Consider the following 144,179-nt stretch of genomic DNA (forward strand, 5'->3'; position numbering starts at 1 on the left):
CGAGGCAGGGTATGCATTACCCGACAGGGGGCTTCTTCCTTTTTTGTTTTCTCCAGAGATTTCCGTCAAATCACGACGATAGCTGTGAGATAAAGAGAAACTCCAAGAATCAAGAACACGTCTATTTTGCTTGCTGAGGGAGGTCATCATAATTGTCATAGTTTTTTAATCATAATTGTATTTGTATGATCCTTCATTCAGTCTTATTCTGGTGCTAGGAAGAATCAAACTGTCAAATACAGGAGGAATTTTGCAGTAAATTTTTTTCTTCATGTCATAACCAAATTGCCACACTGCATACACAATACAACCAAACCTATCTCGCACAATTAAAGACGAATTATGGTAAACGAGCCCTCACGTACCAAGGAGCGAAACCATGGAATGAACTTTGATTATCCAGAGTCTGCACCACCTGTATCAACTGCATCATTTAAATGCCATTTGAATAGTGACTCTGCTTTGGTGAATCAATTAGCATATCTAAAATAATATTCTACACAAAATATTGATTCACCAAATGAAATTTTCTATTGGTTATGACTCGCCTCTTTTCTCACGTTTCTTTAGCTGCCCCTTCTTTTCCTGATTGTTTTTCTTTAAGTGTATGATTGAGGGTTTTTTTTTCCCCCGCAGTTTCTAGTACTAAGCCCCCTACTCGCATCATATTTTGATTTTAGTATTCAAAATTAATGTATATTGTATTCATTTCTTCTGTGTGTGTGTGTGTGTGTGTGTGTGTGTGTATTTAACCCGTTGAACACGGTTTGATTTTGCTACAACATTACATACATTTTCTACAGACACCTGCCTGGCCTGACTAGTATACTCAGAGCTCGGGACTCATCCTCAATGGGTTAAGTTCTTGTTTTCAGTGAAACAATGCTGAATGAACGTATCATAATTTGTTTGTTTTTTGTTTGTTTGTTTTTGTACAGCAAGGCCAAAGAGGAAAGACCCCTTTGAGATGAAAATTTGCCTAGCGCCTTACTATGGCTGAGTGATAGAGCAATCCTTTCCATGACTTATGAGTGGAGAATAAAGGCAGCAAATAAATTAATAAATTAAAAAAAAATACTGGAACTTAGTGGAAGGGCATTAAACTAGGGGTAATAAACTCATTTTTCTTTTTAATCTAACTTTTTTTTGGTTAGACACTGTTGTCACTGGGAAGAAATTCAGGCCGAAATTCATTGAGAAAGAAAGAGGAAGAGGTACTCTGGGCAGTACTTTCAATAATCACTCAAAAATTTAACATCGCGTCTAGTTTGCACCAATACAAATGCACATCACAGTCACGTCCAACACTCAACAGTAAAAAGCTTGCAGAACAAACGTCATGTGAGCAGCTGATCGTTCCACGGTCCCACGTACTCAATGCCATGTTGGTAAAGAAGGCGCCACTTAGGTTACATACAGCATTAGCAGTAGGGTCCTAAGTACTCCTAGCATCCAAGGCAATGGCAATGCAGTGTACATCACTAGCCACAGTCCCAGTTCTCGCTCAGGTTTGGAAAAAAGGGCGAGAGCTGATGATTGCTACATTCTACAGCATCATAACCAAGCTAGACCTACAACATTTGGGGAAAAAAAAGATTATCATGCGTTTGGCAGCCATGTGTTTTTGTACTTACGGAACAGTAAATCGAAGAATCATTCACGAGCACGATCCTCCCTCTGGCCTGAGGTATACCGAGTACGAGTAATCACTGTGCGCGTACCGCGCGCACCGTACATCATCATCCACAGCATGCAGTGTGCCAGTCTGTGATACTACCCATGACGTGCGTGATCAGTATAGGACTAGGAGGATCCTTGATCCTATTCAAACAGCTCGCTGTCAATTTTCTGGGGATGAAAGATTCTGTGACATTTTTATACAAATGCATGTTGATTTGTATTGATTCATGATACCCTCAACATCACTTTTGCGGTGAAACGAATATCTAGAAACATTCCATAGTTAGTAAATATTTTTTCTTCTATTTTTCTTCGGATTACTTGGATACGCCCCAACTCAGGGGCCGCGGAACGTTTTTCAGTGTGGGGGGGCTGCGGGACCGGGGGGGGGGGGGTGGTGGTGGCAAGGTCAAGACCCCCCCCCCCCCCCCCCCCCCCGCTCAGACGGGAAGAATCTAAGGGCGGAATCTTTGGGAATTGAAATTCATGAGTGTTGAACTGAAACCTTCCAAATCAACATTCCTGTTTAATTGTGACCTCATCTGTCAGTCATTGCTAAAGTACTAATAAGACATTGAAATGACCCTTCCCCTCGACTCAGCATTTAAACATGGCGAGGGAACATACAATTGCTAGTTATGCTTATACCACTCTTGGGGAGGGTGCATTCCAATGTCTTTTTAGCAAAGATTGACAGGTGAGGTCACAACAGGAGTGGTTGATTTGGAAGGTTTTTTTTTTTTTGGGGGGGGGGGCGTATCCAAGTAATCTGAAGAAAAATAGAAGATTTTTTTTTTTTTTTGAGAAGAATGTTTCTAGATATCGTTTCACCGCAAAGTGATGGTGAGGGTATCATCAACACAAATCAACATGCATTTGTGATGTTATCAGAGAACCTCAAAAGTGGTCGGGTATATTCTGCATATGTTTATTCAGCATTCTAAATGAAAATGAAATTACATCTAATGATAAACACATATATAAATAGGGACCTAAAACAATTTAAACAATAAAGTCAACCCAGTCCAGAAATATGCAAAATTGTAAATTAGAGCTGTCGTAGGGCCTGTGTTGTGATTTGTGTGCTTGTAACTGTAGGCTCTACCCTCCATTTCTTATTCCACTGCATGATAAAGGGTATCTGATCTAGTAAGAGTTTAATTTCTTGTCGAATAGTTTTTAATTTTGATTTCTATTTCATCAATCTGTGCAATTTCTATTCGTGCCAATAAAAGCCTCAAGCCAGCAAGATGTACCTCTAGTACCGTCTCCGAATCAAACCTTATTTCCGCGTCTCTCTTAATTTACTTTTGTGTTATGAAACTGCCACAAAGTCCTACCCCATAACACAACATTCGTGACTATTCACCTGACTGTGTCTTTATTATGACGTAGGGGCCAATACAGCTCGCATCTTTTGTCTCCTCTGATCGCGGGGATGGCGAAAAGTAATTAGTGTCATAACGATGCTTCTTCCTCAGACACTTGCAAGAGTGGCTGTTATTATGCAACTAGAAGACATGAATCATGCCTGTCTATGACGGAGATCCAATTTGGCACATTATAATTCAACTGAGTGGTGGCATCGCATTTTATAGCCAGTCAAAGGGAATAAAACTACTAGAGTATTGTGAATCCATCTCTTGAGCTTCAATCGATCCTCAGTTGTCACTATACGGTTTAGCCGCATGCGGGCATTCAAAACTCTACTTGGCTTATTTCTCGTTTAATTTTTTCTCATTTGGTATAGGGCCTAGTAGGCCTACGTTCCTCTCACAAATGCCATGGATATGAGATCACAAGGAATTGAAGTTATTAAATTTTGTTATTCCCGCGTAATTCCTGAATTATATGATATGAAGGTGTATTAAATCCCCTTTCTTTTTTAGATCAATTAAAAAAAAAAAGGATGATAGTGCAAAAGAGGATTATGCATCAAAGTGACTTACCAGGAGCAATACCAGGAGCACTTACTTCCTCAGTATTTGCAAGGCATACTAATTTCGACATAAAATATTTCTTTCCGTTTTTGAAATGCAATGTGCCCAAATGTTGATTAGTGGTGAGTACATGGGCCCTAATATTTCAGTGCTATAGTAGGCCTGCTCATTTATGTTTTGTAAATAACCTGATAGTACGAATTCTATGCTTGATGTCGAGAAACCTAGTTTCTAATGCGCACTTTCCCAAGTACGCTGGCATAGGGCCGACACCGGGGAAAATAAAACAATTGTCATTGTCATCATGTTAAAATTGCTGTTATTGTCCGATTGTCATTGTCATATTTCTATTACCGTACGAAGGAGCACGTCGTCTCCTAGAATTACTCTGTGACTATCATATTGTCACACAGTGCACTACTAGTACTGGGAAATGGCATATAAACTAACCGGACGCCATTTTCCGAATAGTGTAGGCCTGCAAAAGGAGATGGGGGGGGGGGGGGGGGGGGGGCTACCTGAAATAGCTGAAATACATAAGAAATATAATAATGTAAAGTTCTCTCAACCAATCACAAGAGAATTAATTTTTGATCCAAAATATGTGATGATAGTAGGTTGTATATAAGTAGCAGTAGCCAGTAGGCTACATAGAAGAAGAAAAAGGCCTAGAGGAGGGGGAGGAGGAGGAGGAGAAGGAGGAGGAGGAATAATCAAGAAAAGAAGATGAACGACATTTTCAAGAGCGACATGACAAGAGTGCGAGCTTATAGACTTTTGCTGCACTGACGGTGGTTTGATTGTGATTATGACGATCAAGGAGAAGGAGGAAGAGGCTGGGGGAGGAGGGAAAAATACGTCATCTCATGCGATATGAAATCTCGCTAAATTTCGAGTAGACCGTAGTAGGCCTACATAGTGGTGGGGAGGGGGGGTTCCATCGACAAAAAGTTCGCTGGTTCCGAATCGATATGGATTATTTGTTGTCATCGGCATTCCTACCAAGATCCTTATCTTTCAATCCATTGTGTCATCAGCGCGCACTTGCTTTCTCTCTTTGGTAACCAGCGACGCTTCGGTACAATACCGGTACAGTCTGCGTTACCGACTCCGACGCCCTGCGTCTCTCGCCTCTTCCAATATGGACAGGTGCATGTAAATTAGATCACTGTCGTCCCTCGGACTCGCTCGTACCAGAGATACCGCACGACCATTCACATTTGGTGTAAACATTACGTGCGCTCGCAACGCTCGTCCCCTTCCGACCGACCCGACCCGTCTTTATGTTTGGTTGATGGGAGTATGTATGGGTAAAGATCACTCTTCAGTACACTCGATGCGTAATGAAGGATGTTTGGTATGGGTACCACGGTACACATACGAGTACGAGTGGGCAATGAGAACGGGGAGAGTGATGCGCGTTTAGATCTCCATTTGAAGACTGGGTCAAAATGACGTTACACATATTACTTACGGTGTAAACTACGACCAAACTTCTCATTTCGTGGACAGATGATTTCAAGCGCAAGCTTCAATGTATATGCTATGGTGTCTGTTGACTGGTTGGTAAGTATAGCTGTAGTGCAATCTGCATCATTACTAGACATGCTAGATGTCTACACTGCACTCTCTAGCTACTGTACTGTATATCAATGCATAAGGCATAGAATCTAACCATCATATCACTGCATATAGTGTATAGTGTTGGGTACATAATTGGCCATAGGCATAACATAGCTAATGTACACAGACCCTAATGTACACAGTTAGTCACAGCCTGACACAGGCTTTATTGGTCTCACACACACTGCATCTAGGCCTAAATAACACTAACAGTCAAGACTGAACTAGTAAATAAGGGAAAAGCAAAGAGGAAAATATAGATTGAAAGCAGAAAAACACACTAGGTAGAATAATTGATATCCACAAATAGTGGAGACTCTCCAGCTATGGCACCTATCACAGTCACTGTAGAAGGAGTCGAAAAGCTCTTGAAAAACTTGGACCCCCAGAAATCTCCAGGCCCAGACGGAATCTCAGCTAGGGTTTTGAAAGAATGTGCATCCAGTGTAGCACCTGTCCTAACAACAATTTTCCAGAAATCTCTTTCTACCGGAGATGTCCCAGAAGACTGGCTCCAAGCCAACATTACGCCCTTGTATAAAAAGGGAAATCGTTCAGATGTCAGTAATTATCGTCCCATTTCGTTAACCTCAATAACGTGCAAGGTTCTTGAACACATACACACGAACATCATGTCCTTCATCGAATACCATAGCATCTTGAACGAAAACCAGCACGGTTTTCGGAAGAAGCACTCCTGCCAGACACAGTTGGCTCTTCTCATTGATGACCTCACCAAAATTTTAGACAACAAAGGGCAAGTAGATTTAATAATTATGGATTTCAGCAAAGCATTTGACTTAGTTCCTCATGAACGACTCCTCTACAAGCTCCACAACATTGGAATTCGGGGTGCCCTCTTGACATGGATCAGAAATTTCCTCACAAAACGAACCCAACAAGTAATAATCGAAGGTGTCGCATCTACGTCAGTACCAGTTCTGTCCGGAGTTCCACAGGGTACTGTTCTCGGACCGCTCTTCTTTCTTCTCTATATAAACGACATCTCTAATGACTCTACTTCAACAATTCGTTTATTAGCAGACGACTGTATTATGTACAAGGAGATTCACACTACACAAGATAGTCAGGCCCTTCAAACAGATCTTGATCGTCTGAGAACGTGGGAACAACAATGGCAGATGAGATTCAACAAAACAAAATGCTTCGTTATGCACATTTCACATAAAAAGAACCTAATTAAGGCAACTTATCATATTGGAGAAACTATCTTGGAGGCTGTTACAGATCACACTTACTTAGGGATCCAATTAAACAATAAATTGAACTGGGCAAATCACATTCGAGGTGTATCTTCAAAAGGAAACCAAATCCTTGGCCTCCTGCGAAGAAATCTCTTCAGTTGCTCGTCAAAAGTCAAATCCATTGCCTACAAAACCCTCGTACGACCCAGACTAGAGTACTGCGCATCAGTTTGGGACCCATACCAGAAAGAATATATAACTCAACTGGAAGCCATTCAACGACGATCTGCCAGATTTGTCCTCAACATCCACCAAAAAACCTCCAGTGTCACTGACATGCTTAAACGCCTTGAGTGGAAACCACTTGAACATCGTAGGGCTGCCCTTAGACTGACATTACTCTATAAATCGGTCTACAATGTTAATGCTCTGGATACGTCCCATCTGCAATCAAGTCCACTGGAAAACAGCAGGACGACAAGGCAACAACAGTCTATTTTCTTCAGAAAGTTCAAAACATCTAAAGATTGTTATAAGTATTCTTTATTTCCGAGAACCTGTGCTGAATGGAATCTCCTTCCACCGGATATCAGAGAAGCTCCCAGTCTAAACTCATTCAAACGGAAGTTACACTTATTTGACTTGGGGAAAATTATCCAAAAAGCACATTACAAAATATAAACACTCCGCTCACTCGACCACGCCTGCACGTTTATATCCCTGATGTGGAGTTTGTGCAGTATCTCACCAGAACCAGAACCAGAACTGTGAATGATAGAATGAGAGATGAATCAAAACTGCAAGAAAGCAAAGACGATTTGGAAGGAAAGAAAGAATTATGGTGTAGGCCCTAGGCCCGGCCCTACATGTAGTTTATGACAGGCTGAAAAGGAAAATGAATTTAAAGAAAAAGATTTAATAATTAAAACGATCACGGTACCAGTACATACATGTATTAAGAAAAAGAAATTGGAGAGGATAGAAAGGAAAGACCCTTTTCATATGTAATGTACAACAGTGTAGAGTCTCAAGGGAAAACAACCAATGAAGTAAACTTGAGAACAATTTACCATCTAAGGCAGATAGGCAGTCTTAAAGTTTGATAAATTATAGGAAATCAAGAGAGTTATTTAAAAAGGAAAACCACAAAGAAATGATTGATAAATTTACTATAAAAGGGAAATTTAGTTACAGTAGATTCTACCTGAAAATGAAAGGAGAAAAGTTAGAAAAGAAAGAGAAAGATGTTGGTGGCAGCACACACTCGTGCACATAGTATGCTCAACTGAGTTGAAGCTACAACCACTTTATATGCAAGACTTTATATAGCCGAGGAAAAGAGAGAAAAAAAATTGTTTTTCAACGACACCATAGAAAAAGCTGCTTTGTTGCTACATTCAGACCAACCCTGGGGCGCTCCTTCACACAATTATACTGTGGGAGAAACACTTTGCGTTCAGGCTGGTCGCAGTTACATTCAGACCAAATGATCAACCCTTAGCATAATATGCTGAACATACAACATGTCGTAATGTGCTTGTGTACAGAGCAGCATTTCGAGCAGTCAAGTCAGATTCTCCAATGATTTTCAGACGCTTGTAAATACTAATTGAAGTGTTAAAAACTTAACATCTATTCAACTTTGGAGACTCGGATGCAAGTATTTTAGGTTACTGGTACTGAATTTTTTTTTTTTTAAGGGTGAGTTCTTCTTCTTCCATTAAAGTACATCCCTCTTAGTAGAGTATAGTCGTACTGAGTGCAGTGAGGTGCGCGGTCACGAGAATACGCATAGATTTTGTGCACGTTTGGAGATTATATGACAAACAGGTGTGAAAGTACACTAGTGCCAAGATATAAAATGATTACAGGTCATTATAATCTTGCTCATAAGTACCTGGTAGTTTGTCTCATCATTGATGAATGTAGGCTGTGTAACGATTTAAAGTATTCAATATTATGTAGGACCTATAAATCTTGATCTTGACTCTTCATAGTCTGTAAAGTAATTTGGATACAGACTTGTTGGAGCAAATGTAATAATGTACCATACCTAATACTTTTGACCACAAACCTACATGTACCAAGTCTTATACCTCCAGCGTGTGAATCACAATCACAGCTCGGCTGCTCATCTCATGCTCACACACCCAGCATCCGTTTTCTAATTCCTCCGGGCGCAGCAAGAAAACAAAAGTAATTTTCAATCCAGAAATTTTAAAACATCCTGTTTCCATTTTATTCTCAGCCAACCAGTTTGTTGATGAAATCACGAGATTTGGTGCATACCTGTAATACAATTTCATTAACAAAAAATTGCCTCCCTGGTATGCACTAAATCATCCCAAATCAAAAAAATCTCCCTAAGGTGAGAGGCGCCCCCCTCCCACACCCTCCCCTGCTCAGTCGCTTCGCTCCCTCACAGGGTCTCACTCCCAGCCACTTCACAAACTTGTCATCTCTGTGACCATGTGGATATCTCAAATTCTACTGAACCAAATTGCACCAAAATCACAATAGCTTAGTAAAACAATTTTCCAATTACTCATTTACATTTGAACCTACATGTAGCCCGACCTGACCCCATGTAAAGCACGGTCTGTCGTGACTTCTGTACAGCATCAAGGCTGTGTATTGACCGATTCGGGTTCGTTGAGGGCAGCAGACATTTTACGGCACAGGGCGCAGCCATAGTGGGTGTATCAGCCGACCCCCCCTGCTCTCCCCCACCCCCGGGCAACATGTTTATCGCGCACTTGTAACAAAGGTTCGCGCACTAGCAAGCATTCGCGCACTCAGTACGAGACGCCTATTGGCTAAAGCAGTTTTTCATTCTGCGCGTGTGCTAATGTAGGGAGAGGGGTGGGGGAGTGCGGAGGGGGGGTCGGCTGATACACCCACTATGGCTGCGCCCATGCCAAAAATACACATAGCGCGTCACAGAATCGGTCAATACTTGATTTGAACCAAATCGATGTTGGGTGCAATTTGGTCTAGTTGAATTTGAGATACATGGATAAGAAAGTACATAGCGCCAACTTCCTTTTTTTGTCTTCTTTGCACTAATTTTGCCACAATCCTCTACACTACCCTTGTTAGCTTACGCACGGATACATGCACACACACAAACAGTAATTTGGCAAATGATTAGGACAACATACAACATGTACATCCTTGCATTTTAAAGCTAATAACGATAGGGTAGTGTAGAGTGGTATGGCAAGATAAAGGGGGGGGGGGGGGGGAATAAGTCTTTCCCTGAATTCTATCTTTTGATAAAGACATGCTTGAGGCTTGTTACAGCTCACAAGAAAAAATGATCGGCAAAATTTTAAAAGACTGGTCACATGATTGCTCTCAGCCAGTCATTTGAATGTATCCCCATTTCATATAAACAATTGAATCCATGAAAATTTAAAGGAGACCTCTGGATGATTTTCAGACTTTTACTTTAATGAACAACTATAAATTGGTTATACTGGGTACAGAGTTTCAGAATCTATAGGGACTGGTATGAGGAATAAGAATGTTTTCAAAATTTATAACAAAACACAATGAACAAGGATGATGACGTGGCAGCCTCACTATAAGAATGTGTAAGTTGGGGCTCAAGGAAGCAGAACAAAAAAGCATGCATAAATTCTACACAGGTGAACTTTTTAAGCAAGTGGCATGTACATGGTATAGCATTGCTACATTTCTAAAACGTGAGGCTTCTATGTCATCATCACTGTTCAGTGTAATTTGTTTTTGGTTTTTCAGAGTATTGATTTCTCTGCACAAGGACCACAATCAATTCCACAAATCTATACATGGAGCTGTTGATTTGCATCCCATGATGTGAAATTATGAAAATCGTCTGGAATGCCCCTTTAATGGCCATACAAATGTAGCTTTGTCAATTTATAATATTCAACAGACACTCTATTTTTACTGAATCTAATTTTGTTTGACAGTAATTTAGTCAAAATTAGATTTTGTTTTGTTTTCAAATCTTTTTCTACTTTTGAAATGTGGCTGATGTGCTCTGGTCAAATTGTGAGAAGTTTTGCTGAATAACTGCTGAATTGTCTGCATGGATCATTACCTCATCTGATTTGCTAACAATACATGATAACATTTTTATAAAGTACATTATGACATGCTTGTTTTTGTCTAATTTGATGAAATTTTTATGATAGTTTTGTTTATTGGATTTTACTTTATTAAAGGTAAAACATGGTTTCCATTTAACTGCAGAAACTGTTGATTGTTTTTTTTTTCTCTAAAATGAAGACCTGGATGCATTTATCAAAAAAGAAAAAAAAAATTGTGAAATGACTGTACTGTTATTACATTATATGTGATGACACAATTTCAGTGCAGGGTAACGATCAAAAAATGCAATTCATAATGTCTGGATACGCTGGAAGTATTTGTAGTTTGAGAGCATACCAGATTGTGGTTGCCATGTCATGGCTTATTATCGATTACAGTTCTTGGGCAGTAGCAATATCACCCAAAGGTGGATCACATTAAATGCAGCTTGTTGCATGTAAATGCATGTGATGCAATACTCCGGCAAGGGCAAAACTCGATCATCACGTAGACATGTACTAGTAATGTTCCACCTGTACACTACTGAATGGGGATGGCGCTTCAGGAAGAAAAAAAAAAGTTGTGCACTATGCTCAAAATTATTTCACACTTTTGATATCAAAATACTCCAAAATAGATTTTCATTCTGGCAAAACATGTCAGCCAGACAAGTTCCTTGGAAAAGCCTTTTGATATATTGCAAGTAGATTCCAAATGAGGGAAGATGAATTTTGAGCCCTTCTGCAAAACTATGTTTTTAGTTTTAAGCAGACTGCTCGTTCAGACATTAAGGGGACTTTGACTAACAATGTACAATTCTCACATGCAACTTATGTTTCTAAAGCAGTGCCTGATTTCTGATATTGTTACCAAAATGATGGTGGTTTTAATCTTGTTTATATATATTTTAAGTTTACACCATAATTGAACCTGCAACTGTATCTACATTGTATTTTACATAATTTGCTTCTATTTTCTAATCACACCATAAGATCAATAATTTGTACAAAGAATCTATAAAAAAAAAATTATAGATCAGGATTCATACATATTAGATGTAAGCCTGTGACTTCAATATTGATAATATGGCCATAAGGATGTTTGATAGTAAATGAATAATTGTAAAGAATATACTTCTTGATAGCTTTCATGTAATACACTTTTATCTACAATGTAGAATGTATACTGGGACACCCTGTATGTTGGTGAAATTGATATGACATTGCTGGTACTTTGATTCATTGCCTTTTTGTCTTTGTCTGCAGCACCTGGCAGTTTTCAACCTTTCCTCTTCAAGATAACCGCTGCACAGTTTTAATCACACCAAGATCCTCCGTTACTGGTGAACAATGGCTTCCACTTTGCAAACCAGACGGCCCAAGGGTCATCTCCAGTGCAGGGCAATGAGCTTGGTAACACAGTGAGTGCAAGATGCCTATGAGAAGAGTATCGGGGTTGCAGAGTTTCGCAGAGGGATCTTCGCAAGGAGTGTCGCACAGTCCAGTGAGATCATCGCAAATGGGTAACAGGCAGTTGGCCTCAAAAGCACCTGCACTAGGGAGCAAGCAGACTCCATCTGGCAAGTTAATGAAGAGGAGCTTGAGCTCAAGTAAACAAACCGGTGATAAGAACTTCCAGAGGAAGGCTTCATCAGGATCCACATCGACAGTAGGAGAGATGATTCCATTTCAGAGAGGGTCCAGGAGAGAGCCTCATGTGCAAGCAGTGAATCCAGACAGAGACAAGAACGTGCCAAACAAGAGGACAGTTCAGTCAGTGAACGCTGGTGACGAAAACAGTTCCAGCTTGCCTTCAAGCAGTAGAAATGTTAAGGGTGAGCCACATGAGACATCATCAACATCAAATCCAGATGGCTTGCAACCTAATACTAGTCCTCCGCCAAAGCTTGCCTTGTCAGATGGAAGGCCATCTGTATCGAGAAGCGTAAGACCAAAGCAGAAAAAAATGTTGCCACAGCCTTCCCCCCAAAGTTTTGAGCCCAGAAACGCAAATGGAGCCTCAACCACTGTCAGTCGCCCCAAGCCAGGTGAGGTGGAAGTTGTCAGGGTTTCCAACACAAATCCACGTAGAAGAATAGTCAAGAGGAAATCCCAAGCTGCAACAGGAGAGAATAACAGACAGAGAAATGAAATTGCACCAAGCAGTAGAGGCACTCAGCAGACGAGAACAGCAGTGGATGACCCAGCGACATCCCTCCAACTAGATAATGAGACATCAGTTCAACAAGAAGTTAATGCGACTTTAATACATGGAGATGTTACAGAGACATGTAGAGATGAATCATTGTCTATATCTTCCCATCCTCAAAGAAACTCTGTTGAAACTGTTAGACCACTTTCAAGATCCACACTACAGACTGTGCATAGGAGCATGCCAGAAAGTGAGAGTGTAACTGAGCGAGTCAATTTTAGCAGACACAGTGACATAGAACAAGTTGCCCAATCTTTACCAGCAAATGGTAGCGAGCTTCCCACAGAACTCCTGCCACGTCGACTGTCTTCTGCCAGGGTTCCAGCTGTGAGAAGTTTGTCAAGGAACGAAAACATACGCAGTGGGCTCAGCAGCGGTCGCCCGAGTTTTCGGCCAGCCATTGCCACAGCTGCCGAACTGGGTGGAACAAGCAGTGCCTCTCCGGACGAAGTGCCGGAAACCTACCCTAACAGTGTCAGGAGGAGTTTCGGTCGTTCACAACATGATAGTGCCAGTAGCAGCATGGTGGACAGGCCAAGACTGGGCAGACAGAGCAGCATCGGTACAATTCCTCAAGCCCGGCAAAGAGAGCTGATTGATGTGAATACAGCTGCCTCTGTCCTGAGTCGTAGAGTCCCACCTGCTGCAGCTGCTGGAAATGAATTGGCACATGGCAACTCTGTGTCTAGACCAGAAAGTAGCACTGTTCGAGGCGAAGAAGATGTCTGGCTTCCTCAGAGTAGACCTCAGAGAAGGAACAGGGAAGCATCTAATGTAGGGGAACCTAGAGAGAACCTACCCCTGAATACATCCTTGCCAGGAACTACGGCCTCCCCTGCAACTCCTTCAACCCGTGATGTTACATTCAGAGATAGTCCTGTGACCAATCTGCAGCTCAGGAGAAGGTCAAGATTATCCTCTTCAGATGGCGACAACTTGCCCTCCGCACCAAGCGCCACCAGACCCACTGCCGCAATTCCCAGCAGACGGGGCCTCTACAGAGCGCTGTCCGTTTTGGAGGATGCTGACCCTAGTAGTTCTCTTACCAGCACAGCAAGGACTGTAACAACTACAAATAGTCCAAGAGAAAGACTTTATGGTACCAGCACAGCAAGGACTGCAACAACCCCAAATAGTCCAAGAGAAAGACTTACCGGTCGATATGACAATATGGACAGTGAAGATATGGACAGGTGGCGGCACATCGAAAGTGAGCACTCAAACCTTCCCACGGAGCCGAGGCAAAGGCTGATCTACCAAGACAGAGCAAGAGGGAGAACGTCAATCCTGAATCGTGGTTCTTCTGCTCAGAGAATCACCCCATCCAGTGCAGACTCAGTACCAGACATACACGACCCTATTGAGTTCCCATCTCTTGAAAGTTCGCAACACATCGCCTTTCGGAACAGATCTACTGGTGTTAGAAGGGATTCCAGCGAGCAGGAATCCAGTGCTTCAGACACAGGGCAAGACTATGAGATGACACAGAGAAACAGACAAAGTGAAACCCCACCCCCTACCCCGACTCCAGGCAGACGCACAAGAGAAGAAGGGTATGTCCATGTTTTTCCCTCGTTAATATCCGTAGTAAATTGTAAAGATGTATAAGTCATTTGCCATAAATGCAGATTTAATCACACAATGAATGTTAGTGTGGCTTTCACTTTATAGAGTATGTGTTCTTAAAGGGAAGATAAACCCCAAGAACAATGTGGATTGAGTGAAAGCAGCAACATTAGTAGAACACATCAGTGACAGTTTGAAGAAAATCGGACAATCGATGCAAAAGTTATGAATTTTTAAAGTTTTGATGTTGGAACCGCTGGATGAGGAGACTACTAGAGGTTATGACGTATGAGTGGACAACAATACCAAGAAAATATAAAGAAAATTCTGCAAAAATCCATTTTTCATGAAAATTACAAATTCCATCAACTTGATATTGATATATGTTAAGGTTAGCAATTATTCCTTCTGCTTTCTGAAAGCGGTTGGTCCATTGTTTTTTCATAATTCTAGAAAAGTGAATTTTTGTTGAATTTCCTTTATATTTTCTTTGTATTGTTGTCTACTCATACGTCATATCCTCTAGTAGTCTCCTCATCCAGTGGTTCCAACACCAAAACTTTAAAAATTCATAACTTTTGCATCGATTGTCCAATTTTCCTCAAACTTTCACTGATGTGTTCTACTAATGTTGCTGCTTTCACTCAACCCACATTGTTCTTTGGGTTTACCTTCCCTTTAACATTTAGAGTGTTTGTTTTTAAAACAAGTGGTAACTCACATCTTTTGAAATCTCTATGTCATTACATGAACTCAAACAGCCACAATGAGCAGAATGAAATTTAGTTATCTCTGTGTTCGATAGGGATCTAAAGGAAGAGCTTGTAAACCTTCGACCAGGTTTTTGAAACAAGACAGTGTGGTTTTGTAGACTTGCCATTTGACTTTGAACATCTCTTTATCCCACAGTCTGTCAGAGACTTCTGACAATATGATGGAGCATCTTGTCCTTCTGGCCTCACCAATTTTTGGGCCCCTGATGCTGCAGGCATCTCCAGCTGTCCTCTTCAATATGCTGTCCCGAGCTAGGAGGGACTTTGGAGGAGAGTTCGTTGAACTCTTGATCGAGGTATGCACAACAATGAAGAAATATGTAGATAAATGTCCTGCATTTTTCAGCACATTGACATCTTACTCCTTTACTCTTAATGTGATTCTAATTTGAAGACAATACCAAATTCATGGACTTTTTATGTGTGTTGTGGTACACCATAATATGTGACCCGCTACAACAAAAGGGTCCAAAAATCGGGGAGGACAATTTTCTGAAAATGGCACGACATTATCACCTTACACTTCCGTTTTAATTTCATATATTATGATATAGCACAACTCATAAAAGTACTCAGTTGCGGAGATATCGATGATTTTACTAGCGCATGTCAAGTTGTTTTGGAAATCAGAGTTTCAAGAAAAACGCCTTCAAAGTTTTCCTTCCGACGCTATCATGATCAAGGGGAGGCAAGACAGTTTTCACAGCTTGACAATAGAAGGTATGCTCCTAGCAACCTCCGCGATGTTCATTCAAGCTTAGCGCCAGCGGTCTACGCACGACCAATCAGTAATCAGGTTGCCATGCACTGACCAATAAGATCACCCCCTCGTTGCTAGGGGTGGATTCTAGCTGCGGCGCTAAATCCAAATCTTCGGACACGTGTTTGTTATGTTGAAAGTCAGAAAATCATGGCCCAGAAAAACACTGATTTCTTGCCTTTCCTTTAATCATTTAGCTTCGAAATTTCGGCAGATGATAGACAAAACATTAGACTACGAAATTATGCCAAAAACAGAAATCTGATTGTTTTGACCAGTTTTGATGATGTGACTTCAAACTCGATTTTCTCGGCTCAGCCGTCAGTGACTTTAGGATCCTTTTGTTGTAGCGGGTCACATATTGTAAATATTATGTGGTTGCCATGTCATTTTGAAAACAGCTACTTTTAATACACTAGATATCTGTCCATTCTCCCTTTTGTTCTAGTGTTTGTTTCAATGAAGAAAAAGGAAAAATGTCATTTGTCATTTTTGTCATTGGCTCATAAAGTTAAGAATTAGAGCTTTGCAACATAAGTTTGGTCATCTAGCACTTTTCAATGAGTCTTGGATGTGCAGATCTGTTGAAATCTGTCAGTTTATTTTACCTTGGTGCAGCAAGTTGAAGTGTCAGGGATATACCGTAGATGTGTCATTGTGTTTTTTTGTTTTTTTATATTTTTTTTTTTAACTGTTATGCATTCTAACTTAAAGGAAATAGATAGTAAAGGAAATGTATAGTTTTGGTTGAAACCTAGCTTCAGGTTTATAACATTTTTGGTGAGGTAATAAGAACCCTCTTGTGAAATATGAAAGAGCATGTAATTCCACGAGGAATTCAATGTTTATTTGATAAAAATTGGTTTTTGAAATGGCTCAGGCACTCAAAACTGAGCGATCCTAGTAAAAGGTGGGACCCACCTTTTATTACTATTGCTTTGTTTTACTCTGTTTTTGGATATATGTCGCCGTGCCAAAACCAATTTTCTTCATAAAAGCGTTGAATTCCTCTTAAAATGGCATGCTCTGTACTATTTTATAAGTGATTTTTTTTGGTATCGCAAAAAGTTAAAAGCCCAATCCTCATCTCCATCAATATTATACCATCCTTTTGAAGCCACAACTTTTTTGTGCATCTGTAGCGTTCTTATTACCTCACCAAAATATGCACTTCAAAATTTCACAGCCTTTGATTGTATACATGTGTGTGAAATAGTTTGAAGAATAGACAATACTAACAAATAAAACTCAACTATCAGCTTCAGATGCCATCCTTCACTTTCAGACAAAGCATCACTTAAACTTATCCTACCCCCCCCCCCCCACCTTCCTTCATTTCCATGAATTCTGTGCAGAACGTAGTTCTCAGCCTGTTGGCTCAGCACACTTTTGACGTGACAGGTGCTCAAACCATGAATAATGGCGGAGCGCCCCCACCTGCCTCGCAAGAGACAATTGACACCCTGGAGAAGGTTGTAGTTACCGAGAAGATGGTTGGTAAGTGCAAGATTGATTTTTCAAGACTCAAGAGGAGGATATCATTGAACAAATTAGACTATCAGAGACACCAGAAATGTACAGATCTATAGATTTGATTATCTATGGATGAATTTTGGACCAGAAGGGCAGTTAATTATCCATAAGAGTACGTCTTTTACTGCAATAATTATTGTAATGCCTCTAATTAAGCATGTGGAAAATGGCCAATGATGACAAAATATTTTGAGTATCTTTTGGGCATTCACATCAGCAAAACTGCTCAAACACCGGGCAGATTTTGAAATTGCTACATACAGTAAATGTTTTAGGATCTGCTGTGTGATAACATGTTGCATATTATCAGTGAACCAAGATCATCTTTAACCCATTGAGGAAGAGTCCCGAGCTCCGAGTATATTTGAGCAAGTGTCTATGGAAAATGCGTCTTGTAGCAAAATCAGCCCGTCTTCAACAGGTTAAGTTGCAAAACATGTATTTGCAGTTGAAAGAGAGAAGTGTGTGGTTCCATTTTCACATTCAATCACTTTATCTGTAGTTATCTCTGCATTATTGTGCTGTACTAGAAAGTGAAAGAATGATTAAATGTTTTGTGTTTGTTCAGATGCTTCTTTCATCAAAATGTCATCATCAGAGCCTGCCTGTTCAAATGCATTGCAGGAGAATGTGGGGATTACAGTGCACTCCCATTATAAGAACACGGTTATAACGAAATTTTGTATACAATGAAGTAAAATTTCAGGCCGCAACATTATCCGCTCTACAATTGTATGTTTGTTGAATCTTGTTTATTTGTTCATTTATAACAAAATTTCAATATAACAAAAGAAAATTGCCGGACCAGAGGATTTTGTTATAACAGGAGTCCACTGTATTTGATATGTGCTCTGTCTTGAAATGTACACTGTAATATCACCATGTTGCTACACAGCAAGGAAGTAATCTGGCCTTGATAAATGAGTGAAAGAATGAAAATCCAGATTTCAAAGCGATAGCGACAAAAATTCTTTCCCTTATTTGTCTTCCCCACCTGAGCAGTGGAAGACGCATCCTGTGCCATTTGCCATTGTGACTATGAGATTGAGGAGGTCCTGGACCGCCTGCCATGCAAGCATATTTTCCATAATCAGTGCATTACCATCTGGCTGAAAAAGGTAAGTGTAATTTGTTTTGTTTTTTGTGCCTCCGCCAACGAAGTGGCGTCCGTCCGTCCGTCCGTCCGTCCGTCCCGTTTTGTTTTTGTTGATATCTCAAGAACCGTGTGGTGGTTTTACATCAAACTTGGTATGAGGGTATATCCTGGGGGGATAATACTTTGTTTGGATTTTAGGGTCACGGGGTGAAAGGTCAAGGGTCAAAGGTCAAGTGAAAATGTTAGAATTTACCTTTTTTCTCCATATCTCACAAATATTTCAAGATATATCTTCATGGAACTTAATATATATGCATGTACTGACTGACAGTGATCATTTGAATAGGGTATTTATAGGTCATGGGTCAAAGGTCAGGGGGTCAAAGGTCGAGGTCAACTCATCAAATTGTCATTATTTCCCTCTCATCTATGCAATGCCTGTAGAATTTTTCCTTGAAACTTAGTGTATGCATGTATTACCCAATACAGATTCTCTTGGAAGTTTCTTGTCAAAAGGTCAAAGGCCAAAAGGTCAAAGGTCAAGAAAAAGTGCTAAATTTCACTTCTTCTTTAAACTCATAAAAGGGTCAAAAGTTGGGTACAAATCCCTAAATACCTGCACTCTTATTAGACAGTATAGCCATTCATCCAAATAAACCTGTTTTCTTTCTGTTTCAAAACTGCATATTTTCTTCCAATTTACCTTATTCCGGCATATTAGTGCACTTGTTTTCCTTGAAAACTTGTATGAAGAAGTATTTAGCTATCAAGGCTGAGCTCACTAGATTTTGACTTTCGCTGACCCCATTCAGGTGCCCATCAGCACATGCTGTATTCATACTTCATGTCTGATTGATATTTGCATTGTTTGATTGAACATGCAATTGATAGTGATGTCCAATTTACCTTATTCCAGCATATTAGTGCACTTGTTTTCCTTGAAAACGTGTATGAAGAAGTATGTAGCAATCAAGGCTTAGCTCACTAGAGTTAAACTTTTGCTGACCCCATTCAGGTGCCTATCAGTGCATGCTCTCTTCATACTTCACGCCTGATTGATATTTTGCATTGTTTGATGGCACATACAGTTGATGGTGAAAAGGAAATGCATGCATCGCTTGACCGCTTTTGCACAGAGGATTACAAAGCTGTCAGTTCTCTGTCTACTTAATACAAAAAGCATCTCGTTTAGGGGCATTGGAGGCTCTTGGAGAATTGCGAGAGGAACGGATTATTAAAAAGTCATCAACAAGTGCTGATAGTATATTGTAGCCCCCATATGAAAAAGATATTCTGTGCCAGTTGAATAGAATGTTATGGTCATGAGTGGGTGCAAAATAATGGGTATGTAAGCATGAATCCTAGCCTTCCCACTCCAATGAAAACTTACACACCGTAGCCACCCCAAAATCCTGTTATCTGACATTGCTGACAGGGTCACTCGGACCCACACCTCTGCAAACTCAAGGCTTCAGACCCTCCACAACTCCTGCACTTTAATGACTGTATTGCTGGTGTTTAACTGACTGTGACATGGATTCTTTAGTGATTGGCAGTCCAAACTTTGAGGAAAATTTCCAGTACTTACTGCCTAATCCAGATCCCTCTGTTGCCATTGTGTTTCAAAATATCTTCAGCTTTCTTCTATGGTTGACATCTAGCACAACTGAGCATGATATAAAGTAGAGTTGAATGAAGGGGGGAGGGGGGGGGGTGGAAGGAGAGAGAGGGAGTTGGGGAGGGGGTAGGAGGAGGGGTTACACACCCATTGACCACCTGTAGAGTTTCGCTGAATACGGGAAGTGTTTGGGCAAGGCCCAAAAGGCCCAAAAGCTTGCGCCCTTCTGTCAATTGGCCTTTAAACCGTGATTGACTCAACTGCATATGGGCCATATGTTGCTATTTTATTATTATGAATTTTGAGAGTTGCCATGGTCCAAATGCATAATACAGTTGTCCTGAAGGCTGGAAATCACAAAATGTTTACCTACATGTAGAATGTGGTAACACTTCTTCCTTATTCCCTCAATGTGATGCTTGTTCGCAAAATTGTCTTCAATGCTAAAGTTCACAAAATATGTAACATACAATATGTATTAGTACCATGTCAGCTCACAATTCAATTCATTTTAAGTACTTGACTTTTTGAGATCACATTTTGCTTGTTTACGAGTGAGGTTTTACCCTCACTGCATTACCTGCCTGAGTTTGTTTATAAAAAAACAACAACAACAACTATGAAGTAAATATTTAGAACAAATTATGTACATTCTATCTTTTGATGATGTCCGCCGTAAAATGTAACAAGTCATTTGATCACATAGTACATATCCATATTGAAGGAGAAATCACCTTGCAATTTCTGTGACTCAAAATACTGACCTTCCAGCATGGGTACAATGTAGTTTGTCCCCAGGAGCGTGGACTGTCATAGAGCACCTACTACAAATTGTATTATTACAGAAGTGGGAACCCAGGAAGGGAGTAGCACAGGGAAGGGCATAGGGAGGGGGGATTTTGATGGGAAATGAATGGGGGAATGGGAAAACCAGACTTTTGCAAAAGTGTGCATGTCCAATAGGTCACAAGTAGTAACCAGGGTAACTTGTGACCATAGCATCGACATTGTAGATGAAAAACTAGATTGATGGTCTTATTTATGATGTTCTTACAGTGTAAAAACAGTGTACCATTTTCTTTTTTTCTCCACATGAACAGTCTGGGACATGTCCTGTGTGTCGACACAAAATGTATGTGGACTAGCAGATGGCAGTGGTGCTGCTGACCAGTGATGGACAAGACGGTTTCAGTGGTCATGTGTGCAAGGTGTCATGGCAGCTTTACAAGGATGTCAACGTCATGCTCCATGATGAATAGATCTGACCACGGAAATGCTTCTTCCAAGGGAACCCTTGTAGCTAGCTTCAGGGAAAGTTTACTGCGGTACTTTTAGCTTCATGACGTAGCTCTACAGAATTGATTCAGGGAAATTAATGTGGACAAGATCAAGAAATGCAACAGCTCTTTCTGTCACATTAACCCCTTTTTTCATTGATTGATTGATTTTTTTTTTTTCAGAGTTAGCTCAGTTTGAGTAAAATAGACAACGAGACACTCACAGATTTTATTTTTGATTACAGTCCGACCTCTCCTATCTGGCCTCCCTTTATCTGGATCTCACTATTATCACGATGCAATCTCAGCATGATTTTTTTTTTTCCCAATCCAATAATTACGTGGAAAAGAGGGGATTTCAAACTCAAACAAACTTCTTGCACGAACTCATATAAATGACATATTGTACCTTAGATAATTGACATACATTCACATTAATTTTACATGTAGATGATAATGTGCATTCAGACATTCACTACCCCCAAATCACCGTAGTGTATGCTACCTGCAATAGGTTACATGTACATGTACGGTGTACATGCGTAGCTACCACTGGGTAGGGAGCTGTTTGTATTAAACATTGAGTCTCCCATATCCGTCCAAATCCCTTAGCCGGATGAGCGCTGGTCCCGGCATGTCCGGATAGGAGAGGTTGGACTATACTTCATTAAAAATGTATCACACAAATATGTTAATTCACTTAAATTTGGTATACCAGTGCTTGGGAGATATGATATGTGGTCTGCAGGCTGACACAAAGTCATCTTCCCAAGTTAGTCTAGAGTCAATGAATCTAGCATGAAGGCATGCCAGGAGCTCACTTAAACACCTATCTCTGTCTCAGAGACCATCCACTTTCTGTAGCATTGTGGATGCATTGCATTCAATGACTTGCTCATGTTCAACAGAGCTTCTTTCACAACTGGATTGCCATAGGCGATGCTGCTTCTCTGTACAAAGATATACACCCGACCGCCACACTCCTTGGACATCTAACATATGGTTGCATATTGTGAGTATTACAACCTGTTGTATAGGCAGGTGTGGCTCAAAGATGGCTTGGGGCTTTGCTCAACGTTTTGCTCTGCAGATTTAGATCAAGCAAAAAAACCCCAAACATGTATGTATATTGATGATGTATAAGTCCCCCCTCCCACTTTTCCTTCATGATGGTATTAAATCACAGGTGGTCATATACATGTAGGGACACAGTCGGTGGAAACTTCTTAGAATTGTTCTTTTGAATTTTATTGGTGTGTGACATATTTTTGTCTGTGGCCTTGATATGTTGTGTAGTGTATGGCATGTCCAACAATGTTGCTTTGCGGTTTGTACTCAAAAAGCTTTTTGCTGGTGCTGTGGAGCTGTCAGAAGATATACACTATGATGTGTACAAAGCTGTAGCTTTAAGCAGTCTGTTGATTCTACTTGGTAGAACAGTTAAATAGAGGTAGAGAAATTGAATCACAAAGTAAAATAAAGAAAAAGTTCGTTCTCAAACTTCCTCCCAACTTCTTAGTTTTATGGTGTAAACGGCTTAACCCGTTGAGGACAAGTCCCGAGTATACTCGGGCGTATGTCTATGGGAAATGCATGTTGTAGCAAAATCAGTCCATCCTCAACGGGTTAATGCAAGCCCTTTCAATTATTCGTTAACATATGAGTCATTTATCGAAGTAGCACAACTAAATTATTAAATGTCCTTTAACTTGTAGTTTGTTAAGGAGAGATTGCAAAGCTATATTTTGATTGAATGATGGGATTTCTCATTTTAGTGCTGCCAAGTATATGGGACATCATCCAGAATTTTATCATTCCCAAAGAAAAATCTAATAACTGGGTTGCGGTGAAATAAAAGTGATAAATCAGTCAAGACACAATGGATATTGGACAACTGCATTAACAGTGATGAACGTTTAATTGTCAGGAAGTTGTCTAAGATATTATCCAAGTGGTTTCTGGCAAATGCATGACACTGATGCTACATGATAATGCTTCTAGTTGCTAGTGACTTAAATTTTGAGTGCTGAAGGTGTCTTCCAGTTACTGTAAAGTTTATAGCTGTCACATGAAAGCCAGAGTTCTCAGAGATCTATGTCTACTCTGTCAAACTGTGGATGAGTTACAAGCATCACTTAAGTAAATCTAGTGTGTCAAATTTTGTTTTAAGCTGGTTCCTGCCATGGTACTGCAATATAATAGGCATCAAAATGGTGCATTGAGTGTCTTTCTTTTCTTTTCTTTTTTTTTTTAATAACTGCTTGGGGCTTCTACCAGGTACCTGGAGTTGAAACTCTCTCTGTCTTCATATTACGTTTTACTGTGCAGCTCTAAATGAAAGGTTGTAATATGGAGTCATCATGTCAGCTGCAGTGAAAATTTGTCGCCTTCTAGCATATAGAATTGGGTTTGAGTACCAAGAGGTAGATTTCAATTAAACATCACCTGATAGTGTTGTCTTCTGGGCCCCATTTCATGACAAGTTGATATGATAGCAGCTCTTGCTGGATTGACAGTTGTCAGGGTAACATCAAATATCCAGCTTCCTGATTGGCTGTTGCTATGGGAAGTTCCCATTCCAGCAAGAGTTCACTTGTTATCCTAACATATTTTGTGTAATGGGGCCCTGATCAGATTCACATGGCAATTTAAAAGCATTATGTACCTTCCTGTGCAAGTTCACAAGATTTTGGGTGCATCATATTGATTGTATTTGTGGACCTATGGATCTTTTCATTATTTTGTTGCTCTTGATGCTTAAACAATTTTGACAAGAAAGATATTGAAATAGAAGTATGTAAGTGAATCCTGGTTTCTAGAGGGCTTATTTTCTTATATTGCAGGGGAACAAAAAGAATTTATCACATCCCCAAACAGACAGAAAATAGCAACATTGGCCCAGGTGCTGAGTTTTACATGTGGCTGCGATGATAGAGTTTCTCTTGTCTTTTCACAGTGTTATAGATCTTAACATGTGATCATGGTTTTGTGGGTTCACACTTCACAATTTTGTGAGGCATGCTCTTTCCTATAGTCAGTGAGAAAGTGTGGCCTAAGACTCAGAGCATATGTCTCTTATTTAATCATCAGCATCATCATCATCGATATGCTTGTGCCATGATTCACCCCCTTGGTAGTATTTGACATGACATGTGGTCAATAGGAAGCTAGTGGTGATGGATGGAAGCTAATTCAGTCTGTTTAATTAAGTGAAATTAGATATTGGAAGCAAACAAAAAAGAGCTACCACACTGTGTTGTGTGGATTTGTATGTTTGAGCACACTCTGTGAGTAATTGCCAAATGAGAATTGTATTTAATATATAATAACATGTATCACAGATTTTATTGAAAATGTGAAAAAGAAGACTGATTTCTTGAACAAAAATGTAAAAAAAAAAACAAAAAACTATAACAATAAACCCAGTGATGATGTATACCAGAAATGACTGCTCAAGGAAATATAAAAATAAGTCTCTAGAATTTTGTGTGTCACATTGTAATAGTGTATTTCCTGATTATCATTATTATTCTCTTTTGAGAATGTTTGTCACGTCTTTTTCAAGTCATAAAACTGAGCTTCATGAAGCTTTTACAGTGTAGTTTAGAGATCATAGGCAATTACACAACAGAGTGTTAGACCTAATGACCCGTCATTATGTCAGGACCACTGAAAATTTCTGTGTTGCCCTAATGTTTGGAGAATTATCTGATGATATGGTGCACCAGTATGGTATTAGTTGCCACTTAAAGTTTTACCCCGTCAGCAGGCAAATTGACAGTGATAGTTCATTTTGATGCCAATGAATAATACTGTTATGCTCACAAGTCACTCAAAATGCTGCTGACTCTAAAAATTCACATCATTAAAGTTTAAATGAAATGAGATTGTGATCGATGCGCGGAAATGGCGTGCATCACATTAATGTTCTGTTTGTTCACTGCTGATGTGCCCCCAGAAGATTGAAAAAAGGAAGGAATAGAATTAGTCTGCAGAATACAGACCTTCTTTTTCCAAAGTCAATGTGCAAAACTGAATGTCACCATACATTTAGAACAGTGCAACTTCATTTGCATGGGAGGCAAGAATGAAAATGGTAATAACTATAATGCTTGGTTGTACATGTATTTTTAGCAAAAAGATGATTTGTGTACGGTAAAGTTGCTGCAGTAGCTCTGATTCAATGGATGAAGCAATCATGAATCACACCCCTGACCACTTCGTTAGTAGATGTTCGATTTTATTGAGATGAGAGACAATATTGTGGATTGAGTTATGGACTCTATCACGAAGTGCTTTGAATTATCTTGTTTTGTTGATAAACATCACAGCAAATTTTACAATTACTCGAGATTACTGTGAAACGTCCGTCGTTAGAAGATGTTTGGCCTTTTTCAACTTTTTTTTTCCACGAGAGTCATCGTACAGCTATTACGAAAACAGAAGTTCATTTTCCCGGTTGAGGGTGAAAACAAGTCTAGGTGACTTTTCCCTTTTTAATGGGAAACTTTTTGTGCAATCCCTTCTCATCCCTAGACGAGCATGTTTCCACTGAAATGGGGAAACTCTTAGATAGTATACAGTCTGGATTGTTTTTTGTTTTTTTTTGAAGCTACAGACTTACATTTAGTAAACAATCATCCCCGATATTCAAGTAGAAAGCAAACAAACCATGGTTGCCGTTTAATCCCTTTCAATATTGGGCCTTTGTATGTTGTGGTTTCAAAAGGTTTCTATAATCAGCAGCAAATGTGACATTAACATACAGCATAAACGTATGATACCTGGTACATTCATGGACCATGAACTGGATCATGAATTCTGAACCACAGAAGTGCATGCGTGGTATTATATGACCTTACATTTCTTTCCTTCACTTTCACATGATTTAATCCATGTTGTAAACACCCCTTATTTGTTATGTGTCGCAGTCTCAATGAACCACCCAGTTAGTGTATTAGTGGAGCCGCCATCTATCGTGACCTGAAAATAGTGTGTGAGGCCCCCCTCCCCCCCCCCCCCCCAGCCTTGTAAGGGTTAAAGCTTTCCACTGCCCGAGTTGGCCCTACATATTTTCATAGCCCAAGTGTCACAGTGCATTAGAACTCGCTGGGAAAGACAGAGATTGTGTCACAAGCCGTACTATTCGATTCTATGGTAATTTCTGCAGCTGCAAACAGGATGCACATTATAAAGTAGGATGCATCATATTCACTTAGAATACAATATATGTCTGATATATGATAATGATATCTGCGACAGGTGGTGTGTATGGTGTAACCTATTCAGGCGTATTTTGCAGAGATAATGTGTTCGATAGTCCTACCAGATACAAGTGTGGTGTCTACTTCAATTGGTGTTATTTCAATCAAGTATCTGAAATCGAGAGTATTAAAACAGTCACAGTATTTATATGATCATGTCTGTTTGGGAAAATATTTGTTCGACAGAGAGTGCTGAATTCAAATAAAAGTTTTGAAAGAACGTTCATGATTTCACCAGTGTGTGCTATCTACATGATGTATGTGTGTTTAGCTATGTGAATGCAAATTGCTCTGTACTGTGTATACTGCATGAACTGGTGAACATTTTGCGTGCAGAATGTTTGCATGGACCAATGTTCGAATTCTTTACATTGTAGGTGACGCGTTTACGGGGGGGGGGGGGGGGGGATCCAGGAATTCTGTAAAGAGGGGGCGCCTTTACAAAATTAAAGGTGTGTGCAGTTCCGGTCCAGGTGAGGATGTAGCTTTTTAACGTTTTGCGAGATATTCAGAAACCACTCTATGAGATGTCAAAGAGCATGCAATTCTAAGGGGTATCAAAAGTTTATTTGATGAAAATCGGTTTTGAAATGGCTGAGATATCCAAAAACAAGGAGAAACAAAGAGATCCTAATAAAAGATGTGGCCTGTCGCCTTTTATTATTTTCACTTTTTTGGATATCTCAGCCATTTGAAAACCAATTTTCATCAAATAAACTTTGAATTTATTCTTCTTAAAATTACATGCTCTTTCATATTTCACAAGAGGTTTCTCATTATCTCACTTAGGAATGTTCAAAAACTTTACACTCCCTTTGAGGGGGGGGGGGGTGCACGCACCCTTCCCCCATTTTTCTTTTTTCTTTTGTTTCAACAAAAAAAAAATGAAGGGGGGGGGGGGTGTGCGCCCGGTGCACTCCTCCCTGGATCCGCCACTGATATGTATGTATGTGTGGCCATACGTGTCTGTATGTACGTATGTATGTATGTTGTGTGCAAGCATGTTATTGGATGTATACATGAATGTATGTATGTATTGTATACCTCCAATAAAATTCTGCACATATGCATGCATATGCGAGTATACAATGTATGATGTCTCCAGTCAAGTTGGCATGCGGGAACGTGTGTGACAAGCGCAACTGAAAACTAAAAGTGCAACCGCAAAAATACAGCCATAATTATGGAGGAAGTTTGGAGTATCATACTGTTCACTTTTATTCTATTACTTATCTTTATTGAAAAACATTGTTACCATGGTTACATGACAATTATAATCGTGTGTGTGTGTGTGTGTGTGTATTTGTGTCAAGAATACTAGTATACCTACATGACCTACATATTTGAACGCGTAATGTATCCATGGACTTCATCTCTCTGATGTATCTTTTTCGTTATGTTTTGTTTTGTTGCATGTTTGCTTATCAGCCGATTTTGGGAGAGAAGTGGCAGCAAAAAATGTGAAGATTTTTTTGTTTTGTTTTGTTTTGTTTTTTGCTTGTCTCGACCCATCGTCATTGGGTCACCCCTGCCCCTTATTAGGGAGTTTTCGCTACACGACGGGTTAAGACCGAGAATACGCGGAAGCAATCAGCTGTGACAGTCCCCGTACTCGGATTCCCGTCCCCATCTCTATAAGCAGTTTCGCTTTCCTGTACAGGACGGAGGCGTGAGGACAAGATCGCTGAATGGCTGGCTGGCTGGCTGGCTGGCTGGCTGGCTCACTCCTGCCCACCATCGGGACCGAATACTCTTTTGGCCGAGTACCGTACTCATTTTCCCCAGGATCTAGGCGTTTCTCGGATTTGATCATGCACAGAAGCAAATTTCGTGCTTGCGAAAACTCCCTAGTAAAAGTTGAGATCCGCCCCTGTGATGAACGGTGGTTGGAGAAATTGCAGACAGAGCGTGCATTGTAGTAAATGAGTAGAATGATGAAAAGAGTCATACACATTAACTGGGGAGGACCCATGTAATACAGTCACATTCATAAGTGTTTTGCCATGAGTAACAATAATAGTCAAACGCGCATTTAACGAGAGAAAACATAGTGCCATAATTGAGGATGATTGTTTATGAAGACGTTATAAAGCAATGAGAACTGAGCAATGTGTTATCTACTTTCCTTCAAGCAACGTAATGTGATATTTCTTGTCGAGTGCATGTACTAGTATTGAGGGGAAACCCCTACAAACAGGAAGAAGCAGGCAACAACAACAAAAACAACTTGCACAACATTTAGCGTTGAAGGGCACGAACTAAGAGAAACTGAAACAAAAAATAGCAACCTAAACAAAGAAACAACAAAACACAATATATTCCTTGGCATAAACTTCTGGCTTGAAGTTTCTACATAGGAATGCAAGGAATGAGTACTTGGGTTCCACGGTGCATGAATTATGCGCTGGTATTATGCTTAAAGTTTGAGTGCCTGGAAGGAGGACCACAGCTTCTGATACACGTATGTAGTACATTGCTGTATACATGTGTTCATTCACATTATACACTCTCTCATACCTACCCACAAGCCAGCCTCCGTCACAATTTCTTCTTTTTTAGATTTTTTTTTCATCAAGTTTATACGAACAACAACAAAAGCACTTAACGTTTAGTGGAAAAAAAAAACATTTTCCCTGTAAATATTGTTCTGATGAAAAAATAAAAAACAGCAAAACGTAAACGCATATGCACACACAGTCATATAAACACATTTACAAACATATACACACACATTATTATGTTTTGTTCACCTGTCAAGTAATGCTACATCCCCATAGTGTGGATCGAATTCGCCTTTCAGTGCTCTTTGTAATGTTGACACTGTCGCCAGGAGCACCTAGAGTCAATATGAAAATGCAAGTCACTCTTCTACTACTCCACCCCCCCCCCATTTCCATCTCCCTCTCTCTCTCTCGCTTTCTCTTTCATGGACCTCTATAAGTCTAAGTGTTTATATGTATAGGTTTTCCCGGCCAATTTCGCACTTTTGTCAGTCCATTTGATAGAAGGTTCATTCAATTTAGAGCAAACCCTCGTTATCGCACAGTCTGTCTTTCAAATTTGCAACTTGTGCTTTCAATCATTTAGCATTTCGATCAATGAAATTTGCACATGTGGCTTTCGAATTCGTAAAAAGGGTATTCAAATCGGCAGGTACTCTATACGTTCATTTAAATTCGCCATCACTGGTCGAAAAGGGCATTAGAGTCATTTAATTTCGCGAATGGGTAGTCAAATTCCAAACATTCTTTTTAGAGTTAGATATACTTCATGTTATTTCGTTTTTGAAAAGCTGAGAAAGGTTAAGTGTGTATTTCGATGTTACTTTTTTTTTTCCATCCACACACTGTCATGACTGTTAAGCAAAAGTATTATATTTTTGACCCTATAACTCGAGTTTGTTGTTCTGTAAAGCCATATTTCTGTCATACATGTCATCATAGGCATACATGTACCAGTGCTATACTCATCTTCTTACAGTCATAACAGCACAAGTTAGATACAGACGTATCTCAAGAAGACAGAGAAAGTATAAAAACATGTGACGATCATCACACCTTGACTACCTACAACTGGCCGACATACTAGGAATAAAGCGCTCAACGGCCAGATAAATTGTGGCCACATGCACTATCTTAGGACTGGGAGACTGCACATTGAAAAAATAAAAGCTGTCGCCAAAATCTCTAAGATAAATATGAAAATATGAAATGATAAGATGCTTACAAAACAATAACTGTTACGATGAAAAAAATAACAAAAGAACCAAAGCACAAACATGTCTGCTAAATTGACTGCAGAACATGTTAAATTGTATGCCCCAAAATGAATTCGAATGAACGAGTACAGCATATACGTGATCACGTGACTGTATTATTCTAAATTATTGAATGAACGAATAGCAAAATGGTGCTTGTATTACGAATATCAGTTTTAAAAAAGTGTTGATTAGAATGAGGTTAAACATAATTCGAATGCTCCAAAATGAATTTGAATGAAGAGATCATAAAATTGAAATACCGAACATGTCATCTATATAAATAGGCTAAATTTTGCTAAATTGAATGCAGCAATAAGGAACTGGACTGACAGAAGTGTGAAATTGGCCGGGAAAACCTATGTCAATGTATGCGTATATGTATTAGTGTATGTATGGATGCATGTGAATGATGTATATAATAATGTATATGTATATGTATAATTATGTATACATGTAGGTCCTATGTTGTATGTTTGTTTGTATGTGGGACTAACTGGTTTGTATACATGTATGGAACTATTATGTATCCCTACTAGTGATGTATGGCCCTTCAATGCCCTTTACATGTATTTGTGCGAATATGCATCCATAGTATATACCTTCCTGTAGAAAGTCCAAGCCGGGTGGATAGTCTGCAAAATAATGCCAAAATGAAAGACAGCCCACTGCGCAAGCATGCAACAGCTGTATGAAGAGCTCCGGCCTGTACCAGGTATGTCGAATCGAGAGCTACTGAGTAAGTTCGAAGGCGGAGAAAAACGTATAAAAAAGGTCGACTGCATTCGCATCAGAGCGATATTCTGAAAATCATTATTTTCAACCCATAAAGTAAAATCAAAGTGCTGAGTATTTTCGTGAATGACGTCATAAAAGTAAACAAACACCTAACTGCACTAATTGACACGCCTTTGCGTCCAGATTGACGAGTGACGCAGAAATACGGGGATTTTTTTTTTTTCAGTTTCTTCCCGAGAGAGGCGTGTACTATGTGTGTTTGTGTGAGTGTATTATGTGTGAGAATGTTGTGCGGAAGTATGTGTGTTGAATAATCTTAATGCGCAGTTCAATACTGCACTATTCTGGGCATCGTGTCCTACAGTATGTGTATACTTGTGATCATTATTTTGGTTCTGTATGTGTGTCTTTTCTGTTTCCTTTAATGACGCGTCATCTACTCAGTACTCTGTTCTATTTGACATCGTCACAGCGATTGTGCCGATGCCGATGTAGGGACCTACAGATCGTTAGACGAAAATCGCGGAAGAAGGAAGACATGTCATACAGAGATAAGAGGATAGTTCGCATAGAAAAAAATAGCTATTGAAAAAAAAAATGATTTTGACAATTTTTTTTTTTTTTTTTTTTTTTTGGGGGGGGGGGGGGGGGAGAAGGGGTCAACATTTTTAGTGTTAGCCAGGGGTATTTTACTTGGTTTGTAAAGAACGGACTTTGTGAGCCTCACTGTGAATGCCTTTAGCCAAGTCTTATATCGCGCATTATTTTGACAACAATAATCATCTCTAAAGCTGTTACAGTAAACTGTTTTTGGATTACATAGGTTCCTAAAAAAAGTGAAATCTTTTGGATTGTCTTGTACGTATGGAAGTTGTGGACTTCTTTGTTCAACGACAAGGACAATTGACTATATATCACTGCAACAAATAGATCGTTCTGCAAGAATTGACATCGTTTACTGTGGGCTTAAATGTTCTTTTCAATTTTTAGAATAGGGAATCTGTGTCATCGTGAAAGCCTGCATTGCTCGATAGGCTTATATTCAAACAGCAATGATACGTTTGTGTGGATCATGATCATTTTGAATAGGTAAATCGTAAGAGCAGATTCTGTTGGGAATATATCCCGACACTTGAATATTCCTATAAACAGTCGAATAGGATTATTATCTATCATGTCCATGGCATTATCGATATACTATCAAAATAAAAATGTTATGGTATACGAAGCACTGAAAAGGAATTTGCATCATCTGTTGCCACCTGTTGATGACAAATATGGAAAAGAAAGAGCACAATATGTTTATTTCCTCTGTCAATAGGGGTATCCTCCGTGAAGTTCGAACAACGCTTCTTCTTTTTTTTTTTTTTTTTTTTTGATGGATAAACAGAGCAATGTAGATACAACAAACATGATAGAAGCGTCATAACAATGACTTTGTTATGTCAGATGTTTTTATGATCCATGGTTGACTTCATAGAAGGAGAGAGCTGAAAAAACAAACAAACAAACACCTACCCCTGTTTCATGGGAATTCCCATTTTATATCCTTTTCATTAACGCTTCAGTCTATTTGTTGTTGTTGTTTTGTTTTGTCCAAGACACGTAAGAAGAAGGAATCAACTGCTTTACAAACTGTTTGAGGAATACGTTCTATAATAATTACATCCCATGCGATCAAAATGTGATTTGACAACCGACCTTTCATATCTGGTGGCAGAGTGATAAGTGTGGATTGGAAGGTGAATGGTATACATAATCATATTACTCACAAGAATACATTCTTGCTATCTAATTGATATATTGATATATATATATATATATATATATATATATATATATATATATATATATACTTATTCCGGCTGATTTAAAAGCAAGTAGATTAAAAGAACAATCGGATGTGAGAAGTAGGGTAACATCATCACAGGCACACTGGTAATGGACTCTTGATTTTCAAGCGGGGATCACGAATTTGAATCCTGCCCGTTCCCTTCGCCCTTGTATTGGGCGAGATGCTGTTTACCCACAATGTACCTCTCTGCAAAGATGTAAATTGATATAAAAAATAGTCCCTATATGTGATAGCAAAATAATCACCATCACCACCACCAACGACAATTAAGAACACCATCAAAACCACCAACATAGGAACTACCTTGATTTTTTGAAAGGTTCTTTGAGGTTATTCTATACGAAACCTGTCTTGCTACACGTTTGGGCATTTAATAGTCTAAGTAAGATGCATTGAACATGTCATTGTGGTATACTTATTTCACCTAAATTTTATTGTTGATGATATCACTTAAGGCAAGGGAATTGTTATGTTAGGTTAGTTTGTGCAGAAGAAATGGATTTATACAGTATGACGATATTACAATATGAACATTCGTGAAAGGTATTTGAAAAAGAAAAACACATCTAGAATTTGTATTTTGTACTGTTTCTACATCAGTCAAAGTCAGCATGTAATGGTTGTCATGTGACCTTTCTATCTCACCTCTGCAGCAGACTCCACGATCGATCGTCTGGCTTTCTAGAAATGGACATTGGCGAGCTAAAGCGCATTCACATCTCAAAGAGTTAAGCCCATTACATGACATCTGTCTGTACACCATGTCAATGCAATATTCTGTTCCGTAAACCTTGATAGAGCAGGTGCTGTGGCATGCACCCGCGCGTTGCTCTTGGCAACGATTGGCCTAGCCTTTAAACAAGGCGACTCGCTCTGCGTGCCCCCGTATAGCGCGGTTACCCCACAAACCTGTTGGCCGGTGTCACAGTCGATCCGTTCCGGGTTCCGGGGGAACCGATATACTGGTCGAATCCAGTCGATTAGTTCCGCGGAACGAATATACCGCACAATAGGCCGTACGCAGAAACGTTCCGCAACCGCCGATCCTATCCGGGTTGTGCGAGTAGGCCTCATTAAAAACAAAATAATATCTGTGTATTGTGGATGCTGATACCAAACCAAAAAAATCTAAGAAAGCTATTTCTTCATTTTTTAAATGATATTAAGGACAAACCTATTTTTACGTTCTGATAATTTCCCTTTAAATGAATCATATTATAACCTCGTACAAGTAGCGCCTACAATGTATTAGCTAAATAGCATGCACAAATACGTACGAGTCGATCATCTGGAGCCGTTGCGCAGTGTACGATTAGCCTTTATTTATAGACAAAACTTCAAAGAACAGTTCAACGAAAGAGCATGATAATACTATAGTTATAGGTCCTACATTTATAAGAGACTGCTTGAAGTGGGAAGGAAGAGAGAGGGAGGTTTTGCTGATAGGGTACAGCAAGGATAAACATGTTTTTTTTTTTTCGGTGAGCTTTGTTCTGATAAGAAAATTATTGTTCAGCTGTACTTCAAAACAAAAAAAGAATTTTGGTCTAATAGTCTGCAAACAAATTGTTAATGTGTATGCCGTGTATGCAGGGGACTAAATGGAGCTATGCATTTGGATTTCATTTCAATTATCTATTTTATTCTCATTTTTCTTTCAACAAAACATAACACAAAGTAAATCAAAAATGCAAACATAAGCAAGTATACATTACAAAGTATGACATTCAATGGTAATTAACAAACTAATAAAGATATGCACACATACTGGTATTACAAAGTTATGTTTGCAGGGTAAAAATGAGAACTAAGAGGTCCACTAAAAAGCGTTGGTTGTAGATTTTAGACCACTCTAAAATATCTTCAAAAATACTTATCATAATTACAAGTGCGTAATTATGCATAATGCAAAAAATAAGACAAAATGAAAGAAACAACAGAGACACAACAGCGTGACATGACTAAACTGAGGGGAATATACGAATGAAAGGATTAGAGCAAAAACAAAATTAAAGGAAGGAGAGAGAGAGAGAGAGAGAGTGCCTACACGCTGAACAGGATAAACGGAAGAGGAGATTTATCGATTGATTACTTAAATTGTCCACTCTGGAAATTCTTTATACATTGGATATCGCAACAAAATTTACATTCAATACATCACAGGTACACCACAATCAGACATGTCATAGAGTACAAAATGAAACTCACTCACATTAACATACATTGACGTATGCACCATAATAACAATACATTAACCCGACACTTACAACTACATGTATACAAAAACTATTGATATACAGCTGTATACGAATTGAATTGAACTGAATTGAATTTATTTATTTATGGATACATGGATTAAAATTTCTTTATTTTAAGCTGTTGATGTAAAGCTATTATAACTCGAGATGAATAAAATTTTCCTTTGTTTACTTTTCTCCTTATTTTTCTCCTTCGCACTCTAAATCTCTTCTTTATTCTTTATTTTTTATTCTGTGTTGTTTTTTTCTCTCTTTGTTAGCCTACCGCTTTTACCCTTTTTACTTTTTATCTAAAAAGATGCCATTTTGGGGTACATTAAGCCATATTTCTGTCTGTTTCCTGTCGATTCATGTTATACATGTAGTTTATTATAGCTGTTTTTCATTTTCTTATCTCTTTCAATTTCTGTCTATCCCATCGCCACTATTGGCTTCACACCTTTTACATGTGCATATAATATGTGTTTCCATTAAAAATGTATGTACATATATAAATGAAACTTAATGTTTACGAAGAGAAAATGTAACTTTTTTTTTATGGAACACCAGATTTCGGACATAGGTGCACTGTTTGGATATTCAAGTTATAGGGTATCACTAGAAGTCAGAAAATTTACGTGAGTTTGTGATATATGACCCCATATTTTGCATGCACTCTACGATGTACAGGCATGCTAACCCGGAAACATTACACTGCACATTACTTGAATATGAGACCATTCTGAAGCAAATAATTTTCACAGAACAAAAATGCACTCTTAAATGAATCCCCCAAGGATTGGAACAATCATCCCCCAGCATTCCCACTGATTCCCGATCATCAGTTACAAGCCATCCCCTTTTAACAGAAGATATTTTTGGGGGCCTCAGTCCCTATCATGGAGAGGGAAGACATTCAAGATTGAACGGATGGTACAGTGTTGACTATAAGGTGGTGTTCAGAACAAACAATGAGAAACCTGCAATACTAAACAGCAGTAAATTCTTTTAGGAATTCAGAGTTCATTTTACACAAATTAGCTTCAAATTGCTGAGATATATGTAGCTACAGTGCGTACAAAAAAGCAACAAGATTCAATTTCGAATTTGTGAAGATGGTGTTTACTTTACTCCAAAGTAAGTAGCAACATCATAAAGCCATATAATCTCCTCTTTCCAATGACATCTTATTTATTCTTACACGGTCACGGATGGCTGAGTTTCAGTTAGTGAGACCAGCATAAATCCTTTTTAATTCACTTTTTTTTTAATGTTCAGACTGGTGAGACATACCTGGGGCCCTTCTTCTTTGAAAACAACCGCAACGAAAATGGATGCTTACAAATTCTAAATTAACATGTGATTCCTGAATTAATGGAAAATTTTCCTGTGCAACAAAGGGGTGTGTTCAGACGCCTATGATGGGCACAGGATAGCGCACCAGCCCATCGACTAGTTGCAGTAAGAAACAGATTGGCTGAGGTATTTGGAAATCGGGTGATTGCCTTGTATCATGGTGTGCAGCCATTGGCCACCAGAATCTCTGGATCTGACTTCTTGCAATTTTTCCCCCTCTGGGGTTATCTCAAGAGCAAAGTGTTCATTACCCTTCAACCTGACATTGCAACTCTGAGACAAAGAATCACTGAATTTGAAGCTCTACGCCATCAAGCCACAATGATTCGCAGAGTTGTGCGTGAGATGGAGAAAAGAGCTAATCTCTGTGTTGAAAGGAATGGTGGCCATGTTGAGGGGCATGGGATGTAATGTTAAAAAGAGATATCCGAAAAAACAATGGTAAGTTGTGGTTATTAATTTCATTATTCCATTAATTTGTTAAGTTAATTTCTGATAAGGTGCATTGATTCTTGCAGGGTCTAAACTTGGTCCCAAGTCCAATTTACCCATTGTCTAAAAAGAATGATTACTTATGCCATCCATGACCGTGTATGCATAAATAATTATCATTTTGAAGAGGAGTATCATATGGTTTTAAGATGTTGCTACTCACTTTGGTGTAAAGTTAACACAATCTTCACAAATTTGAAATCAAATCTTGTTGCGGTTTTTTTTTTATTCGCATTGTATAAACAAAGAGACCCTAATTAAAGGATGGACCCACCTTATCTGCCCACTACACATGTCTTTTTTTCAGTATAAAACCGATTTTGTATAATGTACTTTCAATTTCTCTTAGAATCGTACGCTCTCTATTTCAAATGTGCTTTCTAATTACAAGTCTTGCAAAACGTTAAATTTTCAATCGCCCATCTCAACCAAAACTATACTGTATCTCTTTAGAATACCTTTCCTGTTTGAAGTAATCTCTGTGTATAGATAGACCGCCTCCCCAATAGAGAGAGAGAAAAAAAAAAACCACACACACACACATTCATATGCACATACACACGGACACAACATATAATAAAGACAACTTAACACACAAAAACAAAATTCATCGCGTCATTTTTAGTTGTTACAACTGAAAAAATAATGAACCAAACGAACATGCATGTATGACGTTGACGACCATATTGGTCGTTATATCGCACTAAAATGATTAGACTCTGTGCCCTGAAAATAGACATTAAAATGAAGGTGGACTATTTGAGCCCATAGTATGTGTAATATGAAGGTCCTTGTATTACAGTAGTTAACATGAAGCATGCCGAACATCCCAATTACAGTTACTCATTCGGTTATTCCGTTCAAAATGATTCAAATCAGAGAGAGGTTGGCATGTTCAACGTCACATCGTGCAGAACTCTACAGAGCAGAGTTCTGTGACTGTACCATGGCCACCATGACGACGAAAGAGATAAGGGAGGGGAAAAAGGAATCGCTTTGTAGTCCGGGTTTCAAATTGGCAACTTTGTTCGGTTGGCTGGTCAGAGAGATTTGGAGAAGTTCATTGGCTGTAGAGGGAGACTGGAAGAGTACATTTCACTGAAGGGGTGTTTCCCCATTACCACTTTGTATACATTGTACGGTAGAGACCCGGAACGAATCGGCGGTGGGGGATCTTATCGGCGGTGAGGCAAAAATCCCGCCGATCGGATCTGGGGGATCTTATATACCGGCCACAGTCCGCCGATAAGTTCCGGCGGAACTTATCGACTGGCCGGAACGGATCGCCTGTGACACCGGCGAGTGGAGCGAGCCGCCTTTATCCACTCGTTCAGGGATGTGTACTTTTGTCGTTGTTGTTGCTTTATATTCTTTGACAAATTTGCGTACAAATTTGACGCAGAAAATATACACGGCACCAAGGCAAGCCGCGCGCGCTTGCTAACAAATTTGTACGCAAATTTGTCAAAGAATATAAATTTGTTAGCAAGCGCGCGCGGGTTGCCTTGGTGCCGTGTGTATTTTCTGCGTCAAATTTGTACGCAAATTTGTCAAAGAATATAAAGCAACAACAACGACAAAAGTACACATCCCTGATGAACGAGTGGATAAAGGCGGCTCGCTCCACTCGCCGGCCAACAGGGGTCCCAGTCACAGAACTTTGTAGAATGATCAAGTGGGGTCTGAAAGCATAGCCAGCGCACGCGATCTCCGCCATTTTGGTTAGTCTTTTGTTACGTCACGGCTTAAGTGCGCGCAGCAGGGTTTGCAGAGTTACAGCATAGCGCAGGCCTACGCTGATTTTTTTTTTTCTTTTTTACCTCCCCCTGTTCATCGCAAGCCGTGACGTAACAGAAGACTAACAAAATGGCGGCATGTAATGTGCGCGCAACTGGCTATAAACACCGAACTAAAACATAGTGGAATGCGTGTTCACCCTGGAAATACGCAGCCACCAAAACTTGCTACCACCGCCATTTTGATAGGGCATTTTTTCCTTATATGGAGTGCACGCTGTGTGGATCCAACCACTCTCTCATTTTCGACTGTTCATGCACGCGTCATATCGCGCACCCCACCCCCACTTCCTCATCAATCGCGCACACACTGGTAACACGTGAGGTATATGGTATGATCAAGGAGGTATGTTCAATTCGGTGTATTGTGGCATAGATAAAAATGGCAGTGGTAAAAATGGTAGAGGTAAAAATGGCAGAGGTGAAAATGGCAGAGGTAATAATGGCAGAGGTAAATAATTAAGACAGTGGTACAAAATTAAACAGAGGTAAAGTTGTCAGTGGTCGAAATGTCAATGCATGGTCAAAATGCCAGAGATAAAAATGTCATTGATAAAAATTTAGTCGTAGAAATGCAAGATGACGAGGTAAAAGTGACAGAGATTTCATTTTCCTTCATGTTTCTGACACCTTTCTAGCAATACGCGCTTTTCGTGCCTTCTCCTGAAATTAAAGCACGGGGGAGACCGGGGAGAAAAGGACATTATTGACTACCATACCAATGCCATACAGCTCTACAGGTATCTTGTCAGTAAAATATCAAACTTAGATCTCGTAGGTCCTATACTATGTTAATAGGTATTTTAATAAGTGTGCAAACTTCTGAAAATAGAATTGCTTGATAACAGACATGCAGGTATGAAAAATTGACAGGGATCTTTTACTGTTTTTGTTATCACTGGGAGAAATTTAATATGGCATAGTGTTACATTTCTCCCCGCAGCACATGTAAATCCTACTTTGGTCATGATGGTTATCTAATTTCTCTCCAGGTTGTCTCATTTCTCAGCGCTTGATGTCCCATTTCCCCCCAAATTAGGGGTTAAACAAATCACTGATTATACACGAAAATGTTATATATATATATATATATATATATATATATATATAGGGGTATCACAAAATGCTCTACTAATGTTCCTACACTCCTGTGCTACATACTCTCTCTTAAAAAAAAAAATATCGAGTGAAAATATTCTCTCTTAAAGGAGTTAATACAAAAAAGAGTGAATTTAGAGTGAAATTGGGGTGAATTTTGAGTGAAAATGTTCATTTTCACTCATTTTGGAGTGACCTCAGGGATCACTCCTAAATCTTTGAACAATGTAATGAAATATTTTGCAAGAGCCTACTGATGTCTGCCGATACAGCTGTATGTTTTTTGCGTTTTGTATTTTTACTTCTACATTATGTCGTGACTATTCAGGCCTTGTGAGAAAGATATAGGCTCCTACGAAACCTGAATGTGAGAAAATAACATAGAACAGGTGAAAAATTAGCGGTTCGCTTCGACAATGTCTCCTTCACTTCTTTACACTAAACAGTTCAAAAAATGAAAAATAATGACAATATACTAGCCTGGAAGTGAGCGGAATTCGTTTGTGTAAGAGTGTGTATGTGAGAGTGAATGTTGTATATCTGCGTATTATAGAAGTATATGTTTATACCAAAAGTGGGTTCGTGCGTGTGTGTGTGTTTGTGTGTGTGTGTGTGTGTGTGTGTGTGTGTGTTTGTGTGTGTGATAACTTCATTGGGCGAAACAACGTATAGGATTATACTGTTTAAGGGCTATGCAGCATTGTTGAAACCCCCTTTAGTAATAATAATAATAATAATAATAATAATAATGATAATGATAATAATAATAATAATAATAATAATAATAATGATAATTTTCCATAGGCCTATACTAGGCTCTTTTTTTAGCTGGTTTATTATTCCTCTGAACAGACAGATTACGCCACTGCACTTGAATCAAAATCAGAATAATGAGAGTGCTGTCATCTTTTTAAAACATAATTCAATAAATATTCTTCAAATCTGCAATTTGGATTTGATAATTTGATAAATACAGTTTGCTCTGGCTATAGGTTATTATTCAAAACCTCTTCATACGTTTCCTCTGACGAAATCGCTGTCATTACTTCTGACATTTTACCTCTGCCATTTTTACTTCTGCCATTTTTACCTCTGCCATTTCTACCTCTGCCATTTTATACTATGACATTTTTACCTCTGTCATTTTTACCTCTGCCATTTTTACCTCTGCCATTTTTACCTGGCACCAATCAGGTTCCATAGCTAGATAGAGCTAGAGCCTACGACAGTGACACTGACAGTGTGTAAATTTATGATGATGATCGATGGTGATGATGTTGATGATGCCATGATTAAGATCAAATCCACAAATGAATGTTCGTTTTGCCAAATTTTGGTGCGTTTCAAATTCCATGAAACCGTGGTCCCGAAACCGTACCGTACCGGCGTACGTCTGATAAAGTCCATCTTAACGTATTGATAGCCATAATCTGAAATTTGATCGATAAATCAATTAGGGAATTGTATTGGTATAGGTACAGCTGTAATTCTCGGTGTGCATCATCCATGAATGATTACCGCTTTATCGACCCGTTCTTTTCACTGAAGTCCATTTTAGCCGTATATTTCAGGCCTAACGTTATGCAGATGGTCTACGCTAGATCTAACAATAACATAGGCCTAGGCTACAACTGTCACATTGTATTTATGTACATTTACAATCATGATAAAAAAAAAAAATTTGATTTGACATTTACTGATTTAGCACAACTTAAACTTAAACCTGAGCTGCTACTTCTCCTACAGGTATAGGCAGTAAAACAATCGATTTAAAGAAAATGTCTCCATGCGCTGTGTGAATAGTGCATTAACACAAGCATCGGTGTCAATTCGCGAAAACGTCTCGCAAAAGTGTTTATAGCCTTGTCAGCGAAATTATCTACGCAAAAATAACAGCGTATACATTAGTAGAGATTGTGTGTTATGCTGAGACTAAGAAATAATGCACTAAGAGAATAAATGTGTCTGAAAGAGAGAGACTTAGATAGAGAAAAAAAAAGTGGAAGAGAGTAAGGGAGAGAGAATGTGGCACAGACAGAATGAGTAGAATTTACATGTACACCAATTCGACTTTGCCATGGAAAATTGGTAAATGTACTTCTGAGGGGGGGGGGGGGGAGGTACAAATGGGATATACTGTAAAAAGTGGGGGAGAGGCATGCCCCCTCAATCTTTTTTTTTTCTGGGGGATGCCCCCCCCCCCCCCTTTTCAATTTTGAAAATTAATAGGACTGTAATGTTTGTATTTATTTAAACTTTAAATGACAAATTTATATCAATAATTTTCTTTAACTTAAGGTTGAGTCTATTTTGATGGCAAATTTTCACACACACACACACACAAATCAGCTCGCTCTCTCACATATCATCGAGTCTCATGCATTGACCCTCTCCCCCAGCTCACAATTAATCATGTATTTGTAGCCTGTTTGAAAAATTCCAGGATATTCTTGTAAATTCCAGGAGTTTTTAGTGTTGATTTCAGGAGGACTGACCTTGAAAAGTGCATGGAAGCACTGATGATATGAAGCAATAAGACAGACGCAGGATCTTGCCTGCTTTTGATGAGCACTAACTGAAACTCTGGGCCTAACTTCTTTTAGTGGCGAGCATTATGCCTAAATTAAAGTGCTTATTAATGAAGAAACTTCGATTTATTTACGGTGCATATGTAATTCTAGATTTAATAAAGCAATCTAGAAATTCAACAGCAAGAAAAAAAAAAAAAAAACGCCGCAAACATGTTAAAAGAACTAATGTGAGTCCTCCGCATAGCCGCCATACAGCCTACACATTGCACAGCGCCCGTGCACACATGATTTCGTCGAGCTCTAGACCCTTTTTATCGACTTTGTCAAACTGGCAAAAGATCGAGAAGTTTAACTCGAAGTTTTGCCAGTGTGACCGCAAACTTTCCACGTAACTTTCCGCCAAACTTTTCGATCTGTTTGCGGGCTATGTCTCCGAAGCGCAAGGCCATTGTCATGTACAAACGTGCATTATTGTTAGGTCATAATCACCAGCCACTGGACGGCGTACTCTTGCTTGCGCGCGTACCAGTGGCCCAGTCTGACCGCGCCTAAGCGTGCACTCCATATAAGGAAAAATTGACCTAACAAGATGGCGACGCAACACGGTAAATTTGGCTGCACGGTCTCGTGTATGTTGGGAATAGGGACACGCATTCCACTATGTTTTAGTTCGGTGGCTATAAAGCTACGCATGGGTTGTGAATGGGCTATTTATATCTGTGGTCCCAGTCAGACCGCAACACCCTGAAAAGCCTTCTCATTTATCGTACGCGTATGCATGGACCTTGCGGACATGAATACGTAATGAGCTGGAACACCATTATTTTTAGAGTCCCTGTAAATCTAAACGACATTACCAATCTTCCTGATTAATACCTCGATAAAAAGCTGAAAAGTTGTACTTTGATGACATCCGACTATATGAAAGGTTGTGACATATAAAATATACTGAACAAGGAAATTATAAAACATAAAATTTGCATATTTTTCATTTTTCTTAGGGGGTACATTAGAACAATGAAATAAACGTGGACCAAAATCGAAGAGGTATGAAATGAAAGAGGAAATATCATACCATGGAAATATGATGACTTCATGTGGACTGATTATTGGAACGGGTCAGGTGATCGAATAAATCATTGCGTTGTACAGTTAATTTTTGACGAGATTTCAGTTTGCCGCGAATACGCGTTTCTGATTGGTTAATTCCCTCTGAGTGGAGAGTTGAAACAGTTGGTCAGCGCAGAAGGACAGTAAACGTGTGCTGTACATACAGTAATACTCTGTGTGCAGATAAAAGTGTAGGACCCTATGAGTGTGTGTGTGCGCGCGCACGATGTATGTATACGCGCTCGGGCTAAGATCTCCACGTCAACAACAAGAACAACGCTCCACTCTGATCGACAGCTCAACTTTGGCTTGGACTTTGTTTACTCAGCTAGCAGTAACTGTTGCATAGACGAATGGCTCATTATTAATCAATAATAAAAGATCAAAAACTTATTGTGCACACATAGTTCTTTGGGGATCTCTATTGTGAATTACAATAATTATTCCATCTAATTCCACTGTATACATCGCTGAGTGATTTAACTAATGATACCGTGGGAGCGCATGATTATGCATGTATCTCAAATTGCCACTCCACGATTTTCACTCGACGAGACTTTCAATTTTTATAGTTTTCTAAGCGAGGGACCAATTCAGTTCTTACTGTGCTATTATAACAAGAATCTCTAGAACGTTGGATATCAGTAATGAGTTGATTCAACTTTGGAACGGGTCGGGTGATCAATAAATAGAAAGCCTTGTCATAATATGTTCTAGGATCGTTTTGAAAAATGTCAGTAGGATGCGGTGATAAGAATAACGGTATCATAAGTTTATTTCACATGATATAAGCATTAAAAAGTCTAATTAATATCAAATATTCACAAATCATGTCAATTAGTCACGGAGAGTAGATCTTCATGTCGTCAATAAATGAATCTCGTAGACCATGCATTTTGTCTCTGAATTATCTCGCAAAATCTCGGGTGTTGAGAAGGACATGCGCAAAAACCTGCGCGTACGATAAATTTTTGATTTGAGCTCATTAACAGCAGCGTTGCGGTCTGACTGGTCCGTTTCATGAAAGTCTTAAGAGAGACTTTCTCTCTCCTAAGTCACACTTAGGAGAGACTTTGCTAAAAACCGTTTCATGAAAAAGCTATCGCATAAAGCTATCACATAAACTCAGACTTAGGAGAGACTTTTTTCTACAAACCATTTCATGTACGAAGCTAGCACATAAAGTCTCTCCTAACTTGGCAAAGCTATCACATAAATCTAGGAGTGGTCAGGAGCACTCCTAAGTTTATGTGATAGCTTTTTCAGAGAGCCATTGTATCAAACTTTTTTCTCATTTTTGGAGAAATTGACCCCAAATTTGGCATGTGTGACCACTGTCAAAGGTAGATGTGCAAGACATCTTTTTCGTTAATATCGCGTAATGCTTTGCCATGGCAACGACATATTTTCATAAAAATCATACAAATTGTGGATTACACTACTACACTCAGTTTTAAAGCAATGCAGTTGAAATTCAGCATAGAATCAGATCAAAGTAATGTGTAGTTGTGCAAGACGCTTTTTTCCGTGTGTGGATGTGAAGAAATCTGTTGCCATGGCAACAACAGTTTTTTTCTATACCAATCATACAAAGAAATATGTGGAATGATCTAACTTCGTATAGTTTTTTAGCATTTGACCTAAATCTTGGCACATGTGACCGCTACAGTATGTAGATGTGCAGAACTAATCTTTTGTTGATGTTGAACAATGCGTTGCCATGGTAACAGCATTTTTTTTTTCACTTAAAAGCACCTAAAAATATTGTGAATTCAGATAAATTTGTCAGTCTTTGAGCAATGGCTTGAAATTTGGCACATGTGACCGGTATAGTACGTAGATGTGCAAACTTCATTTTTCGTCATTGTTGAACAATGCGTTGCCATGGTAACAACAGACTTTGAATAAAAAGCATACAAAACTATTGTGGATTCAGCCATCTCCCTCAGCTTTTGAGCATTTGGCTTGAAATTTGGCACATGTGACCACTATGATATGCAGTTGTGCAAACTTCAATCTTTCTTAGATATGGAACATTGTGTTGCCATGGTAACAGCATTTTCAATGAATATAATACAAAAAATTTGTGGATTCAGTTTACTCCTTCAGTATTTGAGCATTTTACTTGAAATTTGGCACATGAGACTGCTAAAGTACATTGACTGATGTGCGAATTTCTTCTTTGATCGTTGTCAATGTGTTGCCATGGTAACAGAGTATTTTGAATGAAAATCATATAAAAATACTGTGGATTCAGCTAACTTCCTCAGCTTTTGAGCATTTGACTTGATATTTGACACATGTGACAGTTATAATATGTATTTGTGCAAACCTTTCTTTCAAATTTTCTTCCATTAATATTGGACAGTGTGTTGCCATGGTAACATCATTTTTTATGAAAATCATAGGACTTACCAGTTTATTCATCCAACTCCCTCAGTTTTTGAGCACTTGATTTGCGATACGTAATTATGACACATATGACGAACAGATTTTTTTAATAAACAAAACACAACTTTATTCAATGTTGAACAATGCGTTCCCATGGTAACAACTTAAAAAAAAAATAAAACCGTATAAAGTTAGTGCTGGTTGAACGAACACCCTCAGTTGGAGGTGGGGGTAAAAATCACAATGAGTGATAGTTAAGTTTCTGCAGGTATTAATGGTTTCATACTTGGATTTGATTTTACTCATCAATTGCCACAATTGAAACACATTTCATTTAAAGATGCAGAATGACAAGCGCCGATAATGATTCATTCACCACTATCAATTTCATACTCATTAACCCTATTAAGCCCAAGCTATTTTGACCCTTCCCAGGCCCAAGGGGGGGGGGGGGGCACATTGTGCCCCCTATATAACTTTGTTATTGTTTGATGTCTCATCGTCATATTTGGCACATGGGTAAAGCAACTCATACTCTACATGACCGCATACTTGAGCATTTTCAAGGTCACCCATAGAGGGCGCTATTTATCAAAATATAAAGAAATACATAGGAAATATGCTAAAAACATGATTTTTCTGTATGATTTCTTTATCCCCAGTATATATGTCTTATCATAGACCAATATTTTTCATATTTGCCACAAATGATGTGCAAGTCAAAGCTGATTATTTGTTATGGTTGAAATTTCTCAAGGTCACCACATGGGGGCGCTATTCATAACAAAATAAAGAAATACATTATGAGACCTATGATGTATTGTTTGGGATAGGTACATGCATAGTAATCATAATTCATATTAACATAATATTGGAATTTTAAGTTTGCAGAGTGATAATGTGATAAACAAATGATATTAGAGGTATAACTTGGGTGAAGGAATCAAAATAACACAAAATAGAACGTCAATCTTTGGAAAATACTGTTATTTTCAAGCATCTCTATTATATCTATTGTTTTATGCTGTTGGCACAGAAAAACAACGGAAATAATAGGAAAAACATTTCAAGGCCATAATTACTTCACATTCTGCTTCTTCAGCAAATTTCAGCCAAGAAACGCCCATTCCATACATTATAATATTGTAAATTTGAATTGGAACAGAAAAATACGCAAAAATCTGACTGACATGGTTGTCAGTTTATGGTTGCCATGGAAACCAGCAATATCAAATATAGCTAAATTATATATCAAAACGTTTGGAATAAGATTGTAGGAAAATTCACCAAATTTGGTTAAAATTGGATAAAGGGCGAAGGGTTAATATTAGTTCTACACAATTTAACTACATGTCATATGACAGATTATGTAACTGTAGAAACTATTGAAAAAGTTGTTGCTGTCAAATTTTCATATTCTGGTTGCCTGAGTCATTGGAAAATCTGATCTTGAAAACATGTATTTCATTATTCAATATCGTCATAATCAGAGCACAATTATCATAACCACAATGATTATACTGGTTAGAGTCTTTGTGAAATTATTATCACTCACAGTATTTTCTGGTATTACACTCTACTTCATTTCTACATAATAACTTATTCTTTATTATATCTTTCTGATCAAATTATACTTGCCCGCGTAGATATAATTTTCTAACTTGGTTACATAAAGTTTGCCGTCACACGCCTGGAAACAATAACAAAAATAATGCACTGCAACGTTCACTGGTGTATTTATGTTTGGATCACTTATACCTCAACACATCTTTCATAATCATTTGAAATATTTTCATGGTTTATTAATCAAATTGTGAAAGCAGCTGAACTTCAAGCAATTCTATCATTGCATATATTTGGTGAGCAAACAATGATATGTGTTGCAATCCACTCTTTTTGCACTCCGAGGTTCCCTACATCAGAATACTAATTATGATAATAGTAGTAATAATAATGACCTTGTCTACTACACAATAGCTTTTATTCATCAAAGCAATCAGAAATCAGACTGTTATGTGCTGATAGAGATTTGCATTTGTCCACTTTAAAATGGTTTCTTCCACTTTACTATAAATCTTCTTTTCGGTTTTTTTTATCTTTTTTTTATTTTATTTTTTTTTAGTGTGCTTCGATTCACCCGTTTGCTTTTCACCAACTTTTTTGCATGCTTAGCTGTTCTGTTTTGCTTTGCAATGCATTTGTTTCTCTTTTCTTCTAAGGGGGATTTATCTCATTTCTGGTTTTGGTTAATGCCTGGCAAAGCACTTATGCCATCACCTATGGACTCGTCTATGACAAAACTCTGAGTGAAGTTCAGCAGTCAAACTGCAATAGTCTGATTGTAGCTTCATATCTAACACTGCAATTGTGACTCTGCATCACAAAACCCCCAAAAAGTCACAAAAAGTCACCAAACATGGATTTCTGGTTAAAGGGATGGTGTAGTTTTGGTTGAGACCTGGTTTCAGATTTTTTTTTTTGTGTGTGTGTGTGTGTGATATAATGAGAAACCTCTTCTGAAATATGAAAGGGCACATAATTCCAAGAAGAATTCAATGTTTACTTGATGAAATTGGTTTTGAAATGGCTGAAATATGCAAAATAAAGCGATTCCTAATAAAAGGTGGAACCAACCTTTCATTAGAATCGCTTTTACTTTGTTTTACTTTGTTTTTGGATGTCTCAGCCATTTCAAAATCGATTTTCATCAAATGAACTTTGAATTCCTCTGAGAATGGTATGCTCTGTAGCACTTCATTAGTGGTTTCTTAATATCTTCCAAAAAGTTAAAAGCTCAATCCTCTTTCTGAAAGAGCAGACTCTAACATTTAAAATGATGTACAACTCAATTCAGATGGACTCTCCTAACCTATATTAGAAAAGCACAACCTCTGCAAACTCATAATCCTTTCCATGTTAGTTCCGACTTCCAGTTGTTTTGCTGGTTGTGAAACATTGATGTGTATACTACGTAAAAGATTACAGCCGAAATAATTAATGAAATCATCGTGATGTTCATATTATTTCACACTGTATTTTACAAATGAATAATTTCATTCTTTCAGAATGGTCCGTTATAATGAGGAAGAGATAGTCGTAAAAAGGATCATGAATTCAACCATGTCGTGTACCTTTCAAGGACACATGTACAAAATGCGAAGAGATTTTGGGGAGAAAAATACAAAATGCATTTTCAACCCCTGCTAGTGCAAACATCATGGAATACAGCCTAAATAATTAATAATCTAATCATCGCGATCCCGCTGGGCGCACACAGCGTAAAATAAGTTTAATAATGCATGTTACTCTGCTTGCACCCATGTTCACAAAAAAAAAGTAACAAATGTTTTTAATACAATGTGATTTTGTTTATTAAAATTTTATACTGTGTTTCACAAATGATATTTTCATTCTTTCAGAATGGTTCAATACACGAGGAAGAGATAGGTGTAGAAAGGATTACGAATTCAACCCTGTCGTGCACTTTTCGAGAAGGCATGCACAACACACGCGAAGAGATTTTTTCAGAAGAAAAATAAAGAACGCGTTTTCAACCCCTTCTTTTTTTCCAATTCATATTCTGTGTAGACCTGGATCTACGTACCACTACTAGGCCATACTATTACTACTTGATCTAGTTAGTCTAACCACTGTCGGACTCTCCAGAAAGTACTACCGGCCCTAACCCCGGGACGCTCCGTGTACACAGTTACACACTGTCCCAACACTGCGTGTTGGGGCTGGTCGCAGTTATACCGGCCCTAACCCCAGGGCACTCCCTGTTAGTTGTACACAGTGCTTCGCGTTCGGGCTGGTCGCAGTTATAACCCTAACCCCTAGTATTTTACAAGTTTTTGTTGTAGACCTAGAAATTAGTAACGTTAGATAGTAACATTAGGACTTGTAAACGTAACAATGACACAGGTAACGTATAGCTGGTTCTCTGTAGTGTAAATGCTAATGCTATAAGTTCACGTTAGGGCCTAAAAAACATTAGGCTTAGGCTAGGCCTATAATTCTGTTGGACAAAATAACCTGAGATTTTCTAGACTGAAAAAAAACCCAGATCTTTCCTGTCGATTTGACACAAAACAGAAAATTTGTATCACTTCTGAATACTATCCACACAGCTAACAGTGACAGTGTAATTATTCAATGTTAGACACGTCTTCAAAATATAATATTAATAATAAAATGCAGACCAATTCTTTACTTATGAAATTTCCGGTTTCTTCTTCGATCCCTTCACTATTCACGCCTTAAGTTACTTGCAATTCACCCATACATGAACAAATCGGGCAATTGCTCTCATGAAATATCTGCACGCTAAAAATCAACCCACAAACATTTCACTATTAGAATCTACTTGTAGAAGTTGTAGTAGCCCAAGACCCTACCATGCTAACAAACTAGGCAACCTAGGCCTACCTAAACTCAGCTGGCCATTTGGCCATTCAAACAAACGGCGATGGGCCTACGTGGGACTATTGTGATAACGCTAATACCGGTAAGATTAGATCTACATCTAGATAGCCCTTGGAGAATTGTAGAAGATTCGAACAAAAATATATCCAAATAATATCACATTATGAATCCACATGCATTACTTTTTAATTGCAGACAGCTTTAAATATACTCACTAATAGAAATATGTACTGGTAGCGGTGTAGAATGCAACTTAGCCTTCAGGATCTTACCTCCGTCGTAGATCTGTTGCCTCTGCGCTGTATACACTGTGTGTATACGTGCTATGTCTATGTAGCGAGTGCTCACCGCATGTAACACAATAGGGAGAATAGTTAATGATATGCTAATGATATGTTAATTAGTATTACCCTCGAACATGACGATTGAAAAAATTAAAGTCTCTCATAGCTTAGGAGAGACTTCGTGAAATGGTTTTTACTTCTCTGTGAAAGTCTCTCCTAGCTTAAGAGCGGCTTGGCCATTTTAAGATTTATGTGATAGCTTTTATGTGATAGCTTCATGAAACGGACCCCATATACAGTGAAACCCCATTATAACGAGGTCCGTGGGACGGCCAATATTGCCTCGTTATAACCGGTTCCTCGTTATAACCGTACGCACTAAAAACAAAGAAAACATAAGCATGGAGTCACATATACCAAGCAATCAAACTTATGAGCAGTCTTTGTGTTGTTATTACACAAGTAAATGGATCATTATCATTGAGAAAGAATAAAAAGGAATCATTTGTGAGTTGATACCAAAAGAATAAAAAAAAAGAAGGGGTTGAAAACGCGTTCTTTGTTTTTCTTCTGAAAAAATCTCTTCGCGTGTGTTGTGCATGCCTTCTCGAAAAGTGCACGACAGGGTTGAATTCGTAATCATTTCTACACCTATCTCTTCCTCGTGTATTGAACCATTCTGAAAGAATGAAAATATCATTTGTGAAACACAGTATAAAATTTTAATAAACAAAATCACATTGTATTAAAAACATTTGTTACTTTTTTTTTTGTGAACATGGGTGCAAGCAGAGTAACATGCATTATTAAACTTATTTTACGCTGTGTGCGCCCAGCGGGATCGCGATGATTACATTATTAATTATTTAGGCTGTATTCCATGATGTTTGCACTAGCAGGGGTTGAAAATGCATTTTGTATTTTTCTCCCCAAAATCTCTTCGCATTTTGTACATGTGTCCTTGAAAGGTACACGACATGGTCCTTTTTACGACTATCTCTTCCTCATTATAACGGACCATTCTGAAAGAATGAAATTATTCATTTGTAAAATACAGTGTGAAATAATATGAACATCACGATGATTTCATTAATTATTTCGGCTGTAATCTTTTACGTAGTATACACATCAATGTTTCACAACCAGCAAAACAACTGGAAGTCGGAACTAACATGGAAAGGATTATGAGTTTGCAGAGGTTGTGCTTTTCTAATATAGGTTAGGAGAGTCCATCTGAATTGAGTTGTACATCATTTTAAATGTTAGAGTCTGCTCTTTCAGAAAGAGGATTGAGCTTTTAACTTTTTGGAAGATATTAAGAAACCACTAATGAAGTGCTACAGAGCATACCATTCTCAGAGGAATTCAAAGTTCATTTGATGAAAATCGATTTTGAAATGGCTGAGACATCCAAAAACAAAGTAAAACAAAGTAAAAGCGATTCTAATGAAAGGTTGGTTCCACCTTTTATTAGGAATCGCTTTATTTTGCATATTTCAGCCATTTCAAAACCAATTTCATCAAGTAAACATTGAATTCTTCTTGGAATTATGTGCCCTTTCATATTTCAGAAGAGGTTTCTCATTATATCACACACACACACATACAAAAAATCTGAAACCAGGTCTCAACCAAAACTACACCATCCCTTTAACCAGAAATCCATGTTTGGTGACTTTTTGTGACTTTTTGGGGGTTTTGTGATGCAGAGTCACAATTGCAGTGTTAGATATGAAGCTGCAATCAGACTATTGCAGTTTGACTGCTGAACTTCACTCAGAGTTTTGTCATAGACGAGTCCATAGGTGATGGCATAAGTGCTTTGCCAGGCATTAACCAAAACCAGAAATGAGATAAATCCCCCTTAGAAGAAAAGAGAAACAAATGCATTGCAAAGCAAAACAGAACAGCTAAGCATGCAAAAAAGTTGGTGAAAAGCAAACGGGTGAATCGAAGCACACTAAAAAAAAAATAAAATAAAAAAAAAGATAAAAAAAACCGAAAAGAAGATTTATAGTAAAGTGGAAGAAACCATTTTAAAATGGACAAATGCAAATCTCTGTCAGCACATAACAGTCTGATTTCTGATTGCTTTGATGAATAAAAGCTATTGTGTAGTAGACAAGGTCATTATTATTACTACTATTATCATAATTAGTATTCTGATGTAGGGAACCTCGGAGTGCAAAAAGAGTGGATTGCAACACATATCATTGTTTGCTCACCAAATATATGCAATGATAGAATTGCTTGAAGTTCAGCTGCTTTCACAATTTGATTAATAAACCATGAAAATATTTCAAATGATTATGAAAGATGTGTTGAGGTATAAGTGATCCAAACATAAATACACCAGTGAACGTTGCAGTGCATTATTTTTGTTATTGTTTCCAGGCGTGTGACGGCAAACTTTATGTAACCAAGTTAGAAAATTATATCTACGCGGGCAAGTATAATTTGATCAGAAAGATATAATAAAGAATAAGTTATTATGTAGAAATGAAGTAGAGTGTAATACCAGAAAATACTGTGAGTGATAATAATTTCACAAAGACTCTAACCAGTATCATCATTGTGGTTATGATAATTGTGCTCTGATTATGATGATATTGAATAATGAAATACATGTTTTCAAGATCAGATTTTCCAATGAATCAGGCAACCAGAATATGACAATTTGACAGCAACAACTTTTTCAATAGTTTCTGCAGTTACATAATCTGTCACATGACATGTAGTTAAATTGTGTAGAACTAATATTAACCCTATAAAGCCCAAGAGGGGGGGGGGGGGGGGCACATTGTGCCCTCTACCAGATTTTCATTCGCCACTCCTTCGCCCTGTATCCAATTTTAACCAAATTTGGTGACTTTTCCTAAAATCTTATTCCAAACGTTTTGATATATAATTTAGCTATATTTGATATTGTTGGTTTCCATGGCAACCATAAACTGACAACCATGTCAGTCAGATTTTTGCGTATTTTTCTGTTCCAATTCAAATTTACAATATTATAATGTGTGAAATGGGCGTTTCTTGGCTGAAATTTGCTGAAGAAGCAGAATGTGAAGTAATTATGGCCTTGAAATTTTTTTCCTATTATTTCCTTTGTTTTTCTGTGCCAACAGCATAAAACAATAGATATAATAGAGATGCTTGAAAATAACAGTATTTTCCAAAGATTGACGTTCTATTTTGTGTCATTTTGATTCCTTCACCCAAGTTATACCTCTAATATCATTTGTTTATCACATTATCAATCTGCAAACTTAAAATTCCAATATTATGGGAATATGAAATATGATTACTATGCATGTACCTATCCCAAACAATACATCATAGGTCTCATAATGTATTTCTTTATTTTGTTATGAATAGCGCCTCCATGTGGTGACCTTGAGAAATTTCAACCATAACAAATAATCAGCTTTGACTTGCACATTATTTGTGGCAAATATGAAAAATATTGGTCATAATTGGACATAAATAAACTGGGGATAAAGAAATCATACAGAAAAATCATGTTTTTAACATATTTCCTATGTATTTCTTTATATTTTGATAAATAGCGCCCTCTATGGGTGACCTTGAAAAAGCTCAAGTATGCGGTCATGTAGAGTATGAGTTGCTCTACCCATGTGCCAAATATGACGATGAGATATCAAACAATAACAAAGTTATATAGGGGGGCACAATGTGCTACCCCCCCCCCCCCTTGGGCCTGGGAAGGGTCAAAATAGCTTGGGCTTAATAGGGTTAATGAGTATGAAATTGATAGTGGTGAATGAATCATTATCGGCGCTTGTCATTCTGCATCTTTAAATGAAATGTGTTTCAATTGTGGCAATTGATGAGTAAAATCAAATCCAAGTATGAAACCATGAATACCTGCAGAAACTTGAACTATCACTCATTGTGATTTTTACCCCCACCTCCAACTGAGGGAGTTCGTTCAACCAGCACTAACTTTATACGGTTTTTTTTTTTAAGTTGTTACCATGGGAACGCATTGTTCAACATTGAATAAAGTTGTGTTTTGTTTATTAAAAAAATCTGTTCGTCATATGTGTCATAATTACGTATCGCAAATCAAGTGCTCAAAAACTGAGGGAGTTGGATGAATAAACTGGTAAGTCCTATGATTTTCATAAAAAAATTATGTTACCATGGCAACACACTGCCCAATATTAATGGAAGAAAATTTGAAAGAAAGGTTTGCACAAATACATATTATGACTGTCACATGTGTCAAATATCAAGTCAAATGCTCAAAAGCTGAGGAAGTTAGCTGAATCCACAGTATTTTTATATGATTTTCATTCAAAATACTCTGTTACCATGGCAACACATTGACAACGATCAAAGAAGAAATTCGCACATCAGTCAATGTACTTTAGCAGTCTCATGTGCCAAATTTCAAGTAAAATGCTCAAATACTGAAGGAGTAAACTGAATCCACAAATTTTTTGTATTATATTCATTGAAAATGCTGTTACCATGGCAACACAATGTTCCATATCTATGAAAGATTGAAGTTTGCACAACTGCATATCATAGTGGTCACATGTGCCAAATTTCAAGCCAAATGCTCAAAAGCTGAGGGAGATGGCTGAATCCACAATAATTTTGTATGCTTTTTATTCAAAGTCTGTTGTTACCATGGCAACGCATTGTTCAACAATGACGAAAAATGAAGTTTGCACATCTACGTACTATACCGGTCACATGTGCCAAATTTCAAGCCATTGCTCAAAGACTGACAAATTTATCTGAATTCACAATATTTTTAGGTGCTTTTAAGTGAAAAAAAAATGCTGTTACCATGGCAACGCATTGTTCAACATCAACAAAAGATTAGTTCTGCACATCTACATACTATAGCGGTCACATGTGCCAAAATTTAGGTCAAATGCTAAAAAACTATACGAAGTTAGATCAATCCACATATTTCTTTGTATGATTGGTATAGAAAAAACTGTTGTTGCCATGGCAACAGATTTCTTCACATCCACACACGGAAAAAAGCGTCTTGCACAACTACACATTACTTTGATCTGATTCTACGCTGAATTTCAACTGCATTGCTTTAAAACTGAGTGTAGTAGTGTAATCCACAATAAATTGTATGATTTTATGAAAATATGTCGTTGCCATGGCAAAGCATTACGCGATATTAACGAAAAAGATGTCTTGCACATCTACCTTTGACAGTGGTCACACATGCCAAATTTGGGGTCAATTTCTCCAAAAATGAGAAAAAAGTTTGATACAATGGCTCTCTGAAAAAGCTATCACATAAACTTAGGAGTGCTCCTGACCACTCCTAGATTTATGTGATAGCTTTGCCAAGTTAGGAGAGACTTTATGTGCTAGCTTCGTTCATGAAATGGTTTGTAGAAAAAGTCTCTCCTAAGTCTGAGTTTATGTGATAGCTTTATGCGATAGCTTTTTCATGAAACGGTTTTTAGCAAAGTCTCTCCTAAGTGTGACTTAGGAGAGAGAAAGTCTCTCTTAAGACTTTCATGAAACGGACCCCTGTGTGGGGTAAACGCGCTATACGGGGGCACGCAGAGCGAGTCGCCTTGTTTAAAGGCTACGATTGGCCATGCAATAGGCGCCACACAGTGTGAAACGGTTGTACACCGATGCTGCCTTCGCTTGAGGGCTTGAGGCTTTTATTTACGTCATTTGTGTGTTCAATGATCAATTATGACAATGATTATTATAGACAGTAGGCCTACAGTCTGGTCATTTTCTCTTTGAACCTTCATCTTACAGGCATGCAAACGGTGGGGGAAATAGAAAATTAATGACCTTAAATCAGAAACGAAAGGTCGAAACATATTTTTTGAGTTACCACGTTTAATTCAAGATCCAGGAAGGAATATATATATATATATATATATATATATACATAATATAAAATATATAAAATATTTTATATATTATATATATATATATATATATATATATATATATATATATATATATATATATATGTATATATAATGTGAGAAATAGTTCCCTGGGTCCCGAACGTACGCGGTGCCGCATTGTTGGATGCATATAGTTGAAAGAAATTGGACTGAGGCGGGACGTTGCTCTCGATCTTAGTCTCCCTTTTATTTGTCAAGCTTTCGGCCCGTCATTGGGCCTTCATCAGGACCTGCGTGGGACTCGTGTGGTTATCGTGCATCCCAGTAAAACAGTAAAACACCCATAGCAGAAAACTTGGCCATGACCAGACAGGACAAAATACAGCCCAACATACAGAATATGAGCACACGGTGCTGGGATGCACGATAACCACACGAGTCCCACGCAGGTCCTGACGAAGGCCCAATGACGGGCCGAAAGCTTGACAAATAAAAGGGAGACTAAGATCGAGAGCAACGTCCCGCCTCAGTCCAATTTCTTTCAACTATATATATATGTATATATATATATATATATATATATATATATATATATATATATATCATAAGGATTACCTCAGTTCATGAGTTCAGTGGGTATTCTGTTTCTCATTTAGCCCTCCGGATGTCAGCCATTATTATGTTAACATCATCTAGAGAAGACAATTAAAAAAAGAACACGAATGCTGCACAAAGATTCATAATGATAATATTCTGTGATACATTGATAGAAAACAATGACAATGGGTCTCCTTCGTCTGTGGTATTCTAGTAGGGGTTGATGTGCAGTCAAAAAACTAGCGCTCTGTGGGATACGCTTCAGCACAATGTCTTTTGATTACAAGCGTTGCGACACCACTGCACGCTGCATCGAATCAGTGATTCTGCGTGGGTAGCTTTAATTATTAACAAACAACGTTTCCTGCAAAATTTCTGCGGTTGGGTTTTCATTTTCTCCGTCCATTAACGTCCTTATGGTAGTCACTTAGCCGTGTGCAGAGAAGTATTAAAATCACTCTGATGACCTGTGAGTAATCGACGATACGACAGGCCAGCAGTTGATGGGGACACATTAAAATCGGAAATGGTATATAGTAATTACGTACTGAATTGGATGAGGTACGTTCGCTTCTCTAATAGCAAATGTCTGCATCTCGATATCCGAAACACTCTTCACGTAGATGAGGAAAGCTCTGTCCGAGGTTGTACTATACTCGCATGAAACCGTGAGCAATTCCATTCACAGCTCGCTTATCATCTACGTATATCCGCATTTGCGTGTACTTCTGATTACAGCTGGTCTGGACGCGAGTGGCAAGATCGTTGACGATCTACGATCTGAGAGAACATTGATATCGATATTACTCAAATCGCGGTTTAGTTCAGGAAGCGAGAAGTCTGAGAACTACGATCATGAACGGGTAACGACATCTTCCTGATCGATGTTGCTATCGCCTTACGTTGCCGAGGAAATATCTACACCTTAAATCGACACGTCAGCTGACATGGAGGTCAATGCAAATGGTATGTACTATAATATGTAGCATCTAATAATTGACAGTGCTGTTTTTTCAGATTAAAACGATCCTCATCATGGATTAGGAGACAATAATGAGTGCCATCGATCATCACTGCGAGCATACAATCTAAAAAAAAATGTAGTTATATGTGGAAGAACTTGCAAATCATCACCATTATTGCCTGAAAATTTCATTATGTGAAATGCACTACACTAGATTATACACTATGCTCGACAGAAGCAGAATAAGATGAGAAAGAAGTGCATGAGGATGCACATTCAAAAGCAATTTGAGTTTGTATGTAGTCTAGAATGGTGTATGGATGAGAGGAGACCCGCCATTTGGTATAACAAACCAATACAAAACTAACGAAAAATGTCATGGTCACAGCGCAAGTCCATGCGCTCTATGTAGCGTAACTAATGAAAGTCATGCGATTGCAATCCATCCGATCATAAAGATGATTGGTGTGCCATCATATACATGTCTGGGCAAGCAAAAGAAAAGAAAGAATAATAATATAGTGCTCTTCTAATGAAAAAGAGCAGCGATATCATTGTGACAATACAAATAGGAGAGAGGGAGAGATGGAGAGCGAGGAGGGCATGTAATTTTGTGTGAGCCATGGGATGGGAATATTGATACCGCCAAGCTTTCGAAGTTATGATATCTCGAAATGAATATCTCATTGCTTGTTCAAGGTGCTTTGATGTATTATTGCCAAGTCAACCGCGCTTAACCCCCACTCCTCCTTTCACCTGTTCCAAATTCAGGGCGTGCACTGATTAAAAGTTATGCTCTCTTCTAAAATTCTGCCTATCCAGTAATATGGATAGATGCGTTTCTTCTTTTTCTGCAAAGTAATCTATGCGCAATCAAGTCAGTTCGTATAAGTTACTTTCTGCGCATGAGCGGGTTCCTACTGTCTATCAGATCACGATCAAGCCCGACCAGCCTATTTTGGTTTGCTTTTGGCTCGCTGGGCAAGGGCGATCGGGGTCAATCCACCTTGATCGGCATTGGTCCGGCTTTCTACACGACAATTTTTGACATGTCAAAAAATATCGTGTACTAACCTACACTAACCTACATGCTTTGATACAGAGTACACGTAATTTGCATGAACAATGTGCCACTAATACCCCGTTCCCACTGCCGATCAGATCGACTCGATCAAGCGAGATCAATCCCATCACCTATTTTTACCAGAGCAATCCCGACCAAATGCTCGATCGTCCTTCAACACGATCCCTTCCCGACCGCTATTCGATCTTTTACGATCCACATTCGACCATTCTCGACATCTCCAGAATCTCTCCTCGACAACCACACAGATCTCTGCTCGAACATCCCGATCTACACACAATCAATACACGATCGCTACACGGTCAATACTCGATTTCTTCTAGACTTCTTAGACCAGCTCGACATTACTCGATCTGTGTAAGATCTTGCATCGAACGGTTCGGGAGGTTCGTACAGTGATCGAGTGAAAGAAGAATTGGTTACAGTATTCGGTTGGTTATATACAATGAGACAACACATACTTGAATACGGCGTGGCCCAAAAGAGTGCTATAAAACTGACTATTAATTGCAAAAGCACGAATGAACGAAAGAAATTAATATCATCAGTATAGGTTTTACCGACCACTTTCGCACTTGTGTCAGTCCATTTGATAAAAGGTTCATTCAATTTAGCGAAAATCCTCATCATTGCACATTCTGTCATTCAAAATTGCAAGTTGTTCGTTCAATATAGCATTCCGATCAATGAGATTTGCACATGTGCCTTTCGAATTCGTAAAATGGGCATTCAAGTTGGCACGTGCTCTTCAGTTATTCAAATTCGCCAGCACTGGCGAAAGGGGTATTTCAGTCATTCAGTTTCGCGTATGGGCAGTAAAATTCCTAACATGTTCATCGAAATTAACATCACGTTATATCTTTTTTGAAAAGGTGATAACATTTAAACGCGCATATGTGACTTATTGTTTCATCCACACATTGTGCTGTTAAGCAGTAAAAGTATCGTATTTTTGACCATAGGCCCTATTATATAACTCGAGTTTGCTGCTCTGTGAACGCCCCTTTTCTTTCATGCATGACATTTTAGGCCTACATGTACCAATACTCTAGTTTAACTTCACCTTCTTACAGTCATGACGGCACAAGTTAGATACAGACGTATTTCTCAAGGCCAACGGGACAGAAAAAGAATCATAGGAATATTTGATGATCATAACCTTGACTTCCTACAACTGGACGACACACGGAATAAAACGCTCAACGGCGAGATAAGTTGTGGCCATGCACATGTTGCACTATCTTCGGACTTGAAGAGTCACTAAGCACATTAAAGAAAAAAATGTTGCCAAAATCTCTTAAATGAGTACGAAAATATGAAATGTAATGACGCTTGGAAAACAATAGCTATGTTAAGAAAATAAAGAAAGAACCAAACCATAAACATGCGTGCTAAATTGACTGCAAAAGATGTTAAATTGATTGCCAAAAAAATGAATAGGAATGAACGAGAGCAGCAAGTCCGTGATCACGTGACTATATCATTCTAAACTGAACGAATAACCAAATGGTGCTTGTTTTACGAATTTCAGTTGGAAAAAAAAAGTTAATTAGAATGAGGCTAAAGGTAATATGGATGCTCCAAAATGAATTTGAATGAAGCGATCATAAAATTGAACTACCGAACATGTCATCTATGGTATATTTTGCTAATATGCAGCAATTAGGAATTGGACTGACAAAAGTGCGAAATTGACCGGGAAAACCTAGAGTTGATAGAAGCTGCACTTCCTACTTTGAAACCACAATCATCAAATCCCGATTCTATAGTCATTTTTCTTGAAAAAAAACGATGACAGAGACTGATCACTACTGTTTGTGAGCCACTCAAAAAGGTGCAAAAATGCATTCAGTTGTATTCATTCATTTTAGCCGTTTTCAGTAGTTATTTTTTACGCATCGTTGTCAGTTTTTACGGCTTCACTATCGCTTAGTCAAGTAGGATATCAGTGCCCAAAGTTACAGATTTTGTAAATTACAAATTTTCATGGAGATCAAAGCGCCTGCACGAAGATTGATTATCATTGTGTCAAATAAAATTTGAGGTGTTCTTTCTATTGAATAATGCAACGATTTCATTCAGTCGCTCATATCTTTTTAAATAAGAGACAGTTTTGTAGCACTCTGTCTGCCCGGATACCATGTATAATACAGGTTTTCCCGGCCAATTTCGCACTTTTGTCAGTTCATTTGATAAAAGGTTCATTCAATTAAGCGAAAATCCTCGTCACTGCACATTCTGTCATTCAAAATTGCAAGTTGTTCGTTCAATTTAGCATTTCGATCAATGAAATTCGCACATGTGTCTTTCGAATTCGTAAAACGGGCATTTAAATTGGCACGTGATCTTCAGTCATTCAAATTCGCCAGTACTGGCAGAAAATGGTATTTCAGTCAATCAATTTCGCGTATGGGCAGTCAAATTCCAAATCATGTTCATTCAAATTGGCGCAATGTTATTTCTATTTTGAAAAGGTGAGAACCGTGATTTATACGTATTTAAATTTGATTTTTTTTTTCATCCACACACTGTTATAAGGTATCTTTGACCCTAAATAACTCGAGTTTGTTGTTCTGTAACACCCCTCTTCTTTCACACATGATATCAGAACTATACATGCACCAGTACCATAGATTCAGTTCACTTTCTTATGTCCAGTCATGGAAGCACAAGTTAGATTCAGGCGTATCTCTCAAGAAGACAGGGAATCATAGAAGCATTTGAGGGTAATAACCTTGACAAATTGATGGCTAGGAGCTGATCCAAGATCATTATTACTAATGATGATTAACGCAAAATAGAACCCACCAAATGAAAATAATGAAACATGCAGATGAAAGAAATAATCACGATGCAAATTGAAACCTCCTCCATATTAACGTTATACTGTATCTGTGAATGAAATAATGCTATCGAACATTATAAACACTTACACCTATTTTGAAAGCACTGTTGCAAAGATGATATCAGAATAAAGAATGAATACGAAAATATGAAATGTTATGATTCTTGCAAACAATGAATGAAAATGAATAAAGGAATAAGAGCATAAACTGGTCTGCTAAATTGACTGCAGTAAATGCGAAATTGGATGCCCAAGAATGAATTCGAATGAACGAGCGCAGCGTATACGTGATCACGTGACTATATCATGCTAAATTGAATGAACGATTTGGGAAATGGTGCTTGTATTACGAATTTGAACTGAAAAGTGCTGATTCGAATGATGTTAAAGGTAATTTGAATGCTCCAAAATGAATTTAAATGAAAAGATTACAAAATTGAAGTACCGAACATGCCATCTAGGCTAAATTGTGCTAAATTGAATGCAGCAATTAGGAATTGGACTGACGAAAGTGCGAAATTGGCCGGGAAAACCTATATGTGACCCTGCACCTCAAAATAAACAAAAAGTCGCCAGACATGAATTTTTAGTTAAAACTATATTCTGAAAGAGCAGACTTTAAGCTTTAAAATGATGTATAACTCAAATCAAATGGACTCTCCTAATCTATCTAAATATTGGAAAGAAACTCAGGAAAAGTGTGAACTGAGAAAAGAGGCTCTGAAGTACAGTGTCTATTCAAGCTCTTAATCTTTAGCAAACCGTGCTGGCAGTGCCATGAATGGGACAAAAACAGAAAGTAAACCACCAGTGTAACAACAATGAAGGGATTATTAGATTAAACTGAAATTAAGCATGCCTCATTAACACATTCTGTCCACAATTAATGCTAACTTTCAAAGCAGTAGCACTATTCTTTCAAAAGTTATTAGAGTTGAAAGTGAAGAGTGTGGACAAGGTTTTTCAGAAAATGAAAAAGGGATTCTAAAGACACACCTAATCACACTATTCTACCAAATATGTTCGAGATAAACTACTAAAAAAACACACTTTCCTGCCCGTTTGAAGATACCAAATTTTAGCATAATGTAAAAGAAGACTCGCTCTTTCAGAAAATATGAAAAAGTCAAGTTCGGCTAGGTTGACCCATTTCACTTATTTTCACGCAAAATTCTCACGCAAAATCAGTGTGTGCGACTTTATGTTCGTTTTGAGGTGCACGGTCACATATAATAGGTTCGTTCATATATATGCATTCAATATTTGCAGTGGATGTGAAGAATAGCAAATCTAAGTTTAATGTCTCATAAAAAAGAAAAAAAATGTTACACCGCCACGCTTCGTAAGTGCATTATATATAGGTGGCTGAAATTAATTTGGTCTAAAATGAAACATAGGCCTATATGCCCATAAATGCATCATTATATAGAGTCGAAAAACCATTAAAATTTTGACTGTTCTACAACCCTAATGAGTCGTGTTATCTTTGTCATTATTGTTCTCATTATTAAAGAATGATAAAGTGAATGAAAAATATGTATGTATTCATTGATAAAGTATAGGCCCAAGAGTATATGTAAAAGAAAATACATGTATCATATTAATTTCTAAATTCATGAAGTGTGCTGATATGTGGAACAGAGTACATTATTATGAAAATAAAACAATGTAATAAGTAACATTTTGCACTAGCAAAAATGATGAAAATCTTGGTTGTTTATTTTTTTTTTGTCAACTCATCCCAGCCAATCGATATCAAGGCGGACTTCAAGCAATGTACATACAACTCTCAATAAAAAAAAAAAACCTTGTTAAGCGAATCAAAAGTGTAACATCTACGTAAATAAATGTAAAGTCAGTCACTGAGCATTAATTTTATGAATCTACGTTACAACCACTGTTTGAACACGTCAGCGTAAGAAATAGATTTTATAATTAGAACGTTACCAACTTCAACTTTGAAACAGACAAGCTAGCAAAAGAATTCAAGAAACATTTCTCAATTTATAAGTAAAGTGATTAATCTAGAAAATTTCCTTGTGCACGTTACAGTCATATTGCCAGAATACCGAATTTTTCTCAGTTTCAATTGTGTTTCTTTTCTTTCTTTTGGTATTTTTGTCTGGAGAGTCTAATTCTGCTCTGTCTGCTGTTTAGGGTTTGTTGTCTTTTCTCTCTTCGTGGCCCTTTTCTTTTCTTCAGTGGCCAGGAGTGGCTGAAGATACTGACGACATTTAACTTTTTAACGTGACCAAGGACTGCATATATTTTTTCTTAATACCTGAACATTAAATGAGTGCTAAGAAAGTACGTCTGCACCTGCTGCAACCACTGTCAAAAAGTGCTCGGTATTTGATCGAGTGCCGGTCGAAGCATGATCGAGTTTAGTCGAGTATCAATCGATAGCAGTCCTGTATCGGTCGTGTAGCGGTCGAGTTATTCATGAAACTGATGAATCCTGGATCGAGATGATCTGAAATCAATCGTGTAGCATTCGAGTATAACTCGAGATGATCGGGAACTGAGCTCGGGGAAAAATCTGTCCCGACCACACTAGATTTCTATACGACCGATTCCCGATCAGCTCGATCTCTTCTCGATCACTACCCGAGCTGTTGGTGTTCGGGCTTCCTACTCGAATATTTTGGACATGTCCAAAATTATCGTGAAGGAAGCAGGAGCGATGCCGATCAAGGTAGATCGACCCCGAATACCAATGCCGAGCGAGCCCGACCAGGCTAAAAAAGTTTGATCGGGATTGATCGAGTTGATCTGATCGGCAGTGGGAACGTACCATCATACAACTTACTTACAGAAATTTTGTTCATTAACAGACTTGTTTTCTGCTGGTCTGTAAAAGCCATAATGCGTTTATTTGATATCTGTCAATCGAAATAAATTACTTTTGCTTAAACCTGCTCTCTGCCATGGTTATGTCATTCTATTTCATTTCATTTTCCCATATCCAAATGATTCAAAATCATTATAAAGTAATGATAATCATTTGTATAAGTATATGTGAAAAGGCGTCCAGATAGTACAATGAAGTAAAAAGGCCTACTAACAATGACAAAGGGGCACTTGAAATAAACGTCAAAATAATAGGCAAATAACATATAGTGCTATGCATACTATGCATGTTACACATCCTGCATAATTCATCACACAAATGTTTGGATCTTCGTAGAATCTAGGAGAATTGAAGCATGGCATGCTGGTCATGTGACGCACACACACACAGCGTTTATCACCATGGAAACGCTTTGCTGTCTCTAGCGATCCTTCCGCTTATAGTCATCTCACACGAAGAGAGGAAAACAATGCCTGAATGTGTGCTGTATTCGAATAAAGAAAAAAAAAAGCATTAAAGTGGAATTAACCGTAATCAACCAGAAGACCTAGCTTTTAAATAATATTAGATGTTGTTGTGTGTTTGAATGGACATGATGTTGTTCGAGGAAGTGAGGTGCAATCCAGAGCCTTTAAAAAAGGATAATAAAATAGACTCTATGTTACCTCTCCTGTCTGGATTTCCAGGGAGTGATTTTAAGATAAATCACGGGTTTTTTCCGTCCTGTTAATATCTCCTCATCTACACGCATCAAAGATGCAGTTCTTAAACCTTTTTTTTTCTTTCTGCATCTAAAATGGGTGTTGCCCATTTTGTATGCATTATCATGTTTCTTATTTACTCTTTGAGGCTACCATCACCATCACACTTGCTTAAAGATGACAGACTCCCGCATTTTGTTTTTCTTCCTCTTTTACGGAGAAACAAGTGAAGGGTTTGTTTGCAAAAACCGATAAGTCCATTTTTGAAGATTTTGAAGTACGTTTTCTGTCATAAAGTACAAAATAATACCTATTAAATGATATATTGGTCACTACATATAATGGTATATTTTTGAAGTTATGGTCAAAAGAAGCAAACATTTTCTTATTATTCTCTATATTTTTCTTGACCTTTAATCGCAAATATCTCCATTTGGCAAATATGGACTTATCGGTTTTTGCAAACAAACTCTTCAAGTGTATCGTCGATTCCTTTGTTCTCATTGTCGTTATGTTTAAAGTTAAAAGATTGTAGTGATTATTATACTATGAATGTAATACTGTTTTTCGTATTTTGTTGTCAGATGTTGCCATTTCATGTATGAATTCCTTGAGAAAATGCAAATGCCGAAATAAAAAGCAAACTGAACTGAACTATAAATTATAACCTCTTCCTTTGAATGAAACGATTCTGTATGTCTGCTGTCTGAGAAGTGTATAGAACAAGCCTCACCACCAATACATTTCAAGTGACGTTATAGTGATAAGAGGATTACAAGCAGCCACGAAGAGGAATATGCCATCTACAGCTAGCTGAACGTGTCAACCCGAGTGGTGAGGTTACAGTTCGTTATTCCGAAGGTTCGCTATTCCGAAGATTCGTTATTCCGAAGGTTCGTTAATCCGAAAATGTGATAAGGTTTGTTATTCCGAGGGTTCATTTATCCGAAAATGAAATAAGGTTCGTTATTCCGAAGGTTCGTTAGTCCGAAAATGAAACAAAGCTCGTTATTCCGAAGGTTCGTTACGGACCCTATTTCATTTCGGATTAACGAACCTTCGGAATAACGAACCCTATTTCATTTTCGGATAAACGAGCCTCCGGAATAGCGAACCCTATATTTCATTTTTGGATTAACGAACCTTCGGAATAACGAACCTTCGTAATAACGCCACAAATGTTCGGATTAACGAACCCTTTTTCATTTTCCGATTAACGAACCTCTAGGTATAGGGAATTTGTGTGTTTTGGATTAACAAACCTTCGGAATAACGAACAGCACCCAGTGGTGAACACATATAACAATCTCTTTTATATTGACGCTATAATGGAGTATATCATTAAAACATTGAACCATCTAATCTCCACTATGTTTAAATGAATTGATATGCAATATACACTTGAACATAAAGACGCACATTATATCCAGTAATCAGATGCCTTATTTCTTCTTATGTAGTTTTAATCAAGTGATACAGATCTTTACATACAGATTGTAGAGAAACATCAGCTTCTACCCTTTATGAGTCATCGTTTCTATAAGTAAGTGCAACATTACAAATATTTGATGTAAATGTAGTTACCCTACCATGCATTGTTAGCCAATGCCACCTCCCTCTCCCCCCCCCCCCAAAAAAAAAGAAAAAGAAAAAGAGAGCAAGTGTTGCGCTGTGCCCAAAATGTCATAAAATTCATGTTTTGGTGTCGGTAATGTAGCAAGTACAGAATCTCACCTTAAAAGAAATGCAAAGCTTTGAAGTTTTCCATTTTCGTTTTCATATTGTAAGATTGTAAGTTTGCAAGATTATTAACCCTATCGACCCCCGATCGGGAGTACAATTCTCTACAAGAACATATTTACAATGATAAATATGTGCATAGAAATAAACATATTTACAATAATGAATACAAATGTTTGCATTGTGAATTCATAAATTTTCTTTAAAAAAAACACACTATAAACTAATATATTGTTCTGTTTAACGCAATTACATTGTAAAACGCATTTTTAACCACCCTGCCATTTCTAGCAGTTAGTGCACTCTGATAGTTGCATTATTATAAAAAAAAATCAATAAATGATTTAGAGAAATACAACATTACTATATTCTAATGAAATTCTGCAAGTTTTTTTAATGGCCCTTTTTATCTACACTAAACAATCTCAGGTCATATAAAACTTGTTCGCCATTGACGCCATCATCTCAACTATATTACTTTCATTTCCATTATCTGATTTGATGATATCTCTCCCACACTACTGTTGCAAATACGAACATGGCACGAAATTTCACTTGAAAGAATTGAATGGATAAGCTTGCTATGCAGTCATCTTTAAAAAGAAAATCAAAGTTTTCAGGGTTCCAGATGGAGAAAAGACCGCTGGTCTCTGTGTGCAGATAAAAAGAAATAAAAGTCTTCTGTAGAAAGCCCTTTTACTGTTAGTGAAGCTCAGTCTTAAGGTGGCATGTGTGTGTGTGTGTGTTTGGGAGGCAAGTTCCCTACGAGTTCTTTAAACAATTGAATAAAAGTAAAAATTAGATAATAGGGTCATGATGGTGCGACTTTCCGCTGACTTTTTAAAAGGAAAGTATAGTACTGGTTGAGGTGAGGATCAGCTCTTAAGTTTTTTGCTAGATACTTAGAAACTACTTTATGAAATGTTAAAAGGCATACAATTCGAAGAGATATTCAAAGTTCATTTGATAAAAATCGGTTTTGGAAATGGCTGCGATATAAAAAAACAAACAAACAAAACAAAGCAATCTTAATAAAAGGTGGGTATACCGTCTTTTATTAGGATCGCTTTGTTTTGGCTATCTCAGCCATTTCAAAACAAATTTTCATCAAATAAAATTTGAATTAATCTTAGAATCATAATACGCTCTTTCATATTTCATAAGAGGTTTCTCATTATCTAAAACAAAAAAGTCACCATTAAAAAACGTTAGAAACCGGAAACCCCATCTCACCCGAAACTGCACCATCCCTTTAATATATACGAGTAACATGAGAGTAAATTTCACTGTCATCCTGAATGACGAATGTATGATATACATTAGAAAGGTAGAGGGATGGAGAGAGGGATATAATATATATGTTATATGAAACAAAGTGACATATGAAAATCCATAGATGATGTGTTATTGAAACCCCAGCGCACTTTTATCCCCTCCCTTCATATAGCTCCATCACACAAGCAATCAATCAACGATAATGAAACTTTCCCTATTCTGTGTTATTTGCATAATTATGGTGATGGATCTCTACTCAAGTGCAAAGAACACACACCCCGAAGCTCCTCCACATTGACAAGTTAGTGGGTGATACATGAAGACCTGCATTTCAATGCATTGCTTGAGATCAGAAACACACACACATACACACACAGCACTAAGCACAAACACAGTAAAAGAAAATTGTTAGATTATTACTGTCTGAACTATTTTTAGAGTTGCCAATGGATTTAGTACTATACGTTGTGAGAAAAAGTGAGAAATTCACATAGGCCTCGCAGCATCCATTCCACTGCATAGAATGCACTGAGTCCAGAATTCATCAAAACAATGCTATTGTGAAGTGCTGCTGCCGACGTACGTGTTAACGCGCCATAGTGGCGCCGCGCCATTCGTACGTATGAGTTCTACGGACACAACCTACTGCGAAGACTTCTGACCAATTCCCCACTACTAGGGCGCCAAACGGCGTCGAGTGTACCCACGAGTCACGTTACAAACCCACACAGTGGAGGAACGCTGCTTGGCAACGCGGAGCTTCATCAGTACAGCGAGTTGAGCAAACTCTTATTTCAATCAAAGAGATTTTATAAGACTCCTCGCGGTTTGGCGCGCTCTGTGCTGTCGCAAATCATTGTAGCGTATGTGAGCATGTTGATGAGAGGAGAATTCAGCGTTGCTTCATTCACATGTTCTATTCAGTGCCAAAGACAGCTTATAGCGAGGAATTACCACAGACAATACCGTCTCTCGGCGTTCCTGCCTGCTAATAAGTTTTAATCTGTAGTTCGGATACGACGTCCAAAAGGTAGGCCAAAACATTTTCTTTTACAATGATATCTGTAGACTTGTATACCCTCAGCTAATTTGTGTAATTTATTTTGTCAATGCTATGATTTATTACTTTTGTAATTTATTCATACTTTGCATCTTCACAGAATAACTATTTTATAAAAAAAGCACCCCGAGTTATAATCATTGTAAAGTAATTATTGTTTATGCGAAGGAATCTAGCAAGTATGATGAAGTTTTAAGAGTACAATATTGTTACTCAATGGATATGTATACGTTTCATTTTAGCTTATTTCCGTATTTCCGATTGAAAAAAAACAACAACCAATGAATCAGAAATAACAAAATAGAATGATGCATGATATATAGATTGGATGCACAATAAAATGTTACTATAGCGTAATAACAAGGCGGTCAATCTATGAATTTGAATAAAAAAAAAACTGTTCTAAAACCTATTCAAAAGCGAGCTTGATTTTAAAGTGCAGGTCCCAATAGAAACTGAGCGTTAAAAACAAGATAAGGATCACGGATACAAATTAGGACCGAACAAAAAAAAAAGGGGGGGGGGGAGGAGTAGTATCAGGGAATATTGAAAATCTCACATGCAATATAGAAGAACAAATAAAACTATACGTACGATATACATATTCTTTTATTTATTTGACATTGTTATTCTATCTTGTCTAAACTTTTTCTTATCCGCTTCTTTCTCTTACTTCTACGGATTTTTCCTTCCATTCAATTCAATTCAGTTTAATTCGGTTCAAATTTTATTTTTCATTTTCTTCTTTCCACTGAACATAACATGATATACGAAGATTACAATTGATCTTAAGTACACAATAGTTGACTGTACAATAAAAATGAGAGGTAATCATCAAATTGACAGCATGTATAGAATAGTTTCAAACCAAATTTGTTACATTTTCCATGTTGTGAGTCTGAAAAAAAAAAATAAGGGGTACACTCAAAAGTACCTCGCAGTCATACAAACTTGTTTTGATGCGAGTGCCGCCATTTCTCTGATATTTGTACGACTTGAACCGTAATTTCGATATTGACCACATTTTGACTATAGTTTGTAAATATGTATGTATTTTTCTGTTCACAATTGACAAAGTACAATTTGTGATCATATGATCCACAAAATAATCCGTTATGAGAAATAGGAAATGAATTGATTTGCGGATGGAAAATTCGCACAGGTTTCAAAGGAAAATTGGTATTTTCGGTGATGTGTGCAATTCCTCCTTCAACTCAAATGACACTGTTCATCGTGTTGGCTCATGATAGCCGTCCAAAACCTCCATTCATTCTTTTCCCTCATACGTGATCGTAGTGTACAACTGTGTTATTATTTTGATATTTTACAAAATTTGTAACATCATTGTCATTTAATGACAGTGATCACCATGAAACGGAAATCCCATGCATATTGGGATTTAATTTCTTCTTTTGTCTGCATTATACGTTATATTTCAATTACTGTTCAGATTGAATAACAATATCAGAAATATATGCAAACTAAAAAAAAAAAAAAACCAAAAACAAATGGCAATGAGACCAATCTGATCCACTGAAGGTGAATTTAATTCCGTGATAACAACACATCCATTTTAGACACTGCTGAAGGACACTCGAGAATACGCCGATCGTGCTCGCCAAGGGAAGCGTCTGCCTTAGTTTCCGTTCATTTTCTCCTTCAGAGACGAGCTGGGAACAAAAACAAAAAGCATCTGTATCTTAATAAAATGAGAGAACGCCACACCATGTATTTCTGTTGGTTGATATTATTACTGCAAATATCAACCAGTAGTTAAAATTTACACTTGCATATATTGTGTGCTGTTCAAACAATGTCTGTGCCTGGTGTGTAGATGTGGATGCGTATGTAAGAGAAAGAGAGGGAAAGAGCGAAGGAAGAGAAAGAGAGGGGGAGAGGGGGAATAATGTATACCTATACATAATGATGGGTTTTCACATCTTGAGACCTAAAACTCAACCAATGTATTCTTGACCTCGCATGCAATGTGTGGTGCGCTTTCGAGTAGCAGTAATATTCCATTTGATATGTCATTGAATTTCTTCTTTTTTTTTTCAACACACATTGCGTGACCCATAGCAACGTACAGGTAATTACTTGGTAGGAAAAAGGCCACGCTGTGAATTCACCGTCTCTGGATAGGAGCTATAGTGATAGCGCTTTATTTCCCCTTGCTTTATTTACCCCTAGGGGGAAATAGAACGCTATTACTTTTTTAGCCAACTGTGAGTGTGCAAATAATCGTAAAAGCGTGTATGTCCTGACAATGATAGCAGTTCGGAGATTATGACATGACTGAATACGCTCGAAAGAAATTAAACTTTGTATTTTCTCGCCACTGCTCTGTGGAATATGTCAGCGAAGACAATGTCTGTTCGTAAGTATTTTTGTTTGTTTGTTTGCTTGCTTGCTTTTTCAGCTTTGTTTTGAGCAGTCCCCTTAGATGCTCGTTAGCTCCATTGTAGTGTCCTCTATATCAGACATAAGTCATAATGGCAAGCTTTGACCTGTAGAACAACAAAAGAATCATGATGAACAACAATACCACCTGCACACAGCCTCCACCATCCACCAACTCTAATTAGACATCTGGGATAACGGTACTCTGGTATTGTATCCATTTACGGAGCTTGGTGGCGTTACTCCTTTGTATTATGAGTGGAACGAAACCAGATTCGTGCTGTTACATGAATAGAAAATGATTGTATTGACAGAATGTAAATAGACGTTAAAAAAGGACCAAACAAACCAGACATATTATAACGACCATATTGAAACCGGAAGTAGATTGACAGGTTGATAAACCTAGATTTAATTATGAACCGTCTGGACACAGAGCATACAATCAAAGGACGAGGAATTGTATATTTGTATGTAATAATGTGACTATACGCATTGGAGAAAGTTAATTATCTCCTGATAACATCAGATCTCTCGCACATGTTTGTATTTTTCCATCATGCAGTATATATATTAACAGACCTCGACGAGTTCGATGAATTCATGACACGTGTGTTTAATCAAATGAATAGCCCCTGCATGTATTCACAAACTTTAAACCAATCTGAGATCTGTTCTCATATCGCAAAAATTCAAATGTCAATTTCTCTCATTCGTGTAAAATGAAGATATTATCTAGTATATATATATATATATATATATATATATATATATATATATACTCAACTTTAATTCAATTTCCATTTCATTTTTCGACAAGAACATATAGACATCACTTTTTTTGTAACAGAAAATAAGGGGCGTAAAACTATGTACCGGTATATGTACCCGATTCTTCGCAATATCAATCCAGGGTGCGTCTTATCATTACTCATCATGGGATTCAGTTTGCTTGTGTTCACGATGGCGCGTATTGTAGTTTCATTTGTTTTTAGTTTCCCCTTTTTTCTTTCCTCCCGTTGCGTTCGTACGAATGTCACTGTTCGTACGAATTCTGCAGTTTGTAGAGATTCGTAGATGGGGCACAGATTCTTACGGCCTTCTTACGAATTTCGTACGAACGCTGTTAATTTCGCAAGAACAACTTAAGACCTTTTAGAGAAACGAAATGATTTTCAATTATACAATGGCCCGAGAATTCGTACGTTTTTCGTAAGAACGTCTTGAGTTATTCTTTCGTCAGACTTACGGCCGTCTTACGATTTCTTTTTGTCATAAGATGGTCGTAGGTGCAACTCATGGCATTCTCAAGTCATTCGTAAGAAGATTTTACTATTTTTTGGTATATTTTGTCGGGTTGTTAAAAAGATGCTGCCGTGTTCTGTCGAAAATTCTGTAACAGTTGAAAGTTTTATACTTCAAGATGGTAGTAGTGCCAAGGAGACTACAACTGCAGCTGCATCTGCAAGTAGAGGAGGAAAAGGTTGCTGCTCCAACTCTCCCCTCTCGTTCCTTCCTCCTCATCTCCCTCCTTCCTTTTCTTCCCCTTCCCCTTTTCCTTTTGATTGCCTTCCCTTTTGGTCCCACATTTAACAGAGATGCTTTCTGGTCGATCACCTACGTAGAACAGAGTGAGGATTTGAACTTTGCGCATTTGGCTTTACTGGTATACCCCCTAAAACTCAAAAGTTGCACAAATTGTGTACCTACGCCTTACGAGTCCCTCACGAAAGCCTTAAAAACTCGAAGAGTTGTTCGTAAGAACACCGTACGAATCTCCGTTCGTAAGGCATTCTTACGAAAGACGTAAGAGCCCTCTATGAACGACTTAAGGCGTTCTTACGATCATCGTAAGAATTTAAGGCTTCTAGAATTGTCTCTCGACCCTACAAAATCTTGCGTAGTTCTTTCGATGTTCGTACGACGTTCGTACTGCCGCCTTACGAAGAGAGGGTTTCGTACGAAGTTAAAAACAATCTTGGGCAAGACCATCGACCAGGCTACGAACTTACGAAATGTCTATGAACGGTCTACGAACGCTGGTTTCGTACGGCCTTCTTAAGAAGATCTTACGAAATTGTCTAAAAGTCGTTCGTACGGCGTTCGTAGCAGTTCGTAAAGGCATTTGTGACCGTTTCCGTTCTCTTATGTATTTCTGAGGGTCCCATATCGTACAAGCTTTGCTTTTTAGTGAGACCCTCCATTTCCATTCCCATTCTTGTACTATGCATATGCATAGGCTATATACCTTAAGAAGTGCAATTATGTTGTAACTCATGATCACATGTATTTTGTTATTTCACGTTTTTGAAATTCACATGTTCTGTTAATGCATAGTATATAATTTTCTCTATTTATTTAATGGAACGATGGCTCTGCAACAAATGTTGTTGTCATGGCAACATACTTTCTAAAGGTCACCGAAGAAATGGCGATCTAGAACTTTAGTGGCTTCCCTATTTCATGCAGCGTGCATGTGCTGAAGCAGGATGCGACCTGCGTCACATACATGTACCCAATAAACATTCCACTTATCATACTCCTCATTAACATCATGCTTGCTTTAGTATGTTTCAAAAACAATAATGACAGCGATTAAGCAATTATTGTATGCAATATGTATTACGGTGCAGATTCTGTTTTTCTCGTGGGGGAGGGGGAGATACATTTGTATGTATATAATTATGTATATTGCGTGCATGCGGAGGCGGAAACATTATGTTTGACTGCATGATAACTTTATGATCATATCCATACCACGCACTTCACTTGCAGCACTTGATGGATGACTGTTACGCATCGATTTGTGTGTCATTGCCAAAATGGATGACGAGTAAACGTTGTGTGCGTTTTGAATATTTACCCGTTGCCATACCATCGGTCAACAAAAGGCAGTTCACTGGAATGCTGTCTAAAAGCTCAGCAAGACGTATAGTATACCGTCATGAAAGGTTCCAGCATAAGGGCCTGTGTTTGAAGCTTCTTGGTTTGATGCAGTGCTCCATGAGCTCTGACAAAATCGTTCTCTAAGGAGAAGAGAGGAGTTGTCTTTGCAGTAACAAGTCCATCCAGGGAAGAATGGTCGAAGACCAGTTTATCGGTACACCCTGTTGACTCGGCTGTTGACTAGGGACGATGTCTCGGCTACAGTTCGTTTTTTCCGCAGGTTCGTTATATCGAAGGTTCGTTAATCCAAAGATTAAAAAAAAAATAGTTCATGATTCTTAAAGTTCTTGTATCCGAAAACGGAAAGAAAAGTTTGTAATTCCGAAGGTTCGTTAGTAATTATCTTCTTGTCGTTTTCAGATCAACGAACCTTATTTCATTTTTCGGATGAAAGAGCCTTCGGAATAGCAGGCCTTGTTCATTTCAGATTATAAATCGAATCTTCGGAGTAACAAACATATCTTGCTATGACGGTATTGGCCTGTGCGTCATTCAATGACCGTTATTCAGCTGAAAGATCGAGGAGTTTCAAACACAAGCTCCTTGGAAAAGATCCAAGATCAAGAAATGGCATGTCACTTTTACGCGAAAGGTCTGCCTATTGGCAGATCCATGATATTTTACAAATGCAATGTACAAGCTGAGCTATACCCTGCAGTTACCCATGAAAAACGTATATGATCGACAAAGTCTTCTTTCCTGACAGAAGACCAAAAAAAAAAGAAATAAAAGTACTCAACTGATATGTGAAACTAGGATGTAGGAAGAGGCCCTGTGGCTTAGGTTTGTATTCCGCACAGTTTATAATAACATTCGCGACGAACAGCGAGGTAATGAGTGCATGATAGCACAAAAGAGCTCTTCTCTACTCGTAAAAATGAGCTAAAGCATTGAGTAAGTTGCGCGGTGTGAAATATAAACCCCTTAGCCGAGATTCCTGACAAAGGCTGATGTGAAAGTATTAAAATAGGACTACTTTGGACGCTGCCTGCATGGACAGAAATGTCTTATTTCAGATCCTTTTATGAGTCCCTTTATGTGTGTGTGCGTGTGCTTGTGTTTTAGTTGTTTTAGTTTAAACTCACTTATGATGCGGGCGAGCTTTCCCGGTCGTCAGCTATTCCTACTACCTCAAAGAAGGTACATCTTTCAGCAAAAGTAAGACAACCTGAGCACATTGTGTTTTGTATTTTAACGCCTTCCTCACTATTCATAGACAAAATACACTCTCCGTGTTTGACATGATATAAAGTAAAATTCCCTGTATCGGAAATCCCGTCAAAAATGCCCATGAACATGATGAAAGAAACAGTCAATTGAAAAGTCCCACTCTCCGATTAGCGAAAAGCTGCGGCAACGCGAACAGGTTGGCCATCTTTCCGAAACCAATGAACGATAGGCATACTGATTACCGGTACTTTTTCGTCGTCGAATTTTCACTCCAGCAGTTGGTGAAAAGTGCGAATGGTTGACTTTACAATTTCAATGGTACCAATAAAAAAAAAACCAACAACAACAGAAATGGGGAATATTAAAGAAAAACAACCAGTAGGTTACTGACACTACTCTCATCAGCAGATAGCAGACCAATTCGCTTATATACAGTTGTATAAGATTAACATATACTTTATAAACCTGGTCATTTTACTGTTATACTTCCACCAAAAAACAACAGCAATGAAGTGACTTCATTAAAGGGGATGGCTAGTAACTGATCAGTGGGAATCAGTGGGAATGCTGGGGGATGATTGTTCAAATTCTTGTGGGATTCATTTAAGAGTACATTATATATCTATTGTTGTGTGAAAATTATTTGCTTCAGAATGGTCTCATATTCAAGTAATGTGCAATTTAATGGTTCCAGGCCAGCATGCCTGTACAGTGACGGGGCATTAAACTGCACATTACTTGAATATGAGACCGTTCTGAAGCAAAATATAATTAATGTACTCTTAAATGTACTCTTAAATGAATCCCACAAGAATTGGAACAATCATCCCCCAGCATTCCCACTGATTCCCACTGATTCCCACTGATCAGTTACTAGCCATCCCCTTTAAGGAACTAAGAAAAAAAATGTTTGAAAATAGGGACAGAAACTCAAAAGTAGGGTAATTGAAAAAAAAAAGTGATCTTACCCCATCGAAAATAAAAAGAAAGCGTACAAGTGCCAACATGTTATAAATGAATCATACATTCCAATGTTGTTTTTTGTTTCAGTGTATTTTTTTTTCAGTTCGGCATTAAACATCAATTTTCATCATACAATATACCCGAAAACCCCACGACGAAAAAACAAAAACAAAACCATAATCCCGTTAGTAAAGATATGAGGTTTTTTTCAAAAATGATGGCAGGACACAGTGATAAATATGTATGAAAAAATGTGTGATGATTTAGATGCTGAATACAAGGAAATATTACGTCATCATAATGATTGTAATTTGATATCGTGACACCGCGGTTTCGATTTCACCTACCTAAGAATTAAATCAATGAAAAAATAAACAGTACGAGCTGGTGTACAGTGAGGTGGCAATCTGATCCATTTACTTTTTATGAATGAATGGATAGACAGAATGTATAATCAAATGGGTCGGGTGTGTGAGCGAAAGGCAGTCGTATCGCTATGCGCACTTACAGTCTACATGTGCGGACTGTCTGGGCTGTAAGAAAAATCGATAATGCTGTCACTGTTGGGATAATTGTCTTCTATTGTTAGGTACTGTGTATACAACTCGTCGACCTAGCTACGTGGGTGCTACACGACCAGTGTGGCACGGGATGGAGAAGTATTTACGGAAATAGGTTTGTAGCAGAACTCGAGATACCGGTTGTCTAAGGCTTCTGCTGTAAATCGTCATTCAATGCTGCCGTGTCGCCTTATGGCCAGGCTAGCATTTTGCGGAGTGTGAGCCTACAATGTAGCTAGTCGTCAGTCGCTTTCATTAAAATGCTACGTCTTGCTGGGCGTCGATTCTTCGCTTCGTCTTCCAGTCGTTCTCACATTGCCCTGATTACATCATTCGCCATGGCTTGGAGTCACGTTGATTCGTCTTCAAGAACACCATTTATAAAATCAACGACCTGCAGGGGAAAACCTCAGTAAGGGGAAATCAGGTTGGGTGTATACGTCTCTTCAATATGGTATTGTGGGTTTCCCCGCACGTGTCATTCACCAGTTGAAACTCACTAATGTGTTTAGACCTGCAAGTGTTCATGCACACAAGGTGACTTGTTTCTATTTTTGTTTTTTCAACCATACCTCAGTTGGAGCCATGAACGCACTTTGATACACGTGGTTCACTTCATTTCTCAGGGTCTCTGACGGCAGAAGTAAATAGTTTTGACACCACACCGAGCCAAGCAATGAAAATTAAACCAGCCAGCTCCAACGCCGAGGGAGGAGACCAAGGCACCGATGACGAGCACGCTCCCGACCAGGGCCGGGGGCAAGCTGTGGCTGACGGTGGTAATGAGAGGGAACGAGGTTTTGGTTGCAGTAGAGGGTAAGTTCAATATGATGATGATGATGATGATGATGATGATGATGATGATGATGATGAAGTCTTGTATAGCGCCGGTATCCGCCAAGTCAGGCGCTCATGGCGCTTGCTCCAAAATAAATACATAATTCAGCTTTATATATTGCTGTTTTCCCCATCGGTTTCTGTTTCTTTGCATTCGTGCCTGCATTAAACTTGCAGATGGGTTATATATCACTGATTTTTATCTGCTTAGTATCTCCCAACTTGTCGATATTGATGCAAATGTCAGCTTATTGCTCTGACACTGTTCTAAACAACGTAAAGAAGTTTGTAAACTGGCTGCTAGCATAAATGACGTCCAATAGCTTACGGGAAAGTTGTGTGATTTGGACCGTACATTCCCATAAACATATAGGCCCTATACAGACTTCTACTAGTATTCGGTCTGTTAGTGAAACTTGAGCGAGTCTGTTTGTGATAGGAAAAGCGAAAAGCGTATAAGGTATGATGAATGTGAGTAATTATTTCATCTTTTATCTGCTCCCAAATTCTGACATATCCATTAACTGAACGTTTCAAATTCGGAAACCACGTGGCCACCTCTTGTTTTGTTATCTTTAGGCTCCACTTTTCCTTCACCTACACATGTCCCAGACAGTAACTTTGGCTTTGACAATGTCAGACAATGTCATACATTCTGAATTAAGGTGAAAGTACTTTCTCGTTTATCAAAATATTGGTCGAAAGTATAGGAATTTCATAATTTATGTTTCTTTTTTTTCTTAAAGGCTTGTTTGTACATTTCTTACTGTCATTAATGTTGCAACATGTTCCCTATGCAAGGGCTGTTTATGTAAAAAGAAAAAAAGAAAAAAAAAGAATTAAGGGTCAAAGCTCCATTTTTCTACCCCCATCCCCGAAATCTCGGTGCTTAGCCCTCCCAAGTCATGGGTTTTTATGCGTTATTCCGATCTTATTTTCCTGATTGCTTTTATAATATTCTGAGCGCCAAACGTGTAGTAGGGGGTAGCCCCGCCCCCTTTCACCCAAGGATACGGTTCCGCCCCTGATAATGTACGTGTATTTGTTTTTGATGAATTCATTTCAATTTCGCTCTTCTCCACCTTCCCTTTAGTAGTGTTACTCACACATTAATATCTTTGTCACTATAACTGAATTAATTTTATCATAATATTGCATCATGCAGATACTCTCGGTTTGTGGCAAACTATCCGTCCGTTGTTCTGGTCGCAGTGCTGGTGTGTGTGCTCGGTCTTGGGGCCGTGGCAGTCTTCACAGGACCCTTGCCATCTTTCGAAGAACCAGCTAAAGTACGTTTAGCAATTATTACTATCATCTTCAACAAGTTGAGGGAAATTGTGTTATCAAATGCGGTGGTGAGCAACGTCAGGTTTGTAGTGCGAATACAGATGCTGTAAAGGGCCTTTCGTGTATGTTGTGTACGAATCTACAAGCACTTGTGGTCTGTAACTTTGTTGCCATTCTCTGCTTTCAACTGTCTAGTTTTACGATTATCTGCTCACTTGTGATGCGGAGGTAGTTTTTGCTTCTGCACTTCTACCTCAAGCCTTACTCGAGCCTTTGAAGGCTTTGACCTTCCATCTTACGTTGTCTTATAGGGATTCCAATTGAGTGTTAGACTCTCTAAATCGCCAACCACCTCCGACTTTGCACACGGTACTCTTCATTTGCATTTTAATCATGGGACAAATGAAATTGGTGCAGCCGAATAGAAAGACTAAATTGACAGAACCAGTGGGTGAGTTTGCTTGTAGTGTGGAATCTAACCGTCTGATATGGCAGTGTCTGCACATGGCAGAACTGTGAAAGGTTACAAGAGGAACAGTTTCTTCAATAAAAGAATCACTGACAATAATGTCAAACTGGAGACCTGAGTCTTAACACATAATCTCAGATCACAGAAGCTGTTGAAGATGCATATGGTTCGTGCGCATTTCTTTATTTACAGATGTCTTAACTCATTTATGAATTAACATTTGCCAAATTTGCTTTAGTTTTTCTCTAATGTATAAGATTGATATCAAGACGTGAAAAAAAAAATCCAACGGTGCATCATGGCAACATTAATTGTCAATTCTGCAACTGCGTCGATTTGTGTTGCTCTGCAATCATATAATACACAAAGACTTTTGACATGGTTACGGTCGAAGCATATTGACGCTTTTCGATTCCTTAAGTGACCATTCAACTGAGTTCATAGCAAAATCCGTTGTTCACAGCTTAAAGGCGCACACTGTATAGCTTGTTCCATGTGATGATCTTTTTCGTGTTGTGTGCCTCGACTGCAGGGGTTCCGAGCGCGAGGCACCACCCTGAGCGCTCGCCTTCTGACATATGAGAGGCATTTGCACCCGGAAGACTCTGCAACTGTGTTGTACAACCCTTATCCGTCCACTTTCAACGCCAGTCTAACTGCAGATGGAATCTTCATCGTCGAAGATTCGGACTCAAGTGACAGCAATCTCAAGACGTCGGTACTTCGCTTTACTCCTTCTTGCCAACATTTTTGTAAGTTGTCCATCTCTCTTGCTCTCTGTCCTTTTCACTTTCGCTCTCTCCATTATTTCTAGAACTGATATTTTACCCAAGACTATAATTGTTTGTTGCTGTCTGTAGTATGTGAGCACCGGAAGACTGGTTACGTTCGTTATGATTAATGTCAGTTCGAATTCTCATCAACAAGTGACTTCTTGAGCACGCGTACACTGTAAATAGGAAATAGGAAAAACAGTCAACTCAGATCAAATTACTTGAAGATTCGTTTTTCCCGCGTTCTTTATCGTATAAAAAAATCGAGCTACCGGTTTTATGAGAAAGAAGGCACTGATACCTGTTTATTGCCACGTGGTCTAATATCAGATGGTCTACTTCCCAGTTCGTCTTACACCACAACGGCTAAACACATTTGGTCTACTTTAAATTTCGTCTAATACCCGTTTGGTCTTATCCTCACTTGGTCGAACGAACTGTTTGGCTAATTTTCCTTCCGTCTAATGACCAGATGGTCTAATTGCAATTTTGTCTCCTTGGATATTTTCCATTTAGTCTAATAAACTGTGGGAATTAGACGAAATGGACATAGCCCACCTGGAAGTAGACCAGCTGGTAATGAAGCTAAGTGGCAATTAGGCTAAGTTGTCAATAGACGAACTGGTTGCAGACGAAATGGGATTAGACCATTTGGGTTGAGACTGAATGGCTATTAGACGAAATGGGAGTAGACCAATTGATAGATCACCCTGATACCGAGGCATCTGAGATTGGTTATGTCAGAGCCCAATATTTATCGTGTATTACCAATGCTACACCACAACGCCTATTCAATTATTCTCTGAGGGCTTTATTTTTTTGTCTCATCTTGTAGTGAGAGACCCATTGCGGATGGTGTACCAGTCTGACGGTGGAGCGGACATGTTCTCTGCAGCCGTCATGAGAGCTGTATGTCAACACGACCGGGAAAACTATCGCGAGACCGACGCATTCATCAGCCATTGTTACACAGACAGTGGTACATGCTGTCCAACGTGGTCTCTCGGGCATGTGACAGCCCTCGTCGCCGGTAAAGACTCTTGCGCGGGGATCGCTGAAGCCGACGTAGAAGTTTTGAAAACACTCCTCCTTGAATGCGTAGACGATTATCGAGCTTCAAGTGCTTGTTTTGATGGCACTGATGATAACACCTGCATCAGCGTACCAGACAACTGCACGTACTACAGTACATTGATTCATGCTGTTTTCCATTATCTCACGCCCGATGATTTTGCAGCACTGGTATCGGAAGGAAATTTTGCTCTGGAGTACACGCTGGTAGCTCCTCCCCTCCCGGATTGGTATTGGTATGATTTTTACAATGATCATATAAGCTCGTCCTCCCTTCAAGGGGATTCTCTGCGAATAATAGGCATCGGTGGAGATTTCAAGTTCGAACTTTTCGCACCTTATCTCTTGTCGGACTCGCTGTACATAGGGATTGGGTGTGCTTTTGTTTTGTTCGTCATATGGCTGTATGTTGGGTCTTTATTCATCACCCTCATGACTGTGTTAGGTATGATTATGGCAATGGTAGTTGCTTATTTTCTTTATCACACCATATTTCGAGTTCCCTTCTTTGGATTCATCAACGTAGTCACTGTTGTACTTGTCATCGGCATTGGTGCCGACGACTGTTTCGTATACGTCGACATCTGGAAGTTAGTCAAGGCAGAAATTGGGGGAGGCCGACATAACCATGCTAAGATTCTCCAACAGACGCTCAAGCACGCTTCGATCACCATGTTTGTGACGAGTTTCACGACGTCGTCGGCCCTGTTCGCCGGGATCGTCAGCTCAATAACCGCCATTCGCACCTTTTCGGTGTTTGCGGGCAGTTCCATCATCGTCAACTTTGTCCTCACAATGACGTGGATCCCAGCGGCCGTGATGATCCATGAAAAGTACTTCTTATGCAACGGCAACGACGAGGAGGGCTCATCCTGTAAGTGTTGTGGATGTTGGTTTGCTGTTGGGCGGTTTTACACCCGTATAGCCAGAGCTGGCAGCACCTTCTTCGAGGTCTATCTGCCAATCGCCATCAATAAACTGAGGATACTGTGGATAATCCTGCTGACTGGGCTCGGAATAGGCGGATTTGTCGTGGTCTTCATCACACCAAGATTGCGCCTGCCGTCCCAGTCCGATTTTCAATATTTCAGAAGTAGTCACATACTCGAGCGATACGACCAATTCTACAAGAAGAACTTTGCCTTTGAAAGCGACTCTGCCAGGAACTTGCCCGCCTTTGTTGTGTGGGGTATTAAGGCATTGGATAATGGCGATCACTGGGACCCAGACTCAGAAGGAACGACTGTCATGGACGAAACGTTTGACGTCACATCAGAAGAAGCTCAACAATGGCTGTACCAGTTTTGTGCAGATTTCCGAAATGCGAGTTTCCACGACAGCGAAGCAGACCCAATGCTCGAGGAATGTTTTATCGATTCTTTCCGAGATTTCATGGAGGGGCCATGTATAAATCCATTAGATGGTGGAAGTCTCTATCCATGCTGTAGTCAAACACATTTTCCTTTTACGCCCGATTTATTCGTTCAGTGTGCAAAAGTTTACTCCACGATACGCTGCGTTCTTTATCCACAGAACTGCAATTATGGGAGTCCCGGTCTATTCTTCAGTGACGATGACACCATCGTTGCACTGACTATTAGTTTGCAAACAAATATAAAGTTATCTCAGGATTACCAAGAAATGAGTAACTTCTGGCAGGAGATAAACCAATTTGTAGACTCACAAGTGGATGATGCGCCAGCGGGAATGGAGAATGGCTGGTTCGTGAGCATCCGTGATCCGCTGTTTTTCTACGATCTACAGAATGGCCTGGCCACCGGTGCACCGCTCTCAGTCGGCGTGTCTCTGGCAGTAGCGGCTGTCGTCTTGCTGATAGCCATCAGGAATGTTCTAGTGACCTTGTATGCCATACTGACGATTGCATTTGCAGTTTGTGTCGTCATTGCATCTGTCGTCCTCTTGGGTTGGGAGCTGAACATCTTCGAGTCGACCATCCTGTCACTGGCTGTCGGACTCTCGGTGGATTTCACGATCCACTATGGCGTCTCCTACGGCCAGGCTCCTGACGAAGATCGTGAGGGGCGGTCCATGTTCGCCTTGCGGACACTGAGCGCCGCTCTAACCATGGCGGCGCTAACCACCTTCTTTGCTGGAGCCTTCATGCTGCCCGCAACAGTACTCAGCTACGTGCAGCTGGGTACGTTCCTAGTTCTCGTCATGACCATAAGCTGGTTCTACGGAACGTTTCTATTCGTTTCGCTCTGCCGTACCATCGGACCTCAGAGAAGCTTCGCGCAAATCTCACTATCGTGCTTCGTCAGGAAAACGAAGTCTGATAACACAATTGAAATGACAAGAGAGAACCACGCGCATGAGCAGCACGTCGACACTTCTGATGAAAGATAATACATTTCCAAGACGTGCAGTAATGGCTTAAATATACATAATAAAGCATATATTATATAACACAATGTAATCGTCACTTGGTTGCGACCAAATTTTGTCCTTGCTGGGTCAAAACCCTTGACACTTAAGGACGAAACCACTTGTATGAGTCTAAAAGCCATTGTCATATCGGCACATAGGAAGAAAAAAAATATCTTTCAAAAGAATCATTTTGAGACTACGTATGTTCTTACTTGAATGATACACGAGTTCCAAGAACAACCGTAATGTACAGTTGTAGTACCAAAACAACAACAACAACAAAGTGTTGCTTGTCCATACAGTGTGTTTACGAAAACAAAATATTGATTTATAATTATTATATATCATCTGTTCCATCCTTAATATTGTATATATATATATATATATATATATATATATATACATTATTTTTTATTCATAATTATGCACTTATTTGTTGATTGCTTTCCAAGTGCATTCTATTGTGCAATTAAATTTCATATGTGTGCAGAGTGCAATGTGGATGTGTGCATTATGCTATGTATCATCATAACGTCACGAGAGATAATGTCACCGATATGACTATTCAAGGGAAAATTCTTGAAAGTTATTTGCTTTTACTTATTGTGGTAGTATGCTATCTTGAAAAACGTGCGATGAGTGAAAGAGAAAAGCTAGAGAGAGAGAGAGAGAGAGAGGAGGTAAGGGAAAGGGAGGGGGAAGACAGTGTAGAGAGATGAATATTGAGGAAACATATTACAATTTATGCCAAGAAACGGGTTGATGAATAAGCCTTGTATTCAAAAGGGCTGTGCATTGCCTAAATACAATGTAGTTGAAAACATGATTACTGCATTGGGACATTGCTCATATACTGTATAACGCACTTCTTAAAAATCAAAAACTGGCAGAGAATTTAGTTTCACTGATGACGGACACTAGCTAGAAAGATCAAACAAAAATGTTTTATGCAAAACTGGATCTATACAGTAGAAGTATTTTGTTACTTATTTGTGAATACACCTTGCCTTACAAGTAAAAACGAGATATGATTGAATAAATGAACTTTTATTTTAAAGAATCAATGTTTATTTTTTTATTACAATGTACATTCCATTGTAATATGAATGACTTTTGAGTGCAAATAGTGTATTCAATCGTTATCATGTCTGTAAAAATAATGGCTGGAAGCACTGTGCATTATACAGTGCACTCCCGTTATAACGAACACGGTTATAACGAAATTCCGGTTACAACGAAATAAAATTTAGGGCCGCAACATTATCAACTCTATGTATTTTTATTGTTTATTCATTCGGTTATAACGAAATTTCGTTATAACGAAAGAAAACTGCCGGTCCCGAGGACTTCGTTATAACGGGAGTCCACTGTACCATATATCAATATTACATGATCTTGAATGCACTGTATATCACATTATGCACGGAAAATATTTAATTAATTAATTAATTCCATTTTGATTGTAGGTAACGATATCCCTCTGTCAAAGTCATGTCGCAGTCTGGGTGTTATGTTTGACTCTCACATGGCTATATGTCTGATCAAATCACCAACATTTCTAAATCAGTCCGTCATCAATTGCGCAATATTGGTTTTATTCGCAAGTATTTGACTCGCTCTGCCACGGAAAAACTTGTTCATGCACTTCGTTTTTCAATCTACCAAACTCACAAATTGCCCAATTACAAAAGCTACAAAATGCCGCCGCACGTATTGTTTCTTTGTCAATATTAAACGCAGTCATATCACCCCTATCCTGAAGAGTCTTCATTGGTTGCCTGTACAGGAGCGTATTCGGTTTAAGATACTTCTTTTGGTTTATCACGTTATTGAGGGAACAGCTCCTGATTACAATGTTTGTTAGTTTCGTCAATACCAACCTTTACGAAATCTTCGATCCTCAACTTCAGGTCTCTTACATATTCCATTTTCTAGGAAATCTTGGGGGGGGGGGGGTGGGTGGGGGACGAGCTTTCGCTCACGCTGGACCAACACTGTGGAATTCACTTCCTCGTGAGCTGAAAGACTCGAGCTCCATAACATCTTTCAGGAGTAATTTAAAATCAGTGCATTTTGAAGATCAGTGCCTTTTGAAGACAGACTTTCATGTCTTTTTTTTCTTCTGCTTCTTCATCTTCTTTTATCACGGTGATGTACTTGTATCTTCAGTCTGTTTGCTTTGATGTAAAGCGCCTTGAGCATTAAATCAAAGTGGAGAACGGCGCTATAGAAATTGTATGTATTATATTGTTATTATTATTAAATACATTATTAGCTCAAGTGCAGTTTTATTTCACCAAAGCCAAAGGCCATGATACAATAGAATTGCACGAGTGCTAATGATGCTTTTGGAGTGTATATTGACTAGAATAGAGTATGAAAGAGCATGTAACATTTTGTTGTAGTAAAGAAAATGAATTTATAACATTGATTTATAACAGACTATTTGCTTAGCACGGAATTCCACATGCAAGAATCAAAAGAAAAGTTCACACTTGTGAACTATAACGAAATCAATGAATATCACGCGGTACTAATTCGACCGAGCACAAATTTTGTTACAAATACACTATTTGTTATTGAAGATAGATACACATTGTATATTTTCAATTCTCATGATAATATTGATGCAAGAAATCTACTAATAGACTAATTGTCCCTGCGTTTACATATAACATATAGCTGCATGTATGAACTTCACATGTTTTGTAATTTGATTGCCATACTTCTGTGCTGAATATAATCAACTGTGACATTTGATTTTATGTGACTGCCTAAAGTGTAATGCGCATGCAGAAGATATTTTTTTTTTTCACGAGAATAGTTTCAGTGTCATGATTTTGATTTATTGCTTTCATTAATAAATAAAGAAAGAAAGAAAGAGATAAATGAAAAAAATAATTATATAAACAAATAAATCTGACTGGATAAACAACGTGAATCTTGCACGTTTTACTTGGCATAAATTCCATCAAATCAACCATTGCTAAATCGGAACAAGTTTAAATGCAACGATACATGATACATGACCCATATAAATCATTCATTATATATATATATATATATATATATATATATGTATATGTATATATATATATATATATATACACATATATATATACATATATATATATATATATACATGTATATATATATACATATATATATACACATATATATGTATATATATATACACATATTATATATGTATATATGTATATATATCTATTGTATGTGGGATTTATGTGTGTAAGGGTGTATGTGGGTGTGTTTGTTTGTTTGTTTGTTTGTTCATTTCCATCCGAGAAGATGGCTGGATAGCCCATATTCAGCTATGTTAAGCTGGTCTTCCATGGGGTCCAGTTGGATGTGAGGTGGGACCACTTCACCGGGTTAAACACCCTGCTCTTTGCGATGAATGAATGAAGCGGGATCTTTTACGTGCATGAGTTGTTGCTCTCTCACACACGGGACCTCCATTTTATGTTCTATCCGAGGGACAGAGTATTTTGCCCCTTCCTAGAGGGAACGGTATGCTTACACACAACATTGCTCAGTCCAGACTCGGGTTCGAACCCGGGCCGCGTGATCGTGAGGCAGACGCGCTACCGACTGAGCCAACTCACCGTGTGTGTGTATGTACGAATGAGTGAACAATGATATTGCCTTTGCAGTGTGCTAACGGTAGAGCATATCCACTAATACCTTGCGTAAACATCACGCGAGTAATGATATGTACTGTACTACACTTAATGTATGCATTCCAAGTGAAACATACAGTAAAAGGACATAATCGTTAACAACAAGCCACTTATAGTCAAACTTAAAAGAATAAGGAATATTTCCTTCAGATCACTCTTTTATGTATTATTTCATTTTATTAGTGTATTTATGCATTATTGATAAATGAAGTAAGTGCTCTCAAAACACCAACCTTCTATCAGAAAACAGGCAAGCTTCATATGAATACACCGCATAAACTCTTGGAACCCAAACAGAGGAATCAAGGTGCAGTCTTTCGATTTTTACTAACTGATAGTCATGATAGTTGCAATGAAAAATCAATTCCGGGAAGAGTTGTGAATAGTTCATATTTCTATTCCAAAGCTTTGCCATTTTGCAAGATGTTTTATCTTGTGCCCAGAGGACAAAATGTAGGAAGACCAATGTGAAATTCTTAGTGTTTGCGATATGTTATTACAATAACCTCAGTCGATGCGTATTGTCATTAGGTACAGTGCCCTAATAAAAGGCCAGGTTTATAATTCATTTGAAAATAAACATCTGTTTATTGTTCTTTATCATGAAAATTATCCCAGCGAGAAGTGGAAGTGAATATGAAAGTTGTATTGCTAAGAGAAGACAATAACTGCTCTATAATTTCATTTCCCTCGTTTTGGTATTCAAGATCTTTTTACCCCTTGAAAAAGAACTGAACAATGTTAGTCACGTTTTGTATTTAATTTCATTTATTTTCATTTTCAACAAGCAGTGTCAGTGTACAAAATATAGCATGAAGGAGAAAAAAACATAATACATAATCTATATACATCGAAATGTAATATAATTGCAATAAATTGAAGAAGAAACAGATACATGCTATTTACGGCGTAATGTTGAAAATGAAGGGGAAGCTAAAAAGCAGAGCTTTTAACATGTATTCCCCTCAAAGCCATTATTAATAAAACACAAAGAAATGTAACCATGTACGGGCAGAGAAACGTGTTGAAAATATAAAGTGACTAAAACACATTAAATACTGACGACAGAGCAAAACCCCTAAAAGCCTTTAAAAGGTCGCCTTCTTGCAGCAAAGTGGGAGGGGTGAGATGGAGTCATGAGTTGAATGCGAAACGGATCATTTTGGACTGGGAAAGGAAATTGCAGATGAAAAGTACTGTAATAAATACTCTCTCTCTCTCTCTCTCTCTCTCTCTCTCTCACACACACACACACACACACACACGCACGCACACACACACACACACAAATCGGAGAGGGAAGAATTTGCGCACTGCCTGGCCTCAGAATTGCATTGGATGAATTATATAAATCAAAGCAATAACAAGAAAAGGTAAAGATTACTGAAAATTTTAAGATCCGGTCTATGTAGGTTGGGGATGTAAATGTACAGTTTAGTTTTCTGCAGTTGTACTCTTGTTGAATTTTAGTGATTCTAGCCTGTTCTGATTAATAATGTGTGTATATATATATATATATATATATTTAAAATTCATGAAGATCATTATTCTTCACTTTATTCATATTAAGCTCACTTGATATTTGTTATCATCATTATTCTTTTGTCATGGTTATTACTGTTATTCTTATTGCAAATATTGTATATGCGTTATTACTTTAAAAGATATGAGAGATGTATATTTTCTGTGAATTTGATGATATTGATTCCTGTAATCAACCTTTGATGGGGCTAACTTCGATTAGCAGACATGCTCTTTGTTAGCATCCTTTACCAAGATGTTTAATATGTTTCATTGAAATGTGGTAATAAATTCATTAATTCGTTCATTCATATTATATATATATATACATACATATATATATATATATATATATATATATATATATATATATATATATGTAGCAATAGCGGACTCTGCAGCTGTAGCAATTGTTGGTTACTAGTAGCTATTTCATGGACGTGCATTCACTTTTGGGGTCATTGTCTTGTGTTTATTTTGAAACAATGATAATATCAGTCAAAATGAGTAAGAGTTAATCATGTCGATGACAGAAGTAAACAAACAGAATTCACTGATTTGCTTGCTTCATTCTGGACACTGTGCTTAAATGGGTTCGACTTGCTCTATGCATTACAGAAATGAGTTTCCTGCCAATAACAAGGAAACTGGAATGGTAGCAACAGCCATTTAACATGTTTAACCTCTTTTACCGCTTTACCAACTCACTTAACCTGCCAATCGTTTTATTCTAGAAGCAAAGAGAACTTGTTCTGTGAAATTGATGCATGTTTGCTGTTGACAATTATAACATGGACCCACTACACACATGGACGGTTAACGGAGGTCTTTTCCTTGATCTCATCATCACCGCGCCATCTGATAATGGGCATTTTAATGAGTACATTTAGATGTTTTGACAATGACGATTGTGACAATGACAATGACATTGTCACTGAAAAAACAAAGAACCGTTTTCCGGAAAGGTTAAACACCGACGCGAAGCCAGTGCTGTTGAATTTTGAGGAATAAACATTTAGAACCTATTAGGATCTGTCTCAGATTGATTAAGTAAAGACACTGAAAGTGTTGATATATCAATTATTAAAAAAAGATATGTATATACCTCTCCTATTCAAAAAAGGAGTAATTTTCCATCACTGCGCCCCCTATATGAAACCCAGCTGACCCTAACCGTCGTTCTTTCAATAGGAAGTTCGTAATGCTCGCTGTAGGCTATTCAATCGCAGACATGGCTACTTGCTCATTGTCAATAGCCCTTCACCACGTCTGTCCTTCATCTGTGCTCGTTCAGCGCTTCGCAAATATAGGCCTACTCCTTCACCGCTGTTGCCACAGACGCTCAATGAATAGATACACGCTACTCTTAAGCACACAACGTAATGACGGTATATACTACGGGGCGTGCAGAACATGGCAAGCTGATACGTGTGACATGGTGTAACTGCATGGTTGTGGCGTGCTGACAGAAGTTCTTGAATCTCTCCGCCTGGCATGGTCCTCTAATGTTCACCCATATCCGGCTTGATGCATCATCTATGTAACAGTATACGAAACCTCAGACATGAAATATAACCGTCTGTCAAATAAGGTAAGTTATGCAAGGTAACACACATTCTGTAAAATGAATGTGATACCCCGTGATGTCATTTCATGTAGCCGATGTGGCAGCTATCTTGACTTGATGTACTATTACTTCAGGCTGTAATATTCAAGTTGCAGGGCATCAACTGGCCTTATCGAATTCACGGTGCAATCTGCGCCATCATCATAATTATGTAAAATTGATTTCTCTCGGCGAACATGATTGTGCTTCAAGGTATTCACGTGCTATGCACAGTAGAGGACGACATAATGATTATTACTTCTATGCATACGCCACGGTGATGATACTCCCAACAAGTTATATGAAAATGTCTCTGTAGGTCATTGAAATTATTGTGTAAATTCGAAACATGCTTGGAGTAACCTTATAAGCTGTTCCAAGGTATTATAGTTTCGTAATACCCTGATGCATTAATCAACAAATGCGTTGTGATGTTAACATGCATGATAAATATAAGAGATATACACACAAAGCTAATGCCTGCCTATTAAAGTAATCTTGCCTACCAACATAAATCTACGTACATTCCTGATATCAACGTTGATGCATACATGCAAAGGTCAACTTAGGTCTACTTACATACATACCTACCTACATACATACATACCTACCTATATACATACATAAATACATACATACATACAAATACACTAAAGACATACAGAAATACATACATCACACACAATCATGTGCGCAAATACCCTCTTGTAAACACATACAAACTCTTACAAACACACACCATCACTCATGCCTACACGCTTATATAAACGCAAAATAATGTATTCGCTTGCCATTGCTTTAAACGTTTCCGCTCCATTCGGGTTGGTGAAAGAAGGACTAGCTACCAGCGGTAGCGCGACGGAGCTTTGTCAATGGCGACGCCATTGTTCCACCTGCTTTTTTTTTTTTTTTTTTACGCCAGTGTGCTTCGATCTTTGCTCTGTGTGGTTACTGAGTTTCGTTTAGAATTTTGGGAGGGGGGGGGGGGATTCTAGCCGCAATGTTCGTGATGTCACAGAGGTGTAAAGAATATCGCATGATTTCTCTGGCATACCTTTCGAGAAAACTGTCACCGAACCAATTATATTTTTTTCTTTCTTCCTTGTCTCTCATCTTTGTCGACGTAAAGATGTGGATGAGGATATGCAAATACGTAAACATTATGACACCGTGTTGAGAAAAAAAAAAATCTGGTATAAACTGTTACCATAGACAAGTTTGATTAGACTTCTCCTCGCAACAGGATCAATAATGAACTCACATGAATGGACTGATCCATGTTTTTTTTTTCCTTCTTTTTTGTCCATTTCACTTAAACTATAATATTTCATACTGTCTCAATAAGATTAGTGATTTCTTTTCAAGATCTTAGTATTTCGTGTAAAAGTTAATTCACCAGGCATCACAATTCATAAAGCATCGTGCCAAACAAAATGATAAACTATACCACCCGTAACATATTGTATAACTGCCCCGGGAGGACAATAGTATAGATTTGTGTCATCTATATTAATGAGAATGACACAATGATCCAAACAAAAATTAGGGAAATACAGATTTAATATAATATTGTGTCGATATATCGTTCCTTATATACTCTCAGTCCAGGTGCCCGAACGAGGTACTAATATTGCTTTGAGCATCGCCATACATTCATTGCCATCTACAGATCATGTGCAAATATATATGAATACACACACATACACACGCAAACACACACACACACACACACACACACACAAACACACGCACATATATATATAGGTATATGTATATAAAATATATACAGTGCGTACAAAAAAAAAGTAATCCAACTTTAGTCGGCTACTTCATAAACTCTTCTTCTTTCCATTGGTACCTAAATGTGCTGACAGATGTCATGCATGACTGAGCACATTAACTTTAAAGAAAACAATGAGGAGTTGCACTTCTTCCAAGTTTGACTGTTATCATGTAGAAGCACTGAATGACCTCTGGATGAGATCTGTCAGTGAATGTGGTCAAATAAATAGGCCAGCCTACACAACTGGAGGTTTGTGTTGAGGGTTTCCTCTTATCTTTTATGGTCCATAACCTGTCCAATATCTTGATCACTCCTCTCAAGGCCAACCCACATTGCACAGTCCACTTTTCTCTATATTTATATTCAACACATAGCTTGCAGCGACAGACCATGTCTTGAACACGAAGAGAGAGAAATGATACCTTCCTTATGTAATAATCATTGGAAGTTCAGGAAAGCTTGCTATACACGGTAAGAAACATAGGTTCAACTTTGCACCGTTCTCGTCTGGAAGGTGCAAAATTGAACCTATTCTTCTCAGATTGTATACATGGGAGGTTAACTTGTAGCCCTACCGTTAATCATTCAAATGTATACTGCCAGCCCTAATTTATATGCAGAGCTTCTGAAATACCTGCAGATTTCAATTCAGTCACATAGTGTCATATCTGTGTTTCTCGTCATTAACCAGGATGAGACGGTGAATGACGTCGAGGGGGATGATGTCGCCCGATGCAAGCGACACAGATGCACCTGCGGCATCGCTTCTGCGTAAGTAACTCACCTGGTGTCAATCGTAAAACTCGCAATTCGCAATGCATTGACAGGAAAAACAAACAAACAAACAAAAAATATCGTACAGGACATACCATTACGTTAGAATCCCTGCCTCTGATCCTTGGTCTCACGAAACATGTGTTGTTTTCAAAATGAAGGATGAACACAAATAAACTGGGTCGTGGTTATCAACAGCGAAAAAAACAATCCCTCAATATCGACTTCTGGTCGAAAAGATTTAAATCAAACAAAACTACTGTAAAATTTAAATTGGCAATAAGGCTTCGATTATATTAAGAATACTTTACACGATAGATTATTTTCTTCCTTATGAAGAGAAAAATCTTTCTTTCCTATGCATCTCTGATTTACACATTTCCCCTTTATGTAAAACATAAAATGAAACCATTGTAATCTTTGAAGTAGTTCTGTTGATATCTTGAGCATGTGATATACTACTGAACTTCTCTTCTTTATGTTTTAGTATTACAGTTTGAAGTGTATAAGGTGGCATAGAAGTATGCCCTGTTGTAGTCAAGGGGTTGTTTACGCATGTGCACATTAATTTCCCTACCCTAAACATTATGAAATAATAAAGAGTAATACCAACAACGCACAACAGCGACACAACAACGCTGACAACGTGACAAACAACATTATCTGTAATATCTTGGACATGCACTCCAATACTTTTAAAATTGGTTCTATATGACCCTCAATATGATAATCTACTTATTTCTAATTAACATACGATTATTCATAGAATTACACTCATCGGCCCGAATTCACGAAGGCGGTACAAATGAAACCATGGTTTAAACCATGGACAAAAACCATGGAGCGCCAAGTGTCGCACGGAATATTTCGTTACGAAATTGGTGATTTCGTCGACAAAATGACCGTTTCGTTAACGAAATTATCATTTCGTGGACGAAATGTTCATTAAGTTACAAAATGTTGTCATTTTGTCACAAAATAATTATTTCATCAACGAAATGACTGATTTCGTAACGAAATATTCCATGCGACACTTGGCACTCCATGGTTTTTGTCCATGGTTTAAACCATGGTTTCATTTGTACCACCTTCGTGAATTCGGGCCATCGAGTTTTGCAGTATCCAAGTGTATACCCACCCGATCCCACTTACCACGGACAGGCAGTATGTAATCTTGTTATTCTCATTCATCTTGTTATCTTCACAGCTATTTGCATCTCTTGGTTGAGTTTCCATCGGTGGTCATCTTCGTAATTTTCGCTCTCGTCGTTGCCGCCGGTGTCGTTAGTTTCCTCACAAATCCTTTCTTGTCGCTGGGCGATCCATCAAAGGTAAAAGCTCTGACTGCTATTCTCTCTCCTAGGCTAATACTCGACAGAGGAGGATTGAGTATATGCAAATGGTCTGATAGAGACAGATTGCTGGGATGCGGATCGAACCATCATGGCATATATCTAGAAATATTTCGAAAGAATTTTACGATGGGTGATAATTGTCGGATCATGAGTATCAATATTCCGTTGACCTTGTATCGCGATTGACCGTATCGTTATTTTCTCTCAAAATGTGTTTCTCTTGTCTTTGCATTCGTTCGTATGGTATATGATAATGCTCATAATGTGATGTCAGTATTTTCTGAGATCTAATGAATCAGGCATTGGAGGTTGTACTAGTAAAGTGACTAAGATTCAATTGCATGCCAGGCTCAGATTGGTCTTGATAGGGTTATTTCTAAAGTATCATATGTTTTTTTTTTTTTTTTTTTTTTTTTTTTTTTTTTTTTTTAAGTTGTGATGTATACAAGTAGGAGGCGCAAAAATTATGCAAATTACATGAGGTCATTGTCATACCTTCGTAAATCTCCAGCTGACCTGTACACAAACCTCGCTCAATTGCCTTTCTTAATATGATATAAAAAGACCCCCTAGAAATAAAACGTCAATTATTTTTGTATCTGCGGTGTATGAATGATCGCATATGTCGCAATAAGATAGCAATGGTGACCTTCAGGGGTGAGGTTGCTGTTGTTGAATTATCGACCAAAATGACATTTTCAGGATAATTTTCTTGGAAAGACCAAAGGGAGAATTGTGCGTTGATGAAACCATTACAAAAGCTAGCTTGTGTATGTCATGGCAACTACTATCACCGTTTGGTAAAACATATGAAGCACTTTTGAATATATTGTGTGTCTTACTTTCGGTCCGGCTTTGATAGAAGAGTCGCCATTCTGTTCTTGCATTGACTCCAGTTATTGAAGTCAAATGGAACAGGTGTAGAATTTCACTTTATGGAAGGTTAGGATGTCAGCAACCTCGTGTGTCAGAAAGAGAGAAGAAAGAAAAATCAACTTCATTAGCAGAAGGACAGAAATAAACTAAGATTATAAAGCAAGAGAGAGTAAAAAATATTAGCGTGTACGAAATAGTATGTACCGATATTAGGTATAGTCGAACGATCATCTCAATGTGAAAAAAATTACTACCATAGCACGAATATTTTCATATTTCGTGCGGGCAGATTTGATTGACACACTGCTTACACAATATGATAGGTAGACATTGTAGTGCCAAGCGTGTCGTGTTGCATAATAAAATAAACTTTTACTTGTTACACTCGACCAGGGTTTCCAAGCCAGGGGCACTGTCCTGAGTGGACGTTTGATGGCCTACGAGCGTTTCATCGAACCGACGGAGCTGTACTCCCCATATCCATCGGCGCCAATCGGCGACACGGGACCAACCCCGATTGGACAATCAGCTTCCATCAGACGCAGGAAGTCCGCCAATCTGCGTGATGTGGAATATGACGAGCCAGGTTGCGGATCAAGGCGTAAGTTTTGCCACTAATCTCTTTGGGCGTATCCCTCTATCTTTGTTTAAGAATATAAAGTCTACTCAACACACCGCATTCCGAGTTAGCTATCTCCTCCGTTATAATAGCTGTAAATTGTAATTGATCTACTTAATCGCGTTTTTATCATTCATATCAATCAGTTTCATATTTAGTATTTCTGCAATGGCGTCATAACATTGAGAGTCTTCATCGTTGGCGACTAAACGCAAAGTGTCTCCCGGAAGATGAAAGAAGTACACCATGGAATTTGCTCGTTGATTCGTAGATTTGCCTTCTGTTTTTATGTTTGATATAGCGATGTAACAGCCGAATCTAATACGTGCATATTATCTTACTTTCATTACAGACTGACAGCCAATGCCATTCCACTTAGTCGACTATTGGATCAAATGAAGATTCTCTGTGTCTAAATGACAGAGATTTCGTTTCATTCTTATCACTCTTCTTTTATTCGTTACATTTAGTTGCAGATCGTCTGCGCATTGTCTACCGTACTCCAGAAGATAGCGATATGTTCAGCGCGAGCGCCATGAAAGCGGCGTGTCGTCACGACCAACAGACGTTTCGCAGTCAGCCGAGTTACAAGGAGATATGCGCATTCCGCGATGCGAATGAGACATGCTGTCCAACATGGTCTTTGGGACACCTCGTTGCAAGCGTCAGCGGAAAGGCATCGTGCCCGGATATTGACGAAGATGACGTCACTGTTGTGAAGAGGCTGCTCCGAGAATGTGCGGAGGAGTACTTGGCAGGATGCTTGCAAGACTATAATGATTGCAGAAGTGTGTCGGAAACCTGTTCCAATCAAACGACAGCTATTAGCACAATATTTCATTTTCTCACGCCTTCCGATTTCGTTACGTCGGTTCTACATGGTGGCTTTCACCTACCTGTCCTGATGACCTTACCACCTCTAGAATATTCCAACAATCAAACGCGCAGATTTTATGACGAGCATATGCAGAGTTCTTCCTTATATGGCGATGACATCAGCATAGCGGCAATCGGAGCAGGATTTAAGATAGATCTGTTTATAGATTACATTTTATCCGACTCACTTTACATTGGCTTTGGCTGTGCTGCTGTGGTCGTCATTATTTGGGTGTACGTAGGTTCCTTCTTTGTCACTATAATGACGATCCTGAGCATGTTCATGTCAATGGCAGCTGCTCATTTTCTCTACCACACTGTATTCAGGGTGACTTTCGCCCCCTACGTCAACGTCCTTACGTCAGTGCTCATTGTTGGAATCGGAGCCGATGACTGCTTCATCTACGTCGACATCTGGCGGATTTCGAAGCGAGCGACGCCGAATCCGCGAGAAAATCTCGTCGCCATACTTCGCGAGACTCTGAACCATGCCGCCACGCCCATGTTCGTGACGAGCTTCACAACATCGGCTGCGCTCTTCGCAGGCATCGTCAGCTCTATTACAAGCGTCCGCTGCTTCTCCGTCTATGCAGGGAGCACCATTTTGGTCAATTTTGTCTTCACCGTCACGTGGATCCCGGCTTCAGTGCTGATACATGAAAAGTATCTCCTACGAGAGAAAGAAAATTCCGTCAACTCGTCTAAGGGTTGGACCATTTGTTACACTTGTTACTGGAGCTATCAAACCCTCTCAAAAGCTTGCTGTAAGTTCTTCGAGTTCTACCTGCCAGCAGCCATTGAAAAACTACGCGTCGTGTGGATAGCCATCTTGTTAGGTTTAGGATTGGCGGGGTTTTGTGTCGTCTTCATTGCCCCAAGGATGCGTCTTCCCTCACAGGCCGAGTTTCAAGTCTTCCGCATGAGTCACATCCTTGAGCAATACGACCAGGTATACGAGAAGATGTTTGCCTTCGAGAGCGATGCGGCAGACCAGATGCCGGCAATGATCACCTGGGGTATCAAGCCGCTTGACAATGGGAATCATTGGGATCCTGACTCCAAGGGTTCTACTGTCATGGACGACGAATTCGATCCTACCACAACGGAGGCGCAAGAGTGGCTCTACCAATTCTGCGCAGATTTTCGAAACTCGTCGTTTCATGACGCTGCGACATCCCCCGACGAGGAAGTGTGCTTTGTCGACTTATTTAGGAGTTTTATGGAGGGACCATGTATAAATCCTCTAACGGGAGCCGATATATCACCATGTTGTCTCCAGTCTTCATTTCCATACGCGCCCTCGTTGTTTCACCAGTGTGCAATAACTCTCTACGAACTGGGCTGCCAAGTATATCCTTGTGAATACAATAGACCAGGCCTGAGATTCAACTCAGATAACGACATCGTCGCCATGAATTTCTATCTCAAAACTAATGTCAGGGAGTCCCAGGACTTTGCGACTATGGACAGATTTTGGAAAGATGTAAACAGTTGGGTAGAAAACAGGCTCAAGGCTGCTCCACCGGGACTAAGCCGGGGATGGTTCATAAGCTTTGGGAAGAAGCAGCTGTACTTTTTCGATCTTCAGCGGAGTCTCGCCGTTGGAGCCCCGCGATCAGTTGGCGTGTCTCTGGCTGTAGCCAGTTGCGTTCTATTTGTGGCTATCCGCAATATCTTGGTCACTCTCTATGCTATAATTTCAATCACCTGTGCAGTCTCCGTTGTCATTGCCTCTGTCGTTCTGCTTGGATGGGAGCTAAATATATTTGAGTCCATCATTCTTGCCCTCACTGTCGGCCTCTCCGTCGACTTCACAATCCATTTCGGGGTGTCTTATCGTCAGGCGCCGGCGTCGGATCGCCAGTCGCGATCGTTATTTGCGATTCAGACGCTAAGCGCCGCCATAACAATGGCAGCTCTTACCACGTTCGCCGCCGGTGCGTGCATGCTGCCCGCTACCGTCCTGAGTTACGTGCAACTCGGTATCTTTCTGATGCTTGTCATGGTAATAAGTTGGGTATATGGTACGTTCTTTTTTATTTCACTGTGCTGGACAATCGGCCCAGAGGACCCGCCTACAACGAGTGGCCGGCCAACAATCCCTGCCCATCAGAGTTCAGGGGAAGTGTTAGAGATGCGAAAGAGGGTCAATGAACCCTCATTTTTAGATGACGTCAGATACAGGGGAACGTTTAATTTATCAGAGCCACTTCTGCAATAAAAATCTATATGTCGGAGAGGTCATGAATATTTTATGGTGGAAAATCATGGGAATAACGCATATTGCTGTAACGGTTGAAAAGGAAAAAAACTTACAACCTGAAATTCCCAATAAAATGCCTGGCTTCTGTTTCGATAATTTCTTTAAACGAAGTTCCGAATTCTCATTGCATTTCACGTGTCGATGTTTTTATTACATTGTCATGATTGTCTTTCGATTTTGGAATCTGCGAGCATGATTAGCGGGTTAGTTACCTCCTGTTTGTCAGACTGGATCACAACGTGTCTTGGGCGTATAATTACATGTGTATTAAAGTAAGTCAGAAACATGTCATACCAAGTTTCCTTACACGGTTTGTTCTCAACTCGACGATGTTTAAAATAGGCGTGAATTTTGCATAAGATCTTACGTCTTGAGAACAGACCTGAGCTCCTGTTTCATACATGAAGATTAACCCCTGTGTCCTTATCTATACTTTTATGTCTACCAGTGCATTCAATAAAAGTGTGGGTTTTTTTTTTTTGGCATTTGCTAGTGTGCCCGACATACTTGCGGAAAAACTGTTGTTGATATACACGAGAGATAGAGAGATAAAAAGTGTTAGAAAGTGGAGCCAAAACTGAAGTGAAAAGAAGTGTAACGAAAATGCCATTGACAAAAAAAAAAGAAAAAAGTTGTATGTATGCGGAAATAGATGAATATAAATGTACATGAAAAAAAAACACACGAACTTTTCTCTTTCTCTCTCTTCTTTCTCACAAAATACATAAACATACATTAAAAAAGACAAAAAAGGTCCCCAAAGATTACCATTACTGTGTCGTTTCAGAAGAGTGTTTGTTTGTCTTGTTTATATCTCTCTAAGATTTATATTGTTTGTTTTATGTTAAGTGCTGTCTGGAGCAAATTATTTGTATAGGACCCCATTTTTCTCTCTGTCTTCTTTCGTTCTTTAAAACAACAACAATATCAGACGAGTGTTCACTTTAGGTTTATAGACTGATGCAAAATGTCATCATAAACATCTTGCTTGAAATAATAATATCAATACGGCGCAAAGACAAGGAGAAAAGAGAGAGGGAGGGAGAGAGAGAGGAGAGAGAGAGGGAGGGAGGAGAGGGGGGAGGAGAGGGAGATGGAGAGAGAAACATAGAAATCGATAAAGGGGAAGTGGCAGGGGAAAAAAAAATAAGTGAATGCAGAGGCGGATCCAGAGGGGGGCGCAACCGGCGCACGCCCCCTTTATTTTTCGTTAAAAACAAAAGAAATAAAAGAAAAAAAAATGAAATGAAACCCGGATGTGGCACCATAAATATTAGTTGCGCAACCCCCAACCCCCCCCCCCCTTTTTCTTTTCTTTTTTTTTTACAGAATTCCTGGATCCGCCCCTGGAATGCACAAGCAATTCACGCTGTCTTAGGGTCACCGTGAAAAGAAACTTCAGTGAAGAAACTTCACTATACATTGTACACATACTGTGTAAGACTACCTCCGTATATTATCATGCTAGATTTTCAGTGTTGAGCTGACCGTTTCAATTCCATTATAACAGTAATGGTATCCATGCCGCTGTTTCTCAAGGGCGCCCCCATCCATCTTTCCCAGTAATTTGGGGAAAAAGACTGAAATCCGTTGGTCCGTTCAATGCGTACCAGTATGAACTTTGTGTGCTTCTTTGATGGCTACGTCGAAGTAAGCCAACTCAAAGTCATGTCCAGCTTCTAAAAATAGGGCGGAACTAAGATTCTGTAAGGTGAACGCAGCAAAATCTTGGCACTGTAGAATACTGCAGGATGCAGAAGAGTGCATGTTTTGTCATTTTAATCCACGATAAATGCCTCTTGTAATTCAACACAGTTTATTTGTGTCTGGGATTTTTCTTGAAAAGTTATATGGTTGGCATGTATTTGGTAAACTAGTGCGGTAGGTTTCCTCGATTTTCAACAGAAAAGTAAAAAACGGTTTATCTTTAGCGACCGATAGGTAGTCTAATCAGGGAGGTGAATACAAGTAATAGGGCAGATCAAACAGATCAGAAGGTTGCCAGAGACCATTATCATTGACGGGAATGGAGACTTTAAAACGAAATTGAGGAAACTAATGGACAGGGTAACGGGATTGTTTTAAAGTTGGCATGCTCAGATAAAAATAGCAGGTGTAGACTTCTCATCGGGTCAATGATTATGTGTAATTACTTAGTACTGACGATGCAACGTATTGAAAGATACGTCAATACCATGTATTTGTTTATTTATTTATTTATTTATTTATTTATTTGCTTATGTATGGATTTATTTATTTCATATTCATTTATTTATTTATTTGTTCATTGATCCATTCATTCATCGTTTTCGCTTAATGAAACATACATATAAGGCCTATACTAAAATGTGTCAATGACCCCGTTTACAGCGCGGGGCTGGGCCGCGGCTGGGCCGTGGCCGAGCCCGCCTTCATTTCAGTGTAAACACGCAAAAGGCCAAATGCGGGGCCAAAATTGGCCGGGCATTTGGCCACGCTTTGGAGGTGGTCTCTGGAGGTCTCTGGAGGTGAGCTCGGCCTATTCTCAGTGTAAACGCAAACTGGGCCAAATGCGCAGCCAATTTTAGTCTGGCTTCCAGACCCTCTGCCCGTACTATTTCGCTATTCAGGATATTAACCCCATCAACGTCGAAAACTAGTGTAGTTTAAGGTGGTTTTGTCCTGCAAAGGATTTTTCCTTCGGCAAAGGCCTTTGCCCGAACGGCGACTTCGTCGCCACGGAATGGGTTGGCAAAGGGTCTGAAAACCAGACTACTAGTATACCAAATCACACTCTCTGTTGAATCAGCATTCAGATCACGTTGCGTTTGTTTACAAGCAGAGCGCCACTACGACAAAATATTAAAAGGTTTGAATTAAAAGCGCGGCAGAGCCCGGCAGTGTTAACGGACAAAATTGCGGGGCTCGGCCCCGCAATAGAGGCTGGGCTCGGCCCAGCCCCGCACTGTAAACGGGGTCAACGATATAAACAGCAAATTTAAGGAGCTAATGAGAAGGCAATTTATTCGTTTATGTATTCATTCATTCATTCATTCATTCATTCATCATTTTCACTTAATAGGACATGCATACATTAAAATGTGATAATAATATAACCAGCAAAGTTATTAAGTTGAGGAGTTAATGAAAAGGCCTTAAGATCCATTGTGACTGTACAGACTCTGTATACGCGTGCCTGTGCATTTGTGTTCGCCATTGTCTACGTCTGCTTACTTCGAGTTACAGGTGTGTGTGTGTGTTTTTTTTTTTTTTTTTTTTTTTAACATTTTGATGTAAAGGTCAATATGTCAATCGTACCAACCCGCATGTAGGTTTTTGAATTCACTGAGGTAAGCATCTGTTTTGTATTCATTTAATCCTTGTGCTTGACAGGACATCCACCCGACTGCAAGCCTGGTATTTGGCGATCGTAATAGAACAAGTGAATTAATTCATTTAGTTAAATGGATGGACGCTTTCCAAGTGTTGGGTTCTATGTCACAAACTAAGTACGGATCATTCGAAAGGCCATGCATATGACGCAACACTACATTGTCATCCGAAAAGTCACCTAAAACACAAACAGGGATGTGCCATATGAATCAGTATACAAAAGATGCACAGGACAGACTGGTTCGGTGAGAATTGGATGCACGAGTTTAACTTTGGAACTGTTTAAACCCACGAGCGCAGAAAGTGGGTCTTAGACTGTTCCAAAGTTAAACGACGGCATCCAATTCTCACTGATCCACGAAATAGGCCTGTGCATAATTTGTGTTACAAAATGGGTCCATACATTCATGAAATACAACCATTTTCCCCATCATGCGTCCGGAAAACCTACAACACTAAACAAGACTTGAGCCATAGCATGCGTTCGGATTTTACCGGACGTATGGCTCAGTGTGGATCAGTAAAAATCAATGCATGCCTATTGACCAATCAGATTGCAGAGATTCTAAAGCCCATTTTATAATCATCAATATAGGGCATTCTGTATGGTGATTGGATCCGCTTTAGATAGCGTGGTACTTTGTGCCATAAGCTGTGCTTTTTCAGGTCATCCGTGCCGCTTTATTCTAATGAGGAATGAACATTGCAGTGCTGATGGTATTGACTGTGATGTCTTTCTAGGAGTGAGTGAGTGCCACAGCGATTTATCCGTTGATCGTCTCTCCTCCATAGATAGATTAGCTTATTACTATTCGACTTTTCAATTAACTTGCCTTATAGCACCGATGGCATTGATGGGTATATAGCAACATTATCTTCCGTCGTTCATTTTCGGTCCTTCGGCTCCGTCTTTGGTGGTTGATAACAATTTCAGAGTATACAACTTTCGAGAGTTTAATTTACTGTGAATTTAAACGTATTCGGGGAAAAAAGAGAGAACAGAACAGACGGATTGGTATTACGATGATTTTTTTTGGGGATACTTTGTAATAATTTTTCCCCTCAAGATGATTAAAAGAAGAGACTGAAGCAGGAGCACTGGTTCTGATGGTCATGGTTTTGATGATGATATCATTGCATTAGAATCCTTGAACAAGGTTTTCATTTCGAGGAACTGATTATACTAAAACATCTAAAACGCTGTGACGAGATTCAAGTTAACGGTGCTGCGAGGGGCAAGCGAAAAAAAAATAATGTCATACAATATATTTGTGCAAACTCTATGTAATCATCAGATAGAAAAACAAACTGACACAATATTGAAAGATTTATGAGTTTAAATTTTATTTTTACAAGTCAACAGTCAACAACCATTCTAATCGATTTCATATTTTCCTCCCAATAACTTTCTTCCCCGGCTACCTAATCGTTGCTGTACTGACAATTTGAGCTGATAGTCAGGTCGCTAAGTGAAATTACCGTTACACGGCGGATAAAAGCACCAAATTTGGAGAGATGACCCCTCAGGACCTACTCATTGATATTTGAGTAGGAGCCCTCTGCAACATTTTTATTTTCATGGTATAAATGCTGAATTTCATTTTGCAGAAAATTTCGCGGGAATGAAACTTTCGTAAATTTCGAGAGGAGCTAATATCGCAAAATCAAAAAGCGCGATTCTAAACAATGCATTTGATGCCAGTGGCAATTTGCGGAAGTTTCATGCTGCGAAAAAAGGTCGTCGGCTCCAAGTCACGAACATTTCATGTCAGGAAAATAACACCGTTTTTATGTATCTGAGAGAGTAAAGTAACGAAAACGAGGTTCACATTTGTGGTACTTTTTTAATTTTCATGGAACTGGAAAACATGAACCCTATCTTGAATTCCATGATCAACAAAGCATTTGAAACATGGAGGTTGGTGAATTAATTACCGATTTATGAAGAGAAAATGCTGTTGAGTTGTCACATTGTGGTGTAGGTCCCTGCTATTCCCAGTTTAGTTACTTTATAAAAGGGGCTTAGAACGTTTTCTAATGGTAAGGGGAGGGGGAGATCACTGACCCTTAAACACTCCCGTCAACGGTCCGCAGCCCCCTCCTTCCCTCCCTCCCCCCAAAAGAAAAAAAAAAACATTAGAAAACGATCTGCAGCCCCTTTAATATCGGGTCTATGCTTTATGTACATAACTCTGAACTGGCAAATGTACATTACACTGTGACACCTCGACAGCGTTATTTTCTTCATAAATCGGTAATTAATTCAACCACCTCTGTTTCAAATGCTTTGTTGATCATGGAATTCAAGATTGGGTTCATGTTTTCCAGCTTCATGAAAAATGAAAAAAGTACCACAAATGTGAACCTCGTTTTCTTTACTTTACTCTCTCAGATACATAAATACGGTGTTATTTTCCCGACATGAAATGTTCGTGACTTGGAGCCGACGGTCTTTTTCGCAGCATGAAACTTCCGCAAATTGCCACTGGCATCAGATGCATTGTTTAGAATCGCGCGCATTTTGATTTTGCGATATCAGCTCCTCGCGAAATTTGCGAAAGTTTCATTTTCGCGAAATTTTCTGCAAAATGAAATTCAGCATTTATACCATGAAAATAAAAATTTTGCAGAGGGCTCCTACTCAAATATCAATGAGTAGGTCCTGAGGGGTCATCTCTCCAAATTTGGTGCTTTTATCCGCCGCGTAACGGTAATCTCAAAATTTGACGTTAAGCGACCTGACTATGAGTCCATTGCACCATGTGAGTGCGCTGCGTACACAACAGTACTATACACAGCATGTTCGCATGCGTTTGAAACGACGGTATCTCGATCCGGGAACCAACAATGTGCAGAAAGCGGAAAGTGTGCAAAGAATACGAGAGAGGCATAAACGTCTTACCATTAAATGTTAATCATTTACTTCAACAATATTACATCAGGGAGGTGACATCACCTCCCAGATTAAGTATAGAAGGTACCATCGGCGTAGAAAGGGGGTGGGGTGGGGTGGGCAAGGCAAACGACGTACTTGCCCTCACCCCCATCCCCACTCCCCCCCCCCCCCCAAGATTTGGAAGGCGAGTAAAAAAGGAAAATAAACTTGCATGTATGAATGTGATGCAGCTCCATGGAGTAAGATTAATTGTCCAAATATTTCACCCAAAGTGTGTGGCAGATAGTTGCATTTCAATTCTAATTTCAATTCTGAGTGCAAAAGACATGTCGCTTCAATTCCTAAAACTGCCTCATGTACAAGGGAAATATTCCCTTTTAATTAGCCCTTTCGTCGTTTAGTTCCTTTCTTTTTTAGATTTAGGCCTAGTACAATTTCTTTTGACAATTTCCCAACTATTTCCAAATGCGCTTTTACGAAATATTTCCCTCGTACTGGAAGGGCGGGGATAGCCTTCTCCTACCCCCCCCCCCTTCCATGCATAGACTATGGCTACACTTTGAAGAGTGGCAATTTTCCAAATATGCCACGAAATGTGTGGATCGTTTAACTGCAATCGTGAAAATACAAAATCTCCCTCGTGGATAGAAGAGGGAATAGGGCTTACCTCCCCCCCCCCCCCATCCAACATTATTCGCCATAAGCAAACTTGCAACTAATGTAGCAGTCATCAATGTACTTCTTCATAGCACCAACATGTCTTTATCTCTTTCGGTTCTAGAGAATAAGATTTAAAAAATCCATTGCTTCTCCAGTATGAGAGTCCCTGGGAGCCGGAGGGAGGGGGGGGGGGGGGGGGAATGCTCATTTTTCACAAAATGAAATCTTATCACCCTAGAGATGCTACTTGCCAAGTTAGGTGTTAGGGGTTTTTAAGAAGCTGAAAATGGTAAAGCTTCACGCGCAGTTTTGACACATATTTTATCTAACATCTATCATGTCTATCATAATCATCTGTGGTAATATTGTTGAAGCAAATAAGATGCCCAATAGATTGTATAAGAAATGTCCCACTTTTGATCCTGAATAGTTCAAACACTATATATTAGATAACACTGACATTGATATGAGCAATAACTAAATAATGTTCAATTTTGTTGGAGGCAATTTTAAAGTGACAACACAATTCAGTTTCATGAAATTAAACATTATTTTTTCAGTTAGGTTTCAGATTTTGCTCTATTTTCAACCCTCTGTGCAAAACTTTAACTTTGCACAGACGTCAATTGGTGTGTATGGGAGTTTGTAGTTTACTCCAGGAAAACGGATCCTGGACAATGACCAGGATTTGAATGCTCCATTATTTATTCATGAGGAATTCCACTGTAGCACAGCTAGTCTTTATTCATTCTGAAATGTGGTATATGCAAGCACATGGAAATATGTGCTCACTTTTTTTCATGTGCATGCATTTCACCCTTTGCTAGGAATTCAGACTGGCAGTCTCCAGGGCAATCCATCATGAATAATTAATAAGCATTCATGTGCCTTGGAGCAGAGCTCTGAACAGGTGGTATCCAGGTCCATTGTTCAGGGTCATTGTAAGTACACAGTCCCATACACATCAACAGTTCCTGAGTAAAGTTCAGGTTTTGTACAGAGGGTTCAAATTTGACCAAAATCTGAAACCTAACTTTGAAATTGATCATGGATTTCATGAAACTGGTATTGGCTTTTATATTCAAATTACCTCCGACTAAATTGTACACTATTCAGCTATTACTCATATCAATGACAGTTTTATGTGATATATAGTTTTTGAGCTATTAAGCATCAAAAGTGGGAAATATTTTTTTTTTTGTAACACCTAGTATTTGATATGTTTTCCATTTCAAATCGAACGTTGCACATTTACGTCGTCATGCTTGCACGTAATATAAAAGGTTACAATTTTATAGATTTGCACGTTTCACCGGGAGACGTTAACACATTTCCCGCTGTTTGCATAATTCTCGTTTTTCTCACATTTCTCAGCTCCAAACGAGGATCGTACGCTCAGCTCGGTCTAACTGGAATCAAGATGGCCAGTACCTATAATGCTGCTCCGGACTCGCAACAGCCTAGCACTGTGTCCGCTCCGTAACCATGCGACTCTATAGTCGCGCCGTGTATTTGTTACAGCTTCCCGTACTTTACAGAAATCACACGAAATTTCAAGTTGAACACACGATATTTACATCACTAGAATTGAACAAATAACAAATGAGTTAAATGCCTTTCTGTTAATTTGAGATATTTGCGATTGAACCTGCTAAAAAAAAGGAAGAAAGGAAGATGAGAAATGCGACTTTGGAACTTCAAGAATATTCCTTGTCCTATATAACAAGTAAGGTGTTACTGGAAAATTTTCATTTTTCTTTATTATGATGGATTCATTCTAAAAAAATATTCACAAATGGCGATTAAGACGTTTTGCGGTCAATCTCTTTATGTGCTTTTTTTGCACTTACCTGAATTTTAGCTGGATGCACAGAAAAGCAAGGTCATTTGCTTAAAAAAAAAATGATCCTGCAACCTACAAACCACTAAAAAATGATACATTCAGAAGTGTTTAAGACTGTTTTCCTAACACGAAATTCAATCTAGTTTTCCATATTGCATAACATCACCTATCAATGACAACTTTGTTGCTCAAATAACGATGCTAAATAACATTTATGTTAACTAGCAAGCACAATTAACACAGCTTGTAAAATTTGCATTGCTAATTCACTGCACACTGGTTAATAGACATGACATTTTTGTTGCAGCATACTATCAGACTATACAGCGTTTGCGTTTGTCACAACGTTATGTTATACTCGTCATGGCTAACCTACTTTCAGAAACAGAGAAAATCGTTATATTCTTCCACAGTGTATTACTGATATTATACTCACATATTGTTATAAACAGGTTAAACTGATGTATTCCATGCTATATAAAGATGACTTTAATTAACGAAGTAGAAGCAGACAACCAGAATGGTTGACATTGCTTCCTGAACTTGCAGGCATACATACATGACCATTAAAACGACACTATTATACAACCTATAGTACACCCAAACAAAAATATGTATTCAGAAGTTCTAACTTATACATGTGATGCCACCTAAAGCTGTTTTTATTACACAAAGTTCAATCCATTTTTCCAAAATTATATACCATTACCTCTCAGCAACTTTATAGCTTAAATGACATGTTTTGAAGCGCGTAGAGACCACGGTAGTGATGTGCGCTGTGTAAGCACTGTATTATTGTTTTTATTACTATAAAGTAGCATGCACAATTAACGTAGCCGGTAAAATATGCGTGTTGTTTCCCTATGCGAGAGTGTTTCCCTAACATTATATTATAGCTGCTAACATGTTAAAATGACGTATACCATACTTAAGGTTACTTTAATTGATAAAGTTAAGTCAGACAAACTAAATGACAAAAATTGCCTCCTGGACTTGTAATCACTCACGTGAAATTCAAGATGGATAATGAGATATCTTACATAGATAGAATTACAAATTAATTACATATGCTTCTCACGTTTCCAGATATCGTGATCTTATTCAGATGCGCTAGAATAGCCAAACCACTGAAATAACGATACTCTAACCTACACACAAGCTGGATTAAAAAAATACATTCAGAAGTTCTAACATAAATGTAATAACACCTTGAGACTTCTTATTACACGAAAATCAAGTTAGTTTCCAATAATTTTAAAACAGAACCATACAATTTGTATTACACGAAATTCAATCCAGTTTTCCAAAACTTTATTACATTTCATCACTAAAAGTTAGAAACAACTTATTACAACAATAGCATGTCGTCAAGTTTCATTTAACATGTTATTGTCTTTATTAACGCTTTAACAAGCTTAAGTTGGTAAAATGTAAGGACATAAATATTCCCCAAAAAATATTTCACATTAAAAAAAAAAGAAGAAGAAGAACATACGCACTTAAAGGACAAGTTCACCTTCATAGACATGTGGGTTGAGTGAATGCAGCAATATTAGTGGAACACATCAATAAGAGTTTGAGGAAAATCGGACAATCCGTTCAAAACTTATGAATTTTTGAAGTTTCTGCTCAGTCATGGCTGGATGAGAAGACTACTATAGCTTGTGATGTCATATGAGTACAACTATATGAAGAAAGTATAAAGAAAATTCAGGATATTCTCACTTTTCTCACATAATAAAAGAACACTCGACTTCTCTCTTTCAGAAGTCAGGGGGAATAATATTACCCCTAACATAAGTCAGTAACAAGTCGAGGAAATGTGCACGTTATTCAAAAAGTCAAGTTTTGTGAAATTCTCTTTTTATTTTCCTTATATCGTTGTACGCATGTGACATCATACACTGTAGTAGTCTTCTCCCCCAGCAGTGATCGCACAGATATTTTAAAAATTCATAACTTTTGAACGGATTGCTGGATTTTCGACAAACTTTCAATGATGTGTTCTACTAACATTGTTGCCTTCACTCAATCCACATGTATATGAAGGTGAACTTGTCCTTTAAGTTAAGGGATCATTAAGAAACCTTCAAATTACACGGCCCAGAACTTCGACTCTCATCGCTGGAGAGGGAGTCGTGAATGTGACTGGATGGATCCTGACGTAACGCGCCCTCAATGGGTTAGGTAGCATCGAAGTCACGTGGGTATATCTGTCATAATTTGCTGGATACACCTGGGATGATGCCAATGTGTCACACACACACGCACACACACACAAATATAACATATTGCTTACCGTTAACATGTGATATTATTCTTTATCATATAACAATTATTAGTTTAGAAAGACACGTGTTAACGTTCTCAACAAGAAATGAAAAGAAAACACAGTATTTTACATCAGGTTTTACAAAGTCAGTTTATGAAAATGTATTCTTACTGTAGCTGTAAAGGCATGTTATATAATTCTCAGTAAAGTATATAGCAGCATATTTTCCTCGATATTCTGTAAATTTAAAACTGATGAACTGCAGTTGATCATCTTTCAGGAAATATTGAGCATGATGGAAGTAAAATGATGAAAAAACATTACAGTGTAATCATTGAACAACTCGGAAACATCAAGCTTACCTTGGGTTGATGGGACAACGGGTCAATAGCAAAAATCCAGTCGATATCATTCAACGACGTGGAGATGGACATAGACGTCGCCCACATGTCACCATTTGCTCTTCCTTGGGTAATAACACCCGTGACCATGAACACTTCCCCGAGGTCAATCTAAAATAAAACCATTTGCAAAAATACAAAGATAACAGAATAGAGCTCAGCTGAACAATGATGAGAGAAGAATTTGAAATCGACCGAAAGTACATTGTAGATATCGATGTAGATTTTGATTCATCAAGGTAGTATGCTAAAAGCGTGTAAATTAAATCTGTTCGACTGGACTTACTTGTGAAAATCATGGAGAGAGCAGTTTCGTGACTCGTCCGTGTCACTTCTTCAGCTCTGTCTGGGTGGCGGCTGGCGAGCATTACGTGGAGGGTGAATGGGCGATGTTACTGCCTTTATTAGGCGGTTTTCGCATCCTCAGCACGGACGTAGAATTTGCGGTCCGTGCGCAAAAATCGACACGTTACTATAGTAACAGCGGGCAGCCTGCCGTAGCGTAGAATTCTGGAACGGGTCTTGCCCAGATTTATGTCGGTCGCAACGAGGCCGGACCCAGAATCAACAACCAATCAGCGCGCTTGTAGACACCACGCATGATTGAATCACACGTGCATTCAGATCCAGGTTCCGTCGTCTGTAACCGGGTGGTTTGGCCCTACAATCACAATGGATTCGACCAATTTTCAGAGCTCTTTGGAGAGTTTTTTCAACTATATGGGTATAATTGAAATGAAAATGTTATACCGTAATATGAAATTGAATGAGTAATTGTTAAACTTTGAAGTAACTATGAGGAGCTTAAAACATCGAAGAACAAGGCTCGCCGCTCGTGAGTCGTGAGATGTGCATTGTGAATCGTTTGCATAGATCTGCAAGCTGCAGCTGACGTCAGGCAGTCTACGTACGTCCGCGTTCAGCGAAACCACTTCGTAGGGAGTGTTCTTTGAGCACGGCGGACATAGCAGGAGATCGTTCCCACGTCGTTGAAACCCCCGTACGTTGCTGAGCGAAAACACGCTATATATTTGCGGATCACCGATAGACTTGTCTGTTGGTGAAAGGTTGTGTCAGAGTCTCCCTCCCCTGTTGAGGGAAGGATTTCTGCATTCACATACACAGCTTCACGGAGTCCTCTTTCAAACCATCTGGTTTCATTGTCAATAATATCGGTCCTTTGTCTCAAAGTGGTGCCCCGTGTTCTTCAGGTGAGTGAACAACCTTTACCAACATACAAGTCGGTGATCCGCAAAATTCCTCAACGTGCAGACAATTAAGGCAGTTAAGGTCATGTCACACCTTTCCGGGCAAGCCAAGCGGGCTTGTGGCGAGGAGGTATTTTTTCAGCACGCAAAAGATTTTTCGCAGGCGACCAAGAATGTTTTCAAGTTTCGCACTTGTTTCTTACCTACTAGACGCATGCTTCTTAGCTTCTACTTGCGTGCATTCCGTGTGACCTGCGTGAGAGCTGTGAAACCAATCCGTTTTCTGTTACGAGCGACTTATGGGTACTGAGAAGTGCCTGCGTTGGATTTGTCTGCGAGGTGCTGCCGGTAAGGGTCTCCTCCTGCTGTTCTGCGTGCATCTCTGCGAGCGAACCCCCACGACTCACTCGGAACAAGTTGTGAGCATGCTCAAGCCCCTGTCATACCGTTTCTGGGGAAGTTTTACGGTTTTACTTGCGGGGAAACAATTTTAATTTGCTACCCGGAGCTCTCCGCAGTTGGTCCGCACTTGACAGCCAAGTTTTGAGCATGACCAAAACTTTTTCCGGGTGAGTCGCGGGCATGCCCGGAGAGGTCCACGCAGAACGCCAGTAGGATATAGGCCCTTAGCGGCAGCACCTCGCAGGCAACTCCCACGCAGGTACTTCGTAGTCCCCGTATGCAGCCAAGATAATGACATTCCGTGGGGCTGTTGCCATTCCTTCAGAGGAATTCCTTCACTGAGTTGTCAGCCCCCATGCGACGTTATACCCGTAAATAGAATTTAAGTAGAACGCGTCCAGCAAGTAAGACACATGCACTGATTCGCCCAATCCTTGTCCGCCCTCAGAAATTGTCCGGTATGCTGGAAAATCCCTACACGCATCAAGCCCGCGTAGCTTGCCCGGAAAGGTGTGACAGGACCTAAACATGGTTGCGGGTAAAAAGATTTGCGTGCGCACCTCCGGGCGACTACGGGTGAGATACGTGCTAGGGACTTTCATGTGCGGCTCATCTACGGGGACCTCCGGGTAGTAAAAAATAGTTACGTTCAGACGGGAGCCCTTAACCTCGAGGTTAGGAAACTTCGAGGTTAGAGCTTGTAGTTAGGGACCGTGAAGACGCACTCGTAGTTAGCAAACCTCGAGGTTTGCTCGATGTTTCGAGCCACGAGAAATCTTATGGTTAGCGCTCTAACCACGAGCCGCGGGGGGGGGGGGGTCCCCACTCGTAGTTAAGCACCGTGTGGACACAAAAAACAACGAACTCGAAGTTAAGAGTGACCTCGCCGTGAACTCCAGCCCCACAATTTCCCTCTGCTTCCGGGTCAACCTCCCAAACGTACACCACAAATACACTACACGTGCGCCCGAGGTGAAAAACCTATGACGCACATCACAACATCATCTTTTCTTTCCATGCGCTTGATCTCTGAAACTGAACACGTCGAACTCGCTACTGTATTCTATATTCTTCTCCGACGCTAAAAAAATTGTTCTCGACGAATATCTTCATAAAGCATAAACTCATCATTGCAGTGCTATCTCTGCATACCATGACAGAGGAAGCTGGTGCCGCCGGTGGGAAAAAGAGTACCGGTAAGCGAGTCCGACAGGGTTGGACTAAAGAAGAAATAGACGCCTTGTTAGCAGTGTGGGCTGAAACTTCCGGTTTTGTGGGTTTAACATCGAGTGGGACCCACTCGTAGTTACGGGGGGCAGAAGCTTAACCTCGAGGTTTCGTAACCTCGAGGTTAAGATTCGTCGTGTGGACACACGTCTTAGTTAGAGAGCAAGAGCTGAACCTCGAGGTTTCCTAACCTCGAGGTTAGGGTCTGCCGTCTGAACGTAACTATTGTTCTTCGCAAGTCGCACGCAAGGCTTGCCCGGAAAGATGTGACACGGCCTTAAAGGCCCGGTCCCACTGCACTTACGGATGCAAAGAGGATGTAAAACGTAAAAAATCTTACCATCCGTTGGAAAACGCTACGCATCCGCTGTGTACTCATCGCATACGTGTTGCATACGCTCTATCCATCGAGCATCCGTCCACTGTGATTTCATCCGCGCAAAAAGTTTTAAGCTGCTTAAAACTTTTAGAACGGATGAACTTTCCACCGTGTACGATGTAAATCCGCGACATACGAGCAACAAACGTTGTATGTCCGTTATCATCCCTTAAACGTCCGCTGTATCCTCTCTGCATCCTCTGGGCATCCTCGCAACTCACATCCGCTGCAGCTGAAAACGGAAAGAGGGAGGAAAGACATGGTACATGGAACGTCTATACATCGTTAATAGCACGGAAATAGAAAGGATGTAAGCGTATGCATCTCGTATGTAAAGTATTTAGAACGGACAAAGCGTTTGTTTCTGTTAGGCGTACGTGATGTATCCGCTTCATCCGCTCTACATTCGCTCTTTCCGCTATGCGTCCGTTTCGCAATTATCTCCGGTAACCCCTTCGGAGCTGTCATCCCCTTCCATCCGCTTTCATCCGCTAGGCTTCCGATGAACATCCGTTTAACATCCCCGCTACATACTACCCACGTCCGTTCTTTTTCCGTTCTGTTTTCGCCAATTTTCGCGAATTTTGTCAATTTCTGGAGCGGATGAAAGTGGATGGAGCCATCCCCGAATTTTGCTCGTCCGCTGTGTCCTTTCTGCATACGTTTTGTGTCCATCGGCCAGTGGGACCGGGCCTTAGCATCGCCCATTCACCCTTGACGGGTAAATGCTCGCCAGCCAGACAGATCTGAAGAAGTGACTCGAAACGCGAAAGGCTCTCTCCGTGATTTTCACAAGTAGGCCTAAGTCCAGTCGAAAAGCCGTCATTTACACGCTTTTACATCATGTACATTGTAGATGTTAGGACTTATTCATTACCACAGCATGTTTTCTCCAGGATATCGAAAGAAATACTTATCGTTTTCCCCTTTTCAAATTTGCTCACTGAGGAAACATAGTTTGAGGGCTATAACGTTGAGGGCGTCAATATCCTGTACAGTGCACTCCCGTTATAACGAAGACGGTCATAATGAAATTCCTGTTTTTACGAAGTAAAGATTCTTGATACAATGTTGTACATTCTATGTACGTTTATTGTTTATTTGTTCGGTTACAACGAAATTTACATATAACGAAAGAAAACTGCCGATCCCGAGGACTTCGTTATAACTGGAGTCCACTGTATTGCAAAATGGTACGAGCAGGGTCTGGAAGCCAGACTACAGGAGAATGGACTTACTTCGACTTGGCGTAAGTAGCCTATTCCTAGGGGAATGATAAACGCCAAATAAATTCAAATAACAGCAACAACATACTTCGGAATGAAACGAAACATAACTCTGATTTTGTTTGAGGCTATAAAAAAATAAAAAGAAAAAAATTGCTATTACCTTCATGTCTCTAGACGGGTCTTTTCTTATCATTGTTATCTTAAAAGGCATTTGCAAATGTAAGACAACGTGTCAATTTTTGCGATTTGTACTTTTGTGCCTTGGAGGAAAAAACAAAGGTGTTCACACATGCGGAAAGTTTCACTTTATATTGACCTACTAGTTTGATAGCCAATCAAACTACCTTTAATATGATTTATCATACATTAATGTTCATCAAAATCTTCTATGAAAAATATGAACTCTATAAAGCGTTTACTTTGTCTTTGTCTTTTTTTTTTTTTTTTGCTGAGTGTATATTTACATATCTATGTATACGAGCCGACGGTTCAGTCTGTCGGACAGCTATACCCTATAATATGCACGTATAAGAAAACTCACTTTTACTTCTCGTAAAGAATAGAGGCAGGAACCAGTCCTTACCTTCAACCAGCTGTCTTGATCAAATTCATAAGGTATCCATACTCCCTCGTGACCTCCAGGTTGTTTGTTTAGCCTGCCATAACGCGCTAGGGTGACATGACTCCACGTGGAGGAAGCCGACATGCTGGAGTCGGGAATCCGACCATCTTCGACACCGAGAGGGACTCCATGATCGAGTGGACAGACCTCGCTATCGTGATTGATGGCGGCTAAAATTAAAAACCATTGTGACGAGTGTTTGCAATGGCGACGGTATCTTCAGTATGAATGGCTTTTACAAAATCGAATATACGCTTTCGGATTCAAATGCGTTTTACAAAAAGACATACCACAGCTAGACGAACACACAGATACTCACTCATCCAAACATACATAATATGTATATGAATATGGATGCATGTGAGCTATCTTGTTTGTTCCAGAGTGTAAGAAAACGCTGTCCAAGTGCAAGTTATTGCATATTTCGAGCTGTATTTCAAATTGGTTCTGTCTTTAAAAGGCAATTAGAGACATTGGTCGCAAGTTTAGATGTGTGTGTGGGTGTGTGTGTGTGTGTGTGTGCGTGCGTGTGTGCCATTTTTTTTTTCACACTGCCAATTTCATCCACCCAATAAAACATATAGGTATTCCTCCATGTTAGATATCATCATTTCTTACATATGTGTGGCCATGCAAAATAATATTTTCCCCTCGATTCAATATAAAATACGTTACACCGAGTCCTGACATTTCTTTTTGCAGAATTTTCTTTTATCATCATTTTAATGTCTAATTAACTTATCAAATATTTAATGTTTTCCTTCTTACATTTCAGTCAGAGTGTGCGATATTTGAAGCACTTTATTATGAACATCAATATTTGCATGATTGATATGGTTTAGTTTACAATTTCAGTGATTCATCAAATGAGTTTATATTTAACTTTTATTCTTTGGTGGAAGCAAAAAAGTAATTTGATTATATTTGTAGTCCGAAACACCATTAATAAAAGTTAGGGTCGATTTAGATATGTATATATATATATATATATATATATATATATATATATATATATATATATATATATATATATATATATATATATATATATATATATATATACTATGATTGTTTGGTTTACATGTCAGAGAAGTAAGTATATTTACCGACATTGTCTTGCAAAGGTCCATACCCGATCAGTTCCAGTCTGAGACACATTGAATTATAAGTATTCGGATGGAGTCGAATGAAAAGTGCTGTTATGGCTCTCCTGAAGTAGTGCCTTACTTGACTCGTCGTATCATAATTCGCAGGGAAAACCTTAGAATTCAAGAATATTATGCAGAACACTGGTAAAAGAAAAAGAAACAGAATAACCCAGTCTCAAAACTAATTTGCTGAAAATTTGCCTCTGTCAAACAGCGAGGTTCCCTCTTGGAACTATTCTGTTCACACGAACGTAAACGCTAGTATGCAAAAGATACTTTCATGAACATCATCATCATTTCAAACTAATGATAACTTCAAATTCACAATAGGTGCTGTTTTCCAATGCACTGGGTCTCAAAGCTATTTCCATTCATCAAGCCCATTTCTTTTTCTATCCACAAGCAACCGTGCCATTTTATCTTTCCATCGTTAACTAAGCGATATCTCACAATTACTGCAGGATTTTCTACAAACCATCATTAAAGTTTTACTTGTTCCCCGTATGAAATTGTGATCACTACAACCATTTAGCTTTACATCAACACTTGTCAGTGTTTCTATGAGGTAGTGAAAAGTGAGCTTGTCCAACTATGAATATAAGCTAACTGGCATTGCGAGAAACCCATCAGAACAGAATAGAGAATCGTTCGCATTGTTTTTTGTTTGTTTGTTTGTTTTTAGTTAGTGGTATTAACAAAAAAAACCCCAAAAAAACCCTGAGCCGAAATATACAGGATAATTCTGTAGTCACAGCCAAAAGACCGCTCTGTGGTATGTTAATGTTTCAGTTAAATTCATCATTTCCGCTCATGTACTTTGTACATGAGTTGTTCAAGAATTTAATTTTATATCTACTGTCCAGGATATAGCTAGAATATTTTTCTAAAGTAAAGGAGGTACATATTCGAAAGGGATATGAGTCAAATGACACTGTCGTGGTTTCTGTCACCATTCATTCTATGTTCAATTCATCGCCGTCTATTTCGTCAGTGTTGGTGGCAACTTCCCCACTCCATAATTGAGTGGTGAAATAAACAATTATTTGGCCGATGACATTTACCCATGCTCATGGGCATATTGTAACTTCTTTTCGTGATACATATTGCCTTTTGTTGGATACACATTACTCTTCTTGTTATCTCTACTGTTTTATTTTGTGTCACATTCCTATCTTTGCCGACATGTACGCATTGGTTTCAGAGACATCAAACTCACCTTGACGCTACCTGTAAAAGGATCCAAATATTCTGTCCAAACTACGTTGTCTACGCTGGACGATAGTTTATATGACGTCACATAAGAGCTACCTAACCCCCTTCCCAGCGTGATGACACCTGTCACCAGACAGGTTGATTCGAACTGAACCTGTAGCCACTGATCTGTGTTTTCGTGGAGGGGACACCACGCGTCAGGTGCGCTGAGACGGCCCTTTGGGGGGCTAAGACCCTCTCTGTAGAAGGATGAAGCGGTGATGCTTGAGTCCGGAATGGCGCCATTTTCGAGACCAAGAGGACTTCCAGAAGACATGCTGGGACTCGCTAAGGGGAAAATTTGACAGGAGCAAATAAAATTGAGACATTGCGTACCGTTATTTCACTTTATCTAAGAATATTTGTGTTATACATACACTCAAAAAAAAAAAGAAGGAAAGAGAGTGAACTTTTTTTTTTCAAGTTCTTATTTTTCATAGAAGGTATTCTTTTAAATAGAAATCAATGTATCATACCATAATAAAAGGTAAATGGCTTTTAACTAAGTAGGTGAATCCAAAGGGAAACTTTACGCATGAGTGAACACATTAGTTTTTATCCTCCATGCCACAAAAGTACAATTTGAACAAATTGACATGTTCTCTTTCATTTGCAAAAAGATCTTCAAGATAAAAATGATAACAAAAAAAAAGCAGTTTAGCGCAAGGAGATACATGAATGAAAGAACAAAAACTGAGTTTGCGTTCTGTTTACCTCTGTATAGCCTCAAACAAAACATAGTGGGAAAATAAAGGGGAAAATAGGAATTGTCTGTGAACTCAAACTTCAAATGACATAGGGAGTAATACAACAAAGGTGGTTAAATGTACAGAATTTCTTTAGATCATTCTTTGATTTAGGGATTTAAGAATTGATGATACAAATTCAAGAACCAAAAATTGTCTTTAATTTTTCTTATTTCAAATATAGATTCAAACTTCTATCATTTACGTTGATATTACTCCTTCTGAAATTTCATTTGAATTTGGATTTGACAGAAGACTGTTTATTTTCCTCCGTTATACTTAGGCTTTCGTTATCTGTGGGGCTACAAAGACATTATAGCGATTATAGGGTCATATTTGCAACTTAAGTTTTTATATTTTGTTCTTATTGTTATATGGAAGAGCACCTATGCATGAATGACTGCTTGTTCTTTTTTGAAACTTTTACTTTTGTGCCTTGGAAGAGAAAAAAACTAATGTGTTCACTCATGCCTTACGTTTTCATTTTTATTGGCCTATCGGGTTGATATTCTATGAAAAATATTAACTTGAAAAAGTGTTCACTTTATTCTTTTTCTTTTGCTGATTGAATATAATTTTGCATAGCAAATTTACACCGGTATTTTTTCATGGAACCTGCGGTTACAAGCTTTGCTTTTGCGGTTCCATCATATTTCACAACTTATAGAGAATAGAGAAATATATGTACGTATGTATGTGTGCGTGTGTGCTTATGTGTGCTGTGTATGGATGTATTCGTGTGTGAATATCTGAGGATGTGGGTATGGTTGTATTTCACTTTCTCTAGTCTTTGTTGACATCACTAAGATAACACACAAAGGCACGTGCACATACAATCATGCACGTACATACACATGGTGAAGTGCTCCCTCTCACTCAAGTACGTGGACCCCATGGAAGACCAGTTAGAACATCTGAATATGGGTAATCAGCCATATTGTCAAAGGGAAACTGAGAACAAACAAACAAACAAACACGCAAACACTACGTATAGTCCACGTGCTGAAACGTCTCACCTGTACAACACACGATGCCAATAGTAACATCTACGCCATCATTTGTCTCTTCGTCCATCCAACAGTCAGTGATATTAGTGGCGTTTGGTGGGCAACTGACCACGCCCACTTTAGCTTTGAAGTCTTGTGACGATTCGCCGTAGAGGTTCCCACTGACTGTTGCGTAAGCTCCCTGGAATCCGAGGTACTGGCAGACCAGACGAGAGGCATTTGATGTCCATCCATCTTGGTGTATAAGTCTAAGTGTGCCTGGGCTGAAACGAGGGGCAAAGGCGATTCTCCCTTCACCGCTTTTTCCTCCAAGAAGGGTGACGGTTTCGATGAAAGCAGCTGGGAGGGATGGTCAAGAAGCCCAAGAAAATTCAAATGAAAATATCATTCTTACACAAACATTAAAACAAAAGCAACATCCCTATCCATATATATGCTTCAAATAGAAAACAATATACATAATACAGTGTAGCAGTAAAAGTAATGGAGCGGAGAATGCATTACACATCAATTTCTATCACAATTTAGTATGATTAGAAAAGAGATAAAATTGGTTAAGTTATACTATCAGCACAATAAAAATCTTCGGCAATAAATAACCTTTTCAGACCAAAAAGCAACAAGAAGACATCTAATAAAAACAAAGAAATCAGGTATTCTGTTAATCACCTATTTCACACCGTGGACCTCGCAAACCGTCGCGACAAGTGCAGTTGAAACCCTCATCGGTCTCCGTACATCGAGACTGGTGAAGACACGGATCAGACAGACAGGCTGAGATACGCGAATGAAGGATAGATGAATGTTTAAACATTATAGTTTTCCTTTGATATACGATGGTAGATAAAACTTATTCAAGTTTCTTTGCTTGTTTTGCATTTTTCTGCCCTGACACATCATCTACAACAATTAATTACAGAAGTCAAAATGCAAAGTATGCCAAAGTAAACTATTCCTCTGTTTGAAAAAACATAATGATAACTATTACTTCTTAACGCTGTTCGGGTGTTTATCTCAACACAGAGTCGTTGTCGTAATAAAGAAAATGCCTTGGATTTGTCAGACCTGGATAAACAGCGCATACACAGTAAACTAAACATAACACAAGTTGTATATACGTTGTATATTTATATTACTTGAGTTGTATCTCGTGAAATTATATTAACTACTAACCTTTTCTTTTTCACCAACCTCTGGAATAAATTGATTATAAACAGTTGAATGATTACATCCTCATACTGATCATGTAAGGATGAAAATGTGCAGATGCATGGCTTGTCTACGAGGTATTGTACCAAACCACTCAGTCGAGACTCTCTATGTATATTCACTTTGAGATGTAAGAACTTACCTGGTCTTGTGCAGACGTATCGTTTTAGGTTTTCGGGGAGCTTCACTTCCGGCGGAAGCTGTGGTAAAGTGTATGCGTCTGACTTTATGGGTTTAGGTATGTACTGAATAACGGCACCATCATCTGACAGCACAGAAGGGCATGGGGCTTTGGTGAGATGAGGGCAAACTTCGGGATCGTATGATGCTGCCAAAAAAATAATAAATTGATGAGGAAGAAAATTAGTACAATATAGAAATGTATAAAAAAACAAAACAAAAATAAATATCATGAGAAGAAATTTTTGCTTATATCAATGGAAATAGTAAAAAGTTATTTTATGTAATAGATGATGCCTTGGGGAAAAGTGTAATAAGAAAATATCCATAAAGTGCAATAATCAAACTTCTAGATAAGAAAAACCTTTGCAATTTGTTGAATACATTTTTTTTTTAAATTGGCTGTGATATTATTCGTTTTTCATGGTTCAGACGAGAATGATTATCTTCAACATGTTAGAAAAGATGAGTCAACTATAGTCTTTATACCAGTACTAGTGAAGACATACTGTAATTGATATTGTCAACACTTTTCAAACTCAAACAGAAGGAAACTGACCAGAAATTAATATGATTTAGTAGTGGAAAATTAGCAGAGAAAATGAAATTCCATCAGGATTCGAACCCGAGACCTCCGGATTGCTACAGCCCGGTGCTCTACCGACTGAGCTATAGAAAGCCCTCGCACAGCGTTTGTCCTAGAAACCCTTTTGTTCGAATGGTCAGAAGCTATAGCAGTCTGTGTGTGTGTGACACACACCCACACACTTAAACCCGACATACACCCGACGGATAATTCAACTTGGGGATAAATGTGAGGGATCACCGAAGTGATGCAGCTTTTTGAGTATGTAACAAACGCAAAGAGAAGCAAACTGACCAGAAAAGAATATAATTTATTATTGAAAAAAATGAGCAAAGAAAATGGGATTTCATCAGGATTCGAACCCGAGAGCATTGATTGAGCATTGAGAATTAAGGGTTTCTAGGACGAACACTATATTACTAGGGCTTTCTAGAGCACCGGGTGGGCAATTCTAGGGTTATCCCATTTACTTTGCTCATTTTTCCACTTTTCAAAATGATACAAGATAAGTGCTGGGTATCATAATACCGATACGTAATGTGGTAAAAGAGCTATCCATTTAACATGTGAAACCAGATGTGCAATATCTACTCAGTGTAGATATTGTATATTTCCAAACAGAAATAGCTACAGTTGTACGAGTTCTTAAAGTGGTAGGTTAGCAGTAAAATGTGTATGCGCACATCACTTGATATGGAAATGCCTGGATCAGGATGTTAATTATGAACCTTTCTGGAAACTTATGGTTCATAAAATCATGAACTGATGGCCATTTCTATCTCTAGGATAGTCAATGCTTCCTTACGGGAAGGAAAATTTCCAGAACTGAAGCTGGCTTATGTTACTCCTGTACTGAAGAAGACACCCTTAAATCCGGATGAGATGAGCAGTTACCGACCAATCTCTAACTTTTGAAAATAATGTCATCTCTTGGTCTAAGGGGAAAGGTCCTAAGCTGGTTTGAGTCTTATTTAAGTGATCGCTACCAACTGGTGTGTGTCAATGAAGCAAAATCTGATCAAGTTCACCTCAAAAGCGGAGTCCCCCAAGGATCCGTAGGAGGGCCCTTGCTTTTTTCTGTATACCACAGTCAACTCAGACATGTGTTACATAAGCACTCTGTTAAGTACCACTGTTATGCTGATGATGTGCAGTTGTATATATCTTTCGCACCTGGTCAAGAAAACACTGTATCTGCTGTAAAGAAGCATGAAGTATGTATTGAGGATGTTATAGCATGGATGCGCTCACACTCACTCAAAGTCAACCATGCGAAGTCTGAATTTATGTTGTTTGGTTCTAAGGCCCATCTGTCAAAGTCTAGAGCATGTATTATCAAAGTAGGGGATTCATTAATTCAATTGCCTAACAAATGCAGAAATCTTGGTGTTACTTTCGATTCTACTATGTCTATGTCATATCAAGTCTCTAGTATCTGTCAGTCTGTACGATACCAATTGCGTAACTTGGGGTTTATCAGAAAGTACCTCACTCAGTCTTGTACAGAAAAGATAGTGCATGCACTTATTACTTCTCGTTTGGATTTCTGTAATGCTCTACTGTATACCACATCAAAATCACAAGTAGACCGTCTTCAAAAGCTTCAAAACAATGCTGCCCGTTTAGTTTTATTGTCACCTAGCTACGAGAAAACATGTAACACCCTTACTTATCTCTCTACACTGGCTGCCCATTCATTATCGAATCATGTTCAAGTTACTGCTATTTGTTTTTCATTTCACTACATGGAACTGTTCCTCACTACAACTGTAGCTTGATTACCCCTTACAATCCTTCTAGGCACCTTGGGTCTTCAAACTCATCTCTACTTGCTGTACCACAAACTCATAATTCTTGGGGTGATCGATCATTTCTGTATGCTGGCCCACTCCTATGGAATAGACTCCCACAAAACATTCGTAATCTGTCCTCTCTAAGTGAGTTTAAGAGCTCACTTAAAACCTGGTTATTTAGACAAGCTTTTTTGTAAACATTTCCTTTATTCCTTTTCTCATACATCTTTTTCACTGGTATTTTCCTTCTGCCTCTCTTTGTTGCGCCATGAGCATCTATTCATGATGGACACCGGCGCATTACAAGTGTTCATATTATTTTACTTGTCATATAACTTGCCGTTCCTTGCCAAAGTCCTCGAGAAAGTAGTTGCCAGAATACTAATGTCACATATTCAGGACTGCGACCTCTATGAGCCCATGCAGTCTGCATATCACAGCGTCATCACAGCGTAGAGACAGCTCTTCTGAAAATAGCTGATGACATCTTGCGAGCAGTTGAAAAAAAAAACAGCCATGGTACTTCTCTTGAGTCTATCAGCTGCATTTGACATTATTGATCACAACGTCCTCCTCCACAGGCTGCAGCAGAATTGCAAAGTTGGCGCCACTGTCCTTGAATGGTTCAGATCTTATCTCCATTTCCGAAGACAGTCTGTGAACGTCGATGGAACTGTGTCAGAGGAGGCCTTCCCGACCTGTGGCATTCCAGAAGGTTCAGTCCTCGGACCCATGCTCTTTACACTGTACTCTTCCCTCTTGGGAGCATAGCGCGTCAACATGGTTTGGAACCTCACTTCTATGCAATGACACTCAGCTTTATGTGACATTTGATCCAAGTGTGCCAACTGAAGAAACAGCAGCAGCTATGAGGATGACCTTGTTCCCGTCAGATATCCGACAATGGATGGTGAAGAACTTCATGAAACTCAATGACAAGACTGAATGCCTCATTTCTTTTTCAGATAAGAATAATATAGCGGCCACCTGTCTAACGCGGCCAGCGGCCACAGATTTTGTTTCCCGCGGTAGATTTTAACCTGTCTATAGCGGCCACAGACCCGATGGAGCCGTAGCCGAGCCAGTGATTCAGCGTGTTTTTCTGCTTTGTAGTCGTGCCAGTCATTCCTGATAGGCAACATGCATTGATCGCCACTGCTGCATTCATCACTCATTCAGTCATAGTACTGCATTAGTGTTAAGCTTTCTTCACGACTGTACACATTATGCTACTGTGCAACAATTTCATAAACACCGGCATGGCTAAATGCATGAAACACACGTGTGCATACGTGCACACATACATGTGTGCTCGACCCTACGTGTATGCGCTCCTCCACTTGAGTTTGATTAGAGTAAAAAAAAACTCGTAAACTTGCCTGAAATCATGTAGACAGTGTTTATTTTTCATCCGTTTCTGCCTGGACGGATAGCGACTGAGTGGGTGAGGAATGATTCATTACAATATTCCAGTAAATTCGGTGTTTTAACTGCCCGTGCCGCTCACGTGTTACTGTCGGAGTTCCTGTAGTCCCACTAACTTGTTTTGCTGGAGCATTACTGTGCGTCTGATATAATGCCTCCCACCAAGCCTAAGCCCACTGCCAGTACTGGCACGGATGCTGCTGAGATTGCGCGGCTTGTTACTGCTGAGCTCCACCGGAGTGAGGGGTTCATCAGGCTGGTTCAAGATGCAGTCAAAGACGCTATGCAGGGTGTCATCAGCCAAATAAAAGAGCAGGACGGCAAGATATTAGACCTGGAGAACAAAGTTCGTGATCAGGCTGCAGAAACCCAAAGCCTCAAGAGCCGGGTCAAGAAGTCTGAGGAAGCCTTGGTTGGAGTCACGAATGCTATGTCTCATCTTGAGCAGTACAGCCGTCGAAACAGTGTTCGTGTTTATGGCATCAAGGAATCGTCACATGAGGTAACTGATGATGTCATCTGTAAGTTTGCAAAGGAAAAGCTTGGCGTTGATCTTGCTCCAGATGAAATTGATCGATCACACAGAGTATCTCCCCCTCCACTGAGCAATCCAGATGCAGATCCTGCACGCAAGAAGGGCCCTCGTCCAATCATCGTGAAATTTGTTTCTTATCGAGCCAGAGCGATGTTCATTGCTGCCCGCCGTAAGCTGAAGGGGTCGGAGTTCTTTATTAACGAGGATCTCACTAAGAAAAATCAAGCCCTCTTCACTGTTGTCCGAAAAAATCCAAAGGTCATCCGAGCGTGGACCATCGATGGCAGAATCTTTGCGGGTATCAAGAACTCTGAGAATGGTTTGAGTCGCAAACTGATCACATGTGAGGCTGACATTGGAAAATTGTAAAAGATATAGTGATGAATTATTCCAGCACTTCATTTACCTAGTAGTAGTACGGTATTATTACATGTACTCAGTACTTCACATTTCATCTTCAATACTATTGCCACTCCTACAATGTACATGTATTTACTAATGGGTTTGTTCATTTATTAGTTGTACAGTGAACTCTCATAATAGATTGCTGTTGTTGTTGAAATATCCAAATAACAAAGTAATTTTCTTGACCATGGGCTTGGAATGAATATTTTAACGTATTTTATTGTTTCTACAACCAAAAGATTTTGATATGGCAAAGAAATGCCATTGGACATATGGTGTTTATTCATAGTGAGGGTCCACTGTATTGCTTTATATGGCATGTATAAACATGTACAACATTTTTGTTGAATTTTACGTAGTACTGTATTATTGGTACTTCACATTTCAATACTATTTGCCACTCCTACATGTATGTACAAGGACATTGTACTAATGGGTCTTGTTCATTTATTAGTTACAGTAAGTAGGGTGGATACATGTACATATATACAAGTTGTAAGTATAGTAAGTATACACAATGTAGGGTGGATACATGTACATGTAAGTATTCAATTTCTCCTGGCAGAAAGCCCCTAGGTTTTTATTCATTGCCTTTTTTACCTTTAATGTGTTTGTTCATTGAAGTTTTTGCAAATATCTTCTGTTATTGTGTGTGTGTATGTGTGTATGTTCTTGTGTGTGTATGTGTACCTATGAACCTTTTTTACATGTACATGTAAGTACTTATATAGATGTCTACAACGATGATACATGTACATGTAGGCAGTGCACACAAAGTTGGATAACCTGTCTATAGCGGCCACATGTTTATAACGACCACTCTTTTTGTCTCCATGGGTGGCCGCTATAGACAGGTTGGACAGTTTTAGACCTCTGCTTACGAGGACGGCAGCAGAAAGCCTTATCCATTCACTCATGACATCAAGACAGGGTTTCTGTGTATTCTAGCTGGCCTTCCATTTGCAACCTTGAACAGACTTCAAGCAGTACAGAATGCAGCGGCACGTTTGCTCACTGGGCTGAGGAAGTATGATCACATCACCCCTGTCCTGGCCGAGCTGCACTGGCTTCTAGCCATCAAGAACAGAATTGATTTCAAGATCCTACTGCTCACTTTTAAGGCCATTTCATGGTCTGGTCTTAGGATACCGGTCTTCACTAATCGAGCGGCGGCAGCCTCGCCCTAAGCCTTCGTTCATCTGGCCTTAAGTACTCTCCAGATGCCCATTACACATCTCAAGGGATATGGAGACCGGGCATTTTCCTCTATAGCTCCTCGCCTGTGAAACTCCCTCCCGTCTTTTCTCGGTGAAATTGACAATCTGGATCATTTCAAAGTCTCACTGAAGACTCACATTTTTCACCAGGGATTCAATTTCTAACTCTCTTGGAGGAGTCTGCGCCTTTCAATGTTTCTACAACAGATATATAGCGCTATACAAATGGTGTGGATCATCATTATCATCATTATAGAAATCCATTATTTTTTTTTTGCACTCATTTGTTTAATCATGCAAATTGTTGGTTACAGAAATTACATTTCTCTTGTTTAAATTTCATTCTGGACAAAAGTACATTTCTTAAGATCAAGATAAATATCGCCGTTCAAAAAGAATTTGTAGGATTACCTTTATAGTAGATTTTGTAGATACAAAGAGTGACCACTTACATGACTTATACCAAGGAACAATAATTGTGCTACTTACCGACATCACTTTGTACCATGAGCAATGCCTTTTTTTTTTTTTTTTTTTTGCTCTTCCAAAGTCTACTATTGGTTCCTTTGAGACGGAGATAATTATATATGATCCCCACCCCCTTTGTGCGCGCTACGCGAAGCGATTTTAATTTGCTGATTATATTGTTTTATTACTTCATGTTCATATTTTTGCCAACATCTCATGGTAGGTGATCTACTGTGGCGATGCTGTGAAAATTGCAATGACTTGATGACGACGACAACAGCAACAACAGCTAATTGAAGAGACAGACGCTGATGGATGTTTTTGATGGTGTCTCGCCAAACGAAAAAACAAAAAGAACAATTAATTACTTAGATCATTTATCAACTGCCTAACGCGAGCTCTGGCAGTGTTCCAAAAGTTGCATAATTACTTTTCTTTGGTTCTGTTTTGTTTTTGATACCACCGGTGCATGACGTCATTGTGCACTTTCAGTAATACACCATGAGCAGTTTCTAGAAATCTTTGTTTATATAAGGGTTTAATTTAGGCAACTTCCGTCATAACGGACTCCTCGTTACCAGCAGCTTTCTTTCGTTATACATGTATCGAAGTTTCGTTTCAGCCAAACAATAAAGAACAAAAAGATATGTAATAATAACTTCAGACTTAAAGTTTTACTTCGTTGTAATCAGAGTTAAATTATAACTCTGTTCGTTAAAATGGAAGTCACTGTACAATGATCATTTCTCTATCTTGCACCTACAATGCTTTTACATGTTGCGAATACATTCACTTGTCATATCGAATCGTTTAATCGGTGTTCTGGTCATCATTTCGAGGCTGTGCACCTGCTGCATGCTGACCTGAATGTCAAAGCTTGGTTTGCCGAGAAATTTGATAAATGCAATCACATTTTTGAAGAGCCATGAATCATATAAACCTGTAATGTGATCAGAATTCCTTTGCTTTTCTTTTGTGTTTCAAATTGTTTTTACTTTATTTCGTCACGGACATTCGAGGACATCTAGAAGAGAAAACGTAACATAACTACACCATTTAGAAATATGTCGAGACTATGTGACCAAGACAATTCGTGATTGGGGTGATTGGTCATTGTCAGCAAAGAACAGATTTTGAGAGATTAAAACAACAACAACAACAACCACAACAACAACAACAACAACAACAACAAAATAATCAACAACAACAACAACAACATCCGCTCCGGGATTCGAACCTGTTTTTTTTTCCCTTTTTTTTTCCTTTTTTTTTTGCGGCCATTCAGCTACAGGTTCTACCCACATTATAAACAACATATTACGAAATTTTCCCTACCTCGAGTTCTGAATCAAATCAAAGGTTTAATCTCAACCACATTTTAAACGTAATTCTGTCGTCTAGTCAAATCATATCAAATGCGAGGAGAAAACAACAGTGCATGAATGCACTGTATACACCGCTCAACATTCAAAGTCAAGTCAGTTGGCATTTAAAAAAGAAAGAAAGAAGTGACTTCCAGAATAACATGGATAATGATCAGACTTTAAGAGGTTAACGTTAATTATTTTTGTTTCTTTTTACAGCAACGACGTCTTTCAATAACCGTGTCACTTCTTGGAAAAAGTATATTCTGAAAAGCTAAAACATACTGAAATCTAGGTGAAAATTGGTCAAGGATAACTGAGATTGGCTTAAGTGGTTCTGGAATTTGATAGTCATTTCAAGATTTTTTTTTTTTCATTTCACACGGGAACGTAATATCTTTAATTTTTTTTTTTCAACCCCATTAAACCATCAGATCAATCACATCTACAACTGATTGGCTTCCAGAAAATGTAACACAAAACAGGGATAATCGTCAAATCTAACGTCCTATACGTCCTATAACGGACTTAAAGAGATCGTATAGTTTTGGTTAAGACCTAACTCCATATTTCTAACATTGTTGGTGAGCTCTAATGAAATATCAAAGAGCATATAGTTCCAAGAGGAATTGACCATTTATTTGATGAAAGTTGGTTATGAAATAGCTGAGATTTCCAAAACAGAGCGATCCTAATAAAAAGTGGGACCCATGCATGCACCTTTTATTATGATCGCTTTGTTTTACTCTGTTGTTAGATGTCTTAGCCATTCCATTCCAACACCGATTTTCATCAAAGGAACTTTGAATTCCTCTTAGAATGGTGTGCTCTGTACTATTTCATAAGTGGTTTCTTGGATTTCTCGCAACAGTTAAAAGCCCAATCCTCGTCTCCACCAATAATATACCATCCCTTTAAGATTTGCAATTTTCGCACATTTACACCGTATTAAAGAAGGGGAGTAATTGAAACTACGACAGGCATGTATGACGTCACATTGAAACATATTCCAGAGTCTATCAAGAAACCTTCCCAGCGCCAAAAAAAAAAAGAAAAAAAGGTCATATCTGCTTTACGGACGCAAAAAAAAAAAAGTGTGCAAATGAAATGCCTCTGAGCAAAAACTTGAAATAAATCAAAATAGTCTGAAACGCACGAAAAATTACGTCTAGCTCATTTGCAACACTTTGAAGGTTTCAAAGTTTAAAGCGCGCGTCAGGCCAATTTCACTTTATCGTGCATTTGTTACACAAAGATCAACACATAGAAAATTGCTGCCAAGTTTCAATGCAAAATGACAGTATAGTAACAATGTGACTCTAGAGAATGATGTCATACTGACATCCCAGTCAAGTGATCACACAGAGAGAAAAAAAAAATAGTTTGATTCCAAGGTTTATTATGAAAAATGAGTAACATGACCTTAAACCACACAAGTATTGTATAGATATGAATAGATTAGATATAGAATTCGTGCCAAAACAGAGGGTAATCGCTGATCTCACTCGAATCACTTAATCGAAGAAAAAATAAAAGCCCACGAAACAAGGCATACGTACCTGAAAGTTGCCACAGCAAACATGAGAACCAAATGGAGACATATATTCCCTGAAATGAATTTTGAAACAGAGAAATTGATATTCCCCCAAACGTGTAAAATTCAACAGAAGTATTAGACGACAGAGTTGCTTTTTGTTCTTTATAAGTAGGGTGAACGATATAGCAGCGTATCTTAGAATACGCTGTTTGACACCATCCTGTCTTTTTAGGCAAGTTGATGCCAAAATGTGTCCATACTTCACACTTCCAAGTTTAACAGATTGTTATACAAATCCCTGGAAGTAAACATAGATATTGGTACTGTAGTGATAGCAGTATAGCAGTGTAAGTCCACCTAAGTACAGTCAAGCCGCGTTAGCAGCAACAAGGCGCAGAGAGTTTTTACTGGAGTCAAAAGATACTAGGACATACACACACATAAACACACACACACACACATACACACATTGGTAAAAAAAACCGACAAACACACCAACACATCAAATTGGTAAAAAAAAAAAAAAGAAGAGTCCAAGGAATGATGCCAGGAAATAATGTATCTATAAACTGCAGGTGCAGTATGGTGTTGACTTTTGTAGTGGATAGTACAATGTATTTGTCTTTGCTTTTTGTGTTTAGTTTTTTTGGCAACAAATAAAAACATATTTCTTGAGACTTTTTTATGTAAGGTCTATGGATACTCTATCGCTCATACAAAGAAGTAGCTTCTGGCCTATAAGATGATTTACATTAGGAACCAGCAGCAGGTTGTTAATCAACTGGCCAATCACACCCAATCAAATTGATATGAAATTATCTTTGGGGTATAAGAGACGTAGGGTTTAGTTTAGCCTGTTATTTTGTTAGCGTTCACATAAACTATATTCTGATGATTAGAGCTCAGCCCGCGGGGAACGGCAGATATATCTAAACACGTGTTCGGAAACAGGATTTAGAACACATCTAACAAAGTTAATATCAGTTGTGAAAGTAGGAAACTACACCATCTGAACACAACAATGTGTTTCAAAGTAACCATACTTGATCAGTGATGTAAACCACAAAATATATTGTTTGTTTAAAATTTGATACTTTTATCGCTCTTGAAATCATTGCATCAAAATCGATCTTATTTGCATCTTTTTCTCCTCTTTGTTTTAACCCATAAGATCATGCATAGTTGTTATCTGAATAAACATGATCATTGGAGAATCCCTACTCCACGGATGAATCTTTGATTCCCATATCCAACTGTTTTGGCTGTAACGTCTGTACTAACTTCAACACATTGGATCGTTCACCAGTTACAATTTGTTTCAAAATAAGGTCATTAGTTTAAGGTGTAAACTTACCCTTTGGTCATAGCGACTCCTGTTTCCGTTCATCTTGTTCTGAAAGGGAATGAAACACTGTTTCATCCGTCATGCATTCATTCACATATGTCACGTGAATATGCTTTAATTATAATGCGCACACGATTTCCTGTGTGGGCATTACAGTTCACTTGTGGTGTTTTTGATAATCCCGTCAGCTTTTATCACTTGTTTATGTTTCTACGACCGCGCGTGCTGTTGAACGGCCGCAAAATTACGCGCGTGAGGAGTAAATGAACAACAAAAGTCGGAAAAGGCGTGTAAAGGAACTTCTGGTAATTTTAAGTGAATCCAGGATTTAACCCCACTTTCAAGTCTCACCTCTAGATCTTTTCCCATATTGAAATCATACCTCAAAACACATCGCAAAAAATGGCATGTAAGATATTTTACAATTGCATCTATTTTTGGAGAAATATTTTGAATAATAATTGGCATGGATTTAGCGCCTTTGTGAAATTAATGTTGACATATCATTTGGGGTCAAAATTATCGCTTCACAATTCTGTATAAAGATACCACAACCAGTCTCATTTCTTCTTCCAAATGCCAGTTTACCGACCACCACTCAGGAAAAGTAAAGAGGGGAAAACATTGAGTAATAATTCTAAAGTTGTTATTTTTTTCATTTCTTTTGTCTTTAAAAAGCATGTTTAAAATGTCAGATATTCTGAAACATCTGTGACCTTGAACCAGAAAACCAACGAAAAAACGCCAGACATAGATTTTTTTTTTTTTTTTTTTTTGCTGGTTCAAGCAGATTCTAAAAGAGCCGCCTCGAAGCTTTATAATGATTTATAACTCGATATAAACAATAATAATAAAAAGAATGTACACACTCTTGAAAAAGTGTTTACTGAGATAAAAAAAGGGGGGCTCTAATGTATGGTCCATTCAAGTCCATTCAACTTTATACCAAGGCGTGCTCTATGTAATGAATGGGACAAAAAAAAGTAAAACTCCATAGCAACAACAAAAATGAGATTACCAGATTAAGCTGAAATTAGGGATGCTGAATCAACACATTCTATTCATGACCCCTACCTACTCTCAAGCAGTAACATCATTCTTACAAACGTTATTAGAGTTGAAAGTGAAGAATGTGTAAAAGTTTTTTTTTTTTAAGAAATGAAAAAGGGGTCTGTATGACAGACGTAATCACATTTTCAACCAAAAAGAAAGTCGTCTAGAAAAACTGTCAGAAACACAATTTCCCCCAATGAGCCAAAATTTTAGATTGATGTAGGAGAAGCATTTCTCTCTCAAAGAAATATGCAAAACTCAACATTGACTAGGTTGATAAATGTCACCTATTTTGAGTCTTCACGTAAAAATATCAGGGCATGCGACCTTTTTTCTGGTTTTGTGTTACTTTTTTTTTCTGAAGTAATGGTTTATTTTGGTAGGTGGTAATATCAAAATCGAAAATTTTTTTGACTGTAAGCTTTACAGAAAGTTACAATGTCGGATACATTTTTCCCCCTAAATTTCAATTAAATTTCTTAGGCTACCATCTTTAAATAGATTTTAACGAAAATCTGCTTCCTCATTGTGAGTGATGGGTGGCAGCTCGCATGGCATCCATGATGAACCTTTTTTCGGCCCTTTTTCTCTTTTCTTGCCTTTCCGCGATGTGATCTCTGTGTCAGATGGAATTGGTTGCTCAGTGTTCCAGCTTAAAGGCTGACTATTATTGGCTCACATTTGTTGGCGGCAACGGCATGCATAAATTAACCTTTCTTTATAGTCAGAATGAAGGGAAAGCATATAAAACATGAAGTCAAGAATAACTGCGGAACGTATACTTTGCAGTTGTATCGTCCAGCAATGACTGGATCACAAGTAGAAGTGTTAAGAGAACTTGGTGATCTGCTTAATGAGCTTGGCTGCAATGTTATACTGTGTATTCTAATTGCAAGAGTGAAAATCTTTCGTTTGACCTTTCTAATATTGTCCCTGAAAGATATTCTTTTCTTTTTTTTTTGACACGTATTCTTAGAACATGAAACTTCCCTTTTCATCCCTTTTTAGAATTTTTCCTTTGAATGCCTCCTGTACCTGATTGTAAAACACCATAATTCAACAGCTACATTGACAGATAATTTGTGAAATGAACTACCCCCGTATTGTCGTGTGATGTTCTTCTAAATATATTTTTAAGGAATTCTGATGCGTGCAAAGAACCATAGAACTGAGTTGTTATATCTCATTTGTACTTTTAAAAACCTACTGGTCGGTGCTTTCTCATTCTGCGTTATTCAAGAGAAACCTCCAGCAATTTTAAGCTCTCAGATGAGTTGTTTCAGTGTGTGACCAACAAACAAGTCTGCCAACGGGATGCCCGGTTGGGTAACCACGAAGTTTTCTACCTTTCATGCTTTTCTTATCGTGGGATCAGATGATTTCTATGACAGCATCTGAGCGAGCTAGACTCAAATGAGTCTTGTAGAAGTGCATACTTGTACAAGTCATGCTATACCAAGTAGTATTTAACTTGTTCTTCAACGGAAACGAGATACAGTTCTTAGTCCCCCTATCTGCTTGGCATGCGTGAATCAAAGAATGTAGGAATCTCTCAAATTGCTTCTTGCAGTTCGGTAGAAATGTTACCATTATGCTATTAATTTGGATGGTTAAAGTTTCATTGCATCTGATGTCACCCTGACTGTTGGTAATGTCGTCATTCATCCATAAAGTTCAGTTGGAAGTCTGGGTGTCGAAATTGACTCCTCCATGAAGCTAAATCACCACGTTTCTTCTCTAAGCAGTTCGCTTCATTTCCATCTCTCAAATATTGCACGTATCAGGCCTTTTTTCGATCAGAAAGCTTGTGAGCATGCTGTGAGAGCTCTCATTACCTCAAGAATGGACTATGCAAACTCCATGCTGTCTGGTACTTCTTCAAGTAATGTCCAGCGCCTTCAACGTGCTCAAAACCGAGCTGCAAAGCTGGTTTTTCTAGCCAAGAAGCGTGACCACGCCTCTCCTCTTCTTCAGCATTTACACTGGCTCCCTGTGCAAAAGCGAATCGCCTACAAAATCCTGTCAATCACGTACAAATGCCTTCAGAATTGTGCTCCATCTTACCTCCTGAATCTATTTTCACGTCACCAATCTGAAAGACAAGGATTGCGGTCAGGCCAAGACCCAACCCGGCTATCTGTCCCTAGGACTCTCACTCGGACAGGAGACAGATCCTTCTCAGCAGCTGCCCCACGCCTGTGGAATCAGCTCCCTCAAAGTATCAGGGAATCACCATCTTTGTTAGTGTTCCAGAAATCGTTGAAGATTTTCCTTTTCAATAACTGATTGACAAAATGCTCGGCATCGACGTAAATAAGCACTGAATTGATCAGTGTTTTAGTAGTAGCCATGATTTTTTTTTTTTTTTATCATGGCTACTACTAAAACACTGATCAATTCAGTGCTTATTTACGTCGATGTAGGGCAATTTGTCAATCAGTTGCAATGGGAGCATCTCGACGGAAGAATTTCATGAATTCGAATGATTGATTCATTGTGTACTTTTTTTTTCTTTTCTCCTACCTCCCAAGTGTAAGATGGATTTGTGAAGCACTGTGATACATTTGCATTTTGTAAGAGCGCTATATAAATACCAATATTGTATTGTATTGTATTGCAGTAACCTGAAATAGATAATTTTGTGGGTCCCATGCAGCTTCCTTCAAAGCTCTTCACATTTCAGAATCGTTGTGTCTAAGAGTTACTGATGCACTGGTGCTTAAAACAAGATATCTTAGTATGCTTTGTCTTTGATTATATGGAATTGTACACCACGTTTGAAGCGGCAGGATTGTTGAAGGAGAAAATATAGAACTGATTTGATGCTGTTAATGTATTTCAAACCACTGTTCTCAGGATACTTCGAAATTGCATATACTGATTCAAGGCAGACATGGAATTCACCGATTTAGAGAATCCAGTCCCTGGTCTCTGTAGAGGATTGCAAGTTGGTTGTTCTCTCAACCGTCACAAGGATGACGTCTGTTTTATGAGGACCAACCAAAAGGGTTGATTTTCGCAAGATGTAAGACCGTTAAGAGGGCTAAAAAGCTACAATGGGGCTACAGTAATTGCAACCTGACATAAGGTTAACAATACATTTAGGATAGCAGTCATTTTGAATTGCGAGATATATATATAGTATCAGAAAAGGATGTATCAGAATGTCTGACATCACCTGACATCACAAACATGCTTTTAGCACCAAATACGAACCTTCTGAAATTCTCGTATTATTAGATATGGATCCAACTAAAACATTCGAGGGCGGCTGAAGACGAGTTCGAAAATATGGGATTGAGCCTCTCTAATTCAAAATGACAGTAAGCGAAATATATATATATATCATGAAAAACTCACGGAATTACGTAGTAGCTTCTTCTATTACTGTTAAGACTAAACTGCAAACAAAATGATGCCGACGGTATGGTATGTTTGAAGCCCGCGGCGGCTGCATGGCAGCAAAGTTTTTTTTAAGAATTCGGACACCATCGCTGAAAACCTTTCAATGCTAAATCTAAATATCATTTTGCTGCATATTTCCCTATAGAATCAGGTAGAAAATACCAACAATACTTGACAGGCTGAAAAAAGCTATTTTCGATGATAGTTCCATGGGGGGGGGGGGGGGACATTATAATTTTTGCAAATAATATGTAAATACTTCTTATTTAAAAAAAAAAAGAGGAAACAACAAAATAAACACATTTCGAATAATCAGATGATTTAAATAGTGTGTTTTTTTTTCAAGAAAATAACCCATACACAACAAGAAGCATAAACTTAGTCATACTTTGCAATTTTGTTGTTGTTTTTGTTTTGTTTTGCTTTTCTGGGGGGTGTACTTGTTGTCACGGTAACTGTTACTGTTTTAAACAAGAAGGTGAACGCGCATAGCCTTTCAAGGCGTATGATAGGACTACCAGGTGGTGCTGGAATTAATTGAGCGATGATACAGGTTTCAAGTTGAGTTTGGTAATGAAATAACATCATCAATATTTGTCCTTCATTGCAGTTAACTGATCGACTGTGCAACATGGGCAGAGCTGTGAAATGATATCCTTTCTGCATTAAGGCCACATGGTTATTAAGAGTGCAATTCAATCATTAGATTTTTTTTCCATCTTGGGTTCTTAATACTTTCTGAGCGCTAATATGACATTAATTTCCCTCCCACATGCAACAGCGTTGTGTTTGTCTGTAAACGAACGGAGTTGCAAGGTTTTGTTACTCACAAACGCTCAGTCCTATGGAATCGGATTCGCTTGGAAGTGTGGCAGACCTACAATCAAAACACCAAACAAAGGAGATAAAGTCTTCACGCACCCGGACAACAGCTCATGTATAGAGAGGTTATAGAAACGGGAAAATGAAGATGGAATTTTTGAAAGTTCCGTTAAGCTACTGCCTGACAAACTCCTATTAAGAGTAAACCAAAAAAAAAAAACAAACAAAAAACAAACCCAGAAGATAAATGAATAAATAAAAGGAAACATAAGGTCTTACTATATAACAGAAAAGCGGGTAAGTCTCATTTTCTTTTGCATTTCCCGTCCCCCTGGAAATAAGGGAAGAGGCCCCACATTAATCATATTCGTTTTGTCATTGTGTCACTCAACCGGATACTATACCGATTAGGTAATTACAAACAGGAGCTTTTTAAAAGTAATACGATTAATTGACTACTTTTTAGGAAATTGTTATGGGCAGAGACATTGAAAACTTTCTGTTCGCTAACAATTTGTGACAACGTTGGATAGATAATGCTTATATAAATTTTCCTTAGCTGAACTTTTGTCATACATGATTACAGTTTGTTTGTTTGGTTTTTTTTATCAGTTGCAACTAAGCAACGTGGAATTCATTGAAGGTTTTTACAAGGTGAATGTCACAGACAGGAGTAAACAAACTTTTAGGGCACAATGTTAAGTTTTTATGGCGTGTTTCGATTATGGCTCATAATTTTTGATGTATATGTCCGTTTGTGACCAAACTTGGATGGAAGATGTCCCTTGGAGAGTTGAAGGTCATCACAAGGTCAAAGGTCACAGACGGAGGTAAACAAACTTTTAGGGTCCAATGTTAAGTTTTTACGGCGCGTTTCGATTATGGCTCATAACTTTTGATCCCTTTATGTCCGTTTGTGACCAAACTTGGCTGGTAAATGTCCCTTGGGGAGTTGAAGGTCACCACAAGGTCAAATGTCATATGTGGGGTCAGTGAACTTCCGGGAATTAAAAAAACATTCATTTCTTCTCTTGGTACTTGTCTTGTTAAATTTACTGAGATAAGCGTCTGTGTTGTATTCATGTAATCCTTGTAATTTGTGCTTAACATCTCATTAACCTGACTGTAAGCCTGGTATTTGGCGATCTTAACAGAAAAGGTGTATTAATTCATTTAACAGTGCAAGTTAATGAAATGGATGCTTTCCAAGTGTTGGGCTCTATGTCACAAACTGAGTAATGATTATCCGAAAGGCCACGCATATAATGCATCACTTCATTACCATCCGAAAAGTCATCATCACACGAGCAGGGATGTGCCATGAATCAGTCACCAATGATAGGGCATTCTGCATTCTTTATATTCATGAGGGATGAGCATTGCAGTGCTGATGGTAATGACTGTGATGGGTATTTTTTTTTCATGGTTTGAGTGAGTGCAACAGCGATTTTTCCGTTGATCGTCTCTCCTCAATAGATAGATTAGCTTATTACTATTCGACTTTTCAATTAATTTGCCTAATAGCACTGATGGCATTGATGGGTACATAGCAACTTTATCTTCCGTCGTTTATTTTGGGTCCTTCGGCTCCGTCTTTGGTGGTTGATTACAATTTCAGAGTATACAACTTTCGAGAGCTTTAATTCATTATGAATTTAAACGTACTAGGTGTTTCAAAAAAAATTCCTACTTTTGATCCTTTATAGTGTTGTTGGTTCAAAAACTGTATATCAGATAAAACTAACATTGATATGAGCAATGTTTGAGGAGTGTACAATTTTGTGGGAGGTAATTTGAAAATGAAAGCATGATTGAGTTTCTTTAAATTCAACATTAATTTTTCCAGATAGGTTTCAGATTTTCTCTATTTTCAACCCTCTGTACAAAACTTCAACTTTGCATAGGGGGTTATTGGTATGTATAGGAGTGTGTTGTTGATAACCAGACAATGATCCTGGACAATGGCCAGGATTGGAACGCTCTATTACATATTTATGAGGAATTCCACTATCACATCTAGTCTTTATTCATACTGAAATGCGGTGTATGAAAGCACATGGAAACATGTGCTCACTTTTTTTCATGTGGATGCATTTCACCCTGTGTCATGAATTCAAACTAGCAGTGCTCAGGGCAATCCACATGAATAATAAGATTGAAAAAGCATTCATGTGCCTTGCAGCACTTTTGAGAGTTTCTAAACAGGTGCTAGTCATGTCTATTGTTCAGGGTCATTGTAAGCACACACTCACATACGCATCTTTGTTCCTGTGTAAAGTTCAATTTTTGTACAGAGGGTTAAGATTTGCTCAAAATCTGGAACCTAACATTGAAATAAATCATTGATTTCATGAAACTAATATAGGCTTTCATATTCAAATCACCTCCAACTAAATTGTACACTATTCAGCTATTACTCTTATCAATGACAGTTTTATCTGATATGTAGTTTTTGAACAATAATTAAGAATCAAAATTGGAATTTTTTTTTTGTAACACCTAGTATATTTGGGGAAGAAGAGAAAACAAAGCAGACGGATTGGTATTATGATTTCTTTTTTGATACTTTGTAATTATTTTTCCCTTCAAGATGATTAAAAGAAGAGACTGGAGAAGGAGCTCTGGTTCTGATGGTCATGATTTTGAGGATGATATCATTATATAACAATCCTTGAGCAAGTGATTAAGCATCTAAAACGTTGTGACGAGATTCAAATTACCGGTGCTGCGAGGGGTGCGAAAAAAAAAATGTCATAAATTATGCTTGTGCAATCTCTCTGTAATCATAAGACAGAAAAACAAATTGACACATAGTATTGAGAGATTTATGAGTTTAGATTTTATTTCTACAAGTGTACAGTCAACAACCATTCTAATCGACTTCATAATTATTTTCCTCTCAATAACTTTCTTCCCCGACTACGGCGTATCTAGGGGGGGGGGGGGCAAGGGGGGCACGTGCCCCGGGCGCCACTCCTTGGGGGCGCAAAAAAAACGAAAAAAAAAAAACGAAGAAGAAGAAGAAAAAAAAAAAAAGAAAAGGAGAAGAAGAAGGAAAAAAAAAACTCGCCCGGAAGGGGGGAGGGAGAATGGTGGTGGGGGGGGGGGGGGTAGAAAACCAAATCAAACAAGATAAAAACAAAACATGATGATGACGCGGACAAAATGACAATGTTTATTGTGTTCACACAAAAATTCCATGTTCTGTGAGCTGAAATACAAAGATTTTCGGCTCGCTCGCTGCGCTCGCTCGCCAAAATTTATATAAAAAAGAAGGTTGATAGAGCGTGCAATCAAAACACCAAACAAAGAAGATAAAGTCATCACGCACCCGGACAACAGCTCATGTATAATTATATAGAGAGAGGCTATAGAAATGGGAAGATGACAATGGAACTTTTACAGGTTTCTATTCAAAGAAGTATATCACATCACGTTTTTCCTGTATACATATTCTATTCGTAATTTCGTAATTCGCAGTTTTACATTTCCAAGTGTATGAAATTCCTGCACAAAGTGAAAGATCTCGCTATGCATGACAACGTTTCACAGGAGGGCTATTTCAAGCATCACTCATAAACTCCAATCAAAAAAAAAAAAAATATATATATATATATACATGAGGCTTTACCATGCAACTAAGAGCGGGTATCTAAGTGCCATTTTCTTTTGCATTTCCCGTCCCCCAGGAAAGGGAAGAGGCCCCACATTCATCATATTCGTTTTGTCACTGAACCGGATACTATACCAATTTGGTAATTACAAACAGGAGCTTTTTAAAAGCAATACGGCTAATTGACCACTTTTTAGAAAATTGTAATGTGCAAAGACATTGAATACGTTCTGTTTCGCTCACAATTTGTGACAACCCTTGGATAGATATTGTTTATAGAAATTTTCCTTAACTGAACTTTATCATACATGATTACAGGTTTTTTCATCTATTGCAAATAAAGCAACGTGGTATTCATTAAAAGTATTCAAAGATTACACGAGGAATTCTCAACTCAGTCAATGCCAAAAATACGTTAGCTAAATTATGTCATTGTTAACAAAAATCAACATAATTATTATTGATTTTTCATTCTTCATGTGTAACATCACACACTGTATATTAGTCCTCACATCGAGCGACGGATGCACCAAAACTTTAAAGATTCAAAACATTTGACCGGATTTGGTCCAATCTTCGTCATACATTCACTGATGTGTTCTATTGATACTGCTGTATTCACTTAGTTCACAAATGTATATTTTGGTTTCCTTTAATAGGTAGTTGGCAATATAGCATCTCTCATGAAATAATATGTTTTTTATATAAGAAGCAAAGACGATTAAAAATGAGTTATTGACATAACGTGTGTACGGAGTCAAGGTGCAGGAGAGTTTGTTGGGGTCAGGTCTACTATTTGTAGTGTGGGCTCAAAATATACGGAATGGAATATGGGACGCCAAGTGCCGCATGAGGGATTTCGTCATGAAATCAGTCATTTGATAAGGTCTTACTTATCCAAGGTAGCCTCTTCAGTGTTGCCACTGGTCTACCAGAGCAGAGAGCCCTGCCATTATTATTACCCCAGCGTTGTCAGGTACCCATTTATACACCTGGGTCGAGAGGGACATTGTGGTAAAAACATCTTGTCCAAGGACGTAAGCACTGGGTGGGAATCGAACTCGGATCCTCTGACTGGGAGTTGGGAGTCAGGAGTGTTATCCACTATGCCACCGTGCCCCCGACGAAACGATCGATTTCGTTGCGAAATGTTCATTTCATCGACGAAATAATTGATTTCGTCACAACATGTTCATTTCGTCGATGAAATGAGTGATTTCGTAGTGAAATGAAAGATTTCGTGACGAGATGGCCATTTCGTCGACGAAAAATAACAATGACTGATTTCGTAACGAAATCTTCCATGCGACACTTGGCGTCCCATAAGGGAACAGTACGCGCGTGCTGCCGCCGATAATGCGCGTAATCAAATAACACCGACCCCAGTTTGACACAAGCAACTCATGAGGATGATTTCAAATTCAATGCTAATGCTAGTGCTAGTGCAACTGTCTCAAATCGAGTTCCAACACCAACAGTCAGATGAACGCAAGCGATGCCGATCAAAATTATCGATCCCAACACTAGGTGTTGTTGACATCACACTTCGGCGAAGTCCGCGGGTATTGCGTGATGAAAAAAAAAAAAATGTGATGACGCATGGTCAAAGTCAAATACTAAAAGATGTATTCATAATTGCTTAGTTTCAGACACATGACGAAAACGGATTAGAATACCCCAAATAATTTTATCCCCTCTCCAAAACACAACGATCTTCATTATTGTCACTTACAACACGTATCTCTTATGGACGTGAATGTGGGTCTCGCACGGCAACGCTATAATACACCTGTATTCAATTGAAATGACAAAAATGATAATTCGTGGGGACTAGTGCATAGCCGGGTTTTATGAGCTAACAAAAAAAAAAAGAAAAAAAAAAAAGCCTTCAGCCACTGTACACATCAGGTGCCACTTCTGGGTCTCTTCGGCTGAAAAGGTTTTTCCTAGTCCGGGGTAAAAAAAAAAAAAAAAAAAAAAAAAAAAAAAAGTGTGTGTGTGTGTGTGTGGGGGGGGGGGGCGGCGGGAGAGCAAAGTGGTGACACTCTAAGTACATGCATTGCTATGTACGGGTGCAAAAAAAGGGGGAGCCCCCCCCCCCCCCCCCCCACCCCGGTTCCGCCGGCCCTGTAGTGTTGGCCACTGGGAAAAAAGCACGTAAATCGCCAACACGAACGGTGTAGTAGGCCCTGTATGGTTCAAGAAGGCGACATTTATAAACGGACCCAACACCAACTACCGGAGGGTCAACCTTCCAATACCGACTGATTTCAAGTTTGCTTTTATCGCCGGTGCTTCTGCTGACATAGATAACACTAGGACTAGTAGGAGCACCGAATTTGAAATTACCCAGTCTCTGCGTGGATTTGGACGCAAATTCCGGGCGTATCAAAAGCCGCCACCACTCCAGATTTTCACCCATTATGTAGTTTGTTTATTATTCCAAATAACGATATTGTACTAATGTTATCACACGTTGTGTGTCTTGATTGCACATTTCTGCAAGGAATTGATAAACAAAGAACAATTACAGTAAACAAAGAACAAGTCGCTACATCGTGAGAAATTTCTCAAAGCGTCGTCTTGTTTTCTTCCAGGCTGACTGTCAGCAGTCATGATGAGATCAAAGCAGGAA

General features: G+C 38.7%; 4 protein-coding genes across 4 annotated transcripts; 3 read left to right on the forward strand and 1 right to left on the reverse strand.

The window, feature by feature from the left end:
* Window positions 1–5,165: 5,165 nt before the first annotated feature.
* LOC140237513 (uncharacterized) lies at window positions 5,166–21,291 on the forward strand. The gene is made up of 6 exons (XM_072317445.1): window positions 5,166–5,186; window positions 11,791–14,289; window positions 15,212–15,371; window positions 17,191–17,332; window positions 18,371–18,486; window positions 21,183–21,291. The coding sequence occupies exons 2-6, from the start codon at window positions 11,957–11,959 to the stop codon at window positions 21,225–21,227; spliced, it is 2,796 nt and encodes a 931-aa protein (XP_072173546.1). The 5' UTR covers window positions 5,166–5,186; window positions 11,791–11,956; the 3' UTR covers window positions 21,228–21,291.
* Window positions 21,292–22,319: 1,028 nt separating this feature from the next.
* Window positions 22,320–84,529, forward strand: LOC140238185 (protein dispatched homolog 1-like). Its single transcript, XM_072318123.1, has 5 exons — window positions 22,320–22,371; window positions 78,352–78,541; window positions 79,728–79,851; window positions 80,851–81,070; window positions 81,927–84,529. Exons 1-5 carry the CDS (start codon window positions 22,359–22,361, stop codon window positions 84,527–84,529), a joined length of 3,150 nt encoding a protein of 1,049 aa, XP_072174224.1. The 5' UTR covers window positions 22,320–22,358.
* A 6,807-nt stretch (window positions 84,530–91,336) lies between these two features.
* Window positions 91,337–99,882, forward strand: LOC140238186 (protein dispatched homolog 1-like). The gene is made up of 5 exons (XM_072318124.1): window positions 91,337–91,363; window positions 93,853–93,932; window positions 95,143–95,266; window positions 96,560–96,767; window positions 97,256–99,882. Exons 1-5 carry the CDS (start codon window positions 91,337–91,339, stop codon window positions 99,880–99,882), a joined length of 3,066 nt encoding a protein of 1,021 aa, XP_072174225.1.
* Window positions 99,883–110,784: 10,902 nt separating this feature from the next.
* LOC140237755 (lactadherin-like) lies at window positions 110,785–116,519 on the reverse strand. Its single transcript, XM_072317685.1, has 3 exons — window positions 116,397–116,519; window positions 111,330–111,479; window positions 110,785–110,931 (listed from the first exon to the last, which is right to left on the reverse strand). The coding sequence occupies exons 1-3, from the start codon at window positions 116,517–116,519 to the stop codon at window positions 110,785–110,787; spliced, it is 420 nt and encodes a 139-aa protein (XP_072173786.1).
* Between the last annotated feature and the right edge of the window lie 27,660 nt (window positions 116,520–144,179).

This window comes from Diadema setosum, chromosome 14 (assembly GCF_964275005.1).
Source record: "Diadema setosum chromosome 14, eeDiaSeto1, whole genome shotgun sequence".
Lineage (NCBI taxonomy): Eukaryota > Metazoa > Echinodermata > Echinoidea > Diadematoida > Diadematidae > Diadema > Diadema setosum.

Excerpts from the sequence above, each read along its gene's own strand:
- LOC140237513 (XM_072317445.1), top strand. The coding sequence starts at position 11,957 with ATGCCTATGAGAAGAGTATCGGGGTTGCAGAGTTTCGCAGAGGGATCT. Across the intron at positions 15,372-17,190 it reads TCGTTGAACTCTTGATCGAG|AACGTAGTTCTCAGCCTGTT; the intron begins GTATGCACAACA and ends AATTCTGTGCAG. Across the intron at positions 17,333-18,370 it reads AGTTACCGAGAAGATGGTTG|TGGAAGACGCATCCTGTGCC; the intron begins GTAAGTGCAAGA and ends CCACCTGAGCAG.
- LOC140238185 (XM_072318123.1), top strand. Across the intron at positions 78,542-79,727 it reads GGTTTTGGTTGCAGTAGAGG|ATACTCTCGGTTTGTGGCAA; the intron begins GTAAGTTCAATA and ends TGCATCATGCAG. Across the intron at positions 81,071-81,926 it reads TCCTTCTTGCCAACATTTTT|TGAGAGACCCATTGCGGATG; the intron begins GTAAGTTGTCCA and ends CTCATCTTGTAG.
- LOC140238186 (XM_072318124.1), top strand. The coding sequence starts at position 91,337 with ATGAAATATAACCGTCTGTCAAATAAG. Across the intron at positions 91,364-93,852 it reads ATAACCGTCTGTCAAATAAG|GATGAGACGGTGAATGACGT; the intron begins GTAAGTTATGCA and ends GTCATTAACCAG. Across the intron at positions 93,933-95,142 it reads ACCTGCGGCATCGCTTCTGC|CTATTTGCATCTCTTGGTTG; the intron begins GTAAGTAACTCA and ends TTATCTTCACAG.
- LOC140237755 (XM_072317685.1), bottom strand. The coding sequence starts at position 116,519 with ATGTCGGCTTCCTCCACGTGGAGTCATGTCACCCTAGCGCGTTATGGC. Across the intron at positions 111,480-116,396 it reads ATCAAGACAGCTGGTTGAAG|ATTGACCTCGGGGAAGTGTT; the intron begins GTAAGGACTGGT and ends GTTTTATTTTAG. Across the intron at positions 110,932-111,329 it reads CGTTGTCCCATCAACCCAAG|GTGTATCCAGCAAATTATGA; the intron begins GTAAGCTTGATG and ends GCATCATCCCAG.